This window comes from Ceratotherium simum, chromosome 38, assembly GCF_057802395.1.
Source record: "Ceratotherium simum simum isolate JZ-2026a chromosome 38, ASM5780239v1, whole genome shotgun sequence".
NCBI lineage: Eukaryota > Metazoa > Chordata > Mammalia > Perissodactyla > Rhinocerotidae > Ceratotherium > Ceratotherium simum.
Genome location: NC_141937.1, coordinates 14,366,499 through 14,477,161, shown reverse-complemented (window position 1 = coordinate 14,477,161; position 110,663 = coordinate 14,366,499). Strand labels below are relative to the sequence as shown.

Genomic DNA, 110,663 nt, shown 5'->3' with positions numbered 1-110,663 from the left:
ATTAAGTATTATATTCCTCATTAGAAGATGATGATGTTAAGAGAGGATAAATGATTTTCTCAAAGTCACATGAGACAGAAATGTAACTTGAAATCAAATTTACAATAAAAGCATAGTATTTGGAAACAATACTTATCAATCTGTACACTGTTGTGTGTTGCAAGGATACTATTAAGAGTGTTGCAGGGAAGATGTGAAGTAAGTTTTTTGTATCAGTTTTATTGATAAATATTTGCAGTTGTAGCAAGTGAGAAATAACTAAAATTTTTACAGATTGAATACTGTTTTCTCAGGAGAACAAACATTTTATATTGGTCAGAAATTTAAAAAGAACTGAAAACAGCACACAAATATGTGTCTGCAAAATATACTTTGAAAATTAGGGTCATAAACTGTCAGTATAAATACATAGGCAAGAAGATTTTCTGGAAATATCTTTACCATCATTCAAAACAATTTGCCAATGTATCCAGCACAAAATTTTCAAAATTCATGCTCGATGGGGTTCTATCTACAGGCATTTTAGATCTAAGAAATTTTAGGTGGCTTTCAAAAGAGTTCTTATTTTCCTATTTTCTGATTGTATTTGAAATTTCTTCCTTGTATATTTCTTCCTCAAAGCATCTAATATATTGTATTTTTTGCAAATGTAATTTGTTATAATTACAATATGACATTTTTTCAATATAAGTTAAAATTGTATAGAAAAAATAGATAAATTCAAAACTAAGAATCAGGTATTATTTTAAATCAGCTTAATGGGGTGAAAATGTATTTTTGCCCCTAATAAATAAACATTATTTACCTATTTCTATAGTCCTTTTGCAAAGCTGAACTATCAGGTAAATATATTATACACATTTCATTTTGTAAGTAAGAACCTAGGCAGCATTAAAGGAAACTAATAAACACCCCATGCACCATGACCAAATATCAGAACTGGTCATCCTATGTACATATTTTAAGATTTTTTAAAAAAAGAGACCACGTTACGGTCTTGATTTTTGCACTTCATAATGTTGATATCAAAATTATGTTTTGCTATTGTTGTTCATACCTACTGTGCGTAGAGCTGCCCTGTAACACTGTCAGGACATCTATATTACCTTTGGGTAACATAGTAACAATTATCCAGAGTGAAGAAGCAGTGTCAACCATCCATTATTAGTGTGATCTATGTACCAGATCCATTGCCGAAGAACTCTGGCTCTCCAATTTATTTATATATATTTATATATAATCTATATCCTCTACTTTTCTTTCCATTATAGACACATCTGAAGTTAGGCACTATAGAAAGCATTTGCCTCTTTCTGTGTGCATTAGTTTCTAAGGATATACAAAGATATCTTGGCAATCTAAAATGCAAAATATACCTTTTAAAGTGCTAACTTTTCCCCAGGGAGGAATTTACTCACTAGGAGAAATCAAATTCTACTAAAACAAATATTGTGCTCTTGGAATGGTAGTATAGACACCATTGAGGGCTTTTTTGTTTGTTTGTTATAGCTCTGTAATTAAAACAGAAGAAATTATATCATACTTTAAAAATTGGTAGAGTTGCAAATATACAGACATACTCTTAGATAGAAACTTTAAACATTTTGAAATTAATGTTTAATTTCCCCTCCCCTCCCCCGAAAATAGGAATTTAGCACAGAAATGCTCACATAGCATTTTTACCAACATCTGATGTGTAAATCTGCTCTAGAATCATTCTCAACACAACTTCCTAATCAGGTTTCAAAACGATATACTAACTTCAAAATCCGTACTCTACAAATGCCCAGGTTAGAGATGAGGACTCTTTATAAAGGCCCTTATCTTTTACATTTGGTAAATATTAAAGGTATTGTCAAACAGACAATTCATCTAATAGTCCAAAGTATCTTATAAAGATAACTTATGACTAGGTCACCATCATATATAGTAACAACAAGAATATAAAGTCTACATTTAAAAAGATTGATGCATGCGGTGTATCATAGTATATTACATATTTTCTAGTTACGTGCACCAATTTATTGTGCCTCAAACACAGCAACAAGTATGATATTACAACATACATGTGTATACATCATAGTAGCATAATAAACTCAATTCTAATCAAGAAAAAAATTAAATAATTCAGGTACAATATAATTTCACAATAGAAATGATGATTCTTTTATGTTTTTCTTCACTCTTTAGGAAAAAAATATGACTTTTTGTAAATATCTTCATAGCTATCTTTTTTCAACGCATTACTGAAAACTATTATTCAAATAGTAAATATCTAATTGACGTGGATAAAATAAATCTTAACACACTAGCACTTTCAGACAAAAACAGGCATTTGTTAAAAGAAATGATTATTATAAATATTTTCTATTTTGTATTTTAACTACATTTTCATAAATAAGGTATTTAAAAGTGCTGAATATGATAGGATAGTCAGCGACGCCAGTGTAAACAGAACATTTTGTTTTCTACTCTGCAAACTTTTTTTTAAAATCCCATTTTGTCAAACACTGCAACAGTTAAAATATTTGCATAGGGAATAGATAATAGCCCTTTTAATCATAACTCCTGAATTCTATATAAATTAGAAAATCAAATTCACTTAAAAAAACAATTCTTGAAATGTTTTAAGTTTATGGAAAAAGAAACTATGGTGCCAACCTTTCAAGTAAAATAAATTTTAAAAAGAAAACCCCAAACTTGTTTTTTTCTTAAAAATGTTTAATAAATTAAAAAATGAGAGGTAGTTAAAAAATGACAAAGAAAACCTATAATTTTAATATCATCCTTAATATAAGGCTAGTATTCTCAGTGGATATAAATATTTTTAAAACTTTCATTTTAGGTTACTCAACATTATATTTATTAAGTTTAATATTAAAAATACAGCCTCCGGGGGATATTAATATTTAAATGTAACACCTTGATATAAATATGACACTGACTTTTTTGTGTGTGTGTGCACAATAGATACTGTTTTCTTGAATGTCAAAAGTACATGCCAATGTCAGGCAAGTATTTTGTCTTAAAGATTTAATGATACGTATAAAAAAATAATATGGCAGCTAGAAGATTTGAGCACTGTACTGCCTTTCAATTATGGATGAAAATTAACAGTTTGGTTTCAACATTTTTAAAATAAATCATTCTTAAGATACTATGTGAAAACAGTTAAGGTCTGAAGTAGAGAATTATCTTCTTCACAACCCTTATAAAACTTTTCTTTGTTAAAAACTTAGCTTTTCATTAGATTTCACTTACAAGGAAAATATGCCACAGGAGAGATGCTATTCATCAAAATGTTTTATGATGCTACATGTAGGCATTCCTTTATTAAGTCCTTTCTTTATATTCCAAAACTAAGTTATCAAGCTTATTATTGTTTTTCTTGCTAAAGTACATACTTTACACAACTGTTTTAGAACTGGAGAGCCAGTCTTTAATAAATTAATTACAGTATTGGACATCTGATATATACATAGATTCATTTTCTTCTAGTACAATTAAAAACAATATCACTCTTTGATTTGTCATTGAGATAGAATATCTTCAAATTGTTTTGTGCTTTTTTTTCTCTTTTCTTCTTCTTCTTTTTTACATAGCAAACTCTTCTGTAATGAAAATGCCACAGTTTTGGCAGTGAACAACCAGTGGAATCCCCCGTTAGGATCTTCCAACAAACAGAGATAAATAGCTCTTTTGTCAGGTACAGAAATATTGGCTTCAAAATTAGTGTACTGAACACAGTATATAGCATGAATACCATTGTTACAATGTAAAAATTGGCTTTTTCTGTCTTAGATTATATTTAAAAATGCAAACCACAGCCAACTTTTTGGCAATTATTTCTATAAGACCATATTGCACAAAAGTCCTTAAATACAGATATAAGTTATGCCATTGGATTAAATATTACAACAATTATGTGGCAAATGAAGCAGTTTTAATTCGCACATGCAGTCTCTGGAGAGACACTAGGAGACTGTTCACACGACTACAAATACAGTTTGCTTGCAAGTAGAATGAGTGCTGAATAAAACAAACTTAATTTGGCAATTCATTGTTTTATGTGGTATTTTCTCCAAACTTAACCATGGATCAACTTGATAAAAATGGAGACAAAGACCATATGGTTGTATTTTCACAGTAGCCTGAGGAATGCTTAACTGTAGTTCTCCAGGAACTCAGTTTCTGGTGTTATTTAACTACTTTTATTTCCCATCCCAGCCCTCCAAAACGATTTTTTTTAATTAAAATTAAGATTCAGAAGTAGAGCTGGCAGTACTTTCAAGAAATGACTTATAGATTTGAGAGTTCAAAAACCTTGGAAAAGAATCTCTGTGCATTAAGGTATATATCTGAAGTTGAGCATCTTCATACATGTGAGGATTAGGATCCAAGAGATTTCTATTGATCACCTCTCTAACTCGAGAATCGAGACTGACCTAAAAAGAAATAAGAGCATATACATTAAATAATATTTTTTCAAAAGATCTCCATCAAGTAACTGTAGGTTTGTGACATTTCAGAGAAACCTCAGAGTAAATCCAACTACCTAAAATCTCGAGGTTATCTTTTCAGAGGCTACATAACCTTGCATACTTTTCTCCTTCAAAAGTTGAATTAAACAAACCAACAAAAAACAACTAGTCTTTCAAACCAGAAATTTAGTTCACAGATATCTGGGGTTAACTCGGATTTATCTTTTCTATGCATTCCTCAGGAGTTATTGACAATTTCTATTCATTGTTGTGGTACCAGAGAGTGCCCTAGGCAGAATACAAATTTACCTCCTCCTATTATGTGACTGCTGGGGTGACTCTCTTGATGGAATAAGGTAAAAATCTGGCAGAGAGGAGTTCTCTGGCAAAAATTAACAAGTTTATCAAATGCTGATTCCTGATAGTTTCATATCCCAACAAGCCCTACTGTGTTGAAAGTAGGAAACCAGGAATGTGGAAGGGCCTCGTAGAGCAGACCCACAGTGGGCATTCTTCATGTCTTATGTCTACTTGGCCAAGTACCTATATGGTACTTATATAGGAATGCATCCAAAGATCTCTGTACTAAAGATTAAGCAGAACAATTGGTTGAAGCGGAATCTTTGAAAGGAGAAATGTAAGTAGGGATTCAGAATACCCATTAAAGTAATCAATACAGTGTTATCTGAAAAGTGTACAGAAATTAATTCTGCCAATGATTCAGCTATTTTTTTCCCCTCACTAAATGCTAATCCTGTTGGAACTGGTAGGGCATGTTGGAAAGGGAAGTGAGGAAAAATAAATACCAGTAAGGGCATGCTTGAGGAAAGGAACTAAGCTCTGCCCTGAAATGATATGTTAGCAAAACCCTCTAAGAGGCAAACCATCACTGAATCTTGACTGGTTTCCTCATTCCCCACTGTTGAACAAGGACTAGGGCATTGTGATCCATAGTTATCTGTCTCAGGGTGTACTCAAGTCTATACAAACCTTTCATATTTCTATGCAAACGTTTTGTCATAAGTAATTTTGCAAAATCCTTTTTGGTTCTGGCTTCTTTTCTTACCCACTCTTTGGACTGAGCCTGGGGTCTGACACAGTCCCAATGACTGAAGCCACTCACATTCCATCTGGTGGCCCCAGATTCCTGAGCGTAATGGAACACGTGGAATTGGGTTGATTGATATGCCCCAGGAATGACTACTATGGGAGGATTTGTCAGGCAATGGTGATCCAGACTAAATCTCTATGGTTTAGCTAGACCATAAATAGAAAAAAAGAAAAGATATTCTGGAAATGGATCATTTAGGTTTTATTCACTATGTTATTGCCATATGAAGTTATCAGCAAGTACAAAGTAATAAAAAGTACAGAATTTTTTTTAAGCTTTTTATTTAAAAATATTGTTTGTGTTTCTCCTCAACAGGAAAATGTTGACACTGGAGTTTAAACTGATTGATCTTATTCTGAAATGTGGTGTTAGGGTAAGAAGAAGTCTTACCAAACATTCCACTGTTTTTGTAAATGGTGCTCTTACTTTCAACCTTGAGAACTTTTTGTTTCAGTGGAGAAGGAAATGCTAGGTTAGTGATAAAGAAGGTCATTTATTTCTTATATAATAGCACAATTAAATATAACAGTAGCTGGAATCATATTAATTATCTCAAGACAGAGAATAAAATAACTTGAATTATTAAATGTCTTGAGTTCTCATTGTATAATTTTTCAATTTTTTCTTGCAAATTAAAAACAGTAGTGAAATATCTACTAGTAAAGAAAGCAGTATCATTCAACATTTAGTAATCTGTAACAAAAACGCATTTGCTATTTCCATTTAAAAAATAAAATATTTACCTTAATATCTGGTTGTTTGTTTGAAAAGGCTGTCGGTCAGTCAAAAGAAGTGTAGAGAGATCAAAGAACAAAGATAAAGCCCATGGGTATAACAACCTATTGTTTCATCTTGTGGCATCTTTGTGCTTCAGATTGTGGAACATCTATAATACAAGTTAGTGGAGGTGGACCCCAGCATGGGCCTGAGCTATAGTCACCCTGGGATTCAGGCACGACCGGGTGGCTTATAAGGCCATCTTATCTGGGGTCCAATGCATGAGGGACTGAGGAGTTTCCTGTAAAGAACTCATCCTAAGGGGAGAGAAAGTGGAGTAGCACAAGGCAAGAGCTATCCTTGGGCAATGGAAATTCTTTCTTTACTCAGTCCTCACAGACTCACATCTAGGTGAGGGGAGGAGAGGGATGCAGTGCAGCAGTGAGTTAAAAAAAAAAAAAGAACAACTGTGGGACAGGACAGGGCACAAGACAATACTGATAGATTTGGTGGCCTTTAACTGGCAGTTTTAGCAGCGCTGGAAACATTGGCAGTGTTGAGAGGTGGCAACTGAAGTTTTAAAAAGGCATACATGACTTTGTGATAGACTTCTGTGAAGTTGGAAGCATTTATTCCCACAGGGCGTAGGAGACAGGGAAGAAGAAAAGCAAATGGCTTGCAAACATAAAAATATCCACCGGCAACTCCACAAACTTGTTGGGAGGAAACTGTAATGCGAGCTAAAGGTTCAACTAGAGCGTGGGGGTAAGCTGGGGAGAATGAACACAGAAATCTTGCTGTTGTGGCTTGGGAAAACCTGGGTCAAACTGAGTTCTATATATCATGCTTATTCTTACTAGATTTCCTACCCAATGGCGGAGAACATTAAGATAGGTGAACATTGCTGAAAGGGAACATACCAAGTTTTGACCCTGCATTTCTGTTCTAGCCATCAAGATGCAATGGGAATTTTGACTCTGTGGACATTTCTGGCAGAATTATACTGAAAATGATGAATTTCCACTAAAAGTCTTTTTCCCTCATCTAGACCCTCCCTGAAGTCAATTAAGTTAATTCCTTTAACAATTTTTTTCCTTCTTTTTTTTGGTGAGGAAAATTGGCCCTTAGCTAACATCTGTGCCAATCTTCCTCTATTTTTTGTATGTGGGATGCTGCCACAGCATGGCTTGATGAGCAGTGTGCAGGTCCACACCTGGGATCCGAACCCATGCACCCCGGGCCGCCGAAGCAGAGTGCGTGAACCCAAACACTACACCACCGGGCTGGCCCCCCTTGAAAAATTTTTTACACATCACGATTATGTTTTTTTCTTATGTTTTACTAAAGTTGCTTTATTTAGGATTCTTTTCTAAGTAAAATTCTGATTGTTTTTTCTTTTTCCTTTGTAAGTCCATATTAAATTTTACCAATTATATCTTCTGCCACTGGAGATGATCTTTTTAATTTTAACTAAATTTGGTTTTCTCATGTCAAATTTTATAGATCTAAAGAATATCCGATTCTCCTATCACTTTTAATAAATTTTTACCATGTGTACTTTTAGTCGTATTACTTTGTGTTAATTATTTAGTTAAATTATTTTAGTTAGTTAAAAGTTGCAAATAAGACTGATTGTTGGAAATTATTTCTTAGAGCTAAGATCATTGGTGGGATAGAGTGGAGTAATCAGAGTCTTGGTAGGGTCCAAGGGCTGAGGAAGTTTATCATGCTTATCTGAGGGAGAGTTCAGACATGCCATTAAGGTTGCTATATCTCATTTTGTCTCAAGTTCTAAAGCTGGGTTCATAGAAATCTATAGTAGTGTCATGAAGAAAATACTAGACAATGGAATAACTAATCAGCATATTATAGTGGGAAGAGCACTACATTTGGCACCAGAAGACAGTGGGCTTGTATTCTCTCTCTACCAGATATATTTCTAATGACCTTGAATGGTCATTTTACCTGAGAATCAATTTCCTTTGCTGTAAAATGGTACGTACCATCTGTCCTAGCGGCTAAAGGATTGTTGTGAGACTCCTATGGTAATAATATAGGTAAGACCATTTTGCCAACAACAAAGTTGAAGCTCAATGTAATCATAGTAATAATAATAATTGATCATAAATATGATGACACCTTTTTGATCAAACCCAATGTCTTTATTCTTTGTATCAACTTGAATTTTCCCTACTTAGAGTGACCTTACCTGACTACCTCTACTCTAAACTACATCATTCGACCTCCACCCCCATTTTAACGTTTATCACAATTTTTAGTTACTTGTTTTTGACATGATTTGTCTGTCTTCCTAAAATGCAAGGTTTATAAGGGATAAGCCAATGTTTTTCTTGTTCACCATCATATCCCCAACATCTACCCCAGTACCTGGCTCATAGGAAATACTCAATAAACATTTTTTGAATGATAATCTGCACGCACAAAGAAATGAATCTAGGAAAATACAGTTAAATGAGCCCTGTTTAGAAAAACTGATTTAAATCATTGAAAGTACTAAATGCATGTAATTTTGCTCGAAGAGGCATATACATGCACGCACAGAATCCACGTCTATCACATATGCATTATTTTTAGATAATTCTGGGTTTAAATGGGTTTATTGCTTTTTTCTCCCAGAGAGCAATGGGAAGTTCAGGGTGAAATCAGAAGAAACAAACAATTCCTACTACTGTGAAAATCACCATGCAGCCGACTCCGAAAGTCACAGATTTAGTGGGTTTTAGAGCTTTTTCCATGCCACTATTCTACAAAACAAGGAAGCTGAGTCTGTAAAGCACTGAAATGAGTTACTTGGTGTCATATGGATGGTAAGGCAGCACTGAATTACAGCCCTGGTTAAGGACAATGCCATCACTAAGCAGATTTATAGGTAACTGAACACGTATAGTTTTCTTCAATTCAAATAAAAGTCTTACATTTGCTGGAGGATTTATAATTATTTCTTCATTCGATAGCCCGATGCTATTTATAGTTGGTAATAACTTTTAAATAGACTTTTTATCAAAGTTCTTTATTTTGCTGGGTTTGTCTTTTCAATACTTAATAAATATAAGCCGCCACCAGCATCTGCAATGTGCGGCAAGGCTACTATTCATCATAAATTCCTCATTGTTACCTTCATTTGTTTTCTGTTGGAGGACATCGCATAAAAAGAAAATTTACTTTTTTGAAAGAAATGCTATTTTTCATTTGTGTGTAGATTTTTTTAAACTTAAAATTTGGCCCTTTCCCCTCTTGAAATGTGTAGGCCCTTTCTTCCTAAGGAACGGAAGTTCTATTGCCTCCTGATTGAAACACCTATTTTATAACATAATGCTGAAATTATTAAAAATGCATAAAACGTGCTCTTAAAACAATGAAATGCAATTTTCAGCACACTGGCTTTGTGAAGGAAATAAGTTATGTATATATAAATAATTTTAAGAATGTAGACTTTCCCCACCTTTAACAAAGAGGAACACAATAACACGAGCAAATTAAGGGAAAATGAAAGTTAGAAAGGCCAGATTATCTGGCCCGCAAATGGGAAATAGATCCCAACTCCAACTGGATTGTAGTGGCTGCTTTGAGTACTGTGTTGAGAGAGATTCTGAGGTTGAATCTGGGTACAGCAGTAAGGAGGACCACGTCATTTGGTGGGGAGGATGAAGCAGGAGCATAAGACTCTTACAGCTGCCATTCTGGATTTGGTTTACTATGCCCTGTGCCCCTTTTTATTCTTATTTTTGTAAGCAAATCAACTGAATACTGAGGCCCAGAGAAGAGAACTAATTTATCCCAGGCCATACAACGGGGTTGAAGCATAGCTAGGACAAGCATCCTATGCACCTGAATATTATTAGCTCAGTGATCTTACTACTATATAGTCAAGGCTCTCCTGATGTGACATGTGCCGTCCCAGTGTTGGAAAACAAAATTCGAAGGGTGATAACTCAGTATCATCAAACAGTTAGTAATGTAGTGTGGCTGATTAGAAACTGACAAGTTTTTGCACAGAAAGGTCAGTGAGATAATAGTTCCAAAAGGGCTCTGAGATGCTGGAAAGTGCATGCCATATTGTGAGTGTATCATTTGACATGGTTCAAGAGTAAATATATCTATACCATGGCTTAAAATATAACTTTTTAACAATTCTTTTATAATTGCAAATACCTACTTTTGGTTTATTTGTTTTCGCTGCTAAATGATAGTCAAATATAATTACTATATTGACAGGAGAGCAATCAGTTGGCTAAACAAAGGCACTGCACACAGTCCAATAATTTAGATTCTATGTCAAGAGTTATTTACAAGTCAGCACACAAGTAGAAAAATGATAAAAATTTGAATTTCACCTCTGTCCCTCTCTCTCTTTGTAGTATCTTGCAAAGATTAAAGAGTGGATAAAGAAGAGAATACATATGGTTATTACACTAAATATTAGTCTATTTAATTTCAGAAAGGTTCTGTTATTGATCATAAAATAGTATTTTAATGAGTTTTTGGTTGAAACTCATGTTCAAAGTAAAGAAATTAGGCTAAAACAAAACTCTGTTACTTTCAAAAAAAGAATGAAAATCCAATAGTTTATACTTCCATAATCAATAACTATGATAGCTCTAAACTATGGCCGAAAAAAGTAATTTTGTGAAAATTAAGTATTTTACAAAGCTCCACAAATGAGTGACACCTGAAAATCAGGAGCTGTGAGGACAATGGGAGAGTGTTTCCCACAAAAACTAAAAATTAGACAATGCAGTCTGCAAATTACAGACTCAAAGACTCTGTAATTATATGTAATTACAGGCAAGAGAAGCACACTTTCGGGCACATTCAGATCATTTGATATATTTGCCATATAATGCATTATTAGAATAAAAATGAGAATGAAATTAATATGCTAATAAAATCCAAGTAGAATTAGTTAGACGCTGAGGTTCTAGACAGACCAGGAACTTGAAGAATGTATTTTTAGGATGTAGAATTATAAATGGTGTTAGAAATACAAAGTGGCATCAATAATAAAAGTATTGAGGCTACAGAAAATATTCTCCCCCCCTTATTTCTATGAATACATTTTCTATGTTAATGCAGGAAATAAAAAATAAAACAATCTTTTGTGTATCCAATTCAAGGTTTCTCATTTTGTAGAGACAATACTACTGGAGTTCTCTGGAATACCAATGGCATTTATAACCTAACTAATAAAAATTTTTTTAATTACTCAAGTATACTTCATTAGAAGTGAAATAGTTTATATAGTATTCCAGACATAGAGATTGATAAAGTAGATACTAATTCATTGCATAGATTTTAAGGTATGCAGTGTAAAGTTGGGGCCACATCAGGTGTTGGATGAGGCACAGGTGAGCACAGCCTATTTCAAGGGGACTTTATAAATGTCCTCGTGCACAGGAGAGGGGTGTGGAGGCTAAATTCTGGGAGCAGAAAGGACCCGGTTAGGACATTTAAACACACAGGTAAAAATCACAGTGGTTTAGGAGAAACAGAAAGGATAAAAAGAGGGAGGGTGGCGTGGAGAAGAGAAGGCATTCTAGGAACCTCTAAGTTCAAATGCTTCAAAGCACCCTGGGACTCTGTCCCTCAGTGCACCAGAGGCCTGGGCACACTACGAACCCCTGCCTCACCAAATGCTTCTAACGCTGGTAGCTGGAACATTCCTCAGGAGCAAGTTAATTTTTAAAAAGTTAATGGAAAAGTGTTAATTTGGTTGCTTGAAATGTTCTTTATTTATTAGGTACATTCTCGCAATGGGAAAAATAGCGTCTTGCACTTTCAATAACAGGAAAACTAGAATAAAGAAAATAATTGCCATTACCCATCTCTCCCCTAAAAATATTCATAAAGACCCATTCTTCAGTTCAGCAAAAATTTATCATAAGCATCAACAAACATGGCAGGTTTTTTTTTGGAACCCCTATACTAGAAATTTTCCAACTAGTATGTATGTGGAAAGCTTGTTAAAAGTGCAGATTCCTGGGGTCTATTTCCAAAAATTCAGATTCAGAAGTCCTGGGTAGGCCTCAAGAATTTGCTTCTCAAACAGATGCTCCAAATGATTCTCACACAGGTGATCTGGGGATCACACTTTGAGAAACACTGCCCCAAAGTAAATTCTTCTTTTCCACTTTAGTTTAAGTCACAGCAAATTGTATTTAACAGGCTTCCTAATGTTAGTTCTGAAAAGCAAGTAGACTACCACACGATTCAGCCAGAGAAAAACGATCCAAGCATAGTGGGGAAACTAGCCTTCAAATACACGTTGAGGAAGATTCACAGAATGGAATCTAAATTATCTACCCAGAGAAGCCTTCTATCCTGTCCACACCGCATGCACTACCCAATTTGGACCGAGTTCCCTTTAGGTTCATCCTTGGTCTTAGGAAGCCCACATCAATATTTTCCAGATTTTTACCTCTTTTGGTGATAGGATAGAAATGTAATCGTCATATATCATTCTGGCCTTTTCTTCAATTACTTTTTTGTTCTGTTCTTTCTTTAAGTCTTCACAGGCAAGCCAGAAAAGTAGGTTCTCTTCACTGTATTCTGTGCGGAGGAACTCTCTGAAAAGGTTCCTTCCTGCTGGGGCCTTCATCATCTTGTCAAAATTTTGAGACCAGGACAAGACTTCATCTGTAGTGGGGTGTTGGCTGCAGAGACAGAACGGGGTTACTATCAAGGGCGACTTTGACCTCTGAACACTAGCCCAGGTAGAGAGAGGAGCAGATAGAAATGCTATTCAATTGCTGCCATCTAGTGGTCATTGTCACTCAGTCTGGCTACTATCTGCTGAGAGTAGGTTAATTATTTCTGGGTCTTGACAAAAATTCGTGTAGGCACAAGCTGCGTGTTAGGGAGCCAGGAGTTCAAATAACAAGAGGCTATACACGCTACGCACATGCTCATCATAAATTCCAAATGACGGTTGGAAATGTTCAAACCTTAACAATATATCGCCAGTTGATAGAAATAGTCCATACATTATTTTGAAGGGCAAAATGAACTTTTTTGTTTGCATCTTATGTAGATTTTAATTTTCAAGCCATAAGATACAGTTTCTCTTTTAATCTCTGGTAGCTATTTTTTCATTTGTCACTGGATCTAAAATAAGAATACAATATGTGCATTTGTCACATATTTTCCTAAACTTTTACTAATTATTCTATTGAATATTATGAATGGTTACCCATGATGGAGTTATCACAGTTAAAAAGCACAGGGCCTTTATAATGACACTGCGGACATTTTAGATACTATATTCAGGTTTTCAGTGACTACTTTTCTGCAGAAACCATCAGTTATTACTCCCTTTGCTTATACATCAAAGAAGAGGAAGAGAGAAGCTTGGAGATTCTTATGGTTAAATTGATCCTGATCTTGCTTTCCCATTCATTGGTCTATTTAATAATTTTCCCACCAAAAATACATTTGGTCAAAGAAGTACTTAATATTTTACTTTTTCTTACCTTTTTGACCAAATATTTTAAATAGATTTGTCACTATTCTGAAATGTCTGAACTTCCCTACTCATTTAAAAAATGTTAAAAGGCAGAAAAATTACTATGAAGCATCAACATCAAAACCTCATAAGAGGCAGAAGAAGAAAGCACCTATAAGTATACAAATAACCTACTTGTATTTTAATTTTATTCTGTAGATACTGCATTTCAACTTCTCATTTCGGAGGAAATACTTGGTTAGAGTCTGTTCTGATGGAAATGGGACCAGGGACTAACTGGGTGCCCTTTCTGACTGATGTAGGTAATTCTATAATTTTTTGTGTTTTAGACTCTTCTGCTATAAAGAGAGCAACTTAAAAAAATATTCTTAGAAAAGGGAAGTAAAGACTTAGGGCAATTTGAGGGGCTATTCATGTAACAATCAGTATTTTTTGAAAGAGAAAGATAAACTCAGGCAATGTTTTAGCTGATAGCTTAACATAGCTAATAGAAAAATTGATGAAAAGCAATTTCAATCACAAAATAAGATCTCCCAGATTGAGGATGCATTCATTTCACAAAACCATTTTTAGGAGTACCAGGAAGCATGAGACAATACTTAAGCACTGAGTAGATGTAAACACTATATAAATACAAGACACAATTATAATGTGAATCACACTCACCATTCCTCTAGGACCTGGATACTCTCCATTTTTGTGGTATGTGTGGGTCTTCCTGCATTTTCCCCTCTTTCTTCGTTCCTAACAGTGAGGCTGTAATATAGTATAATACTTTATTTTGTCCAGGGAAAACCAATTGTTTAAAGAAAAGAAAAAAATTGCAGGAAAATATTTCACAGAAGAATTCTATTTTCCACCATGTGAGAATATTTAAAGTAAAAAAAGAGCAATACCATTTTTAAATGATGGGTAAGCCCGTGTCAACTAAAGGAAAGAGAATCATTATTTAATAAAATAATACAGTAAATCACAATCTCAAAAACAGATAGTAGCATACATTCTGACTTCATCCTCACATAATTTGAATCACTTAAAATCTCTGAGATACTTACATGATTATATGCTTTAATATTTGACATATATCATTATGTTACTCTTTGGTGTAACATCATTTTGACTTTTGGTTAGTTCTATTCATAGTTTGTTTTCCATTTATTTTCCCCCACTGATAGCTAAAAAGATCAAATGTGTCAGAATCTAAAACAGAATTTGCTAAATCACATCATCTTTCTATGCAGACCAGGTTTTCTGTCACCAATACCATCATTCTTCCATTCACTCAAGTTCGAACTAATGGATTTATATTTGACTTTGTCTTTGCCCTTTATCCCATTTAGTCAATCTCCAATGTCTCCAGAGGAACACCCAGTCACTCTGAGGGTTTGGATAGGAGATCCTTGGGTGAGAGGAGTCTCTGTGTCTCTAGGACATAAATTTGGGACTTCTACAGGATTACAGGAGCTGGGATAATCCCATGGGCTTTAGTGACCCAGAACAAAAGAATGAGAATTGTCCGATTCAGGTAAACAGTATCTGATCAGCGCCTTAGGGTGGAACATCCGAGGTTTTAGGTGTAGACGAGACGTAATGGGGGAGATTATGGGCAGATACTAAGAAGCAGGGTGAGGAGGATGACTCGATGGAAATGGAAACTACTATTTTCTCGTGCCTATTAGGTGCAGGGCACTGTCATTTCACCTATAATTTTATTATCCCCATTTTATAGATGAGCAAAGTGAGGCACAGAGCTGTCTGGCAGACTGGCACAAAGTCTGACACTAAATATGTGGTATGGGTAGAACTGGAAACCAATTCTGTGGAACAACCCTGTAATTTTTATTGAGTGTAATTTTTACTGAGAAAGGAGAAGGCTTCCAACAAGTAGTTATCCTTAATCTGGAAAGTTTGGTAAAGGAAGCTGAGACAATGTCTCATTAATTCATTCTTTCACTCTCAGGAGCAAGGGTGAGGGTGGAGAGGATGTGGCAAAGGGAAGAATTTAAGGAAGACGGGCCAATCTACAGCTGAAAGTGAGACTAGATAGGAAAACTTAGTTTGGAGAAAAGAGAACCCAATAGAAACTGGGAAAGATTCTTTAGTCACAAAAAGTACACTTGAATGAAAAATATAAGATTTAATAGCGAAATAAAGTAAGTTCTCTTCTACCAATTTCTAGGGAGAGTGGCAGATTTATTGGTGTAGAACTATGGAGAGAAAAGAGTAAACCTCTTGCAAAAGTGGTGTGGCCCAAAGAATTCTGGGAAGCAGAAACTACGGCTGATTGTTACTCAAACATCCAGCAAACTGATTGCTCTACAGGGAGGCAGCAATTTCAGAGTTAGAGCCCTCAATGCCTTCAATGTAGGGTAGCCCAGGGAAAACAGTGAGGGGGGATTCAGAGAAAACAGCACAATTGTTTAGGTCTCTGCTTCTGGGTACTGTGAATGTGTCTGCAGTGTGAGGAATCCTAGGAAACCTCAGTTCTCCGTCTCGCTACCCACTTAGGTCAGGTATGTGTTTGGAAGGAGATTCATTAACTTCTCAAAGTGTCTTTGAGCAGGAGTGCTACCCTGGAATTTGATGTACTTCCAGTAATTATGGGAAAGTGGGTGGGAGGAGGGAGGAATATACCATTGACAATATTCTGTGAAATTTCCTGGGAGAAATTAATGATGCCAAATGTATAAAATATGCAAGAAAGATCATGTTTAAATAGGAAATTGCCGAGCTTTACTGAGCTTATATGTGTGTGCACACACATAGTAAGGAACTATAAAAAGACTAGAAAAAGAGCTCCCTCTCACTGATTAAATAATAAACTTCTTGAGAATTTGTTACATTTCCACACAGTGTCCCTCAGAGTATGCCACACAAATGCAGGTATACTTTATTTATGCAACATCTTTGAAAAATTTTATTCTCCATTGTGCTTTGCTGTAGAGCAACAAATCTGGAATCCAGACGCATGATTCACAAGTTTCTGAACACGAATTCTGGCTCCTATATCTGTTTCTGTGATATTTACAAACATCCCAAATGCCACCATATTAGAGCGATCATTATGAAATATTGGGTGTGTTTTTATCTTTCATTTCTACAGATGGTAAAATATGGACACACATTTGTTCTAAAACTATTTATAATAGACATTCAATAAATGCTTAACCGTTCACACTTTGCTCCATTTCTTGATCTCTTATTCGACACAACACGGCCCTGTTGAAAGAAATTGACCTTTAGCAATTGACGTGTCCTTTTAATCAACTATCCTTTAGTACCGTTCTTAAAAAACTGGTTTTAAAGTTTCCATGATCAAAGTTCACTGATGCCATTTTAAGATGACAAGAAATGGAGAAAATAATAGGAGAGTTGGTCCTGGACTGTTTGTCTTAAGACATTCTTAAGACATGTGTGTCTTAGGAATGACTAATGTCTGTCTCCAATTTCACTTGGTCCTACTCAAGTAATATAGTGTTTTTTGTTTTGTTTCGTTTTTGGTGAGGAAGATTGGCTCTGAGCTAACACCTGTTGCCAATCTTCCTCTTTTTGCTTGAGGAACAGTGGCCCTGAGGTAACATCTGTGCCCATCTTCCTCTATTTTTGGCATGTGGGATGCCGCCACAGCATGGCTTGATGAATGATGTAGGTCCACACCCGGCATCTAAATCTGTGAACTTGGGCCGCCAAAGCAGTGTGCCGAACTTAACCACTACGCCACTGGGCTGGCCCCCCTGGTGGGTTTTTTTTTTAAGGTAATAAAGTACCTTAAATATTTGCTCTAGATTCACATATACATATCATATGTGCTTGAGAAAAGCTCTAAAAGGAAAACACCAAACTTAACAGTAGTGAGAGGTCACGTGGAGACATGATTTTTTTCACTTACAATGTTTATAACATTTTTAACTAGCATCTCTACTTTTTAAATAACTAAAGCCATAAAGAGAACAGAGTGCATAGACAATGTTCACTGTGGGAATCTTGATCAAAGCTTAAATATTCTATGGAAGAAAATGCCAATAACCTAGGCTAAGTATACTAAAATTAGCATTTAAAATTCCACCAGAAATTTTCTAGAATGGTAATTTTGAGAAGGGAGAAATACATTTGGGACATTTCAGAAAATAAATATGCCCTCTTTGTGTGTGGGTGGATTTTTGTTTGTTTATTTACAGGGGGGTTTGGATAGTGAGGTGGGGAAGACGTTACCTGCTGCCCATTATAGGGTTTACCTACTGATTTGTCATCACGGATATGTGTGTGTTTGGGGCCTATTTTGGAAGACAGTCTACTCTTGTAAGAAAAACAGTTGGTTCTTAGAGAGAACCCTTGAAATGATTGCGAATAAGACGAAAACTTTGCAGCAGCCATGGTAACTCTGGTAGAGAGGCCAATCACAAAACCGCATATATTTACACAAAAACTCGACTAAGGAATCAATAAGATGTTTAAATTTAATACAGTAGGACATCAGGCTCAAGAAAGAACCATTGTCATTGGTAAAGGCAGGTATTTTTTCAATATTTTAATAACCTTACATCGTGAAATCACTTTTATCCTTTTTATTTAACAGCTTCTACCTCAAAATTCCCCAGTGCAAAAATGGAACTAACATCCTTCAGCTTCTGAGAAAGAATTGGTAGGTTATTCTCTAAATGTTTCATTTCGCTCAGTCAAAATATCATGGTAAAGTAATACTACAGCTTTATTTAGGAGTCAATAACAATTTGCAAATACACGTGAGACACCTGGTTTATGCAACGTTGCCTGGGTTGGAAATTCAAGATGAATAAGACAGAAGCTCTGAAATCGAGGCACTCTGACAGGTAAATAAGCATCACACAGCATTGCAATGAGAGCCAAAATAGAGAAATTCACGTGGTGTTTCTTAGACACAGGTACAGCATCCATACTTTTTGCACGAGAAAAGTTTTACAGAGGAGGTAATGATTAAACCGGGCGGAACAATGAGCAGGTGTTTGCCAGATGGAGACCTGGACAAGGAGAATGCCAAGCAGAAGGAGACAAAATCATGTGTAGACGTTGGGAGTTGTAAAAAGTCATGATATAAATGTAGAACAAAATGGACAGATCAGATGTTTCAGGGTGGGAACAATAAATTAGACTATACAGTGATGTGTGATTATGTAATGGGCCAAGAAAACAGTGAGATGGACTCTGAATCTAGAATATACCTCCTTTAAGATGATTTTGGCTTTCCATGATTTATTTTCCCCCTTCATAATGTGATTATGGTAGTGACCTACTACACAAGGTTGTAAAGCAAAGACTAAAAACTTGTGACAAAAAGGCAAATTATTATACATGCTTAATTAAATGTAAGGGCAAATTGGTCGCATATTAAAATGACGGTTCCAAGTTTACCAAAGAGCTTTTCATTCCAACCTGAGGCAATAAAGACTTACACTTAGCCATTATTATAAAACACTTCCTCACATGTTACCTGACTACTTCTTCCTCACAACAGTCCTGTAAGGTAAGCAGGGCATTTGTCATTAATCATTCCCACTTTATTTAAGACGAAACAGTCATGGAGGTTGACTTATACCAGACCCACAACTAACACATATCAGGGTTAGTCCTGGAACTCATGTCTTCTGACTTCGTGTCTCATGCTCATTTTCACTATGCAATGCTGCTTCTCTTTATATAAATTAATTTAACAATTAATTCTGGTATTTTACCTTTTCAGTTATTTACAAAAATTGATTGCTCTTAAATGTTTGGCAACAGTGAACCTCCTCTCACCAACCAATGTACTGAGTGCAAATGCCCCCCTATCGGGGCATTATCCCACAGATATCAGTCTCTATGAGTTATCGACCAAAGGATTGAGTATCTAATAGATATTAGATCTATAGATATCGGTGAGAAGCAAGTTCTTCCTAATTCCCTGGAACTTGAGATTACCAGAAAGGAGTTGTTACAGAAGGTTTTGACTGTAAAGCCTGAAAGAGGAAGAGAGGAAGTGATACCACGCATGACTAGAGAACAAGTGTTGCTCCTGCAAAGGGCCTTGCTGGGAAGTACAACTTGCTCCATCAGCAAAGATAACTTTGGGGAGAAGGCAATGAGGAAAGGAGAATAGCACCGATGCACTGCTTAGAAAAGACCACAAAAGGAAGAAAAAAGGCACAGAGGGTGAAACAGTAACCATAGACCATCAATAATTTCAGACCTACAAACTCATTTATAGTAAAACCAATGACTTGAACCTCATCTCTGTCATTTCTACATTTTGGTAAATAAAACAACTTGGTTTTGAAAGGGATGTGTGGGTATGGGCACGGTGGTTAGAAATTTGTGTCTGGAAATGTTATACAACACTTATCTAAAAAGAAACATTGCCCCTGTAAATACTCCTTCTACTTTTTATAATCACGTATCGTATGTCATAAAACAAGCATTTCATTTGACTTAAGCTTTTATTTCATCAACTCAAAACTCTTTCAAGTAACATAATCCGCTATTAAAAATCTGTCCACTAGATGGCCGTGTTGCCTTTGTAAATATAATATTTTCACCAAATCAGAATAAAAGAAAACAGAAAAGTTTCTGGGAGTAATTACCCTTATTTGGAAAAAAAATCTATTCTTGTATGTGTGGAGTTTCGATAATTATATCTTTCTAAGGAATTTGAAAAGAGTCATTCAATTTTTCTGTGAGCAAAATAATCAAACTTTAAGGTGGTAAATTTAATCTTGGGAAGTGAGCATAATTGTATCCATTTTTTCCTTTTTGGTATTTAGAAAATGTTCTGGATACTCCCTGGCCCCAAGTCATTTGATTTATGAATACTTCAGTCTTAAAAAAAAAAGGCAGACATAATCCCATTAACACTGTAGTTATCTTTTCCAATAAAAAGTTGTTCTAACTCTAATGTCTCTTGTTGGCGTAATATGGAACTTAGGTTCTTAGAACAAATTAATTAGAAAAGGTTTTTAACTACAAACAGGCAGGAAATATTTTTTATTTAAAATGTTCCAAGGGGCCGGCCCCATGGCATAGTGGTTAGGTTCGCGCGCTCTGGTTTGGCAGCCTGGGGTTCGCAGGTTCAGATCCTGGGCACGGACCTACACCATTCATCAAGCCATGCTGTGGCATCGTCCCATATACAAAAAAGTAGAGGAAGATTGGTACAGATGTTAGCTCAGGGGCCATCTTCCTCAAGTAAAAAGAGGAAGATTAAAACAGGTGTTAGTTCAGGGCCAATTTTCCTCAGTAAAAAAAGAAAATGTTTCAAAAGAGCCATTGTGAGAGTGGATTCTCCAAACTATTTCCATTCCAGTTTGAGTTCTACGTCAATGTTAATTTCTTCTTGTGATGCATGGAAATTGAAGACAAATCTCTTCATCGTCTCATATTCTTTCTCTTGGCTACCAGTTTCCCTACATACATGCTTCTGTTTGGGAAGATGGGTTTCAAAAATTCCCTGTTTCTCTTGGTATTAAATTTTTATTTCAAACTCTAAGCCATGTAGTTCAGGGTTATCGACACATTAATTTGATTCAGAATGCCAACTGCATTTAACTAGTTATTACAAGGTTAAAATCTAGATCCACTACGTAAGCTTACGTTCAGTTAAATAACCAAAGCTTCCTATTTTGCATCAACAGGGTTTCTTTTTTTCCCTTAAAATTAATAGAATTACAGGAATGAATATTTAGATGTACTTTATATAATACTCGCCAATCATCAGAATCTTCTACTTCAGTTCTCAGATTGATTGAAATCCTATTTTAAGCTCTTCCTTCAACCCACTATAATTTTTCCTGTAAGTCATAATTAAGTTAGTGGATGCTTTCATGGGAAAGCAAATATCTTGGATGTGAAAAGCCCTAATGGACTTCTATTTAGTTAGTAGACACTATTATTAAAATGGCACATAATCATCCAAGTCTTTAAATGCATCAGTTAAGTTAAAGCTTCTTGTTTTAGTTAACTTATGTCCCTATCAGAAAAAACAAAACGAAAAAGCTAGAATTCTAGCAGTTAATACTCAGAACAACATCTTATAGCTGGCAGGATCACTTATCCATCCACCCATTCATTTCTACCCTGGTATTTTCCAGTTACTGTGTGTGGGAATATGTATGGGATGAGGTGAGTAGCATCCTTGAGAACAATTATGATTGAAGGCAATAATCCTGATCTGTGGGGAAACTTAACCCCGTATAGAATGAACTTACAACACTCTGGGAATCCTATGGCTGTGCAGTGCATGCTCCAGGACAGCTCAGCTATACCTGTGCTAGTTAATGTGAGAGTTGGGAAGAAAAGGCTGGGAATATAGAATGCAGAACTGGATTCTGTTACATTAACAGACAACACATAAATAGAACATGCTAAGCATACAGTGGTCAAATCCTACAAAGTCTGGTCATTTCTTTGCAGCCTGAGACTTGCGAGGGGATCAGAATTAATACCTATAAATAAAGGCTTATTCAGGGACTCTCTGGAATGTACTGAACCCTAAATTATCTGACTTATATATGTTATTAATCTCACCTTACAGATGAAGAAACTGAGGCTCAGAGAGATTAAGTAATTTGCCAAGTTTCACAGTTGTATGCTATGAAAGTGGGACACATCCAGGTCTGTCTAAGTCCTGTGGCATTGTTTCTTCTCTGCCCCATGCCGCCTCTTGAAAGTAGGCTTTATATGAAGAAGACATGTTATCAGAATTTGTGTGTAATCTTCAAATATGGCAGGACTATATCTATTTAGAATGAAGCTCATGGAGTTATTATTCCACTATTACTTATAGAATTGGTCCATTAAAATGGTTCTGTACTTTTAAGTAATCTATGTTGCTTTATATAAAAAGTAGCAATGGCAGAAATTTGCTTTCTATTTAGGAACCATGCTCCCAGGCATGAGATGTACATTAATACATAGTATAATGATAGCTGAAGCAAAGATATGAATTTTATAGCATTGGAAATTACAATATTTATAAGACCCAATTAAGAAGATTATTATACAATCAACTTCATATTATATACTTCAAAAAAGTAGATTTTTTTGTGTTATCTGACAAAGAATAAGTAATTCTTCAGTGATGTCCTAGAATGGCAGGCAGATTTTAATAGGTCTAACATGTCTAGATCATGAAAAAAAGTAGGCTAGGTCTAAAAGAAATAACGAAGACTTTTAATGAGAGGGACAAAAATAAAGAATTAATACATATTTCAATCAGACGTAGCATAACTACGACATTTTATAGATAGGGTAGGGGTAGCAAAAATAACCTCATTTTTTTTTGTATTATTATTGATTCTGAGAGGCTAGGGGTAAGTTCATAAATATTATCCAGATAGCTAATAAATTTGGCCTGGATTTGGAAGGGCTGAATTTCATACTGTTTTAGAAATTGAATAATTTGCTTTGATTAACTCAAGACGGGAGCCCCAGCTTCCCTCAAATTGAACGTTCAAAAAGAACGTTCCGAAAGATCGGGGTGTCTCAGAACCTCTAAAGAGGGGCTCACTCATTTTTTTCATCAGCCTCTTTTCTCTCTCTAAATTCTTCCTCCTTGTGTACCTAGGGAGAAACTTGATTCTCACAGAATTCACTGATAACCTCCCGGTTGTCCACATGACAAGATTCTTACTTTTTTTTTTACGATTTTTACGTTTTACGATTCTTATCACATTGGACCTCCCTGGGGTATTTGCCACATCGATCATTCTCTCCTGTGTGAAACTCTCGACTCTCTTGGCTTCTGTGCCAGCCCAATGCTGATGCTGTGTTTTGCATGTCACCTCTGAGACTGTCTCTTCCCTGCTTTCTGTTTAAATGTTGGTATTTCCTGAGGTTTCAGTCTTTAGCTCACAGCTCTTCACACTGGGAGACCAGTCTTATCTCCTCTGTACTGTAAACTGATGACTCCAGACTGTTCTGTCTAACTGAGACCTACTCTGTGAGCTTCACATTCATTTCCACACCTACCTCGTGGGTCCCTCCAACAGAGCAAGTCCAGTTCAGCATCTTATCCTGGCCTAAACAACCTCCTCATTCCAGTGTTCTCTCATTTGATGGGATCACCATCAACCCGGCCACTTGAGCAAGCAAGATGGAGTTATCTTTCTCTCCTCTTTCTCATCCATTGCAAAAGGTTGACAGTACAGCCTAAGACTTTCTTGAATTTGTAATCTCTCCATTCCTTTCATCATCTCTTTATTTTGGGCCCCTGACATCTCTCACTGAGGCTATTACAAAAGTCTCCTAATATTCTCTTTGTTTTTTGTCTTGTCTTTCCACATACTTTCCATTTCCTCCAGAGGGATATACTTAAAACCTATACTGGACTTTGTCCCCTCCTTACCTAATAGTCTTCAATCATGTCTCATATCCAAAAAAGTGTAAAATCCTAACTCCTTAAAATGGCATAAAAGACATTGTATTACTTGTCATTGCACCTCTCTAGTCTTCTATTTTGTCCTTGACTTTTTATCCCAGTAATACTAAACAGATTTTACGTTTCCCTCCAAGAATCCTTGCCCCTCTCTACTACTAATTACTACTAGTACTCGCGCTACTAATAATATACACACACACACACACACACACACAGGAGAATGAAGGAAACTGAGGCATAAGAAGAAATCTGTTGGTGCCCTAATAAGCATTACCTGCTGCATAATTCTACGAAGGCCCGGGAGAATGTGCCCGTAATTTTTGAAAAGAATTTTTGTGACACAAATTTCCTTATTTTATAAAGTAGACTCAAATCGAAAATCCAAATCCAATCATCCATTCAACATCTTAGTATTAATTAAATACCTACTGTGTGCCAAATATGTTATAAGCCAAAATTTATTTTTGGCTATTTTAAAGCATGAAACTTTAGTATATGTTTATGAAAATGCTCAATGCCATTTGACCAATGTGAACTTTTGTGAACTTAAATATAAAATCCACATAATATAATTTTACTGAAGGTATTAACCTAAAAAACCAAAATATGTCAAACAGAAGGAGAGTCACTAGTATGAAAACCATTCCAGTAAACTGGGGAGTCAAACTGGCCCTCCACGTGTTTAGCCTTGTCCAGGGCAGAGGGAGCCGTGGCCATGGGGATGAACAACACTGGCCCATTGCCAAGGTCATCCCAGATGCTCTGCCACATCCTGGCCCCATCCAGACCCAGATGGCCCTCACCACATCGCCACATATAGCAAGTCAGCTCAGATTCGAGAGATCCTCCCGGGGTCTGACTCTGAAACGACTTGAAGCCAACTGGGGTATCTGGGGTCAGTGGACCCCACTCACATCTCTGTGCAGAGCCCTGTCCCCAAGTGCACCACCCAACCTCTTCACCTACAGTCTCTTTCCTTCTGTCAGCTTAGGACTCTGGGCTTCTACACCAGAAGGCTCCTCCTACCATCCACTCTCTCCCCACTAAGGACACTCCTTTATTTTCTTTGGAACTCCCTTTCCAGGTCAAACACACTCTCCTACATTCTCAACCTTTTGTGGCTCACTTCCCCCCTCTGGCCCAGCTCTCTGAAGATAATGCCTCTCTCAGAGGCAGCTCCTCCCACACTCACCACAGGGCAAGGTGGGGTTGGCATTCCTCTTCTGCATCCTCTGAGGCTTCTGCCATCTGACTTTCCCCTCCTCCACCTCTCCTTATTCTCTTACTGCTCTGTGATCCCTCACACTGCTGCGGACTCTTCCCTCTCCTTCTTACCCTCACCCTCAGGGGAATCATGCCACAGGTGGCCCCACAGATGTCCCCAAGGCATCCAGCAGGATGCTTCCTTCATTCCTTGCTGAACTAGCTTTCACTGGCTGTGAGCTGCCTCACCTTCTAAGCTGCCTCTTGCCTTCTTCTAGCCTGAATTAATTTAATTTCCTTTCTCCAGCCCTTTTTTGGTTCATTCTTTCTACTCTGCTAAATAAGATGGGGTATAATATTTTTATCTATTATTTTGTTTTCTTCACATCCATCTTTCCGTTGATGAGGTAAACACTGCAATGTGACACTTAGAAAAATACGCATTTACAGTAAACACAGAGTCAAAAACAGTACCAACGGTATGCCTTCAATGGAAAAGGGTCAAGAAGTTCTAATTCTGGCAGCTTTCCACTAGAGAGGACTCTGGTCATAGCTAACAGACTTGGCAGAGGCAGCTTGAATACTAAGCTCTTCTAGAGGGTGACTCGGGGTGTAATAACAAATATTCATCTCTAGATTCAACTGCTTATTGATAATTTGTTCCCTGTCAACATAGAGGCAGGGAGAATCTGGTGAGAGCTACTGAAGTACAACAGTGCCAGGCAATAATAGGCATTCAATAAATTGTAAATGAGTGAATTAACAAATGCATGACATATGGAAGGCCCGTAGTCCTAATCTCCACTTTTTGGTTTTGTCTATGTGGCCTGGGAAACCTGGGTTCATTTTGGTAGATGTCTTTTGACTGTGTGAGTTTCAAGTTTATGTAAGTTATAAAAACTATTGAGGACATTTACCCATGCCATGGCAAGATGGAGTTTCAAAACTATAGAATTGTTTGTAAGTGAAATTTATGATGATCTGGTTACAAGTATTTGAAAGTCCTATGCAGATAACTTATGCTCCCATGTGAGATGAATTAGGTCTCCGAAGGCGACAGGTATAGAAGAGACTGTTTATTCACTGGTGCCTCAGATGAAATGATTCACCTTGCATGTATGAGCAGATTTATTTCTAGGGAGTGGTTTCTTTACCACGGAGCAAACATGGCTTTTGTTTTTCCATCAAAAAAAAAAAATATGCTTTGGCTTTTAAAGCATGCCTCTTAGTATTTCCATTGGCAGAGAGCTAAAGCATGACAGCGTCAGAGGATAAAACAGGACATTATTTTTGCACTGTTTGGAATTAGACACTGTTTTGAATTACAGAGGCTGTGGTACTTGTTAAAGATGGAAGGAGGGGCAACCTAAAGCACATTTTTGAAGTACATAATGTTTATGCAGTCAGATCTATCCCATGGTCTGGGAACTCTGGGAACTAATGTGTCCAGAATGGAGACAATTTTAGCTTTCACAGGGCTAATTTACTAAATTCAGTCTGTGACCAATTTCTTCTGAGAAGAATGAAGACATATCTGGTGTGGTGGGCCAAATCTTGTAGGCAATGCCCAGTAGCACATGAGATTGTGAATTCGATTTGAAAAGTTGTATTTGATATAATTCTTGAAGAGCTCGTAAAGTAAGAAGCTTTGGAAATCGTTCATATCAAACCTGGAAATGAAAAGTTTGGAAGTGTCATCCTCAAAGTGGACAAAACAATAGACTGAATATTAAGAGACTTGCCCTTCTGTCACTCATGAGCTTAGTGACAGTAGGCAAGTCTTCAGTTTCTTTATCTGTAGAATCAGACACAGCATTTTCCAAGCTAGTTTTTTAGTGAGGGCATTTTTTTTTTTTATGACATTGAATTTGGCAATGATTTTTTTTTTGCAGGGAAAGATTCGCCCTGAGCTAACATCTGTTGACAATCTTCCTCTTTTTTTTTCCTCCCCCAAACCCCAGTGCATGGTTGTATATCCTAGTTGTAAGTCATTCTAGTTCTTCATCTATGTGAGCCACTGCCACAGCATGGCAACTGACAGACGAGTGGTGTGGTTCCACGACCAGGAAACGAACCCAGCCACCGCAGCGGAAGGTGCCAAACTTGAACCACTAGGCCATCAGGGCTGGCTTGCAAGGACATTTTTTCTTTCAAACAAAAGCTTATACCTAAGTCTAATGTGTAAAATAGCTGCACATGGGAAGCCTGGGACTGTGGCCAGCAATACTTCAGTCCCCCACTCCCCTAGAACCATCCCCTGGCCCACCAAGGGTGGTGTCAATGGGAACGTTTTGGAGAAATTATAGCTGAAATCTCCTGAGTTCTAATTTCTTATGACTAAACGTGGAAATCTGTCTTGCTTGATAGGACACCACCAGGAGCAAGGAGGAATTAAAACAAGGATGGATTAGCACCTGAAGATTTTATTTGAAAAAAACAAAAATCTGGGTTATTTTACTATAACCTCTGATGTTAGGAGAGGGTTCGTGAGACAATTTGAAAATTAGCTTGAAATAAATTTTGGAAGCTCTACCTTTCTATCTCGTTTTTGAGGCACTTCATTTCTGTGAGCACACAGCACTTTCTAGTTTGCAACGAATGTACTTTCACACATGTTGTCTCGTGTGAGCATCTGAAAGACCTCACTGATTCACGCTGTCTCAGAGACAGCAGTTTCATGAGGAGCCCACATCTTGCAAAGGTTTCCTTCTCATAAAGAAAAGGGAAGAGAGTTAACTACCTGAGGAGGCAGGTCATTCTGTTTGAATCCTGATGTAATAGGAACGTTAAGTTGGCTGTTGGCAACTCTGAACCTCTAGACAAGTGGTCTTGACAAAACTCTCTCTTCTCCTCGTCAGGAACAGCCTAGTCCCACATATAGAAGGATTTGCATGTTTATAGACTGTCCATTTTACGGCCCAGACTCAGACATCCATGACTCATTTACGTAAGACAGTTTAAATGGTCTAAACCTCATTCCCTTGTTTTCTCGTCTTGAAGAGGAGGGCTATGGGGAGAAAAGGGAGATAGAGAGAGACTGATCTGGGGAAGGAAGTGGTTCCTTGACAGGAACAGAGAACAGATCTGCTTAATAAGTCACTGTGAAGTAAATCCTAACTGTTCAGATTTTTGAAGGAAACTGTGGAAATATTCAGCAGCTATGTACTTACTCTCTATATCATCCCCCTGAATAAATCATAGTGGTACTTTTATAAAGACAAGAATAAATTTAAAAATGAGGGGAGAGCTGACAACAAAATGCGAATAAGAAATGCAAATCTGAGGGAAATACTATATTGTTTAAAAAAACCCATAACATGTGAGGCTAGGGTGATGTATTCATATTTATTGTTAGATACAGAAATGTATTTTCCTAACACTCTATTTCCTTAAAAGGAGGTAAAATCAACTACTTGACAACAGCTCCTATTCACGAATGACAGGTCATATTTTGACTTCTAACTTTTTTTTTAGTCCCTAAATTGCATTTTTTAGTGTTTCTTTTTGTTCTGCTCCTTTGACCTAGCCTGGAAAATCTGAAGAACACTTCTTTCTTTCTTTTTTTTTTTTTGTTTTCACTCTTATAAGCCTTTATAACTTTTTTCCTAAGCTCAAAGAACAAAAATAATGATATTTTAAAACGGCACGTGGAAAGGACATTTTCATTTGCAATGAGATAACATAGTCGCAATTAAAATCCACACTTCAAGACAATCTAACTTTCATTTTTTTCATCAAGTTGTTCACATGAGAAATTACCTATCATTTGTCATTTACAGAAGACTTGTAAATTTATAGACTGTGTATTTTATGGCCTAGACTCAGGTATCCATGACTCATTGCTAACAAACACAGTTCTTGACAAGGATACTCTAGTCTAGAACTAATAGAGCACTCATCCATTGCACCACGGGTCTGGGGTCCAAATACGTGTCACCCTAGAGGTGTGGAGAGTTAATACAGCTTCCAAAAGCTGTTTTATTCTTGATCCATAGTCTGTGTTCTGTGACAATCCGATGCTCAGGAGCTCACATTGAATGCTTTGTTGTTTACTGTGCACTTTAAGAATTAATAAAAGCAAGTCTCACTAAATATCTGTATGACAGATAAAAGCAAATTCCACTAAATTCTATTTGACAGCGAATATCTATTTGAAGTGCAACAGAACTTCAGTACTCTCTCTCTTTTACTGTTTTAATCCTGAAGCAAATCAGAAACAAGTTTTGGCAGGTAAATAAAATCATATACTGATTACTGGAACATGGCAGAGTGCAAATGAGAAATAGACGTATAATCTTCAACACTATGTAACGATGCATTTGCAACGTTTTATATGGAACTTAAAATAAAATATCTTTTCTTCCCAAGGTAATTTTTTGTATTATATCCACATGCTGATCATTTTTTTTTAAATGTACATCATTTCAAGCCAACTCATCTTTAAAGAGATCTTATTTTTCCGATATGAAGTGTTCCATATCCCAGTGAGATAACTTTTATTAAATGCACACTATGTGTCAGACATTGTTCTCAGCTCATATGTGTTTTATTTCACTTAATGTTTACAACAACCTTATGAGGTAGGGATTCTTATTACTGTCATTTGACAGATGAGGAACCTGAGGACACTAAGTAACTTGTTGAAGGTCAAACAGATAGTGAGGAATGGGGACAAGACTTGAACCCAGGCAGACTGACTTCAGAACTACCATATTAAGTCACTACACTGTATTTCACGGATTAAGACCAGAGCTAGAGGATCTCTTTAGGAAAAAAGATACAGAAAAAATAATTACACAATTTTATTAAAATATTGCCCTCCTCCAGAACTCTATTTCCTCCACCTGAAATAGTTAAGGCTTAAGAATGAAAGAAAAGGAATCATATATGACTTTCCCTAACAAAGAATCATCATCTGTGAAGCAATTTTGATACTGATAGAAACCACTATAAACCTTCCAAATTACAATAATATCTGAGGGTTTTCTGGAAATAAAGTTTTCTAGAGGAGTCAGAGCTTCTTCAACACCAAGGCTACCACTGTAGCATAACACATTTCATCTTCTACTTTGGCCACAACCGATAGAACATTATGCCACCATATCATAACAATAACCTCAACGGATGCTGGAAAATAATAAAGATCATGCACAAGAAGATTACTCAAGCTTTTGAGACCTTCTTGAGGATATAGAAATAGGTCAGGGAGATCCAGAAGACCACGGCTAATCTGGAAGATCCGCTTGTGAATTGGATCTTAAAAGACCTCGAAACTTACAGTTCTATGGAAAGTTCCCTTGAGTCCAGCATTCCCCTGAGGAATCTCATCTGCATGAATCTTAGGACTCTAGGTCTTACTGATTTTCTTAGTTGAAGACACTTTGGGAATTTGGAACTAGAACAGGTTTTCATGGACATTTAGCATTAGATGGGACCTTGGAAATCAACTTGCTTAACTCTTCCTCATTTTGCCAATAAGAAAACCACAAAACAGAGATTACAACTTTGTATGATGTCACAGAGCCTGTCAGTGATAAAATCGTAATGGAAAGCAGATTCTCTGGCTCTAAGTTCAGAGTTTTTAACTAACTGACTTGACCTTCATATCCATCGTTGCCCCTGGCCTTTTAGATCTGTGGACATGAGTCTGTGGTACTTCTTTCTCTGTCCTTTGTCAGGAGTCTGTGGCTGAGGTTGCCCCCCCGACTCACAGGTTTCTGGCTCTGTGAGTGAATGATCAACACCCTATGAAACAGCACATAACTGAAACACTTTCACCAGATACTACATACAGTACTTAACGTTCTTGCACCTTCTATAACGTTGGAGAATATTGTGTATTGTTAACTAAATATATAACCATAATGTTATTTTTACCCATATATTTAAGAAGCACGGATGAAGAAAAACATGATATAAAATAATTTTTCATTCTTCATCTTACTAGGAATTTAAATGTAGATTCTGAGGACATATTATATTTAGCTTATGGAAATGGTTGCATGAAACCAATGAGGGTCTCCAATAATTCCTACTTGTAAAGGAAAAAGCAAAAAGACAGAATGAGAAGTTTCTGTGATCCCAAGAACTGACATGCACGCTCAGTCCAGTTATTACCTAGCTCAGGTGTGGTATCGTAAAGATAACAGGACATACCAGGAGCAGCTGCAACAACAGCACCAACAGAAGCAACATGTGTTGTTGGGCCTCTGGTTTCCAGGCGCCTGAGACACAGCAGGTGTTCCCTCATTTTGTGGCTGCTGCCTTTTTCGCATTTCAGCTACTTCAGTACCCAACTGGCTGAGAGAAGAGAGAAAACATAAGGTATGAAAAAATTACAATCGAGATAAGTTGCCTATGTTGAAGGAAGCATAATTTAATTAAAGGGGGGCGGGGAAGATAATTTAAGAAAAGATAAAAACAAATAAGCTTTAGCAGTCAAATTAAAAATTCTCCAGAAAATTTTTTAGGAGAAATCCTAAAACTTGGGGGACAAACTTCCACCGTTCTCTGCTGCATGAAATTATAGTGACAATGTTGCCATGTAATCAAAACCGGTTGGTAAGGCAAATATGATAAGGTTTGGAAATTTATTTTTAACTTCCTTCTTTACTCAAGGATGATTTCATCTGCTCTCCTTAGTGAACACCTTTAAATGATTCTAACAGGTGTATACGACTCGCTTCTCCGCTGTTGTTTACAGTAAGGTTAATTGAGCTTTACAAATCATATTGCAAGGTTTCTAACTATACATAACATGGTGAGGAAGATCAAGTTTGCTTTTGGTGTTCTCTCACCTCCGTTTAAAACACTCAATCTCCTTATTGGCACTTCTGAGTCACCCTCCAGGGGCCTAATCTTGACAATATTGGCAAAGTGCCTTATTCTCTGTTAGGTCTCAATGTTGCAAAGGCACCACCTCCCTTTCCTCCACACCCCAAATTTATTTTCATTTAGTAGATAATTGTGGAAAGATAAAAAGTCATCAAATCCAGGGAAATTTGATGGAATTTATATATCATGGCAGATTAGAAAAATATTGGGGTACAGGATGCCCCACCTGTGACCTTACAAATCAGGCCAAATGATTTGTCACCTATTTACAAGACCCATCTTGATCTAGGACTTTGTTGAGGATAAAAAATAAAGTTTTGTTTTAGTAGAATAATATCAACTTTAGCATGACTTCTTAGAAAAAGGAATGAATTCTACTGAATGATGTTTTTTGTAAATAGGTGATGTATGTAAATCATATACATACTGTCATATGTGTGACTGAGAGCAATACTTATTAAAAATATAAAATATTTTGGGTTATTTTGGTATTGTGAGCTCCTGCTTTAAAAATTATATTTTCAAGCACTGATTTTCTTTAAACTTTTTTTTAAATAATTTTATTTATTTATTTTTTTCCCCCAAAGCCCCAGTAGATAGTTGTATGTCATAGCTGCACATCCTTCCAGTCGCTGTACGTGGGACGCGGCCACAGCATGGCCGGAGAAGCGGCGCGTCGGTGCGCGCCCGGGATCCGAACCCGGGCCGCCAGTAGTGGAGTGCGTGCACTTAACTGCTAAGCCACGGGGCCGGTCCTGATTTTTTTTTAAATTGGAGAATAAAACATGTATTAAAATTTTTTTCCTGGGCCGGCCCCGTGGCTTAGCGGTTGGGTGCGCACGCTTCACTGCTGGCGGCCCGGGGTTCGGATCCCGGGCGCGCACTGATGCACCGCTTCTCCGGCCATGCTGAGGCTGCGTCCCACATACAGCAACTGGAAGGATGTGCAGCTATGACATACAACTATCTACTGGGGCTTTGGGGGAAAAATAAATAAATAAATAATTATTAAAAAAAAAAGTTCATATAATTTAAAAAAACAAAAAATTTTTTTCCTGTGTTCATGTAAGGAAAGCAGTTTAAAAATTTTCAGAGGCTATTTCTTATATACTCTTGCAACATTTCCAGTTAAGAGGTTATCAGGTATATAGTGATGTTCTTAACTGAATGTCAGATGGTCTTAGGCCGCAGGGTGCAGGTGGCCCTTGGACTGTAAGCATTATCCATCCAGGGATCATTGTCTAAATATGTTAGTATTGTGTTTTATCTTGCTTTGAATTTTTAATTTGCAAATTGAAAGTGTTCCTCTTTGGGGTAAATTCTTATAAAAATTTTTATTGTAAAGTAATACATTTTGTCTACAGTGGGATTATGCACTTCCCAACTGGGATTTCACATAAGGATTTTTAGTCATTCTAAAAAATATCTAATTAATAAATCACAATATTTACAGAGTGCCTACTGTATGCATGAGTTACTTATGAGGTATATTTGGAATGACAGCATATTGTAAGAAAAAGGGTGACTAAAACAATGCTAGATTATAAAAAAATTATATTTTCACTTCTGAATACAATGATAGATACTTTAAAAAACACACTGTATTCTTGAAAACAAGATAAACATCTCTTTAGACCAGAAATGGACCAGAAAACCACAATGGTTGGTAAATGGGGGCTCAAACCATAGCCATTTTGTAATTCAGGGAAGGGAACAGAAAAGTACAAAGGCCTCATACTTCAGGGACGTATAAAATGCTCCACTATGGTAGTGGGAGACCAGATTCCAGGCTATCTGCATAAAATCAGGGGCTGTGGTTCCACCATGCATAACAGGATGCTTAAAAAGCCATGTGTACCATTCAATGATACCTAGCTGCAGGAGAGAGAGGATGCAGAGAAAGCCATCCAGACCGAGGTAGGCCAAGGAGCCCACAGTGGCTGGGTTTGGTGACTGGGTCATGGACATGTCCAAAATTATTGGTGGATGGGAGGGAATCCTGAGATGCTGATGAAAGAGCTACTTTGGGACTGAGGGTCTTGAGGGACTAGTGGAGACAAATGAAAAACATTCCATTATGAAAAGTAAGTGAGAGTGAAGAGTACACCTCTCACTCAGAGCACTGCCTGAAAGCAAAAAATCCAAATTAACACTAAAAAACAGACAGCTGACTCAACAATCAGGAGATGCATATACTCCTGATCAAATGAAAATAACAGAATCACCTACAATTAGTTTAATAAGCATATGCTTAAGATAAAAAATGTGATAAAGGAAAGAAAACTATTCATATAAGAGAACAAGAAATTATAAAAACAATCTAGGCAAATATAAAACAAGAATAGACAGAAGGAAGAATGGAAATGTAAAAACAAAACACATAGACATTAAAAAGATTCAGAAAGAATAACCTCTTCCACAAGCAACCCCAAAGAGAGTAAGTGATAGCGCCAAAGAATGGACCCAGAATTCAGCAAAAAGAGATAAAAAGATAAAAGGGAGGAGGAAAATTAAGACAAGGACAACAGTAACACAGACAGGCTCCAATATGTGTCCAACAGGATTTTCATCATAAAGAGAGAATTAACAGATTGTCAGGGAAGTTGGCTGAGAACTTTCCAGAACTGGAAGAAAACAAAACAATACAAAGCCTCACATTGAAAGAGTACACCACATGCTGAGCAGGATTAATAAAATAGAAACAAAAGTAAATCCATGCTTATGCACAGTATAATAAAACCACAGAAGTCCAAGATAAAGAAAAAAGTTGAATTACCTACAGAGGAGTAACATGTACTGACAGTAGACTTTGCATGAGCAAGATCATATGCCAGAAGACAAAGGACAATGAATAATGTTTTTCAAGTGCTGAGGGAGAAAACTATCTCCCTACAATTTTATATTTAGCTAAACAAAAATTCAAGAGTGAAGATTATTTCTAACATAAAAACTCAAACTCTTACTGGAATCTACTTCAGACAGAAGAAAACAAAATCAGAGGGAAGGAGTGGAATATAAAAAGCAATTAAATCGATACTGAAATTAAATTAAATTAAAGATAATAAAATTAAAATTACTGAAATTAAATTATTGAAATTGATAAAATATGATGCTGAACTTAATTAATGACTGGCCAAAATAAAACCCCATGTTTCTTTGTTTAGAAATAGTCTAGAAGTAAATTTTTGTCGTTAGTGCCATAGAGTCGATTGCAACTCCTAGAGACTCTGTGTCCAGCAGAGTGGAACCTTGCCTGGTCTTTTTGCGCCAACCTCTCACCTTCTGGCACAGTATCAGACAATGCTCCACTGCTGTTGACAGGGTTTTCATGGTCAGTTTTTTCAGAAGTGGGTGGCCAGGTCCTTCTTCCTAGTCTGTCTTAGTCTGGAAGCTCTGCTGAAACCTGCCCACCACGGGTGACCCTGCTGGTATTTGAAATCCTGGTGGCATAGCTTTCAGCATCACAGCAACACGCAGCTGCCACAGTATGACAACCGACAGACAGGTGGTGGGGTTCCCTGACCGGGAAATGAACCCAGGCCATGGTGGTGAGAGCACTGAATCTTAATCTCTAGACCACCAGGGCTGGCAGAAATAAATGGAAGACTACATAAATTAGGAAAATGGGACAGTTGCCCTACTCCTCTACTAACATTTTTTTTTTTTTTTGGTAAACATTACAATGTCCCCATATTGTTCAATCTAAGAATCATTTTATCCTAATCTTCTGGGCCCATCAGCAGCATCTGACACAGTGATCACTCCATCCTCTTTGAAACACATTCTTCTCTTGCCTTCCTGGCACCACACTCACCGGTTTGCTTTCTATCTTACTGGTCACTTCATCTCAGTCTATTTTGTTATTTCCTTTTTATCTCCCTCATGTCCAAATTTTGGATGGCCATGGTGCTCTATTCTTAGAAATCCGTCATTTCGGGGCCGGCACTGTGGCGTAGCAGTTAAGTGCATGCTCTCCTCTGCTGGCGGCCTGGGTTCGGATCCCGGGCATGCACTGACACACCACTTGTCAAGCCATGCTGTGGCGGCATCTCACATAAAGTGGAGGAAGATGGGCACGGATGTTAGCTCAAGGCCAGTCTTCCTCAGCAAAAAAGAGGAGGATTGGCAGATGTTAGCTCAGGGCTGATCTTCCTCACACACACACACACAAAAGAAATCCGTCATTTCTTTGATGAGCCCATTGAGACTTTTATTGGACCAACCAGTTTTCTGTTCAAGATCCCCAAAGATACATGTCCAGTTAAGATGATTTCTCTGAATTCAGGACTCATCTGTCCAACCACCTACTTGGCATCTCCACTCGGTTTTCTCAACTTGGCACTCAAATATAATATGTTCTAATCTGACCTTCTTATCTTCCCCCCAAAACCCGTTCCTTCCACAGTTTTCCCACTTGCAGTAAATGAAAAGTCTCATCTTTCTAATTATTCCGACCAAAAAAACTTTGGAGTCATCCTCAACTCCTCTATTTCATTCAGACGCACATCAGCAGATCAGCAAATGTGAGTCCCCTCAACTGGTCTCCTCCACTGCCCTCCGTTTCTTCCACTTCTTATGGCTTCCTGTTCCTATTCTATTCCATTCTATTCTCAGCACAATAGCCAAACTGAGTCTTTTAAAACATAAGTCAGATGATTTCAGCAGAGAATCTTCCACCCAAATCCACTCAAAATCTTCCAGTGGCTTCCCACTTTTACTGAAAGTAAAAGCCAACGTTTTTCAAACTGGTCCTTCACCACTTCTCTGAATGCATCTCCCTTCCTTTCCTCCTCACTCACGCTGTTTAACCACAGTGGCCTCCTTGCTGCGCCTCAACTACGCCTGGTACAATCATGTTGTCAGGGCCTTTGCACTTGCTGTTGCACACTTAGGCTTCAACTCCTTCAAGTCTTTACTCACATGTTACAATCTCAGTGAAACCTTCCCTGCTACCTTATTAAATCACAACTCCCTCACTCTACTCCCGCATGACCTCTCACCCTTTCCTATTTAATTTGTCTCCGTACTACGTAACATCATGGGTCTACAGGTTTTATGCATTTGTCTGTCTAACTAACTAGAAAACAAGTTCCATGAAGGTGGAGATTTTTGTCTGTTTTGTTCATTGTTGTAACAATGCCTGGCACAAAGTAGGTACACAAAAATATTTGCTGAATGGTGAATTTTACAAGCAATCTCATTAATGACAAGAAAAAGACAATGAAGTCTATCACACCCAACGTTCAAAATTATTAATTTCCTAGCCAATGTAATAAAATAAGAAAAAGTAAATAAATATTGGAAAGGAAAACACAAATTTTACTATTTACATGTGATATGATTGTCTACAAAGAAAGACCAAGAGATTCAACAACATTATTACAGACGGTTCAAGAAGGATACCAAGTCAAGCTTCAAAAACCCACATATTTTGGGAGCCGGCCCAGTGGCATGGCTGTTAAGAGTGTGCACTCCACTTTGGCGACCCAGGGTTCGCAGGTTCTGATCCCAGGCGTGCACCTACGCACCACTTGTCAAGCCATGCTGTGGCGGCATCCCATATAAAGTAAAGGAAGATGGGCAGGGATGTTAGCCCAGGGCCAATCTTCCTCGGCAAAACAAGGAGGATTGGCATTGGATGTTAGCTCAGGGTTGATCTTCCTCACAAAAAAACAAAAACAAGCAACCTATATATTTCTAGTAGACTATCAATAACTAATTGGAATCTATCAAAGAAAGAAAGGCATAATTCCTAAAACACACACAAAAATAAACTCCAGATGAATTAAAGACTGGTGTTACAAACGAATTATAAAACTATGAGAAGAAATTATAGAAGCATGTTTTTATGGCTTCAGGGCAGGAAAAGGCTTTTTTACAAGACCAAGCCAAAAAGGAAAAGATTATTTTCGATATAGTCTAATTTATCAAAAACCTTTGAACAAATAAGGAGAACATAAATAAAAATGAGAACCAGACTGGAAGATACAAGGGCTCATTATCTATAATATATAGGTAAAACATCACAGTTTAAAAATACAAACTACCTAACAGAAAAATGGGCAAAGGAATGTGCAAGTAGTTTATAGAAGAGGAAAATATAAATGCCCCAAATTAGATGAATAGGTGCTCAAAACTAGTAATCAGGAAAATTCCAAATAAAAAAATTATTCCACATCTAAATGTCTCACAGTTAAAGGGTTACACAACACCAGTTTTGGGAGAGGACTTGGGTAAACGAAAATCTCTCAAACAATCATTTTGAAGAACAATACTGACTACATAACTGGTGGTGTAGTGGTTAAGTTCACGCGCTCTGCTTCACGGGCCCGGGGTTCGCCGGCCCAGATCCTGGGCTCGGACCTAGACACCACTCATCAAGCCATGCTGTGGCAGCATCCCACATACAAAAAATAGAGGAAGATGGGCACAGATGTTAGCTCAGGGCCAATCTTCCTCAGCAAACAGAGGAAGATTGGCAACAGATGTGAGCTCAGGGCCAAATCTTCTTCACCAAAAAAAATAAAAAAAAAATGTAGTTAACAATATACATAACCTATGACAAATTCCATTTTCATATTTATTCATTGGAGAAACTTTCTCATATGCATATGAAGACATCAATTACAGCATTTTTAATATCTTAAACTGGAAACAACCCATATTTTCTTCTTTTCAGGAATGAATAAAAATGGTGATATTACATGATGACATAAAACAGCACTTAAAATGAATAACTTAGATTTACATGAATCAACTTGGGCAGATCGCAAAACAATGTTGAATGGAAAAAACAGCTGCAAAATATTAAATATAGCCTCTACTACTAATATAATTTTCATAAGTATACAAAACAATGTCACTTTTTTTTTCTGGATAATATATACAGCAAAGTTATAAAAGCATGAGCTAGATCCATGACTTTGGATGTTACTGGGGGATAATGATAGGAATGTGATTAGAGAAGAAAGGATTTTAACTTTATCTGATCATTTCTTTAAAAAAGGTCTGAAGCCAAAACAAAATATTAATATTTGTTTAATTGGGGTGTTGAGCACAGGAGTATTTGTTTTATTATATTTTGTACTTATCTATATATAATTTTTTTCTTCAGAAACACACACGCACACAAACATAAATACCATAGAGCTTTATACCCAACAGAGGTCCTTATCTATATCCCCAAAATTTGCAGAAAGATTCAATAACTTTCTTGAGAATTGAATCCGTTAATTTTCTCACTGTCAAACGTTCAATTTTGAAAAATTCAGAGGGAAATGCCATCTTGGCTGTGCATTTATTCAGACAACCTCTAGAAATGTTGTGGTTTAAAATCAGCATAAAAAAGTTCTAATATTATTTGTTCCATTTTTAGGATCTTTCACTGTTTTCTAAGCTTTTTGGCTATCTAGGAAAAAAATCACAGGTGAATGCCTTCTTTGTGCTTTTCTGAGGTAATTGTGTGTGTTGTGCAATAAACATTTTCCTTCTGGAAAAAAATTACTGCTTACTGATTTCTTTTGTGTAGATTCCCACACCATTTGGAGCAGGTCGCTTCTATTTTTCTGACTGATCTATATATGTCCCAGAACACTAGCAGTCAGCATCTCAACTGTTTGGAGTCTAAACTTTTCCTAGGCTGCCTGGCATACAACTATGTATAAAGAAAAACAATCTGCTATCACATTTTGCTACATAGCTGCACTGTCCAAAGAATTAGACACACAGAGCTGGAGGAAGAAAAACTATCTGAGAAGGCTACTTGGCGACAGTGCCTAGGAAGCACTTTCCTAAATCTGTCGGTGGGGGAATAAGCATGGCGCAAGGGTGGCATGCCCTTGGGTATTGGATGGTCACATCCTGGAAGCCTTATTTGCATCTACTTCCTGTTTGCCACTGTAAAAACAGTGGTGCTAAAGGGAATTTCCTGGGGTTTATCTGTAAATACAGAAGGGAAAATCTGCATAACTGTTCTATTTTTCTTTTCTAGAGTTTGCCAATCCTAGTTTTAAGCAAAACAAATTTTCTTAATGTCATAAATGAAAGAAGAAAAAAAAGTTTTGCAAAATGATGCATAACCAGGGACTGACATTCCCAAACACTTTTGAATATACAGAGGCCAATTCTTTTTTCCTCCTCTCTAACTCCCTAGGGAGAAAGACTGTCAAGAAACCATTTAATTCCAGGGGGTAGAGGAGAATGAGGCTGGGGAAATTGGTTTCTCCTTTGCAAAGAAGTACCTACCTGTGTACCAAATTGAGTCCTCAGACTTTTCTGAGCTGTGCAGCCCCAGAAGGGCCCATGAGCCGGGGGGGAGCAGGGCTGGGATCATGTGCAGTGGCATCCCAGACTGCCCTGCTCACACTGGCCCCCCTTGAAAACACTTCATTTAGTTCTTATAGTGAGGTGCTGGGAAAGCAGTTATGGAATAAAGATTAATCCTCCAGCATCATCATTTTCTCTTCAAAGCTTAGGCAAATTTATTAACAAGGAAAACCCATAAATCTGAGGTCGTGATCAGAGAGAGCTTTCCTCTGTTGTTCATTACTTGTATATTCCAAGAAACGAGGAGAAAATTCTGATCTCTCCTCCTGCGGTACACAGTTTTACTCCACGTTGCTTCTTCCCCTTTTCCAGGATCAGATGCAATGATCAAAACCATCTTTATACAACAAAAGCAAACATCAACAAGTGGGACTACATCCAACCAAAAAGCTTCTGCACAGCAAAAGAAACAATCAGCAAAATGAAAAGCCAACCTACAGAAAAAGAGAAAATATTTGCAAACTATATATCTGAAAAAGGGTTAATTTCCAAAACATATAAAGAACTCATACAACTCAATAACAAAAAACAACAATCTGATTAAAGAATCGGCAGAGGAACTGAATAGACAGTTTTCCAAAGAAGACATTCAAATGGCCAAGAGGTACGTGGAAAGATGGTCCACAACAGTCATCATCATGGAAATGCAAATCAAAACCACAATGAGATATCACCTCACATCTGTTAGAAAGGCTATTAACAAAAAGAAATAACAAGTATTGTTGAGGAGGTGGAGAAAAGACAACACTGTGCACTGTTGGTGGGGATGTAAATTGGTTCAGCCACTATGGAAAACAGTATGGAAGTTCCTCAAAAAAATAAAAAAAGGAACTACCATATGATCCAGCAATCCCACTTCTGGGCATATGTCCAAAGGAAATGAAAACAGGTATAGAAAAGATACCTGCACTCCCATGTTTATTGTAGCATTATTCACAATACCTAAGATATGGAAACCACCAAAGTGTCTGTCAATGGATGAATGGATAAAGAAGATGTGGTGTATGTATACAATGGAATATTATTCAGTCATGAGAAAGAAGGAAATTCTGTCATTTGCGATAACATAGATGGACCTTGAGGGCATTATGCTAAGTGAGATAAGTCAGACAGAAAAAGACAAATACTGTATGATCTCACTTGTATATGGAATCTAAAAAAGCTGAACTCATAGAAACAGAGAGTATAATGGTGGTTACCAGGTGCTGAGGGGTGGGGGAAATGGGGAGATGTTGGTCAAAGGGTACAAACTTCCAGTTAGAAGATAAATAAGTTCTGGGGATCTAATGCACAGCATTGTGATTATAGTTAACAATAATGTATTATATACTTCAAAGTTGCTAAGAGACTAGAGCTTAAATATTCTCACCACAAAAAAGAAATGATAATTATGTGATGTGATGGAGTTGTTAGCTAACACTACAGTGGTAATCATATTGCAATATATAGATATATCAAACCAACCCATTGTACACCTTAAACTTATACAGTGTTATATGTCAATTAAAGAAAACCCATCTATACAGTTTGAGCAATGAACAAAATAAAACAAGATAAAACTTAAAAGGATAAATATAAGGAAATGAATTTGGACCTAAAAAAACTGCATAAAACTAGGATGGGGGAAACATAGCCTAACAGGAGGGTAGTTCTAGGCAATTCTAGGCAATCTACTAGACAATAAATTCAGTATTAATCAACAGTACAATGTAAACAAAATAGTTAATGGAAATTTAGAATGCATTACTAGAAGCATGTTTTCTAAAACAGGCTGATGAAAGATCTTCTCTGGGCTGGTTAAACAGTTACATTCAATTCTGGTCACCACAATTTAAGAAAGAAATTGAAATATGTTCAGAAGACTAGAAGGAGGAGAGTTAATAAAAAACCTCAAAGATATCTCATAAGAATACTACTTTTAGAACAAAAGTTTTTGCTCTAAAGAAGAGAAGACTCAGATAATCAGAATCATAGTTTTCTAATACTTGCAGTGATGCCATGTAGAAGAGAATATATAGATCTGCTTTGTAAGATCCCAAATGTTACAAGATGATTGATGAATAGAAGCAGTTGAGAGACTCTTGCTTCCATATGTGGAAAGTCTGTCTGACACTCAGATGAGACCTTAATTTACCTGGTTAGCATCAAGCCAACAATTCTTGAGCATTCAAGCCAAGGCTGAACAACTCTTTATAAAAGGTGATTTACAGTGGCTTCAAGTTTACATGGATGGTTTAGACTGAGAAAATCTTAGTTCTCTTAGTTCTAAGGTTATTGTTCTTGAAATGGGCTGCCCAAGCTAACTACTCTCTTCAAAACTCATTTGAGGGGCCTGCCTGGTGGCGCAAGTGGTTAAGTGCGCGTGCTCCGCTGTTGCGGGCCAGGGTCCACAGGTTCGGATCCCAGGCGCGCACCGACGCACCACTTGGCAAGCCACGCTGTGGCGGCGTCCCATAGAAAGTGGAGGAAGATGGGCATGGATGTTAGCCCAGGGCCAGTCTTCCTCAACAAAAAACAGAGGAGGATTGGCAGATGTTAGCACAGGGCTGATCTTCCTCACCAAAAAAAAAAAGAAAAAAAATGCATTTGGGCGGGAGATGGGGAATTCCTGTTTTGATCAACACTCTTGTAGATCATATTGTCAATCCTTGAGCATTGACTAATAGTGGTCTTCATCTTTTTTGTTTGTATATTGTTTCCCAGTAGGACTGTAAAACTCTTAAGGGAAGTAGAGAGAAAAAAAGTGTATCTCATATATGTTGATTTTCCTGAAATCTAGCAATGTTTTCTGTCAATAGTAGATGCACAATAAATATTGAGTATTGATGATGGTAAATGTGAAAGATTCCTCTGATTATTAAAAATAGCTATTTTCCACAGGCAGAGATTGGATCTTTTTACATATAATTCTTAGAGCTCTAAGGCACACTGTCAAGTTTGAACAGTGCTCCTCATCCTTTCCCAACGTATCCCTCATGGAGGATGGCGGTACGCTCATATCCAAGAAGCCCAGAGAACTGGAGCCTGAATGGCCTGCTGCCACATGCTTCCTTGCCCGCTCATATTTTATCTTAAAAATCCATATAAAAATTGCTTGGCATTTTGATATATTCAAGTATAAATACAAGAACAGTTGTTTTATATTTCCTAACTTTGGAAAAAAAAAGAATGTTCCTACATTTTTCTTAATGGTCAAGATGTTGCTGTCGTGAGCTAATCAATTTTGGAAAATTAGGCTGAATTGGAAAAGAACTGACTCTGCACACCAAAATTAGCGTTTTCTCATCTAACTCTTGCTGTAAGAATATTTTTAGAACTCAAACTCACAAATATACAAATGGCACTATCCTCCATCCCCACCCCCAAGTGGCAGTACAGTATGGTGACTATACGAGCTCTGGAGTCAGGCTGTCTGTGTCCAAATATTGCCTCTGCCATCAATTGGATGACCTTTGATTAGTCATTTAACCTCTTTGTGTCCCCGTTTCCTCATCTGCAGATAATTGTTGATAATAATAGAACACATCAGTACATCATTACTACTGTAAAGATTAAATGGATTGAACATGTAAGATACTTGGAACAATTCTTTGTACATACAGTAAGCACTCCTTAAGTGACAGCTCTCTCAAGGTTCATAATGTTCATAATGTTGTCAAAAAGTTGGTGTGGTACAATGTTTTCAGGCTACAGATGCTGAAGATTTCCATCAGTATCTTCTTGCTGAGAGAACATTTCACGTCTTATAGGGTGGCTTGTAAAGTTTTTGTATCCGTTGGGTAGAATCTTCTCATCTCAGGGATCTACACAAAGGCTTACTCAGTGAAGAAAGAAGACTAATGGCTTGGTTTTTCATTTCACCACTAACACTGTAATTTTTATCACATGTAAAGGAACTGAGTCTCAAGTGACTCATAGCACCCACAATCAACTCCTTATCTAACAATGAAACTTCATTATAATTGCAGCCATCTTGTCACGTTTAGTGAAAGCATTCAGTTTTGCCACATAGTTGTTGATTCAGTGTTTAGCCCCAAAAAGGTATTTGCTAAATAAGCCAAATTTGTGAGGCCCTCTTTAGCACTGGGGTGGACAAGGAAGCAATTCACCACATACAGATATTTATTCCTAGTTGTGATGTATTTTCCCTGTGAAGGAATACAACTCACTACTCAATTTAAAATTTCTGATAACCACCCTGGTTCAGCTAAGCCAGCGTATATCTACGTAACGGAGCAAGCTTTCAATGTCACTTCCTATCTCATGACATGTTTACCTAAAAAGAGTTGTATCCAAACCAGTTTTTGCTTTTTTGGGGGGGGGTATTTTCTAGTGTACTTTTTTCGAAATCACCATTTTATGATTACATTAGAACTATGAGAAATTCAAGAAGGAAACTCATCGTGCATTCAGAGTGAATAATCCTAAGAACATGACTCTGGTCCACACTTTGGGTGCTTAGATCTGTAACTCCCTCAGTGACTATATCCATGCAATTCCTTTTCCTAGGTGATATACAAAGCTTGCTAAAATGTCATGATGTTGAGTCATCACTTCTCTCTTCACGTTCATAATATTGTCACACATATTTATAAATATATAAACATATATCATAAATATATATAAACATATAAAAGACTGAAAAGTAATTACTGCTGTGCCTTCCTCTCTCTTCAAAGTACAGAATCAGATCAGTGTCAGTCCCTCTCCTTGTTTTGGTTCACGTGCGTCTACTGGACACATTTAAAAGCATTATTTGACAGGGCTATTTGATAAGGGCACCTTGTGCAGCTTCTGCTGTGAATTTTTGTCCCTAGGAGATTCAGCCATTTCTATTCCACAGAACATCACAATTTCTACTCTTATGATTCTGCACTTCTATCAACTTTCTATTTTCTTCTTTTGACTATGCTTTTTTTTTAGAGTATAGTGGCTTTAAAGTAAGAAAGATCCGGACTGGGATCACAAATGTCTCCCTTGTACTGGCTATGCGGCATTGAGTAAGTTACTTAACCTCTGCCTTTGTAAGACAGGGAAGCGATATTTACTTCACCCAGTAGTTGTAAGGAATAGAAGAAAACATATTTATTGCCGTTATTACTGCTAACCTAGTAGCATGCCAAGTGAGCAGCACTCAATAATCTGTAATCACAATAATAATAATTGCTGCTCTTCTTATTACCCCTAGACAAACTTTGTCTTCATATTTACAAAAAATACCTGGTGATTTTTCTTTAAATTTTATGATGGATTTTTAAATATAACTACAAGGGTGATAGACTTACTTGGTAATTGCCAAGGTTTTCACATGAAGAGTTAAAACTTGGGCCTTGCTATTTAAAGTGTGGTCCACGGACCATGAGCATCACATCTCCTGGGAGATTATTAGGAATGACAATCTGAAGCCACACCTCAGACTTACTGCATCTGATTTTGAATTTTAACAAGATCCCCAGGTAATCTGTGTACACTTTAAGGCCTCAGGTCACACTAAGTTGCAAACTTGAGGTATTGTGATTGGTGTGTAGAGGAGATACATTCACAAGAGTCGGAAAGAAATGGTGTGTTCTAGGGAAAAATCTACGAGAGGAAAGATCACAAAGGCCTTGTTGAACTACTACCCTTTCAATGCTCATCTCCCTTATCATCCCCTCTCTGTCTTCTTTCTTTTCATTTGGGCAGAAAGAGGTGCTTCCCTCAGTGTCCACACAGTATTGTACACCTACCACTTTGAGTTGTAATCTGTGCACAAGCCTGCTTAAATTACTGGGCTCTGACACCCTAGAGAGTCTCTCCCTTCTGGGTATCACCAGCATCTGGTGGAGGCGCTTCCTCCTAGCAATCTTTGCAGACCATCCCAGCCTGTGGGAAGGTACCTGGCACTGCTTGACCTTTTCTGATCTGTAATTCCATATTGTTTTATAGCTTTGCCATTTGTGAGTTTTTCCTACAAGACTATGAGTTCTTTGAGGGCAGAGGCTGGGCCGTTCATCTTAGTACTCTTGGTACAAATGAAAAGATTAATTGTGCGTTTCAATTAAACTCCCACCAAGAACTGACATTTTCGTAAGCTAGAGCAAGTATTCCACTCCACATAGAACCATCCCTCTATTTTACTCAGAGGAAAAAAGTTAATTTAACAAGGAGAAATATCTCTCATAAAGTTTATTCTCTTTTTTCTTCTTAAAATGTTGGTAGCTATTAATGTTTACGTATTTGGGGATCTAATATAAGCCAGTATCTAATTTTACACATAAAATTTAAAATTAGTTATTTTGATGTTAATATCATCAAAAAGATATATGGTAAAAAGCACCATATTTTCCAGGAACTTCATCACATGAATAAGCTTGAGAACCAGTGAGCTCAGTCAATGTGTGTTAAATCAGTGAAACAAGAGAAAGAGGAGGCTTCTTTCTAGCATAGGTGAGTAGACAGGTTCTCTAACAGAGGCCAGATTTGCACAGTTAAGATAAAGAAGAAGGTCATTCAATTATTCAGCTATTTCAGAAAGTCTAGAAGACCAATATGGATAAAGCAGAGCTTTGAAAAACTCAATTTTTACCTGACTCATTCAGGCTTTGCTTTAGTTTAGAACAGTAGCATTAGCTTAGGGTGAATGTTTTAGAAATGGGACCAAAAATACATCACAGTAAGAGTGATATTTGTCATAAACACTGCATGGTGACAATGAGAATCCTTAGCATGGCCCTATTACTTTCATTATGCCATTCTAGAAAATACTAGTGATTAATATAGAGTCATAATGTGTTTACTTAGGAAAGTACTGACAGCACTTTCATCTATATGACATATTCATTTTAAGATTCATCAAACTGCTTTTCAGAGAGCAGACACGCTTATTATTTCAAGTCACATAAAGAAGATAAGCAAGTTAACATAAAGAAAGAAGTAAAAAGACTTAAAATGTGAAAAGAAAAAAAACTCAGTAGAGAAAACAAAACCACAACATTTGAAAAAGGGTGTGCCAGAGACTGTTTCTCCTAATCGTAATTATTCATATAATTATTTAAGATAGTTACACAAACAGGGATAATTGCTATGGAAATTCAATACAGAGCAATGTTTATATAAACATGTTAAACAGGACTAAAGAGACTAATACTGTGTGAAAAGATCCCCAGAAGGAGCTAAAACACACAAAATGGATCCCATTTATGCTTGTGTTTAATGTAATATCTCTATGTGCTATTCAAATCTTTTTCTACAACTAAGTCAATGTAGGTTTCCTCTGATTCTCTCTTGCACTTCATAATAATTTCTATATTGAAGAACAGCTTCACTTTGCTGTCTCCTCAGATGTATTCAGCATATGTATTCAGCATACTAGGCAGTATATTACCTATTCTTTCCAAAGCTACATTCTGTATATTTTCTCTTACAATAATGTACATCTAAAAAAGAACATTTAAAGATATAGTCAAGTAACCAGTAAACTTTTTCAAAAGCTTGTGTTCTACTCAAGGTAAAAATTCATCAAAGAAGATTTATGGTTATTTCTCCTTACAGTACATTATTTTGTCTGTTTAATCAAAAATAATTATTTTCTTTCACTCTGCCTTTAACATAAGTATTTTCAGCAAACTGGTCCTGTTATAAAGTTCAAAGGTCAATCTTTTTTATTTCTTTAAGAAACACACCAACCTCCAGAAAAGACACAAGTGATGGAGTCAATTAAATTTAATCAGCACTCTTCACTCACACAGCAAAACATTTTTACTTGTTCTAGGAAGAGGGGGCAGCAGTTATTAGAAAGCCTATGCATCTGATAGCCTTTCTAAAACAAGAAAAGGACACTACTAGAAAAGAAAACTACAGGCCAATACCCCTGATGAATATAGATGCAAAAATTCTCAATAAAATACTAGCAAACAGAATTCAGCAGCACAGTAAAAGAATCATTCACCATGATCAAGTGGGATTTATCCCTGGGATGCAAGGATGGTTCAACATATGCAAATCAATCAATGTGATATATCACAGTTATAGAATGATAGAAAAGAATCATATCATAATCTCAATAGATGCATAAAAAGCATTTGACAAAATTCAACAGCTATTCATGACAAAAATTCTTAACAAATTAAGCATAGAAGGAACACACATCAACATAATAAAGGCCATATATGACAACCCCACAGCTAACACCATGCTCAACAGTGAAAGGTTGAAAGCCTTTCCTCTAAGATCAGGAATAAGATAAGGGTATCCACTCTCACCAGTCTTATTCAACATAGTACTAGAAGTCCTAGCTAGAGCAATCAGACAGGAAAAGGAAATAAAAGGTCTCAGAATTGGAAAGAAAGAAGTAAAACTGTCTCTATTTGCAGATGACATGATTTTATATGTAGAAAATCCTAAAGCCTCAACCAAAAAACTGTTAGATCTAATCAATGAATTCATTAAACTTGCAGGATACAAAATTAACATACAAAAGTCAGTAGCATTTCTATACAATAATGAATTTTCTGAAAAAGAAATAAAAAATAAATCCCATTTCCAATAGCATCAAAAACAATAATATACTTACGAATAAATTTAACTAAGGACGTGCAAGATCTCTACTCTGAAAATTATAAGACATTGATGACAGAAATTGAAGAAGACACAAATAAATGGAAAGGTATCCCATGTTCACGGATTGGAAGAATTAATATTGTTAAAATGTCAATACTACCAAAAGCCATTTATAGATTCAATGCAATCCCTATCAAGATTCCAATGCCATTTTTTATAGAAGTAGAAAAAAACACTCCTAAAATTTATACGGAGCCACAAAAGACCCCGAATAGCCAAAGAAATCCAGAGAAAGAACAAAGCAGGAGGCATCGCACTTCCTGATTTCAATCTATACTATAAAGCTATAGTCATCAAAACAGTATGGTACTGTCATAAAAACAGAAAAATCGACCAATGAAACAGAACTAAGAGCCCATAAATAAACCAAAGCATATATAGTCAACTAATATTTGACAAGAGAGCCAAGAAAACTCAATGGAGAAAAGATAGTCTGTTCAATAAATGGTGCTGAGATAACTGGATATTCACATGTAAAAGAATGAAACTGGACCCAAATCTTACACCACTCACAGAAATTAACTCAAAATGGATTAAAGACTTAAATGGAAGAACTGAAACCAAGAAACTCCTAGAAGAAAACACAGGGATAAAGCTCCTTGACAGGTGCTTTGGTAGTGATTTTTTGTATATGACACCTAAAGTATAAGTAACAAAATCAAAAATAAACAAGTGAGACTACATCAAAATAAAAGCTTCTGCACAGCAAAGGAAACCATCAACAAAGTGAAAAGACAACTAATGGAATGGGAAAAAATATTTGCAAACCATATATATGATAAGGGGTTAATATCCAAAATATATAAAGAATTCAATAGCAAAAAAATAAATAACTCAATTTAAAAAATGGGCAAAAGACCCGAATAGACATTTCTCCAAAGAAGATATATGAAAGGCCAACAGGTACATGAAAAGATGCTGAACATCACTAGTTATTAGGGAAAGGCAAATCAAAACCACGATGAAATATCACCTCATACCTGTTAGAGTGGCTATCATCAAAAAGACAAGAGATAACAAATGCTGGCATGGATGTGGAGAAAAGGGAACTCTTGTGCACTGTTGGTAGAATTGTAAATTAGTACAGCCACTATGGAAAACAGTATGGAGGATTCTCAAAAAATTAAAAATAGAATTACCATATGATCCAGCAATTCCACTTCTGGGAATATATCTGAAAGAAACAAAAACACTAACTCTAAAAGATATCTGCACCCTCATGTCCATGGCAGCATTATTTACAAACAGCCAAGACATGGAAACAACCTAACTGTCCACTGATGGATGAATGGATACAGAAGTTGTAGTACATATATATATATATGTACTACATATATTATTATATATATATAATGGAATATATTATAGTATATATATACTACATATATTATTATATATATATAATGGAATATTATTTAGCCATAAAAAAAGAAGAAATCTTACCATTTGCAACAACATGGATGGATCTTGAAGGCATTATGCTAAGTGAAATAAGTTAGACAGAGAAAGACAAATCCTGTATGATCTTACTTATATGTGGAATCTAAAAAAAAAAAAATCCAAAAATCGAACTCATAGAAAAAGAGATCAGACTTGTGGTTACCAGAGGTGGAGGGTGGGGGAGGGGGAATGGAAGGAAGGTGGTCAAGAGATACAGACTCTCATTTATAAGACAAATAAGTACTAGGGATGTAATGTACACCATGATGACTATAGCTAACTCTGCTGTATATGATATATAGAGAAGTTGTTAGAGTAAATCTCAAGGGTTCTCATCACACAGAGAAAATTTTTTTCCTTTTCTTTTTTCTTTTGGTTGTATCTATATGAGAAGATGGCAGCCGAACTTATTGTGGTAATCATTTCACAACATATGTAAATCAAACCATCATCCTGTATGCCTTAAACTTATACAGTGATGTATGTCAATTATTTCTTAATAAAACTGGAAAAAAAAAAGAAAGAAAGCATTTCTGAATATATATTCAAAGGAACTGAAATCTGGATCTCAAAGAAATATCTGCACTCACATGTTCACTGCAGCATCATTCACAATAGCCAAGGTATGGAACAACTCTAATATCCATCCACGGACAAGCGGATAAAGAAAAAGTGGTATATACATACAATGGGACATTATTTAGCCTTAAAGAAGAAGGAAATCTTGCTATTTGTGACAACATGGATGGACCCGGGGGACAGTATGCTAAGTGAAATAAGCCAGACACAGAAAAACAGATATTGCATGATTTCACTTATTTGTGGAATCTAAAATAGTCAAACACATAGAAGCAGAGAGTAGAATGGTGGTTGCTAGAGACTGGGGAGTGGAGGAAATGGAGAAGTGCTGGTCAAAGGGTACAAAGTTTCAGTTATGCAAAATATATACTGTCTGCAGAGCTACTGTACAAAATAGGGCCTATGATTAACAATACGGTCATGTGCTACATAATGACATTTCGGTCAATGATGGACCACATATATGACGTTGGTCCCACAAGATTAGTATCATATAGCCTAGGTGTGTAGTAGGCTGTACCATCTAGCTTTGTGTAAGTGCACTCTATGATGTTTGCACAATGATGGAATCACCTAACAACTCATTCTCAGAATGTATCCTTATCTTTAAGCGATACATGACTGTACTATATTGTATACTTAAAAATTTGCTAAGGGAATAGCTCTTACATTAAGTGCTTTCATAACAAAAGGAAAAAAATTAAAAAAAGCAAAAGTGGCCAGAGGAAACTTCTGGAGGTGATGGTAAATTGATATTGATGATGGTTTCATGGGTGTATACTTACCTCCAAACACATCAAGTTTTGAATACATTAAATGTCTACAGCTTTTTTATGTCAATAATACCTCAATAAAGTAGTTATAAAAAGAAGAAAAAAAGGCTATGCATGACGATAAAGGAATAAAGGCTCCACCCAGAAGCCTCTGACACAGCTATTCCTAACCTCCCACTAAATACCTTCTGAAATATAGAAGAGAGATAAGAAGTAAAAGGACAGGTTTTGTTTGGAGGCGGGTAGGGGAGCATAATTATTCTCCATCATCATGTATTTGTAGAAGAGCACTGGTAATGACAGGAGCCTTGTTGGTTTGGTTTTTAACAAAGAGCAACTCTGGGGGGAGAAATGGATCTTGGCAGTAATATCCAGAACATAATCAGGCAAAACAGACATGATAAATATCTACTTCAAAGTTCCAGGGCTATTGTGAAGATATTAAATGCTAACTCTTTCTATACACAGGTATATATTATATGTGTATGTGTGTGTGTGTGTGTATATATATGGTACTCTTTCTATATATGGCATATATATATACATATATATGGTATATATGCATGTTTATATATATATAGAGAGAGAGAAACTCAGCACATAATGGGCACACAGAACATACTCAATTATCATTAGCTATTCACAATGTCATCATAATTCCTACTTCATCTATGACACTTTCCCATCTCACTAATCCTCTGGATTAAAATATTGACTCTCACACTATTGCTGGTGAAGGATCAGGGTGTTTTTTTGTTTTTAAATTTCCAATCAGCCACGGGAGCAATACTTCAGTCAAATACAACAAAAATGAATAATAAAATTTAAAAAATGTAATCTATAAGCCCCAATTAGTTTTTACTGTCAGATTTAATAGACATAAAAGCAATCCGTCAAATTGCTGTAAACATTTCTAAACGCTTACTCTCAATTTCATTACTTTGTTGTGGACCAATAACAAATGTTTTGCAAATCAGCACATGGATCTCATGTGGACACACATTGAATAGCAATGTTCTAACTCTTATTCTCTCTACCAAATGTTAGAACTAGCATTGTTAGGGAGAATATTCTCTACTGTGGTAGTTGAGAATTCAAATTATAACTCTAACTCTTACCCTTTGGGCAAGTTACATAACCACTTTGAGCCCTAGGTCATGAAATTATAAAATCAAGTTAATAATATTACCTAATTCACCAGGATGTGTGAGGATTAAATGAAAAGATCCCTGTAATGATCACAGTGCTAGGCACATGGTGAGCGCTCAATTTATGAAAATTACAGTTATTTTTATGCTTTTGTCTTTTCTATACAAGATTTTGGACTAATTATTTATCTTCAGCATCTAAGGCAGTGCCCTACTGTCAGTAGCTGCTCAGTTAATGCTGATGATAATAATTTGTCATGTAGGAACAGAAATATTAATATACTTAGGAGTGTGAAAAAGTATAAGCAATTCACATCCTGCTGGAAAAAATGCCATTGCATTGCTCTATTCCACATAATTCATAAGCCATTAAAATATTAAAAAAATAAAACACAATGCAATTATCATAGGTCTTAGCAAAAGTCAGCCTCATGAAACAAGGGCTTCTGACACTGTTACTGAGTTAGGGAGAAATGGATTATATAATGAAATATGAGTGGGATGCAGACAATTTTTTTAAGACTTTTTAAATTTTTATTTATTTATTTATTTAGTGAGGAGAACTAGCCCTGAGCTAACATCTGATGCTAATCCTCCCCTTCTTTTTCTTGAGGAAGAGTGGCCCTGAGCTAACATCCGTGCCCATCTTCCTCTACTTTATACGGGATGGGACGCTGCCCCAGCGTAGCTTAACAAGTGGTGCGTCAATGCGCGCCCAGGATCCGAACCTGCGAACCCCGGGTAACCACAGCAGAGCGTGCTCACTTAACCACTTGCGCCACCGGGCCAGCTCCTCAAAGACTCTTTTAAAGAGCAGTTTTAGGTTTACAACAGAATTGAGAGGGAGGTACAGAGATTTCCCGTATACCCCCTGCCCCCACACATACATAGCCTCCCCCATTATCAATGTCATTCACGAGAACAGTACATTTTTACTAAGGATGAATCTACATTGACACATCATAATTAACCCGAAGTCCACAGTTTGCCTATGAGTTCACTCTTGGTGGTGTACACTCTATGATTTGGACAAATGTGTAACGACACATGCATCATTATAATGTCAGAAGAGTATTTCCACTGCCCTAAAAGTCCTCTGTGCTCTGCCTATTCATCTGTCCCCTTGCTCCCCAATCCTGGCAATCACTAATCTTTTTATTGTATTCATAGTCTTGCCTTTTCCAGAATGTCTTATAGTTTGAATCATACAGTATGTAACCATTTCAGATTGGCTTCTTTCACTTAGTGATATGCATTTAAGGTTCCTCCATGTTTTTTTCACGACTTGATAGCTCATTTCTTTTTAAAGCTGAATAATATTCCATTGTCTGGATGTACCACAGTTTATTTATCCATTTATTCAAGCAACATCTTGGTTGCTTCCAAGTTTTGGCAATTCTGAACAAAGCTACTATAAACATCATGTGCAAGTTTTTGTGTGGGGATAAGTTTTCAGCTCCTTTGGGTAAATACCAAGGAGTGTGACTGCTGGACATGGTAAGAATATGTTTAGTTTTGTTAGAAGATGCCAAACTGTCTTCCAAAGTGGCTGTGCCATTTTACATTCAACCAGATTACTTTTTTTTACTGATCAGCTTTTACATGTATTCTCATGCAACCCTCAGAACAAACCTATGAGGTAGATTCTTGCCATTTTATATATTGGGAAACTGAAACCAGGGAGATTAGTCACTGGATATCCAGCCAATGCCCGGTACACGTTTAAACTTAAGACCGCCTATCTCCAGAGTCTATGATCCTTCTTTCTCTGCAAATAATTCCTAGGCAATGTGGTCTAGCACACATTTCTAGGGCAAAGCCCTGATAGGACCCAGAACGCTGAAGTAACAGCCCTCATGCAAATTTCTCTGCTAGGCAATGGGCATATCCCAGATGCTCCAGAAAGGCTGGATGGCTGAGTCCATCCATGATATATGATCTTGTCAACCTCTCTTGATGGTCTAGGCTTCTATATCTTTCTACAGGAACTTGGAATCATCAGAGTTAAATTGTTTTATTCATCAAGGAAGCATAAAGAAGAGTCAGCATTTATTTAAATACCTGCTGGTGGTTCATTACACAAACAAATTTACAGTACTTGGTTTACATTTCACATGAGCTGTGAAATATTCGATCTAAAATTAAAAGTATATAGATTGTGGTTTATAATTGAAGCTTTACAAACCCAGAAAATCAATGAACATGGATATATTAAGTTCCTACTATGTATAGCTCCTATCAGGCCAAAGATAGTGTCTTCTTCTTCATCTTAATGACCTATCAGTTTTCATTAAGTTGGTTTGCAATGAAAGTGCCTAGGTTGATTTGCCATAAAAGGACATCCCCTTGGTTGCAAATACACCTCCCAACGGGCTTGTAAAATATTTCAGCAAACAGTGTAAATGTTATTTCCCTAGAATTACCGTAAGGAAATGTATCACTCGTCTCCTGTGCAACCATCCCCTTCTGTTCCATCCTCTCCTCCAGTCCCTCCTCCATCCCAAGCCCAGGAGATGCAGCTACCATCTTTTCACCCAAACGGGCTTTGCTCCACTTGAGAAAGTCTTATTAGCATCTGCTTCTTTTCCAGGTGCAGCTTGAGGTGTCACAGGCATGCCTTTGATGGCCTGAGGATATTCTGTGAAATTTTCCAAGAGGGTTTAGCAATCAGGGTCCAAGGAGGTAACCGATAGCACAGTCAAATTTAAAGAGTGTTTATGAATGGGCTGTTTATTAAAGGTGTGGAAAAAATAGGGAGACCTCAAGGGAAAAGGAGGTATCGTGGAGTTAGGTCATAGGTAATAGGTATAGGTAACAGAGAAGCGATGTTACCACTCCTAGGTGTGCAGGCACAAGGAGAAAAAGTAGTTATCACAACCTCTGGACAGAGGGCTGTGTGGGGAGGGGCCTTCTGACCAAAGCTGTAACCTGAGGTAGGTCAAGACAAGGAGTCAGCTCAGGTGACTGCAGGAGTTAAGTATCCCCACCACTCCCACTGCCCATCCTTTGATCTGCTGCCGGTGTTAATATTGGCCAAACCCATCAATGGAGTCCATACAAATCAGTCTCCTACTACAGAGGAGGGTAGAGAAGAGAGGAGAATATTCTGGAGGGACAAATGGTGACTCATCCAGCAGTGAGGGCTGCTCTGTCGGCCCATTTTCATGTGTCTTCTGTGTACTGATGGGTTGGTGACAAAATGTATTGAAAGGGGCTCAATTATCCTTACTGAATGATAAGTATTCTATCTAAGTATGATATCTAGACTGAAAATAACATGGAAATGAAACTCAGATCTGCCTCAAGAGGTGTGTTTGAATTCGGATGTATTTTAGGACTATTAAGATGAGTGTTTCATGTCACTCTTGAAAAAAAAAGAAGGAATTTTTTTCAGCATTTAAAAAATTCTTGAGAAGGAAATGAACCCCACTATCCTCAAGAAAAGAGCTTCCCCTACTTGTGAGACAAATTTACACAATTTCTTACATTTCCAAAGCTATAGTGTTTTCTGTGGCTTGTTGTATAACCATGTACTTCTGGCTGTTCATTTGTACACAGCACAGCCAGAAGTCAGCAGTGTTCTGTTGATTCCAAATCAGTGTTTCTGAGTTTTAACAGGCAGACAAAATCAATTCAACATGAGTAGTATTTCTTCTAATAATACATCCCCTTCATTTTGTTTGGCTCTGCATCCCTTGTTTTAACTAGTCACGAAAATATGTTATCAAGAACACTTCATTCTCAACAGCTTCCTCACTACAAAACTCTTTCAAAGTAGAATGGACGTCAGAAATACTTGGAATTCTCTAGTCACTATATTGAAACAACTGTGGAGTAAGATGAAAAAAAAAATGGTTTCTTAATTCTGTAATTGGCAGGAAAAAGGCTGCCTTCCCAGTTGCCAGGTATATAGATGTTATAAACAGGATAGAGTTTATTAGAATTTCCTCCTTAACCTTAGTAAATTGGATGTTGTCAGCAATCTTTAGTCTCATCATTAACTGGTTTGGTAATATTTCAAAAAGGATTTTTGTATATACAGCAGTCCATGGTTAGTATCAAAGACAGATTGTTTATTGGTTGGTTGATTGTTTGCCTTTCATATGGAAAACTCAGTTTGGGAAAGGAGCTAAAATCCATTCTTTGAGCTTTCCTTTTGAAGTACACTATTAAGAGAGAAGAAGCTTGGTGAGGCAGGGGCCATCATCTCCTCTCTTGTTAGTGCAATTCAGCATGAAACCACGAGCTGCCCTGCCCTGGATGCTGATCAGAATAGAGAACAAAACTGGGTTGATTATTTCAACTAGATGAATTTACAAAATGATGAGTACGTAACAATACAAATAAATGAGTTCATACATTTTATTCTGTGCTGTATTTAAAAATTACTTATATAGATCAAATTAGGTAACCTGGCTTCAAATAAACTGAAAATAATTTGATTTATAATTTTGTAAAATTCCATTCTTATTTGTCATTCACAGGTAAACCCAGTTCAATATTGATAACATTTACAGAGAAAAAAGTGGAAAACAGTATAGAATAAAAGTGAAAAGGACTCTTTTACCTAGTTCTAGAAGAAATGAATAGCCATTTGGAAAGAGATAAAATTAATTGCATCTTTCAACCAAATACCAGAATGTACTCTATATATATTCCAGACATAGATGTGAAAATTGAAAATATACAAGTATTACAAGAAAACATTGGTGAATTCCTTTATAACCCGGGAGAAGGGCAAGTCTTGCAAACCGTGATCAAATTCTAGAAAAAATAAAAGACTTTGCATGGCAAAAAGCAAAACAAAACAAAAACAACACCACCATAAACATAATCAATAGATAAATGACAAACTGGAAGAAAATATTTTTAATTTATAGCTTAAAGGGTTAATTTCTAGATAAATAAAGAGCCCTTTTAAAAAGAAGAAAAGACCAAAAACCTAATAAAAATGAACAGAAGATGTATATAGATGATTCACTAAAAAGAATTATGTAATTACAGAGCCAGCCCCATGGCGTAGTGGTTAAGTTTGGTGCACTCTGTTTTGGTGGCCCAGGTTCATGGGTTCAGATCCCAGGTGCAAGCCTACACCATCTGTCAGCCATGCTGTCGTGGCAACCCACATACAAAATAGAGGAAGACCGGCACAGATGTTAGCTCAGGGCTAATCTTCCTCAAGCAAAAAAAAAAAAAAAGAGGAAGATTGGCAACGTAGTTAGCTCAGGGTGAATCTTCCTCACACACACACAAAACAAATTATATAATTGCACTTAAACATAAGAAAACAAAGTTTAACCTTATGTGTAACAAAATTAATACAAATTATATTACATTGATATATACCACTTCTCAAATATCAGATTTTTGAATCAAAAGCTTGACAATGTATCCTGTCAGAAACGCTGTGGAGAAAGAGCTACTTGCCATATACTACAGGAGGGGAAACAAAATTGTTTAACCCTTATGGAGGGGAATTTGGCAATATCTAACAAAAGTACACATGCATTTATCCTTTGAACTAGCCAATCTCACTTCCAAGAATGTACAGTGAAGATTCATCTCTATAAATATGAACCAGCACATGCATGTGTTTATACATTACAACATAATTTATAGTAATAAAAGACTGGAAACAACCAAAATGTTCATGAATGTGGGGGCTGGTTGAATAAACTATGATATGTTTTGTGGGTAAAGTGGTAGCCAAACCCTCTTCCCTTCTGCATGAGGATTTAACTTTTGGCTAACTGTCTAACACTGTATTCCTGACAACTTGATAAAAGTAGAATATCAACTACATCCCACCAATATTGCCTCTGATAAAAAAGACCCCTGACTGGTAAATTACATCTGGACTGGAGGGAATTGTAAATAAATTATAAATACCTTTACTGAGGGTGGTGACTTTCGTAACTAGGCTAATGCCTTGTGGAGACCCTGAAAACTATGCCTACGAACTGTTACAAGAGATCCTGGCTCCTGTGAGAGCTAGAGTGCCTCTCCACCCTCCCCCCAATCCCTACTCCCACCCTGTCTGCTATGGATCTCATCTCCTTGCACCTGAGATGTGTCACCTAGGGAGAAGAGCCCCTGAAGTGCCTTGTGGGCTGTCACCAACATGGACTGTCACATGGCTTCCTGCTGAGAGCAACGCTGATGCTGCCCTTAGGGTGTCTGTCTTTTATCCTTCTAAGTAAACTGATAGTCTCCTGAGTCTGAATGGCTAGGAGAACCTAAGAAAACTCCCTCGAGGGCACAACTATAAAATGGAGAACTATGCACCTGTAAAAATTGAGAAATATGTCTATGACTGATATGGAATAATTTCCAGCACATTTTGTGAAATGAGGAAAGAAAAGGACAGAATAATGGGTTTTGTATGTCTATAAAAATAAAAGAAAGGAAATAGAATATGTACGAGTGTATGTGTGTGTCACATATACACATACACACATATACATATTAGTTTACTTTTACCAAAGAAAATGACACAAAAAGGATAAACCAGATAATGATAGTAGTTACATTAGTGGGTGGGTAGGAAATGAGTAGAGGAAATAGGGACAATTAGAAAATTTCTCAGAGTATAACTTTTTACGTAGTTTTGACTTTTGAACCATGTTTTTCATGTTCAAGAAATAAAATTTAAAAAATTCTGAAATTGAACCTAAACATAAGCAAATAAACCTAATAGCATAGTAAATAATATAACCACAGACCAAAGAATTCACTGAAGTAATTTTTAAACACCACACTCTGACTATGTACATCCTTGGTGAGATATAAGCAAAGAAATCTGAAACTTCTCTCAGTAGGCTTTCTGTTAGCAGTAATATTAGTATGGTCATTATGAAACTATTATACACACATATAAGATAACACAAATATATAAACAAATAAATAAACGTAAAATAATAGTATTATTAAAAACAAAAACATTCAATCTAAGAGAAAAGGAGTAGAGATATAAGTTAAGAAAAATTATAATATTGCAACTGAATTGGAATTAGTCACATGACTTCATGATTTTTAAAATATATTTCCTTGCTCTTTCCACTGAAAAGCCTCAGAAGCAATGACACCCCAGTAGCAATAAACATACGTAGCATCCAGATCCTGGGTTACAAACATTATGCCCTACAAAAAGGAACCAGAATTCTGTGGAGAAATGGTGATTCCAGGTCTGATGTAGGAAAATCCTAAGATAATCCTAAGGAAATGCTTCAGGAGCAATGAGTTCACATAAAAAGCAAGAGGAGTCAGTTTGAAAAGGCTCCCATTGGCCAAAGTTAGATTAATTTAAACGTCTGAAAAATAATGCATGCATTTTATTTTAACAAACAATAAATAAAAATTCATGTCCATAGTAATACTAAAAAGGGGGCATGAAGCTCCTTTTTACAGAAGAATGCCAGCTAACAAATGTACTAGGAATGATAGAATTAGAAAATCATTGTGTTTCCCCAATTATGCAGCCACTATGGAAAACAGTATGGAGATTCCTCAAAAAATTAAGGATAGAACTAGCATACGATCCAGCTATTCCTCTGCTGGGTATTTATGCAAAGAACTTGAAAACACCAATGCATAAAGATACATGCACCTCTGTGTTCACTGCAGCACTATTCACAATAGCCAAGACTTGGAAGCAACCTAAGTGCCCATCAAGGGACGAATGGATAAAGAAGCTGTGGTATATATACACAATGGAGTACTACTCAGCCATAAGAAACAATGAAATCCAGCCATTTGTGACAATATGGATGGACATTGAGGGTATTATGCAAAGTGAAATAAGTCAGAGGGAGAAGGTCAAATACCATATGATCTCACTCATAAGTAGAAGATAAAAACAACAACAAACAGTCACATAGGGACAGAGATTGGATCGGTGGTTACCAGAGGGGAAGGGGGGAGGGAGGAGAGCGAAAGGGATAATTCGGCACATGTGTGTGGTGATGGGTTGTAATTAGTATTTGAGTGGTGAACATGATGTAATCTATGCAGAAATAGAAGTATAATGATGTATACCTGAAATTTATACAATGTTATAAACCAATGTTACCACAATAAACAAATAAATTTAAAAAAAAAGAAAAAAAAAAGGAATTGATTTAGTCAATAATAGCCAATGAACCCTGAAACCATAACATAAAAACCTGGGAACAAAACCTTTGTATGGGGCTGAAATATCACCGAATCTTTACTACTACTGCAAAAAAATGTACTTGCTTAGTGAAGAGATGTTTCAGTAACCACTTTCAGCAAGCATCACGAATGGGGGACCACCTGACATCGTGTACCTTGTAATTGATGCAGTATGAAGTACAACATGGAATACTCAGCCATCTACTACTCTTCCCAGGAAGTATTTCACTTGAATATCAAGTCTCTAGACCCAACTTTCAGGTTACAGAAATAAAGAAGACAGAGCAACAAGTTAAATGACACCAAGAAGAAACAATAAGTCAAATCCAAAATACAGGAAATTCTAAAATACAACTCTCCTGAGCTCCTTGCAAAATCATTACTATGGGGGAAAATGTAGGGGGATTGTTCTAGATTAAAAGGGATTAGAGAAATAGTACTAAATGTGATGCACAAGTTTGGATTAAATCCGGTTGGGGAAAAAAATGGCTGTAAATAATTCTTGGGACAATTGGGGAAACTTCAGTAGACTCTGGATATTAGATGATACTATAGAATTATTGTTAATTTGACTACGTGTGATAATGGTATTGTGAGTAAGTAGGAGACCATGCTTATTCTTTGGTGATGTACACTGAAATAACTTAGACATCAGGTTCCATGACATCTGCAGCCTTTCAAATGCTACATCTTTCTGCATGTTTTAAAATTTCATAATTAAACAGCTGCAGTGAAAATTAAAGAGAAGAAAATTATCACTAACAACAAAAACTAAATTGTAGCTATTTACAAGTAAAATTATTCCTTAGATGAGTAATAGGGACAAGAAGTGGGGAGTTTTCCTGCCAAGTTAGGTCAAAGTACCACTTGGGAAGAGAGAAGAAAATATTTGATGGAGTTGTTTTGGGGAGATCTGTACATTTTCCATTACCTAAAATAACCATTAATTGACATCATAAAGGGTGTTAACTAATGTATTCAGTGTTCAGAATTTTAAAATATTTTTATTATAATTTTATACAAAATAGTTTGGTAACAAGGAAGGTGAAGCTCATGAGAAAAATATGCAACCATACTTTTAGAACCTTTTTCAATCGACCACTGGAGAAATATTGTGTATATCATCTGTATAGTTTAGTAAGTACCACTAGCATCTGCATTGCTTAGTAAGTGCTTAGTAAGTAAGCTTACGTACTGTTTAAGGAGCAGAGTGTGGGGTAAACATAATCACCACTACTACTTTATAAAAATCTACCGGTTTTTTAAAAATATCAAGTTTTCTATATCTTTCCTAATTCTCTATTTGTTCTACCAATTACTCACAAAGGAATTTTGAGATCTCCAACTATTATTGTCAATTTTTTCTATTTCTTCTGCCAGTTCTATTAGTTTCTGCTTGGGGTATTTTGCAGCCCTCTTACTGTGTGAATACATATTTATCATTGTCATTTCTTCTTGATGAAATGTCCGTTTTTATTCCTGGTTATACTCTTTATTCTGAAGTCTAGGTCTTTGATACTAACATAGCTCCTCCAGATTTTTTATGATTCTTTATTTGACAGTATATCCTTGTTTATCCTTTTCCTCTTTACCTATTTGCACCTTTATATTTAAAGTGAGATTTTTTATAGGTAATATATATAGTCGGGTCTTACTTTGTTACGCAGTCTGAGGATATCTGCCTTTTAAGTGGAACGTTTAGGCCATTTATATTTAAAGTGGTTATTGACACGGTTAGTGTTAAGTCTACCATATTCCTCTGTTTTCTATTTGTCTCATCTCTTCTTTCTCCTTTCTTCTCCCTTGAGTATACTTCCATTACACATGCCTTAGTTCTTTGTATTATTATTGTTATACATTTTTTTTACATAGGTTATAAACCCCATGATACATTGTTATTATTTTTTCTTGAACCAATCAATAAATATTGAAAGAAAATGAAAAACAAGAAAAGAAATATTTCATATTTACCCACATATTTACCATGTCTGGCCGACTTCACTTCTTCGTGCAGTTCTGTTTCCACATGGTATCATTTTCTTTCTGGATGAATAACTTCCTCTAATATTTCATGTAGTACAGTTCTGTTTGGCACAAATATTCTCAGTTATTGGTGACCAGATAAAATTTTTATTTAGATGTTTATCTTGGAAGATAGATTGGGGGGTGTAAAAATTCTAGGGTGACTGTTTCAGCACCCTAGAATTCAGCACCCTAGCATTCAATGAATTTAAAATGTCACTCCATTATCTTCTGGCTTGAATAGTGTTTAAGAGAAGTTTGTAGTCATATTTACCATTATTTGTCTGTACCTTGTGTGTCTGCATGGTCTGGCTGCTGTTAGGATTTCTATTTATTACTGTTTTTTATATTATCATAATGTTTATTGGTGTGGTTTATCTTGCTTGAGCTTCACCAAACTTGTTGGAACTGTGAGTTTACAGAATTCATCAACTTTGGAAAACTGTTAGCTATTATTTCTTCAAATATTTTTTGTGCACTGTCTCCTCTCAAACTCTGGAACTCCAGTTACATACATATTACATAGCTTGACACTCAGGCTCTGTTCATATCATCATGATCATCATCAGCAGCAGCGGCATCAGCATCATCATCATCAATAGTTTTTAGGGGATAGATTAAAAAATAGTTATTATAGCTGCCATCAGAGATTTGTAAAAAAATTCTCTTTGGGAAAATGCTGAAACAGATTAAGGTCTATGCCATAGCCCGATTTATGGGAGACAAACATTTTTAATTTCTTTTAAATTTTTAACTAATGGATCATTTCCTACAGGCAAGCTTGCAGAAGGAAAAGCTGGCAGAGTGATGAGTCTGTTTTTATGGAAATAAGGTCATTAGTACTCATCTTTGATGGAAACAATTCATTAATTCTTGGACAATACTGATGAGACAAGAGGGAAGGAGAAACAAACAAGAAACAGAATCAGTAAATATCACTTCATGGCTTAGATCTTGGAACTGAAATGTAAGAACTGTTATAACATGAATTAAATTGAAACCAAAAGAGCTGTATTTTAACAAGGAAAAATTTGAGATTGTAAGCTAAAATTGCTTGAATTTGTTGATGCTGCAAACTATAAAATCGTATGCTAATCTTGAGGAGACAATGTTAGTTTTACCATATTAAAAACTTTAATATAGCTTTCCAGATAAAGGGTTTATTTTTGAAGACACATACACACATGCATGCACAAATACTGAAAATATCACTATAAACCTCATTATCATGAAATAGGAATGTTGGCAGTATTGATACATAATATTCAGGCATGATGTGTGATCTTGGGTTGTGAGAATGTAGTGATGAATAACTCCCTGGAATTTGAATGAGTGACTAGTTCATTCAATTAGCAGAGGGAGGAGATGGCCACATTGGAGAGAATAGGTCTTCTGGCACACAGGGTGGTAGAAGGGTTTGGCTACTCAAGGATGGGAATAGCAGAGCTTCCATCACCCAGTCTGGAGCTTTATCAATGCTAAACAGAAGTAGCAGTGGTGTTTTCTCTACAGCTGCCCCACTGGGCCTTGCTCCTGAATGCTTAGCAACAAAGCCAGTCTTCCCTGACCGTCTTAGAAATCTGTGAGCTACCTAAAAGCCCTTAATAAATCTGTTTCCTGTTTTATTCTAGAGTGTATTCTATATCTCATTGACATAGAAATCAAGAAAATGCATTGGAGTTAACTACACGGGAATCAGTGACAACCAGAGGATGGGCTGTTTTAACACAGTCATAGGACGTTAGATTGATTGGGGGAGTGAGACACAAAGGAGAGGTAGGGAAAGGAAGCCAGCTAGCTTAAACAACTCTTTCAAAAAGTTTTGGAGGTAGTGACGTCAGCATAATGGTGAAGTGAGTTGTTCTCTTAGTCTCTCCTCTTTAAGTTACAACTAAATGGACATTCATTAACCAGCAGATAACTCCCTGCACAGCAGAATAGTATGTCTGAGAGATCCATGCAGCTATATATCTGAAGGTGGGAGGACTGGATCTCTGGGAGGCAGTGGAACTAGGTGAGCGAACCCCTCCCTGGTGGCAGTGAGCCAGGTTGCGGATCCTCACACAGTGGCCAGCACGACTGTAACAGGAGGTGGAGACAGCTCAGCCTGTGTGAATGCTCTCAGAGTTGCAGCCTGGCCTATGGGAGTGCCCACTCATGGGAGCAACCACTGTGCTGTGACAGACCCACTGGTGGGAATGCTCTACTCCAAGTGGTGGTAGCTCAGCCCCCATGAAGGCATGCTTCTACTGAGCAGAGCACAGGTGAGAAGGTGCCGTCCCTGCTCAGAAGGTGCCTCCATCCGCAGAGCACAGCAACCTGTGGGACCCGCCAACTGGTGGCTCAACCCTTGTGTGGGCGCCCCTCCCTCCTAGTGCAGTGCAGGTGAGAAAGTGCCCTGGCTGCTCAAAAGGCACCCCACCCACAGAGGACAGCAGTGCACAGGATCCACTGAGTGGCAGCATAGCCCTCGCATAGGCGCCCCTCCTGCCTAGCACACAGCAGCTCAGCCAGTCCCCTGCTGAGCACAGAGGCCCCGCCCACAGTGCCCAACCCACTCGCCCAGCACAGAGGCTCTGCCCGGGTGAGCACAACCTTCAGAGAGGCTGCGGTCAGCCCAGGTAAACACAGAATAGCCTGAACCTGCACAACTTCCAGCAGATGGAGTGGGATCAGAAAACACAGCTCCTGCTCTTGCCAAGCAGTGGCAGATGGAATCTGCAATTTGATACTACCAAAAATGCACAAGCAAAGGATCAATTCATCAAACAACATGAAGAACTACAGTAACACTTCAGAGCAGAAGGAAAATGACAAGTCTCTAGAAACCAATCCTGAAGTCACAGAAATTTACAATCTAAATGACAGAGAATTCAAAATAGTAGTCATAAAGAAACTCGATGAGTTACAAAAAAAACTCAGAAAGACAGTTCAAGGAGCTCCAGAATAAAATTAACAAGCAGAAGGAATTCTTCACCAAAGAGACTGAAACTCTACAAAAAAAAAAAACAAACAAACAAACAGAAATTCTAGATATGAAGAACACAATTAATGAGATAAAAAATAATCCAGAAATCATAAAAAATAGAGCTCATGTTATACAGGACAGAATTGGTGAATTAGAGGACAAAAATACAGAAATGCTTCAAGTAGAGGAGGAAAGAGAACTAAGGTTTTTAAAAAATGAAGAAATTCTTTGAGAAACATCTAACTCAATTAGAAAAAGCAACATAAGTATTCCAGAGGAAGAAGAGCGGGAGAAAGCAGAGAGCTTGTTCAAGAAATAATAGCTGAGAACTTCCCAAACTTGGGGAAGGAACTTAAAAGTACATGAAGCCAATAGAACTCTAATTACATCAACATAAAAAGATGTTACTATTAAATCCAAGGCATTTAATAGTAAAACTGGCAAAAGTCAATGACAAAGAAAAAAATACTAAGTGTAGCAAGGCAGAAGAAAATAACCTATCAAGGAACCCCTATCAGGCTTTCAGCGGATTTCTCAGCAGAAACCTTACAGGCTAGGAGAGAGTGGAATAATATATTCAAAACACTGAAAGACAAAAACTTTCAGCCAAGAATACTCTCTCCAGTGAAACTATACATCAGATATGATGGAGAAATAAAAGCTTTCACAGACAGACAAAAGCTGAGGGAGTTCATTGCCACTAAACTTCCCTTACAAGACATGATGAAGGAAGGCCTCCTACCTGAAGGAGGAAAAAGGCAAAGGTTTACAAAGCTTTGAGCAAGGATATAAATAGACAGATAAAATTAAAAAACTGCAGCTCTCTATCAGAACAGGTTAGCAAACATTTAATTACAACATAAAAGATAAAGGGAAGGAAAGCATCAAAAATAACTATAAACACTTCAATTTAGTCACAAACTCACAACACAAAAAAGAAGAATTTGTCACAAGAATAACTCAGAAGGGGAAGAGGAAAGGGATGGAACCTGCTTAGGCTAATAGAGATAAGAGGCTATCAGAAAATGGACTATCTCATCTATCAGATCTTTTATACAAAGCTCATGGTAACCACTAAACAAAGAATCACAATAGAGCGAAAAATCATAAATAAAGAGAAAACCATCATAGAAAACCACCAAACTGAAACGGCAATCAGAAATACAAGGGAAGAGAAACAATGGAAATATAGAACAACCCGAAAACAAGAGATAAAATGGCAGTATTAAGCCCTCATATATAAATAATCACTCTAAATGTAAATGGATTGAATTCTCCAATTAAAAGACACAGAGTGGCTGGATGGATTAAAAAATAAGACCCCACAATACGCTGCCTCCAGGAAACACATCTCAGCTGTAAAGACAAGGATAGGCTCAGAGCAAAGGGATGGAAGGGGATACTCCAAGCAAATGGCAAGCAAAAGAAAGCAGGCATTGCCATATTTTTATCAGACAAAGTAGACTTCAAGATAAAAAAGACAAGGAGAGACAAAGAGAGGCAGTATATAATGATAAAAAGGACATTCCACCAAGAAGACATAACAATTATGAATATATATGCACCTAACAGAGAAGCACCTAGGTATATAAAGCAACTAATAACAGACCAAAAGGGAGAAATTGATAGCAACACAATAATAGTAGGGGACCTCAACACCCCACTTACATCAATGGATAGATCATCCATACAGAAAGTCAACAAGGAAACAGTGGCCTTAAATGAAACACTAGACCAGATGGACTTAATAGATATATATAGAACATTCCATCCAATGACAGCAGAATACACCTTCTTCTCAAGTACACATGGAACATCCTCAAAGATGGACCATATGTTGGGAAACAATGCAAGCTTCAATAAATTTAAGAAGACTGAAATCATATCAAGCATCTTTTCTGACCACAATGCTATGAAACTAGAAATCAACTACAAGAAAAAAGCTAGGAAAGCCACAAATATGTGGAGACTAAACAACATGCTACTGAACAACCATTGGATCAATGAAGAAATCAAAGGAGAAATAAAAACATACCAGGAGACAAATTAAAATGAAAATACAACATATAAACTCTTATGGGATGCACAAAAGTGGTTCTAAGAGGGAAATTTATAGCAATACACGCTTACCTCAACAAACAAGAAAAATCTCAAATAAGTAATCTTAAATTACACCTAACAGAACTAGAAAAAGAAGAGTGAACATAGCCTAAAATCAGCAGAAGGAGGGAAATAATAAAAATTAGGGCAGAAATAAATGAAATAGAGCCTAAAAAAAAAAAAACAGTAGAAAGAATCAATGAAACTAAGAGCTGGTTCTCTGAGAAGATAAACAAAATTTACAAACCATTAGCCAGACTCACTAAGAAAAAAAGAGAGAAGGCTCAAATAAATAAAATTAAAAACAAAGAGGAGAAATTACAATAGATACCACAGAAATAGAAAGGATTATAAGAGAATACTATGAAAAACTACACGCCAACAAATTGGATAACCTAGAAGAAATGGATAAATTGTTACAATCATACAACCTCCCAAAACTGAATCAAGAAGAAATAGGGGATCTGAATAGACCAATCACAAGTAAAGAAATTTAAACAGTAATCAAAAACCTCCCCCCAAAAAAAGTCCAGAACCAAACGGCTTCTTTGGAGAATTCTGCCAAACATTCAAAGAAGATTTAATACCTATCCTTCTAAAACTATTCCAAAAAATTGAAGAAGATGGAATGCTTCCTAACTCTTTCTATGAGGCCAACATTACCCTGATACCAAACAGAGAAGGACAACACAAAGAAGGAAAATTACAGGCCAATAGCGCTGATGAAAATAGATGCAAAAATCCTCAACAAAATATTGCCAAACCAAATACAGCAATACATTAAAAGGATCATACACCATGATCAAGTGGACTTTACACCAGGGACACATGGATGGTTCATCATCTGCAAACCAATCAGTGTGATACACCACATTAACAAAATGAGGAATAAAAACCACAGGATCATCTCAATGGATGCAGAGAAAGCATTTGACAAGATCCAACATACATTTATGATAAAAACTCTCAATAAAATGGGTATAAAAGGAAAGTACCTCAGCTTAATAAAGGCCATATATGACAAACCCACAGCCGACGTCATACTTAACAGTGAAAAACTGAAAGCCATCCCTATGAGAATAGGAACAAGACAAGGGGGCCCACTCTCACTACTCCTATTCAACATAGTACTGCAGGTTTTGGCCACAGCAAGTGGCCAAGTAAAAGAAATAAAAGGTATCAAAATTGGAAAGGAAGAAATGAAAACTCTTGCTGTTTGTAGACAATATGATTCTATATATAGAATACCTTAAAGAATCCACCAGAAAACTATTAGAAATAATCAACAAGTACAACAAAGTTGCAGGGTACAAAATCAACTTACAAAAATCAGTTGCATTTCTATACACTAATAATGAACTAGCAGAAACAGAATTCAGGAATAACATCTCATTTACAATTGCAACAAAAAGAATAAAATATCTAGGAATAAACTTAACCAAGGATTTGAAAGACCTATACACTGAAAAGTATAAGACATTATTGAAAGAAATTGAAGAAGACATAAAGAAATGGAAAGATATTCCATGGTTATGGATTGGAAGAATAAACATAATTAAAATGTCCATATTACCTAAAGCAATCTACAGATTCAATGCAATCCCAGTCAGAATCCCAATGACATTCTTCATGGAAATAGAAAAAAGAATCCTAAAATTTATATGGAAAACAAAAGACACCAAATAGCCAAAGCAATCCTACGAACAAAGAACAAAGCTGGAGGTATCACAATCCCTGACTTCAAAATATACTACAAAGCTATAGTAATCAAAACAGCATGGTACTGGCACAGAAACAGACACACAGATCAATGGAACAGAAGTGAAAGCCCAGAAATAAAACTTCTCATCTATGGCCAGCTAATTGTTAACAAAGGAGCCAAGAATATACAATGGAGAAAGGAAAGTCTCTTAAATTAATGGTGTTGGGAAAACTGGACAGCCACATGCAAAAGAATAAAAGTAGACCATTATCTTACACCATACACAAAAATTAACTCAAGATAGATTAAAGACTTGAATGTAAGACCCGAAACCATAAAAATCCTAGAAGGAAATATAGGTAGTACACTCTGACATCAGTCTTGGCAGCATGTTTTTGAATACCATGTCTACTCAGGCAAGGGAAACAAAAGAAAAAAATAAACAAATGGGATTACAGCTAACTAAAAAGCTTCTGCAAGGCAAAAGAAACCACAAACAAAACAAAAAGACAACCCACCAACTGGGAGAAAATATTTGCAAATCATATATCTGACAACGGGTAAATTTCCAAAATAGATAAAGAACTCATTCAACTCAACAATGAAAAAAACAAACAACCCAATCAAAAATGGGCAGAGGATATGAACAGACGTTTTTCCAAAGAAGATATACAGATGGCCAACAGGCACATAAAAAGGTGTTCAACATCACTAATTATTAGGGAAATACAAATCAAAACTACAATGAGATATCACCTTACACCTGTCAGAATGGCTATAATTACCAAGACAAAAAATAACAAACGTTGGAGAGCATGCAGAGATAAGGGACCCCTCGTACACAGCTGGTGGGAATGCAAACTGGTGCAGCCACTATGGAAAACAGTAGAGAGATTTATCAAAAAATTAAAAATAGAAATATTATATGATCCAGCTATCTCACTACTAGGTATTTATCCAAAGAACAGGAAATCAACAATTCAAAGAGATCTATGCACCCCTATGTTCATTGCAGCACTATTCACAATGGCCAAGACATGGAAGCAACCCGTGTCCATCAACTGATGAATCAATAAAGAAGATGTCGTATATATATACAATGTAATACTACTCGGCTATAAAAAAAGACAAAATCATCCCATTTGCAACAACATGGATGGACCTTGAGGGTATTATGTTAAGTGAAATAAGCCAGAGAAAGTCAAACACCACATGATATCATTCACATATGGAAGATAAACAAACACATGGATAAAGAGAACAGATTAGCGGTTACCAGAAGGGAATGGGATGGGGGGGTGGGCGAAAGGGGTAAAGGGGCACATATATGGTGATGGATAAAAATTAGACCATTGATGGTGAGCGCAATGCAGTCTATACAGAAACTCATATATAATAATGTACACCTGAGATTGCACAATGTTATAAACCAATATGACCTCAATAAAATAATTGAAAAAAAAAAGTTTGGTTGTGAAGGGGAGAGTAATGCTAGAGAAAGCTGAAAAAGGATGCAGAGTCAAGGGAGGAAATTTTTATTTTTAAAGATGGAAGTGACTTAAAGTTTCTGAGAAGATTGGAATATAATATAAAAGAGAGGTGGAGGCTACCTTAGCTAAGAGGAGCTGGGCCTCCTCTGATGTCATAGAAGGTTATGTAGGTACTGTCCAATGGACAGCTTCTTTGACTCCAGAGTGGCTGGAAGTATACAAATATTTGCTCTAGAAGAGCTTTAACTGGTGCATGAAGAAGGAACTGAGAAATGGCATAGGAAATTCCAAATGGTGAAAATAGGGCAGTTACATTCATTAAGGTATAGAAAAAAAGACTCAAAATCATAGGTGTATTATGTTTAATTTAATGCATTTGTTCGTGGCATTTATATTTCTTGTATTTATTCATTTATATTTCTGAACAATATAACCATATTATAAAAATTTAGATAACAGAGAAAGAAAAAAGTCAACGCACAGGACTCATAGTTGCATAATGCTTTTTTGTGTGTGTGAGGAAGATCAGCCCTGAGCTAACATCCGTTGCCAATCCTCTTCTTTTTTGCTGAGGAAGATTGGCCCTGGGCTAACATCCGTGCCCATCTTCCTCTACTTTATGTGGGACACCGCCACAGCACGCCTTGACAAGTGGTGCATCGGTGCGTGCCCAGGATCCGAACCTGCAAACCCCGGGTGGCCGAAGCGTAGCGCGAGAACTTTACCACTACGCCACCAGGCCGGCCCCTTCACAATGCTTTTAAAATAGTGTTTTTAAAAATTTATGCTCAGTCTTTCTGTATATGTGTTTTTACGTAGTAGTAATAGGGTATATATGCAAATAGTATAGGGCATACTGTTTGTTTTGCTTATCATAATAATGTTTCTATCTTATATAGTATTCACAGTTATTTTAATAAAATAATATTTAATTGCTGTAATTTACTTAGCCTTTTCTCTATTGCTAGCCATGGCTATACCTAACTTAATCACCGCACAAATTTGAAGTATCTCTCTGAAAACTTCAGGGATTATCAGGTGCCACATCCTTTTCATACAGAGGAGAAGACCAAGATACAAAACGACTAAGTGAATGCCATCAGGATCCTACAGCACATAAGCAGCAGTGAAGACCAGAGCCCTACGCCATAAGGTGGGCAAGGGGCAGGCTAGCAGAGTGGATTGGATCTACAGTACTCTAGCTCAGTGCTTCCCAAAGTTCTCATCTGTAAAATGTTTATTACTGTCCACATTGAGATAAGGGGCTTGCAAAAGAGTAAGGGAAGCAGTGCATTGATTTATATTCCGTGACTGATCAGGAACTATTGGCTCACAAACCAGCATTAGTCCACAGATTATGCTCTGAGTAGGACAGCTCCAATTGAAAGAAAAGTTACTCACAAAATGTCCGGCTCTCTGTACCTATGAATGAATGGCATTAGTCAATATTATGTTGGAGTTTCACAGCCACATTTACTTCATTCCTCTTACATTTTTTTTTTCTTAACAAAATCAAATAAGTGCCCAAGACAATGACCTTTCAAAAACAAAGCACATAAACCCTCTCTGCAAGTACAAGTGTCGTATGCTTCCGTGCAGGTTCACCTGACTTTATTTAGAGGGATTCACACACCAAAATGGAGTGTAGACGAGGTAGGCTGTCCTCTAACCTGATCAATTTTATTGTTTGATAATTCAGCAGAGTTTTTGGGATCCATGTTTTCCTGTGTTTGTCTGAGAGAAACATACCCTTGAAGGATAATTACATCCCTACAAACTCATGGGTTTCAGTTATTCCTCACCACTACTAAAATAATTGTTCCAAGAATTCTTCTATGGATTTAATCACCAAATGCACCATGGTAATTGCATTCTGTTTTTTTTTTTCCCAAACTGGAGAAAATGACAATACTAAAAAGATGATAATAATACAGGACGGCATGATGCTATGATTCATCATACTCAATGTGAATTGACTTTCAGAACTAATGACAAATTTGGACATAGTGCTTTAAAAAATATATTCTATAACTCACAGGCCATCTGAAAGTTAATTCTAAGCATGAGAAAAATTACTGTTGAATCACCTAAAACAGTACACCAGTGGTCACTGATTTCATTTCTCACTTTATAAATCACCCTGCACATCAATTATGCTGAAAAGAAACTATGAATCCTGTTTTTAAAGATCTCTAGAGGAAGAAGCAATGCCACAATCACTGTGATAGATAACATATTTACAGCTACCCTGAAGGAAACCTGAACTCCTACAATGTCCCTTCAGAATAGGTTGCCTTTATTCAGTTCAGAATGCTTAAGCATTATTATTACTACCGTTAATGGCAATAGGCAATATTCTAAGCACACTAAATATACAAATCATTTAATTCTCACAAACACCCTGAGAGGTAGGCACTACTATTTAACTCCATCATATAAAGGAGGAAACTAAATTACTAAATCTATAACTTGCTCTAGACTAACCATACAGATGTCAGATGTGAACCCAGGAATCTGGCCTGAGAGCCTGTGCTCTTAATCACCAGAGAAATGTTTCTCGATGCTTTAGGATGAGTTAATTTGTGACATTACCTGGAGGCGTGATTGAGCCATTCTATGATTCTTTCAATCTTAATAGTCCTCTGAGCTGTTCAATATGGTAGCCACAAGCCACATGGGGCTACTTACATTAAAATTAATTAAAATAAAATACTATTAAAAATTGAGCTCCTCAGTCACACTAGCCACATTTCAAGTAGCTCATGGTTAGTGCATTGGACAGTGCAACATTTCCATCACAAAGAGCTCCATTGGACAGCACTGGTCCAAAGTAACACTAAAATTCTCAGTAATCAACCATCCATTTTGCTTTTACACGCTCTTTCTTTTTGTAACGCACTCTGCAAATAAAGATAGTAGGTAACAGTGGCAAGGTTTATAGAGAAAGAAAAGTCCACTAATGTTTAAGTGACTAAATCTTTAAAAAGAAATTTAGGAAGTGCAACCAAAATATTTTTAGTTGGTTCACAAGAGTCAACAATAAAGAAACTCAATTTTACTCTGAGAATAAAATTAGCGAGAATTCAAATGTAAAGGTACCCATCTATATTTGCAAGAAAGACCCTCCAATTTTTTTGTAAATATGGGGATAAAGTGGTTTAGGAAACATGAAACAAATGCAATTATATTTTAAAGGACTGAAATCTAAGCTACTGACATGTATTCTATGAGGAAAATTGTGATAACTGAGGGAAGATGGTCTCTTTACGCTGAAAAAGTAGATTTAAAAGGCAAAACTAGCCCAGCTCAAGTAAATGTATGGCTTGACAAACTGACTCAACATAATCAATCACTCTACAGTAGAAACATTTATCAACTTATAGTGTGAGGACACTAGTCACTTATTTTATCTCTTGCTCTGAGTCAATGTTCACCAAGCAACCTTCTCATTTTGACTTAGTTTTCACATAATTATTATTACAGTGAAAGAATGCTAGCAGTAATATATCTTAATATGAATCAATAAATTGGCAACGTGACATACATTTTGTGTCTTCTGATCTGGTATTGTAAATCAGCTCATTAGATTATCTTTGGGTATTTACATTAAGTGTATTTTCCTCCATTCTTAAAAAAGGGTTATTTTGGTGTGTTACAAAAGCTGAAAATGTTTATTGCAGAAAATTTAGAAAACACAGATATTCACATTGATGAAAATATTCCATAACCTAGAAACAACTTTTAACATACACACACACACACACGCACGCACACACACACACATCCTCTGGTCTTCTATAAATGCAAATGTTTGCACCTACTACTCAGCTGCAAACACATGCTACCTTTCAAAAGAAAGGAAATATGACTCAGGCAGAGCTGAGAGCCATGGAGAATTAATCCTAGGCCTTGAGACCTAATCAAGAGTTTCCAACATTTTCCCAGCTGGATTCCAGAATTACCATGGAGCAGAGACTTTTTTGAGTTTCCAATTTCCACCCCATTTGAAGAGAAATGTCTGTGGCGGTTATCCTTTGCCTGTCCCACCGTTGTATGTTGGGTGTACGGGAGACAGGTAACCTGTCTCTTCAGTCTACAGATGGAAAGAAAGGTACTCAGTGAGCTCTAATTAAGGAACTATGCCTAAGCAGCACCACACCTGGATCTGAGTTAGAGAAGGAGATTCTGGGATTCGAGCTGATGATGTAATGGCAGGAGACTTTTGAGAACCTTGAGATGGCCCCCATTGATCCCTGCCTCCCCATATTCACACAAGTGTGTAATCCTCTCCTCTTGATATCGGTTGGACTTACTGACTCACCACTAAGGAACAGGATATGGCAAAGTGATGGGATGTCATTTCTGAGATTAGGTTATAAAAAGAGTGTGGCTTGTCTTGGCCTCTCTCCCTCCCTCTCCCTCTCTGTCATCCTCACTGCCATTTTGCAGCAGATCCCATGTGGCAAGGAACTGATGTCTCCAGCCAACAGCCAGAGATACTACTAAAAGTCTCCTCCCAACACCCACGTGAGTGAGTTTGGAAGTGGATTTTTCCCCAGTTTAGCCCCAAGGTGACTGAAGCCCCAGCTGACACACTGACTGCAGCCTTGTGAGAGACTTTAAGCCAGAAGCACTCAGATAAATGGTACCCAGATTCCCGACCCACAGAAACCGAGAGATAATATCTGTCAGTTTCAGTACTAAGTTTTGGGGTAATCTGTTATGTAACAATAAATAACTAATACAGATGCTGAGTATGATATAAAACTAAACCCATGTTTTATTACTCTGATTAAACATTTCATATGCATTAAACCTGACCTATTATTCTTAAGTTTACAAATAAATGCATAAACCTAAATTAATAAACTACATTGTTCTTCTTTAAATGCTTTTTATTTCCAATATGTCTAATTGTTTCTTTTTCATGTTTATTTTTATTTTACAAATGAGGTATTTTATATCTTATACAAACTCTCAAGAAGTCATCATTCTTATTTTAAAGTTTTTATTTTGTTATCTCAGGTGTCAGTTTTTTTAATTGGTTGGCATTATTGCATTTCTTTCATGATGTTCTTTTTTCTTGGTCTTCCTTGGCGGTCTACTCATCTTGGTGTGTGAGTCTCCCTGTTTGCCTCTGCAGATGATTCTGGTGACTGTGGGGTAAAGAGTGTGGCATGCTGGGAGTAAGGTGTGCAGGCAGCTTATCTTTGGAGTATGTGGTTTACCCATTTATATTTCAGATTACAAGCCATCTGGGATAGTACCAGGTCTTTTAAAGCCATGTTTGGTACTTCAGCCTGGGGTAAACACTGCAGCTGCCCACAGATTATTATAAGGGGAAAAAGAATGAGTAACAACGCGACTATTCCAAATGCGGTTCCAATTGCTCACCTAATGGTTTTCCCAGAAACACATCCCACCCTGCGTATTTTGTGACTATGTGTTTGCAGAATCTCTAGAACTGTTCCCACCTACAAAAGAATTTTCTCAAACACTGTTCCGACCATGGTTCCCTCTTGTCTTGTTTCTTTCAGGAATGCTTCAAAATCTCTGATTGGCCAATGGTACTCTCTTTTTTCCTCCTTCATAAATGTTAAAGATGTATCATAAACACATATTTAAAAATGTAGTTTATGCATTTATTTGTAAACAATGAGAATAATAGGTCAGGTTTAATGCATATGAAATGTTTAACCAGAGTAATAAAACATGTGTTCAATTTTATATCAGATTCAACATCTGTTGTTACATAACAGATTACCCCAAACACACACACACACGCGCACGCACACACACACACATTTATTTATTAAGGGGGCTGGGTAGGCAGAAATAGATTTATGTGCTCATTTTGCCTATTGACTCCAATTAGCAAAATGCATTTATATTCTTGAAATTAGAGTTCTAAATAAGACCTTATCTAGAAACAAAGTCCATTTTTTTTTAATTTATTTATTTTTTCCCCCAAAGCCCCAGTAGATAGTTGTATGTCATAGCTGCACATCCTTCTAGTTGCTGTATGTGGGACACGGCCTCAGCATGGCCGGACAAGTGGTGCGTCCATGCGCGCGTGGGATCCAAACCCGGGCCGCCAGCAGCGGAGCGCGCACACTTAACCGCTAAGCCATGGGCCGGCCCCCAAAGTCCATTTTTTATAAAACTGAAAACCATGAATCTAAATTAACTGTAATATTGGTGATAAAGTAGTTGAAAGAAACAGTTAGGAAGTGGTCCAGTCATTTGGTAAACGTTGCTTCTGTCATCCACACATTAAGGAGGCATGGTACTTTGCGTATAACACTCAAATTATAAAGTGATATTTAGAAAATCTGGGTAGATGTATACAAAAAGTGTGGTTTTGAAATTGATACACATGATTACACAATCTTTTCAAGGGCAATTAACCACATTAACGATCTATTTGGACTTGGTTTTTCTTCCACTATCCACTCATTTTATAGTCTGCTCAAGAAAAAATCTCTTAATATTTTAGTTGATGAGTAGGGCAAAGAGAAAGATGATTCTTTCAGGTTTTTGTTTTATAACACACATATATATTATACATATAATTTAAAACTTCATTCTATAATTTTTATAGCATGCTTGTTAACGTGTCCAGGCTGACGTGTTATGAAACCTTTTTCCCAGGTAAAATATAAAGTGTTAATAATCCCTCTCCAGATATTAACATATAGTCCACATAATCTTTAATAGATGATCTCTTGGTAGCACCACATTATTTTTGACCTACTTCTCTTTGGTTAACTTAAGGATTGAACAGTATAGGAAGCTTTCAGAATAATCACTTATTATTCCCAGTTTAAATTTTCCTTTTCATAAATGTTATTTGCTCTATAGTGTCAGAGAAACAAATCAATTTAGGTAAAAGAAAAATTATTATCAGTTTATGAAAAAGGAAAAATCAGGATGCTGATAACTTCATTATTAAGGGTGTTCACTTCTACAATAGGTCGATGTAAAAATACACATTTCACCCCCTTGTTCCTAATGCCTACACTAAGACCATTTATCAATTAATAAAATAATAAATCAATGATTTAGGCGAGGATGAAGGTATTTATAAAGACTAAATAAGTTAAACAGTTTTAAATATTTTAAAGAAAATTTTAGTATTTATATTTACCTAATTCTATAGGTCAGAAAGTTATGAGGAAAAAAGAGATTATTATTATTATTATTATTATTTTTTGTGAGGAAGATCAGCCCTGAGCTAACATCTGTGCTAATCCTCCTCTTTTTTGATGAGGAAGACCAGCTCTGAGCTAACATCTATTGCCAATCCTCTTCCTTTTTTTTCCCCAAAGCCCCAGTAGATAGTTGTATGTCATAGTTGCACATCCTTCTAGTTGCTGTATATGGGACGCGGCCTCAGCATGGCCAGAGAAGCGGTGCATTGGTGCGCGCCCAGGATCCTAACCGGGGCCGCCAGTAGTGGAGCACACTCACTTAACCGCTAAGCCACAGGGCAGGCCCGAAAAAAAGAGTTTAATTTAGAAACAGCACGAATCTGGGATAGATTCCTACTAATTAATAACACTGTAAAATGATATTCACATGTTGCTGCCTAGGAATGCAATCAGCTAAAAGCACAACTGATTCTAAAATGTGTTCCACTGATGCATTGAGATACTGAATTCCACTCTTTTTTTTTTTTTTTTTTTTTTTTTTTTTTTTCTTCAGTTTTATTGACATATAACTAACATATAACCTTTTGCTCTTGAACATGAAAAAAAAATGGCTCGCTTGAAGAACTGTCTCACATAATTTTGTTAAGGGTAAATCTATGAATATTTTTAAGGAAATATCTTCATTAATGGTTGTTGAGCTAATATTCCCATAATTATATATTATGTAAAGATATAACACTTAAAATCCATAATTTAAATATAAAGGTTCTAATACAAATACTTGGCTTCTAAATACTGTTTCCATTGAATAATATCCTGTAAATTTTAGGAAATTAAAAAATAAATATCAATTTACAATCAGTATTTGACAGGACACATTTTTAGATCAAGCCACGAGCTTCTTAAATGAAAAAGAAAGAATGCATTAGGGAAATTGGTGGAAATATGATGTCCAAATTCAGCTGGAAATATCCTAAGACTGATATATACCACTACATGAAAATCTTTATTTAAGCCAATCATTAAAAATTTTTCAAAAGATTACTGGACTTACTTTTTCATTTTTTTCTTTTAAAAATCTAGACATAATTTATCTTTTAACCCACCTAGGTCAGTGCTGAGCTGGAATTTAACAAGGTATATGATTATCCACTTTGGATAATCCTTCTTTGCCTGAAGAAAATGTTTTGTTGATATATCTAAATACTAAGGTGTAATTTTAACTTCATGATTTTGATCGTGGCAGTTGAAGACTTAGGTAACATTTCTTTAGGACAGTCAAAAGTGTTCTTGATCTTTGGCTTTTTACACTGAAACTTTTATCAATATTTGTTTTATTAAGAGCTAAGATACTACAGTATTTTGGTATCAGTATTCTAAAGTAACACTCCATTAATTTGGTTGTTTTGTCATAGAGTGCTTCTTGTCTTCACCCCACCTCCAACCCCACCTTTGCTCATTCTGCCTTTTGAATAGAGAATATACAATTATACATAGCTTGGAGCAGAATGAGCTTGGGATATCACAAAATTAAAGTGACACAGTCCACTTAAAAAAAATACCTCTAAGCTACAAAGTCGAGTGAGACTTGGAAATGCTAGAGGTCAGAACATTGCTCACAAATTATCCCAGTACAATTTAGCTTATGAATGTTTTGGAATTATACAAACAGCGTCTGATGACTCATATAACTTGTACCTTAAATGCGTTTTGCTTTTGTGCATTCCTTTTAGTCCAAGTACCCCCTGAGGAACAAAGTATTATGGAGGCAGTGTGGTTTCAATTTCCCTCTATGATTTGCTTTCATTTGAAAACCAGTAAAAGGGGGAAAAATGGACTAACCCTTGACATTATCAAAGCTTCAGAGTTCTAAATTTTCACTCTCCTGTATTGGGGAGGGAGTCCTACCAATGACTACAAATAACTTGAGGAAACCAAGAAATATGAAGATGTTACTTAGGAAATGTTATCATCAACAGTAATTAATTAGTCTTACAACCAGGTACTATGTATTTGAAACATTTTAAAAAAAATTTTTCAAAATATTGCACATGTAGTGTCTTATTTGATTTCAGATTTGGGGTTGGTATTGTTCAACAATGGATATTTTTATGGTACGTTCAAGCTATCTACAGAGAGATGAACTGCATTTTAGATTATCAGGGTAATCTGACCTGATTCTTTCTGTATCTCTGAAACTCACCATTCTCAAGGGATGTCTTCTCACTGGTACCCAGTATGGTGATCCTTTTGCTAAGTCAATGAAGCATGTGTGACTCTAGTATCAGTTTGGTTCATCTTTCTTTTCTCTACTAGGAGAAAGCTCACTTTATCTTCTACAGACTCCTTACCTACCAGGCAAGAGACCCAACTCCTGATCATTCCTTTCTCCAGGGATGAGGAGTAAACAGGGGACAAGTGGTGGGGATACTGGAACACACTGGAGAAGGTAATTAAAGGGTAGGGTCAATACTTTACAGAGTCGACAGAGATAGGGAGAACAGAGAGGACCCAGAAGGGCACCTACTCAACACAGACTTGACTTAGTAGATAAAGGGACAAATATACAACGAATTTCCACTTAGCTTTCTGGAGACTCAAAGTGATCTAGTGAAAACATCATTGGTCTTGGAGCCATAAGACTTGGGCTTCAGCCCTACCTATACTAAATCACTGGGTAACCTTTGACAAGTCACTTAAATTTGGTGAGCCTTGGTTTCTCCATCTGTGAAACAGGGATAAAATCCTCTAGTACCTACAGGGCTGTTCTCAGGCCCAAATGTTGCAATGTGTAGGAAAGTGCAATATATAAATGTGATTATGTTAGATCTGGTATCATCAAGGGATGAGGTTTTCGGTATGTACTCTTTCACAATATGTTACACACATCCAAGACTTAAAGGAAGTATATTGAACTAACTAAATGATATGAATTTAAAGTTGATGACTAGACAAAAAAAATCCCCCTTGTATTAAGAACAACTTCCAGACCTCTGCTTTTCTCTACTTAATTTCCATGTTTTCATCATGATACATTTTGAAAATCAAACATAGAAAATTCAGAACACTGAACACTTTTTTTCCCCAGAAAGTCTGGTTCTGTGTTACCAGGGAATAGATAAGCTTCAACTTAATACTTTTAATTTTTTGTCAGATTTTTTTTCTTGTAGCTCTTCAAGATGTTTTCAATATATTGATAACTTGAAAATTACATAAGCAATCAATGGGAGAAGGACAGAAGTCTCAAAATAATTTTCCAGCCCTCTTTCTTTCTTTTCCCCTCCTCATCTATACACAGGCATATAGTCTCAGTGGCAGGGTTTCATATCTTCTCCCAAATATAATATGTAGTTTTGTCATCAATGAAATCAATGCTCTATTAGACATTTTTTAATTAGGTCATTCAATTTTTAATCTTTTTTATAATTACCAAATTCACCGATGAGTTTTGTGGTTAACACAATCTTCATAAATAAACATTTATCTTCCCCAAATAACAATTTTAATAATAATGCAAAATCTCAGATGTGTCCATTAAGAATTTAATATTGTTTGGTATGTTTTTGTGGGAATTTATGAAAGATTCATCATATTCTTTTAGAATATGCATACATTTTTATTAATCCATCATGAATATGCTATTTATTTTTGTGTATAGAAATCAATGAGGTAAATAGCATGTTTTTTTAATTAAACTATCATCCAAGATCTAAGCAGAAAGCTGGACATACAGTGGGCATTCAATAAACAGATGGAGTTAATGATGACAGTGTTGAAATTAGAGCACCATGCTCTTCAATTGTTTTCAGTAGAGTTCTGACAAAATGTTGGTGAAATATCATTGAACAACTCTTATTACATCTTAGCACTTTTTTCCAGGGTGAACAGACTTGGAGGTGACTATTTTAATCTTATTTTTTTCCAAATATTCTTTGTGGGAAAATACACAAATATAAAAGTTACCATCTTAACCATTTTTAAGTGCATAGCTCAGTGATATTAAATACGTTCATAATGTTTTACTCTCACCACCATCCATCTCCAGAACTCTTTTCATCTCGTAAAACCGTAACTCTGTGCTCATTAAACTACTCCCCATTCTCCCCTCCCCCATGCCGCCAGCAACCACCATTATACTTTCCGCTTCTATAAGTCTGACTACCAGTAATCATCATATTTTTTAGAAAAATAATTAAAATAATTTGGGGAAAATAGAAATTTAAGTAACTTATTCTCTGAGGGTAGACAATATTTATGAAATTCAGTTTTGTTCAATCACTGCCAAATTATTTAAAGATCCTGAGTAGCACAGAGAGAAAGTCATTATGTTTCATAATGAAATACTTGTTGATACTAAAGAGAGTCCATTAAAAGGAATTTAAGGGAGTATATCTTGGCCACCATGTGATATTTAAATAAAAAACAGAAGCAGCAAAAAGCAGACAACATGAATAAAGCAGGAGAGACATTTCTGAAATAGTATTGTTATGTTCACAGATTTAAATATTTCTACTTTGTGTTCTGAAAAAACGTTGTAGTTTAATAAATGATTTTGAAATTGAATACCAGATGTATTTCCTCTAGGAAAATCTATCCACTTAATAATTGAATCTGTAGTACTGTAGGCTTTCAAATTATATACACTATTCTATAGAGATACAGAATTGAATTTCTAAAAGTACTCCAAATGATTCTCTGAAATAAGCATTTTAAGAGGAAGAGTCTCAAACTAGTTACCAGAATACCATTTCTCCAATTTTATTGGCAGACTCATGAAAAAATGATCTAATTATATATTATCCATATTTACTGACTTGTAAAATGGATGCATAACTCTCCATATGGGAAGGCACTTGATTATTTAGAGTCTACAAGAAATATTTATAGCTTGGTTTGCAAATAACTACAAATAATACTTAGGATCCAAACTGTTTTCAACCCTGAAAATGTGAATATATCAGCTTCATTTCTCTAAAACACATAGTTTGTCTTATAGTCATCCAACTAATACTTGTTAGGCATCTTCTATGTTCTAGATCAATGTTAAGTCTAAGAAATGTAAAAGAAAATAAGACAGAGTCTTCAAGGAGCTAACAGTCTTGTGGGGAGAAAGGTACATAAATAGATAATTCATAACGCTACAAGATAAGGGCTTTGATAGAGGTATGCACAAAGTGTTACTGGAATCCAGGGGAGAGGGCTGGAGTGATGTTTCAGTTGACTGTTAAGGATGAGAGAAGAGGGCTAACCAGCCTGCCGGGTAAAAGAAACATCACATGCAAAGGCACAGGGTTAGGAAAGGGCATAAAGTGTTGCAGAAAAGTGAGTTCAATGAGGCTGAGTCGGGCCCTGTCCTTCCTTGCTGTGTAATACAGAAATATTATTTAGCCTCTCTGGGTTGTTTCCCCATTTGAAAAAAAATAGAGATGATAAGATTTACCTCACTACCTTATTGTGACGGTTTTGTGACGCATGTGAAATGCTTGGCAGTGTCTGCTCCCCACTTACACGCTCAATAAGCATTAGCAGCTGCAAACTGGAGATCCTGGGTGTCAACTTGGGTTCATTTCCTTATCACATTAAGTCAGACATTTAATCCCATTGGGTTTCCTCTTCCTTTTCTATAACAGAAGGATCAAGCCAGATGATGATCTCCAGTCTCTTCCAGCTCACAGATTTTTATAGCTATATGGCCATTGCCACATAAATATTAGTTCATAGTAACCTCTAAAACTCAGGAATATTTGTTCTATAAGGAAAATGTCCCATTATAAAATTTTGACGCGTCACATTTGATGGAAAAAGGGTCATAGAACTGGCTTTCACGTGTTCAGGTGGAATGATTCATTTAAAACTGAAAACCTCTGACTTTCATGTTTATTTCAAATAAATTAACTTTTCTTGAAGGATTTCAGAAAGCATCTCAAAAACATGGCCAAGGGTAGAGACTGCCTCTTTTTTATAACAGGGCCTCTTCCTCTAAATATAACATTGGCAATAGGAGAACCATTTAGAACTTGTTTGTTTTGTGGCTGTTTCAACTCAGTATCTTTTGGATTGTAACTTAAGAATGAAATGTAATAGCTTAACCATCTCTTTGACTTATTTGTTTCTTGACAAATCATGGAAAAAGCAGTGAACTAGTCAGCTGTTATTTGTGGCTTTTGATAGACTATGTATCGTCACTGCATGAGAGAATGGTCCGTTATTTCTTAAGAGCAAAAGCAAGAAAAAATGACCTGTGGGTTTAGTTCATTACATATATTTCTTCTTTAATTAACAGACGTATATTGAACTATTATGTGCCTAGCGGGGTTGAGGCAATAGAATTCCAGAGATGAATTTTTAAAAAGTTTCAGCACTTAGGAGTAAGAAGATATCAGGGGATGGAGGACAGTGAATTAATGGAGTCAAAGGATTGCTGAAGTCTGGGAGAAGGATGAGCTAGTAATATGGGCACTGGGGTCAGAGAACGGGATGCCCAATATTGTGATAACGGAGGAGTTGCAGAATTTTGTCATGTGTCAGTTTAAGGAGGCATGACATGGGAGTGGGGGTCTAGCATAGGATGGAGGACAAGATCACCGGGAAAGGGGAGGACAAGGAACTCTAGGATGGATCTCTAAAATTATTAAGATTAGGAGTAAGGTTTTGAGAGTGACAGTACGCCAAGAGCGAAACTTGGTGAGAAATGAGGGAGAGTGACACAGGAGTTAAGCAGATGATAGCAACAATGAGTGGAGTAAGGTGATAGACTCTGATTACGTGAGGTTCAAATTTGGAGACTTTTAGGGATGAGAGAGAGAGATTGGTCCAGAAGAGGCAATGGTGTGCAAGAAGGATTACATAGGCATAATGTCCCTAGGAATAATTAAAAGGAGATGCACTGAGGGAGTGAAAGAGAAGGAAGGACCAAAAATACCAGACTGGAAGATTCTTGGAGTCACTGTTAGATGACCATTCATCCTGATTTGTGTGGTCTTGTTCATATTCACGTATCTTGGCTCAAGGTGAATGTCTCCAGTGCCCCCTTTCACTTTCTGAAGTGAAACTGACTTGGATAGTAAATTACGTGATCACTCTAGACATAGTGACTTTTGGGATGCAAATGAACACGCTAGTAAGATACACGTACAAACATACACCTGGTGTTTAGTTGAAATATAAGTTTAATCCCTTGTCACACCTTTTACATGAAGCCATGACTTTCATACCTTTCCTTCTCTTTCTATTCTAGCAGAGTTTAGTGAAAGTGACTTTATCTCTTTATTTTTAATATTTAATATTTATTGATTTACATTTAGGTACTTTCAGAACTTTTAATTAATCTTTTTTTTTAAAAGATTTAGTGGAAGAGGTTTGGACTAAATTTTGAATACCTCTTGGGGGGAAAAATGAAGTTAAAATAACCCTGATTTAATTTGAATTATTTTTCCACTCTGCTATTATTAGAGAAGCATAACTATGAGAAAAAGTCTTTTCTAAAATTCATTCATAAAAAAGCAGAGCTGTAGGTGTCCTTAGAGGAAGCATGCATTCGGCCCACACTAAGTTGCCCTCTTCCTGGAATACAAGTGTCTTTGTATTTTATGAGTGGCTTTGTGAATAATAAAAAAGAGCTTGGGTGGAAAAAAGAGGGTAGGCTTTTGAACCAGAAGTTTTGGATTCAAACGCTGGTTGCACCACTCGTTACTTCAATAACTGTAAGCATTTACCTAAATTCTCTACACTTCACTTTCCTTATCTGTACAATTATTACTCCACAAAGGGAATAATACTTCTTAGAGTGGGATATTTTTAATAATGTTATTTTCAAGATGCTACAATTCCCAAGTCAAAGACTATATTCAGGGCATTTTTTCATGATGGGGCATAAAAGTAAATTAATACATTTTCAATTTGACAGGAATTTTCCCCAAGAAAGTAAAGAAGGGTTGTTAAGCCTTAATTAACCTGGCAGATTATTTATCTAGAGACTCTAGTCTCCTGAGTGTTCTCATTAACCAAAATTTTATGGGGTGGCCTGGTGGTGTGGTGGTTAAGTTCGGCATGCTCTGCTTTGGCGGCCTGGGTTCACGGGTTCGGATCCTGGGCGTGGACCTACACCACTCATCAAGCCTTGCTGTGGTGGTGTCCCACATACAAAATAGAGGAAGATGGGCACGGATGTTAGCTCACGGCCGATCTTCCTCACCAAAAATAAATAAAATAAAATAAATAAATAAATAAATAAATTCTATGTGAGGGTAATATCAGACAATTTATGTATTTATTTATTTATTTATTTATTTTGTGAGGAAGATCAGCCCTGAGCTAACATCCATGCTAATCCTCCTCTTTTTGCTGAGGAAGACCGGCTCTGAGCTAACATCTGTTGCCAATCCTCTTCTTTTTTTTTTTTCCCTTTTTCTCCCCAAAGCCCCAGCAGACAGCTGTAGGTCATAGTTGCACATCCTTCTAGTTGCTGTATGTGGGACGCCGCCTCAGTATGGCCGGACAAGCAGTGTGTCAGTGCGCGCCTGGGATCCGAACCTGGGCCGCCAGTAGCAGAGCGCACGCACCTAACCGCTACGCCACGGGGCCGGCCCCCCAGTTTATGTATTTAAATACAAAATACTTTCATTTATGTGCCATATACTGCCACATTTTTCTTGTATACATTGTATATTTTTTTGTGTAAGAGGCAATAACAAGCTCCTATTTGTCACAGTTTATGTATTCTTTCTTCCAGAAACTTGTTATTTATCCTAGATACTTATTTATATTCTGATGTAATTCTCTGTATCAACCTTTCACTAGAATCAAATGGTATAACTGGAATTACAATTCAGATAGCAAAATGAATGGAAATAATAGTTTAAGTACTAATGCACTGGACATTACTGCTAGATGTTTTAATTTATCTAATTTATTCCTTATAATTCTATCAAGTAAATATTCTCTCTACTTTACAAATGAAAACTTGAGCTTCAAAAAATTTAAGCAATTTGCCCATGTTCTAAGCACTGGAATTAAGATTTGAACTCAGTCTTATAGACTTCAAAGTTCATGTCCATTCTACTATATATTCTATTAGTGACCATATTGTATGCTACTGATGTAAAAGTAATGGCAGTTGTCATTCCTATCTACAGCAGAATTCCTTTATAAAATGCAAATGGAGACTCGTAGGACTGACCTTAGCAGTTAACAATATATGTCATCCTTGAGTTTATGTGAAGTGGTTATGATGTGGTACCTACCAGCGAGAGATCAAATTCATTGTCTGGCATTCCATCAATGTAGCGACCTGCCTCTGTACTTTGAAGGCATTTTGCTCCCTCACAGCTTTCTATTAAGGGAAGTGATAAGCCTTATCACCTAACTCCTTCAATAAGTGCCAACAGCAGACCCCAGATGATGCTATGAGAGTCTGATGGGACACCAGGAGAGAGGACAGGAAATGTAACATGCCAGAGACACACTTTATCTCTGATTTTCTCAGGGATAAAACTGGCAAAACTCACACATCTTCCAAGTTAAGTAAAATTACAAATACGACGTGTGTGTATGTACACAAATATATATGAACACACAAAAATACTAGTTCTAGAGTTGTTAAGTCCTAGAGATGTGATTTGGGCTGTGAAGGAGTAGAATAATTGACCACACTGGAACTTTTTATTTGATATAAGGCTTTAGTCTTTCCTAGTCAAAGAAAAAAAATATTTTTCAGTTTCATAAGGAAGTCACATCCACATCACTCTGTAACCTCTTTCCATTTTTATTTTGGATTGAAGCATGCCCAAATGGAAGCTAACATTCTCATTTTTTAACGTTCAGATCAAAGGGGAAAAAAGAATCAAAGAATTAGTTGGCATGGGCTCATGAGTTAGAAGAGTTTCCTATATGTTAATCTGGTTAATCATTTCTTCAGAGAAGGGAAAAATGAGGGTAGCTGAATTATACAGGCCTTCAAACTAGATAAACTGAATCATATGTCCTTAGTCCAAGAAATGCAGATATAAAATGTAATAAATGTATACTTGAATCATAGCCTTTGTCCAGAACCAAGCACATAATGAAAACTGGTAGGACAGATGACTATCTAAGTTTCCTTAAAATTATCCAGAGATAGTTCATTGACCTTCTTTAACCTATCTCACTCCTGTGGCTGCAACACAGACAATGTCCCAGAAAGCAGTGGTCCTTTAGAGTTCTTCCAGGCCCTCTATGCACGTAGAAGAATTTAATCACAGTTGCCAACCAAGGGCTGGCCTATGTATATGGATCCAAAAATATTTATTTTTCTGAATATTACTTTCTTTCAAATGCTAATAAGGGCCAACCCCAAAACATTTCATTGCCCTCCTCAAATAAAAGTACAATGCAAACATTAGGCATTCTATTTTCATTTTGTATGTGTCTTGTTTTATGCATTCTATCTTAAAATATTTAATTTTAGTCACAGCCCAGACACTCAGTGGCTGGCACTTGGTAGAATCTCAACCATAATTACTGAATGAATAAAATGAGTTGTGCAATGAGCTTTCTCTACAGAAAAGCATTATGGAAGTATAGTACATCTCAGAATTTTTATAGTTCAGTGAACAAAGAACATGGCTAATGTGTGTAGAATTTCTTGCAATAACCCATATAGCACTCTTCAGTTATTCTTTTCCAATTCTATTAACTGAAAACCAGGACACTACAACAAACCACAAGATACAGAGGAGGATAGAACATTTGAGGAATGACCTGCTGCTAGATTATAACGCCGCATTAGTAGTTTCAGTTTAATATAAAGTGTTTAAGGGATAATGGGCTGAAATGTTACATTTCTTTATGATGGCATCTTTAGTAGTAATTTCTTTATTCCCTTTGTGTTTATATTTTATTTAAAATAGGCCATAAAATATTACCACTCATTTTACGGCATGGGTGGTTTGATAGGATAGTTATATTTCCATGCCCTTCCGCAGAAGGTGGGGTGGAGAATGCTGCTTTGAGCTGTTGGTTTTTGCCACAGCCCACTGTCTCCTCCAGGATGGCAGAGCCACGTGTCCTCTCAAGAGTAGCTACTACCTTTTTCTCCTAGCAACCGTGTTATGTTAAAGGGCAGTTGCTGAGGTTGCCAGGATATTCTTCTATTCTTGTCATCCATGATCAAACCAACGGGAAGAGAAAGTGTAAACCAAACTGGAGGTGAAGATACAGGGAAAGGCACCCAGAAAAACAAAGCGCTCCATGGTTAATACTTTACTGGTAATTTCTTTTCTTTGTGGTAAAATCAGAAAAAAAAAAAAAAAACCCAAGTTTTAAAGACAACCTGCAAAGTATGGCTATTAAACACTTTAAGAGAAAACTCACCACTTTATCATTATTCATTGAAAGCCACTTTTTCCCAAGAGAGGAAGAGAGGAAAAGGTCTTAAAATTGTCAGAGCGACCTGAAAGATTCTGAACTATAATTACTATCCTGTTTCACATATAAAAGTTTTGAAGTATATGTCACATTTCATTGAACTGAAGACATTGACTGTAAAGTGCATAATGATTTCTGAAATGTTAAAATGTGAAAAAAAATGTGCATCTTAGAATTGTTGAAACATGGTATATGACCTCATTCAGTATTTCAATCAATTCTAAGATAAAATATCTTACTTATTTATAGAAAAGGGGGAAAAGTAAGTTTCTCAGAGCCATACAACTAATAAGCGATTGAGACCAAACTTAAATGCATATCTGTTTGACTATTATGTTCAAACTCTTCATTGTGTGATGTTGCCTTTTCAGTTTGTCACACAGATAATAAATAAAAATAGTTACCAACCATCTTGCTTATAGAACTTTACAGTTATTGAAGTATTTGTCTTACTCCTAGTAATTCACTGGGTATCATAGCCCTGTTTTACAAATGAGAAAAACTGGACCGAGAAAGATGGAATGACTTGCTCAAGGTCACATAATTAGAAAGTGGCAGAGCCAGGAGTGAAACCCAAGATAAATGACTCTTAATCCAAAACATGTGTGACTAAGGTCAGACATTGACCAACTACCAGGCTTGAAATTAGATCATGGACATCAAGATTATTCAAAGAGAAATATATTTGTTCGATGCATGAGAAGAGCTGTTGCACATGTCAGATGGATTCATTGATTTATTCAACAAATACTTATTGAATGGCTACTTTGAGCCAGGCTCCCTTTTAGTGCCTGAGATACAGTGGTGAATAAAAGACATAAAAATCACACAGAACTTCTTAAGTGCTATAGAGAGAAACAAGGTGGGAAGGGGTGAGCAGGGAGGGGAGCTTGCCATTTTAAATAGTGCTCAAGGAAGGTGTCCCTGAAAAGGTGACATTTGAGCAAAGATAAAGGAAATAGGAAGTGAATCACATGGATACCTGTGGGAAGAACATTCCTGGCAGGAGTAACAAAAGGCCTGAGTTGGGGATGTCCCGGGCCATTGCATGAACAGCTAGGAGGCTGTACGGCTGAGGCAGAGTAGCAAGGCAGGGGGAGGGGAAGTTGATGAGTTCAGAGACATGTGGGGGTGAGGGGCTGGGGAGTGGGTTGTGGACAGATCACATAGGGCCTTGGGGGCCAAGGTAAGGACTCTAGGATTTACCCAGAGCAAAGTGATAGCCTTAGGCAGAGTAGCCTCATGGAATTTAAAATCTGGTCAACTTTAATGAATCTGTCCTAGGCATTCCAAGTTTGCCCACTTCAACAGTCCAGTGTAATCTTGGGCTACCTGACAAATAGTTACTCTGTGTCTACCTTGTTATCGTATTATAAAGCATAGTCTATTCTAGAAAGCACTAACCTTACAGCTTCATGGACAGCTAATAATTTATTACACCTATTTTCTGTGCTGGGTAGTTGAAGAAAAGCTCCTCTCCCGCCCCCCGCAAAAAAGACTTTGTCTCTACTCTCGATAAGCTTATAACTTAGCTGTGTGACCATAAAAGTCTGTACCAAGTGTTCACTTGTGGAGAAGACAGCACACAATTATGCCAGGGCAGCCAGAGACAGTTACTGAAAGCAATATGTAAGGTGAGGTTTTCCAAGTGGAACAAGGTAGTAAAACATTCCATCTAGAGGTAACAGCATGAGCAAAAACAGAAGGCTTGTGATAGTATAGCCTATTTTTTTTTTTTTGCTGAGGAAGATTTTCCCTGAGCTAACATCTGTGCCAATCTTCCTCTGTGCTGTATGCAGGTCACCGCCACAGCATGGCCACTGACAAATGGTGTAGGTCTGCGCCCAGGAACCAAACCCAGGCCACTGAAGTGGAGCACACCGAACTTAACCACTAGGCCATGGAGCTGGCCCCTGAATAGCCTATTTTTAAAAGATATATTCATTCATTCATTCATTCCTTGTGACTGGGCCTAAAGTGCCTAAGAAGTAACAGCCACTGGGGGCAGACAGTCAGGGAGGAATCAGGGAGAGAGCCATGCACAGTATTTGGATTTTATCCACAGGTGATGGGGAGACACTGCATGCTTTCAGGGTGTAGGGTGGCTTTAGGAGTCACATGTTTGGTCATTCTGGCACCAGTGTGGAGGACAGGTGGAGCTGAGTGAAAGTAGAGGAAAGGAGGCTGTTGCAATAGTCCAGGCAAGATGATGGTGGTGAATTGGGATAGCAGAAATGGAGAAATGAGCTAGAGGTAAGAAGTACCCAGGAGGTGACTAAGACTAGATCAGGGATAGATTACACGTGAGCAGGGAGTGAGTGGGGTGGGGGTCAAGGTTGACTGCTGGTGTTCCAGCACGGGTGACGGTGTAGATGCCACTCTCTGATAAGAATATGGGCCGGCAAAGGGTTTGCCCATGGAGCAGACAAGAATACAACTGTCATTGTTATGATGCAGGCGGTTTCAGTGGAGGGAGAGGTCGCTATGCGATGGCCAGACAAGGATTCATGAAAGTCTTAGGACTTGAGCTCCGACCTTCAAAGATGCTCAGGATTTAGAAAGTGAAGGAAAACATGTACAGCATTCCAGGCAGGAAGCAGTCTGAGCAAAGGCACAGAAGTGGCAGAGTAGAAACCATTTTCTGGAGGCAAGCGTATTGGTCTTGGCACATAGGAGAGTGGTGGAAGGAAGGAGGTGATGAGGTTGATCCTCAAATGATACAGACTCTGCATCTGAAATCCCCCTTTCAGGGAGACAGAATGCACTATTCGTAAGGCATCCCAGTCCACGGTTAATCCGCCATTCTAGATGACCCGTGGTAGCCACCATAACGTCCTGACAATATTGATAGGGATCTCATGCGGAAATTACAATTCTTTGTCACGCTAGGACTCATGAGCTCGCTGCACAGCTTTATAGCTAGAACTAGAACTCAGTTCTCCCGAATCCCATCTCAAGATTAAACAGACATCGTAGTAGTTTAGTATTCATGACCGCTGGCGCCATGTTTTCTCCAAACACCTAATATACTTATATTTGAAGTGTCAGAAAACAAGTTTAGGGGCCGGCTCAGTGGCTAGCAGGTTAAGTTCGTGTGCTCTGCTTCAGCGGCCCGCGTTGGCAGGTTCGGATCCCGGGCGCGCACAGACGCACTGCTTGCCAGGCCATGCTGTGGCAGCGTCCCATATAAAGTGGAGGAAGATGGGCACGGATGTTAGCCCAGGGCCAGTCTTCCTCAGCTAAAAAAGAGGAGGATTGGCATCGGATGTTAGCTCAGGGCTAATCTTCCTCCCCCCGAAAAAAGTTTAACACTTTTTTAAAACTGATTTCATTTTGCCATGAAGCCTTTAATCGTTCTTTGAAATTAAAGCAAATAATTTTCTAATGAATTTTTCGTACTGTTTGTATAAAACAATTAGAAGTACAAAAGAAACTTCTTAAAGTCTATACTGTATTTTCTATCATAACAAGCACTATGATAATCAAATTTTAATTCCATCCAAATAACACATAACTCCAAAAATTAATATTTAAAAATCTCAGCTATAAAAATATCACTTGCTCTGTTTAGCCTTAAATTATTCCAAGTGGTGGCTGAGTGTGTGTAATATGTTCTCAAGTCCATCATTGCAAAACAAATAAAATACCAGCCAGAGCATTAGCCACAGTTACTTATTTTCCTGGAATACATTCAGATTTCTTTCCTTCATTTCCCCTTGGCAACAATCAAATCCCTAACAGCTCCTGATAATGCATCATTTCTTGCTTCAGTGCCATCTTTGAAAACAAAGCCATCCTGTGATTCTGTACATGTCATTATGAACCAAGGCAAATCATAGGTGAAAGGAGAGAGCAGACTGCTTTAAATGTGTTCTTTCAGGAAATACTGCTTCTTCTATAATATAATTGGAAACTTTGAGTACATGTCAGTTATAGGGCAATCTGCTAAACACCTGTCGGAAAAAAAAAAAAAAAGAACCACATTGCTCCTTGTAATTTTAAGCTGCCTCTGCCTCTTCTCTTTTACAGCGTTATTCATTTCACTCCCATTCTGGCTTTGCATATTATACAGCTTCCATACATAATTTTGCCAAGAGCTTAGACACAATAAAACTACATTCCTATCTTGTTGCCTTAAGATGCATTTCAGGAATACATTCCTTTTGGTTTTCCACCTCTGTTAAATATGATCTAAATTTTCTGATGTACCTCAGAATTCTTCTACTTCACTTAATTATGCTCTGAATTCTCTGAAATGTACCTCAGAGCCTAGAACACTAGGAAGCAAGTTTGGCAGGCGAATGCAAGAAACAGCTAAGGGAGGAAGATAAAACAGGCAGCTTATTCCTGGGAAATTCCTGGAGGGAAGTCAGATTTCCAGCCTAAGAAAAATGAGCTCACTTCTCCCCCTTGTGCCCAGAACTTTGGATGCCATCAGCCATCTATTTCCTTGAATGAGAGAAGGCAGGAGAATGGAATCTCTCCTTCCTCTAACCTCTCATTCCAATACATTCTGAACTGCAATGAATACATTTGCAGTAATGCAATATATTGGTTTGAAATAGGCTGATATTAAATCATGTCAATTTTTTTTTTTGCTGAGGAAGATTCGCCCTGAGCTAACATCTGTGCCAATCTTCCTCTGTTGTATATGTGGGGTGCCGCCACAGCACGGCTGACAAGTGGTGTAGGTGTGCACCTGGGATACGAACCCACGAACCCAGGCTGCCAAAGAGGAGCACGCGGAACTTTAACCACTAGGCCACGGGGCTGGCCCCAAGTCCTGTCAATTTTTAAAGAAATTAAGATATAGAAAATTCCCATTACTTTCCAATCTGATCTGTCACCATGCCTTTGGTATACCCTCACTTAGCCTCATTTATTTGCACCTAATGTAGGAAGGGAAGGTGCAAGTGTATATATATATTTGATAGACCTGCTCTACAAAGGATTCCATCTGTGAGCCAATTAAAAAAATCAAAGATCAAACAACTACATGTCTCATAGAAGCATAGTAGGAGCTCAATAAGTATTTGTTAAAAGAGAAACTTCACTGGATGAACCATACACAAAAATACTGTCTCTCAGTCATTTAGCATGAATCCCCCTTACTTACAACTTTTTTCCCAAATCACTTATTCTTCATTCCCAGATTATTCCTATAAAAGCCAAATGCAAGGGAACATTAGAAACAAACAACAACACAACACTACAGATTATGAATTTAGCTTCTGCTTTGTGGTTTGAAAGATCTGCAGTTAAACACTGATTTCTTCCTTTCATTTTTATTCTCTGAACTTCAATTTCCTGTTTATCGCCCTACTTTTGAATGACAGTGCACTGTTCTGCTTGCAAATAAGAGAATGAACTTACATAAAAATCTACCTTATTTCATATTGCACTTAAAAGACTGCTTTCCCAGTGAGTTTGTGAGGTGATTATTTTTCCTTGTAATGTTCATTTTCATTTTTTAAGCTTGCTTTCTTACCTGATCAAAAACATGGTAATTTACTTTTTCTCATCAGAGAAAGGCAACACTTCTAAGATCGGACGTCCCCTTGTGGAACAATTTAACAAATTATAATTAGGAAAGTCTTTATATACTTGTTTGTTTCAACAGCCAAACATTTAGTCAATTGAGTAAGCAATACAGTGAATATTAGGATCAAAACTCCTCTTTTGGCATACAAGGAAAACTAGACTGAGTATTTTTTATCCTATCTTCCGCTAAGCTGAAAACACTTTTTCTTATTTTGGATGCTTCCAGTAAAGCCATTAGAGAAAAACCAATTTGTAATATTTATCCCATGACATCTTTCTCCTGGTTATGAGCTAAAATATTAGTGATGAAGATATGAGGGAAACGGAACCCATTATTTTTTCGGACTCAGTTTCAAGGTGCCTTTTGAGCTTATTATGCTCCGTGATTCTAAAATCCCTCGCCTGTCCATAGCCTTGGGGAAATTCCACTATCTCTGAACTGCTAACTTCCCCCTAGACTATGGAGGCAAACCCCAAAGCAGGGCCTAAATAATCTAAATTTCTTCCAGGCACCAGGTTTAACCTTAAATGAATGAATGAATAAGTAAATAATAAATATCATACGCCATTCCCTAATATTTGTTTTTATTTTGACAGAGAAACATTTTAAATTTCTCAAGCATGAATAAAATTGGTGCTCCAGAAAGTTCCATGGCATTTTCCCTGAAACTTCTCCACTGATAATTTGGCTTCTCGTTGTCCACAAACTTAAGTCCTCTCTAAACCTAAAAGAAATGTTTAAAAGAAGGTTTCCTTGGTTCTGCTACTCGTCTGAGGCTGCTGCCACCTCTCTTCTGTTTCCTCCTCTCCTCTCCGTATTTCTTTCCAACCACTAGCCTACATTCAGAGTGTTCTCTGACTCACCTCCTGTGCTGACTCCAGCCTCACATCAGCTGGTTCCAGCTTCCTCTCTAATACTAAGGGTTTTCTCTCAACTGGCATTTAACGCTTTTCTGTTAGTATGTCAGCGACTTGATTTATGTTTTAGGCAATTCCGATGCATTACTTACCGCCAACACACACACACACGAACACACACAGACACACTAGTGCACATGCACACTCACACACGTGCACGCACACGCACTCTCGCACACACATTTTAACACAATAGGGGTTTTACTGTTAGCTGCTAGGAGGGATCAGAAAAGGAATTGTACCTAAGAGCTAATCACCCTTAGAAAGAGTCCTGCAACACTAATTATGCTAAAAAAGCCTAAGATATTTTTGAAAGATATTCTCCAAAATTTAAGTGGGTAACATTAAACAACCTTATCCAAAGGGAGAGAAAAGGGAATTCGCCACAATGTAGGGCCCTTTGTACTCTTCCCACTTAGGCCTCACCCCATAGAAACCTGATCAATGAACAGTCATGAACTTACCATTCATATTAGTACCCTGGCTCTTCGTGAGTGGAAAGGAAAATGTACAGAGAATCTGTGCTCTTCTTCCAAACCTCAGTGTTCTTAAAATTCCCAGTACAAAATTTGTCATTACCATAATCACCATCCTCTTCGCAGCACTACCATCCATTTGGTTATCACATCAGTACTGAGCTGAGTTCTTCCCCATTCACAAAACATTCATTCCTTCAACATAGTGAGCCTACTCTGTTCCCGGCATTGTCCAGTGAACTAGTTTACATTCTACCTTGTGGGAGGAGGGAGACTGATTATAAATACAATAATTTAACAGAGCAGTAAATTCTATGAATTAAATAAAATAGATCACTGTTAGAGAGTGACAGATGAGGGGAGGGATGAAGAAGGGACAACATTAGGCAGAGAGTCCAGAAAAGGTCTCTCTGAAGAGGTGACATTTGAACAGGAACTTGAAACATGAGAAAGATCAGGGGAGAGTTTTTTAGGCAGAGAGAGTGGCAAGTGCAAAGGACCTGAGGTTGCAAGGCATCTGGTGCCCTCTCTCCCCCACGTTCTTGGAACAACCCTGGTGTCTCCTGTCTACGATGTCCTCCTCTCTCATGCTGTCCTGTATGCTGATTTTTCAGACTCAGGAGTGTTCAGATGACCAACTGAAATTATCACTGCCTTACTGGCTTTTACAGATGTCATCTTAATACTACATACTTGATCTGCAAGGGCTTAAAAAAGAAACAGCCATTCAAAGCAAGCCTGCATCTTCAGCAGAACTCTTGTTGACCCCGTTGTCTAATATGTCACTGTTGCTTATCTAAGAATCCATGGGATAGACTCTTCATAGAATTTAGTGCAAGGAATAAAAATTCCGGAAAACTGTTTTCTTTCGCTAACCAATGAGTTATAGGTAACCTGTCCTGTAAGCCTTTTATTTTGGCTGCTGGAACCTCAGAGCTGAAATGTAGGGCTCCTGTTACAACAACAATCCTATCCATGCTCTGTGGCACATTCACCCCCTCCCCTCATTTATTTCTCGCCGTGGCATCTTATCTTTAGTTTCATTTTCATTGCCCTGTGTGAAACTGCTATTATTTAAGCTGCCTCAAACCTTTTGGAAATAGATGATGTATAAATCATTAATCACAAGTGTTTTCTAGACCATCACAAGTAACTTCCTCATTGCAAAATCTAACATGTTGCCTTGTTCCAGATCTTACCCTCTCCGCCACATGACAGAACTCAGCTGCTCTTTTTAAATCTGTCTCCCGTTTCCAATCTTTTGCAAAGATTACTATAAATATGAACAAAATTGGTTAAAAACAGCTCCACTTGCTTGGTTTCATGGCATACTACAGTGCCTTCATTTTCTTTTTAGCACTTTTTCTTTTCATTCTGACCATCTTATGTATGAATGTATGTATGTATTTTAGTCTCCTTCTCTTCCCACATGCCCATTCAATGCAGATATACTCCAGGATTCTATTCTAAGCTCACACCACTCTCTACACGTTTTCCTTTGGCAACCATCTACTACTGTCACCTCTAAATAGAAGATTTTCAAATTTTATTTCTAGCCCCAGCCTCTCTCCTGAGTTCGCATTCCAAATTCCCTGCAACCATTTGATCTTCAGAGTTAGAATGAAGATCTTTTACACTCCCAATCCTTGAATTTCCTCCGTAACACCTCTGCCAAGGATTTGTCCACCAACCAACTGACAGCAAACTTACCACCTTTCAGGGCAGCCCATCTAACTAGCCGGGTTTGACTGTTAAAAACTTATTTCCAATTGGATGGCAAAATCTATCTCTAGGATGTGTGCCCACTGGTTCTAATGCTATTCTAAAGAGTAACAATAAGAGTGAGACACACCAAATGCCAAATGTATGTCAGGGGCATTGTGACTATTATCTCCTTATGACTCTGCCATGTGGTTTTATTATTCCCCTTATATCACTGGGGCAACTTAAAATTAGTCTAATTATTTCACATGGCTCTTCTCCAAATGGTGAAGCATGCCTATTCTCTATGGGAACCACTCTACTCCAGGATAAGAAAGTACAACTTCCTCCAATCACTTCTCACATGAATTACTGGTTTTTGTTAATTTCACCATCTGTATTGCAAACCTCTAACCGTGGTGTCCAGAAGGAAAGAAATTCAAAATAACATTCCAGTTGTGGTTTGAATGTGTAGAACAGAACAGAACTGTCATCAACTTCATTCTAGATATTATATACCTCTATTGACACAGCCTAAGATCATTCCTGTTGCTGAATCAACTAGGCTTTTCATCAGCAGCCTGCTAGACATCTGATGGATATGTCAAACTATTTCCCAAACTGCACTCAGCTTACTTCCTCCCTAACCTCTCCATCAGTTTGGCTTCCCCAGGTCTTAACAGCATCTGTATTACCCAGACACACAAGCTGAAATCCTCCATGTGGGCTTTCAGTCTCCTTCTACATCTTCTAAATTTCATTGGCGACCAAGTCATGAAGGCTCTGAATCAAACACATTTTCATAACGTCATCTTTGCACTGCGTTAGGTTGGGCCCTTTGCCCTTTCCCAGCTCAGGTTGCGTGTTCTCTCAGCCGGACAGCTGAAATCCTGCTCCTGCCTCCCCCCTTCTCTTCACTGCACAGACCTGACCAAGCGGCCCTCGGTGCTCTGCGCCTATCAAGGACAATTCTAGCTTTTCAACTTGCTATTAACACCCTCCAGTATCTGTCTCCTTTCTGGCCTTATCATCCTGTGATTTCCTGCCCGTACCATATAGTTCCGGAAAACTGTGCCACAAAGTATATTTCAAATTTTCCTAGTTCTGCACCTTTATAAAATTTATGTTGTCTTTGAGCCTGGAAGGGCTTTCTTTGCCTGTCAAAATTCTATCTTTCAATAATTTGAGAAAATGTCACAATCTCTGTGAAACTTTTGCCAGATCCTGGTCTGGCCATCTAAAATTAATCTAAGGTTCCTGATTTCTCCCAGCATTTTATTTCTCTCCTCGAATATAACAGTAACAGCAACTTACATACATATTTTCTGTCTTCAATTAGTCTTTAAGCTCCTTAAGCCTTGGCTATCGCTTATTTAATTTTATTATTCCCAGTTACAGAGTAGGGCTCCAATTAGTTGCACTAATTATGAACAAGGAGGCAGGAAACAAAAAAGGTGAAATTGATGACTAGCTGAACCCGAAGAAAAGTTGGAAATCTAATGCAAACACTTGGAAACTCAGACCCACAGAGGCCATATTCACAGATGCACCAAAAGACCATTCTATCTTTCCATTATTTCTGCCTCCCTTAATTGAAGTTTTTAGATTGTGAGCTCTACTCTCAAGCACACAACCTCCTTCTTCTCTGAGATCTAACCAGACTGGGAGTCTCCCAGGGCCAGTGGTCAGAGGCTAGCACAGTAAGTGCCAACATTCATTTGGGTTGTAATCAACAGCTTCACTGAGTAACTACTTTCGGTGCTCCTACTAAGCCATAAATCCGCATTCCCTTAAAAATAATTTCAATGACAATGGCAGACAAGCTGCTCCAAGTGCACTTGTCACTCCCCCAAAGTCTTAATAAATAATTTAGACATTAAGTCTTTGCACTGCCCCATTGCTCAGTAAAACAAAGCTTAGCATGGGCATTTATTCATTGCTGGTATTTTAAAGCAAAATGTAACGGTCTCTTTACATCACAAAAATAAAATTGATTTTATACAGGATGGACTTAGGAGTCGTTACATTGAAAAAGAAAAATTTGAAGCAGAAATTTTTGTCAATGTGATTGAATTCTGGTATCACCCACAAGAATTTTTAACTATTCTACATAACCTATGTCAGGTCAAGAAAAGTGCTTCACATTTTTTCCTTCCTGGAATTAACATTTATTTAATGAAATTCTACCTCACGAAACACCACTTGCATTACTCAGATGTTCGGTCAATGAAATTATTGAATTAATGGAAAAAAAATTACCTTCTTAAGATTAGGTCACGTGAATTCACGAAACTGGAAGTGGTTACATAATACAGCAGAGTTATGTAATAATGTATTGAATGATATTATACTTTAAGATATAATGTGTTTTTAGCTAATAGTCTTGTTTTCTGAGCCCAGCCTTCCTGCTTTTTACTTGACTTTTCTTTTTATCGCCTTGGTACCTCCCTCTGTATTCTAGAGTATGTGTCTTTTCCTCCCAAACACTTGGCTATGGTTACACAGGCATCTGGTCAGTTGTTTCATATCAGCTCAGCAGCAAAAAGGGGAAACACACACACACTCAGACACTGACACATAAAATCATCTTTTCAAAATATTAAACTTTGGAGACAATTCCAGTGTACGAGGATTTCTCTATCTCTTGGTTTTCAACATTAAAAATGATATATAAATACATCCCTCAACTAAATCCATCATTTATATAAATATAGTTGGGTCATCAGACACTGGATTTACTAAAGGTAATTTAGTCTAAACTGTTCCTTCAACAGCAAAAATTCATATTACTGGACACGAGCAGATGAGGAAAACATGGGCTCTAGTAGCTTGAATCAAAATTGCCAACATGATTTACTCATAAATTAACAGAGATATGACAATCAGGCCAGTTTATCCCTGACTACCAGAAGAGAATAAAGCAGCAAGGATTTTTTTTTTCCTGACAGATTTAACATATGAGTTCTTGATATGTTTTAAATTTCAGGCAAAAAATTATGTAACTATCCTAAAAATTATGTAAAATAACATAAACACCTATTTTTCTGTTCCGAGTTAGACGTACAAAAAGAATTGATACTCCTTCCTCTCCAAGTTATCTACTTAGAAATAATACTTATACTACTAATACCACTGATAGTAATAATAAAAAGAGAGAAATGGTAAAGTCAAATGTTAAGCTTCATGCAAACAGTAGGTAGGGAAAAATTAATACTCTAGTTCACAATGGAATATTTAATACTCCAATTTACATTAGAGTATTTAATACTCCAAATCAAAATACAACATCCAGTTAGTCATGACAGTTTGTAAACTATATAGGTCATTGTATTGCTTTATAGCATGTCTATGCATTAGTGCCCTCATAAAAGATATTCTTTTTTCCTTTGCTTTTATCCAGTGAGCCTTGATCATACTAAACTCACAGGTCACAGGTAAAATGCTGTATGGTAGTGCTGAGAAGAAATAAATTGAGAAAGAAATAGGGTCAAACCTTAAATTAGCACATATGGTTACTTATTAACAGCCCAGTTAAAGGTTTAATGACAAGCAAGTTAAATATAGTGGCTGCAAGGAGGGTTTAGCTTCATTCAAGTTAATTCATTCATAATGTCAATGCCTTTCATTACCGTATTTAGGCAAGTTAACTGTCTATTCACAATATTTTGCTAGACAGCACTTGAAGTCTTTATCTTGATTTTATAAATGATATCAAATCTTCCTAGATCAGGATAAATCTAGTTGCTAGACTTAGAGATCACCCTACTGACTTCAACAAGTGGGTGTTGAAGATGGTTTTCTTTCTCCAAAATCAAATGTAATTTTTTTTTTTATCTGAAAAGAGTATTCCGGATTTCTGGTCAATTTACTATATTACAAAAAGATTATTATCAAAGAAGGAATTGCAATAATATCAGGAGAAAAATCTATACTATTTTTTTTTGCTGAGGAAGATTCACCCTGAGCTAACATCCCTTGCCAATCCTCCTCTTTTTTAGCTTGAGGAAGATTAGCACTGAGCTAACATCTATGCCAATTTCCCCCTACTTTGTAGGTGGGACACTGCCACAGCATGGCTGGTGAGTGGAGTAGGTCCGCTCCCGGGATACAAACCCACGAACCCAAGCCCAGAAGCAGAGTGCGTAGAACTTTAACTACTCGGCCACGGGGCTGGGCCCTCTATACTATTTTCATTGCATGGGAAATGTGGATGCTAAGGAAGGGTGGGGGTATCACTCTCTCTGTCTCCCTTTGCTCACCCCAACATTTTAATATACCTTGAATTATATTATGATGAGCCTTTAAGTGAGGGGAAAAAAGGCCCAGTGCACGTGTATGTTGACACTTTCTTTATTTTAATGAGGGAGAGTTGGGAGTTGGAGTGGGTTCACAAAGAGGGTTAAGCCTCTTTTGTTGTCTTTTGTTTTTCAGACATGGTGGTGGTTGTTAAATCATCTACCAGAGACCCACTTCCTGCTTTCCTTCCCTTTATCTGAGTCTCTGCTAAGCAGCTTTCATAAGGGGTAGAGACCTCTACTGTGCTTTGAGGTCAATTAGCCTAAAATTACTAAATCCTAAGGAGAACCCTGCTCGTTCCTTCCACGTTGTATTTAGTTATGACTTCTAAACTTAGAATGACCAGTGCTCACCAGATAAAAGCAAAATAAATAATAAGTTGAAGAAGCTTATACTTGTGGAAAAGGGCCATGTTTAATTAATTTTTGCATCCGGAAATCATATCACAGAGCCTGGCACATAGTAGGTGCTCAACAATGTTTATGAATGAATGAATGTTCATTTAACTGGTTGGTTGAAGATGCTGGTGGGGAAACACATGGAGAGCCACTTCCACATTAATGAGGACCCATTCGTTAAGACAACTACTGGCAAGAAATGAAAATCTCTTCAAGCACTTATCATCTGCACAATGGTTCTTGGATTTATTTTAATTATTTATCTCTAGTAGAGTATCTAACACTTGCATAGTGATTGCCAATATATGAAGCATTTTTATGGACAAAATTTCATTTAATCCTTCAACATTTTTGAGGTATGTATAGTCAGTCTTCAACTTCACAGATAATGATACCAAGGCTCAACAAGTTTAAGGCCAAATCTCTGCTTATCTGAATCCCAAAACTGGGCTCTTTCTAAAGAATTAATTCTCTGCTTTTAAAGTCTCTTTCTTCCAAGAGCAATTTTCCATATGCATTGTCACATCCTCTAAATTAAATCATATAGATTGCCACTTTTCATACAGCAGACTTTCAAATAGTTGTTGATTTTGATTAATCGAAGCCTGAAAAAGTGGAAATATTGACAGAAACAGGGTAGAGACATGGGTCGGTCTTCCTAGGACCAAAATTGACTCATAAAATCTCTAGATTAGATAGCCTTTCATAATACACCAAACAAGCCCCTACGTTTCATTAAGACTAGAAATAAATAGAGAAAGTGTTACCACCTTTCACAAAAGAGTTTTCACTGGATTTAACTCACTATGCCATTGGGAAGAACCGAGATAATTGAAGAAATGAAATAAATGCTTACCTGCTCATTTCATTTACGTTGTAATTTCCCTTGGGTTGTGTCTGTTTTATTGTAATGCCATGGCTCTTGAATTATAACCTTTGTATTTCAACAGCCAATCAGCAGTACTGTGAAAAGCCTATGACCTAACATAAGGAAGTAAATATTTGCTTTGTGAACTACATTCATTGTCTATAATAAAATTATATTTATTGACACAGAGATTTAAAAAAATCTCAAATACAAAGTTTAAGAAATTTAGAGAGATTTTAGATGTTTATTATTCAGGCTAGAATTTCAAGTATGAAGCATTTATATAATTTAATGAAAACACCCGCACATCTAGTAAATAGTAGAGCAAGAATTCAAATCCAGTTCTGTTTGAAATGAGATTTTATATTCCACCACAGCTCATTGTTTCTCCTATACGGGCCCCGCATTCATTATAAATTCCAAGTTCATTATTCTGAATTACTGAAGTTTTACTATATTTGATAAACTGGAACCAAAAATAATTATAAATTTTACACTTTTTAGGTAGTTTAATATCTAAAAACTTTAAAGATTTTCCAAGCTAAATATTTGAGCTTTGGAAACCACATTTGTCAAATAGAATTTGTCACACAGAATTTAAAAAGTCAAAATCAGGTGCTTACAAGAGCACTGAATCATGTGAAACACTACAGATACAGAACTCATTAAGGTACCAGATTAGATTCTCACCTTTTAAATATTTAAATTTCACCTACAGCTTAAAATTTGGGATAAGATATGATTCTAATCTGACATGGATTTATAATGAAATTTATTTGACTTCATTCTGATGAGAAATTTCAATGAATGCCTTGTAGGACCTCCATCTACTCCCATCTTTCCTTTCAATCTCATTTATCTCAGGAAAACTCGAAAGTTTTCTCCTACAACATCGGCAACTGGCAGAAACAATCTGTGAATATCTGGGAACTCCTCATGTACATGTAAGATGTGAGTGTGTGTGCACAGTGGCCAAAGAGAAAAAGAACAGATCCCAACTATTAAGTGATTCTGGGCTTCTAAAAGGAACCGTGAACTTTGGAAAGTCCAGACCTGGTGGCAGGTGGCAGTATGTTACAGACACCGTGGCAGCCCTAATCCTGTGGCTTATCCATCTCCAGCCTTTGGCGATGTTTGCTCCGCTCCAGCTGAGCTGGAGTCCAGTTCAGCCACAATGATCTCCGTGGTCTTTGCCACGTCCTCTTTGTCACTAGGTATTTCCTTTCTTTGTTTGCTTTTGCCTGTTTTTTAAAAATTAACATTAGCATTCAAATAAATAAGAAAAATGTACTAGAATATCAATGGAAAAATGGGCAAAAGACTTGAACAAGCCATCCTCAAAGACAAAAAAATAAATTTGCTTATAATCATATTAAAAAAGTAATCAGCATTATTAGTAGCCAAAGAAATAAAAGTTTCAAAAACATCATTTTCAGCTACCAAGTTAGCAAAGATTTTTCAAAAGATGATATTATGTTGGTGAGAAGTAAATGTTCTAAGCCTCAAGCCTAAAGGAAAAAATGCCATTCAGATATGCAGACAAAACCTAGGCATAAGGATGTACATCGGTTAAAACAGTAAAATATTGGAAATAACATAAAAATCCCAAAATAAAAAAATGGCTAAATAAATGAAGACATCCATAAGATGAATTCTTTTGCAGTCACTAAATTGTATTAAAAAATACCAATTTTAATTTCTTGGGAAACATCAACAAAGTAATGTTAATTTTTAAAAAAGCAAGTATGAAGTTCTACTACTTTAAATTGGTCCATTTAAAAATTCTTTAAAAAATGGTCCATTTATGCATAGGAAATGAACTGGTGGGAAACTGACCAGTATTTTCAATAGCGGTTCTTTAGGCATTGGGATAATTATGAGTACTCAGTATATGCTAGGCACGTGTTCAGCACTTTATATACAGTGAATTATATTTATGCTTGCAAATATCTTAGAAGGTGGGTCTTTATCCCTGTTGTATACCAGAGGAAACTGAGGCTCAGAGCAGGTAACTAACTTGACCATGGTGACAAAGCTATTAAATGAAGGAGCCAAGACACAAGTTAACATCGGCTGCCCCCAAAGCTCATGTTCATCATGTCCATGAGGGCCCACAGGTAATCTAAATGTTCTGTTTTATCCATTTTTCCTGCATTCTAGGGGACCTAAAAATAAGCATATATTGCTTTTATAATCTGGAAACAAATCATAATATAAATGTTATAGTAAAAACATGCATATTCACAAAGTGACAGTTCTAAAAATTGCTTCCTTCAAAGACGCAGGACCATGAATGTGATCTTTAGATCTTAGACGAGTGTATTGTAATGAGCATGAGCGCTCTTTTAAAAATGTAATCCCAAATCTCGGAAGACGTTTGTGAGTCCCGTCAACTCTGCAATATTTTTTCATTCAAGAAATACTTATTTAACATCCGCCTTTTGCCAGATATTGTGCTAGGCGTTTGCACAATAGCAGGAATAACAGTCTAAATGACTTTCTTTGGATATTCGGAAAGTCTTTAGGGGATAAGGGAAGACGGGACGAGATAGGGAAGGTGAGAGTATCCATCAATCTACATTGAGTCCTGGCTACCTACATTTAAGGATTGTTTTATTTTTTTAAGCTTTCCATAAAAACTTACAATATTTTTGAGGATCCAGAACACCTTCCTGGAAATGTCATGCAATTTTAAGCCTCTACAATGCATTTATGCTTATACGCTAACTGTAGTAATCAGATGAAATAAAATGCTTTTTAACATCACACAGCGTTACTGTCATCCACTGAGTGTACAGTGGTCCTTGCATTTGCCCTCTACGCAGTGCTGTATCTTCATTGTTAAGTAAGCAGAGTTGGACATTCAGAAAAAGGAATCTCAGCAGAAATGCAATTGGATGGATTCCTATCCCTCTTGGTTCCACATCTCATCGTTCATGCCCATCTTTCATTTTTCAGAAAAGCCCATGTCTTTCAGCAAACGGACTTTTAATATGAAGGCCATTATCTCTAGAACACAGGTAAATGCTTTCTTACTTTTTAGTCTATGAGTCAACCAGAATTTTTATCAATTTAGATTTAGATTTGGCTGTTATTATAAGGTCAAATGGGTAAGAATGTGTATATTTCTCCTTTTCTACAAAGCCCCTGGCCCTCGTAGTAGGAAATATTAAGAAATGTTTTATTATTATTATTATTATTATTATGCAAAAGTGTAAGAAGTCCATAGGAATGATAATGACTTAGACTTTCAACATGATGAGTTCAAATAAATTAGGACCCTGTAGGAAGATCCCTAAAAGCAAAGAGATATCTATTTGAGAAGGAAAAGCTGGATTCCTTAGAATTGGACAGCAAAGTAACTCCTTGTTAATTCCCTTCTATGGGAATTAAACACCAAGGAGTAATTGAGGAACCAGAGAAAAAAGGGTAGAAATCGGCACAACAGACACCTTATGTTATTTGCTCTGTAAATTAGGTGGTTTTCTTAACCTCTCAGACTATAAATTCAGGACAAAGGATGAGTGCCCAGGGCTCTGAGATCAGATGTCACTGTCATGGAGATTCATCTTATTTAATGTGATACCATCCAATCCGTTTGTAATAATAAACACTTGTTTTCTCATCTCCAAAAACTGTTAATAAACTACTTTCCCATGGTTTCTCTAAATATAGTTTTTAAGATTTTTAAAATAGTGAATAAATCTACTCTCCCATGAGTGTGTTAATTACTGTTTTAGTTCATGCTAACAGAAGAAGCAGCTTAATAATAGTGACTTAACTGGAGGTGATCAAAATGCTCATTCATTTGAATTAATGAGTCCGAATCACCTTTTCATTAGATATTAGTGCTATAATGTATATTTCACTGATACCTGCTATTACTACAAAAGACTTTAGAAACAAATACAATTGACTTAAAGTGTGTCACAGTTTTCAAAATTATTTAATACACATAGTGTCTAGCAGCTATGAAACCAGGAGAAAAACATTATTTTCCATTACAAGGGTAAAAACTGTTTCTCCTTTCTCCAATTAAATGATTTTCAGAAGGGTTCATCACCCGGAAAAACAGTATGTATGAAATCCGGAAATGCAGATGATAGATATCCAGTCTTATAAATGCTTATTATAAACGGGAACCAAACTCTAAGGTTTCTCTCTATTATTTGTGATAGCCATCTCATGATGGAAGTAATCTCGCTGTAAAACAACTGAAAAAAGAAAAAGAAACTATGGGAAGATTGCAAAGTTCTCTAGACAAACCTTCCAGTGACTCGCTTAAAGAAGGAAGCATTTATCAAAGGGTCAGAGAGGTTAGGAAAACTATGCCAGGAGCCAGGGTCAGTCTTGCCAGAGCGACTGAGATTGTCCCAGGTGAGCCGGTGTCCTGGGCTCTGGATGGAGGCGGAGGGCGCAGGGCGGGTCCCGCACGGCGCGCATCCTTTTGGCCAGGGGACCCCTGCTCTGTCCCCGGGAGCCCAGCGACTCCCGAGGCTGGCGCGGGCTGCCCGGGACGCACCGCCAGCAGCCTCCAGCTCGCGAGGAGCATCTCCCCATCCGCGGCTTCCGAGGCCAGCTCTGTCCCTCCGCCATCCTCAAGTCCTCCGACATTTTTCACCGAGACAGGAAGGTAGGGAGAAGAGGAAACGGCCGAGCGTCTGCACCCAGGCTCTGCCGCAGCACATGAAGAGGAGAGGAGGAGGGAGGCTATTAAACTGTGATTCTATCGATAATAAAAAGAATCATCACCCACAGCAGGGGAGTCTCGGATACACCCACCTGGGCAGCGGCTAGGGAATTGGTGGGCGTTGCTCCTCCTCGCCCCCTCGGTGGCTGTGAAATCTACCCCAAGCCAAGCACACAAGAACTCCCTTTCCTTCGACTAAGGAGAGGGCAAAGAACAAAAGAGACCCCCACCCCCTACACACACACACACACCTCAGACATTTTACCGATGCTCAAGGTATGCATTTCTGCAATCCCTTTGGCTTACACCTTCCCCACCTGAATAGTGCGTTTTCCCCAAAGGTAAAGAAAGAAAAAATACCACGCCGAGGTGATCGGTCGATTGGACACTGTCCATTTCACATTCGGTTTTCCAACAAACCACCACAAAAATCCCGCAGGACCTGGCGCCCCCGCGGGGTCTCCGCCGCCCTGGGCCCTCTGCCGGTTCCCCGAAGGCGCCCAGCTCTCCGCGGGGGACCCGACCGAGGGCTCCCCGGGCGGGCAGGACACTCGCCCGGCCCGTCGGCCGCAGCCGGAGGGCGGCGAGCGGACCGCGCCGAGGCAGCAACGCCGGACGCAACTTCCCAAACCCGCGGCGCGGCCCCCGCTCCCACCCGCGGCGCGGCAGCAGCGCCGAGCCCCCCGCGCCCGCAGCCTCCCCCGTCAGGGCACCGGCAGTTGCACTCTCCGCCCCCTCTTTCCTTCACCTCCCCCCCCCCAACCACCACCTTTAAAAAATTCATCCCTCGGTGCAAAGCAGACATTTTGATGTCATTTACTTAGCCCCGCTCGGGTTCGGAGCCAGCATCTTACCCAGCCGCCTGGAGGTGTGGGCAGCGCACCGATGGGTCCGGGGGCGCGAGGCTGGGCTGCTCGGTCCTCTAGCGGAGCCGGTTTGCTGCCATCCGCCCAACTTCAGCACCCAGCGGGCGAGGAGAGAGGGAGAGAGGCGAGGATGGAGGGGAGGGGAGAGGGGGCGGAGGGAGGGGTGGGCGGGGAGGGAGCTGGAGCCGCTCGGCAGCGCGCATGCGCCCCGCGGGCGGGCGCAGCCCCTCGCCCGGCGCGGCCGGAGGTGCCGCTTCTTCCCCGGGCGCGCGGCCGCGTGAGTCACCGCCCCGCCCGGCCCGGGCCGCCCGGCCCCCGCGCGCTGGCCGCGGCTCGGCGTCCCCGCTGCGGAGGGTCTCGGCCGGAGCTCCCGGCGCGGGCGACGCGGGTGCAGGGCTTCGCGGGAGCCTTGGAGACCTGGGAGCCTTCCTTGATTAGAGAGGCTCTGCGCCCAGGCTCCAACTTCACGTTCACCCGCAGCCCTCGTCTATTTCATCCTGTGCTTGAGGAGAATTGCTTGACACCAGAAGCATGTCTTTAAGGAACAAAACAGCGCCGCAGCAGCGGGGTCCCAGTGGAAGCAGTCCCTGTGTGGGGGTTCAAGAAAGTGTGAAGTTAAGCAAGTTTTGCTTACCCAAGGACTCGACTTTAGGAAGAGTTCTTTAGTTTATTGGCGTCCTCACCCGGGAATCTGACCCTTTGCCCTAAGAATTATTTCAGATGCTCTCTGGTCTGGGGCATATGTTCTGTCTCAGGAGTCTGGACCACTAGAGCCAGAGTTTTGAGTGAGAGAAGCCGATGGCAAGGCAGGAGTCGTGAATTATTAACAGAGGTGTGGATGCTTGGGGC

At 37.4% G+C, this 110,663-nt stretch overlaps 1 protein-coding gene across 2 annotated transcripts; it reads right to left on the bottom strand.

The window, feature by feature from the left end:
- Positions 1 to 2,748: 2,748 nt before the first annotated feature.
- On the bottom strand, positions 2,749 to 109,917 carry RGS17 (regulator of G protein signaling 17). 2 transcript variants are annotated; one of them, XM_014795490.2, is made up of 6 exons: positions 109,803 to 109,917; positions 63,208 to 63,308; positions 31,533 to 31,676; positions 14,456 to 14,545; positions 12,746 to 12,980; positions 2,749 to 4,445 (listed from the first exon to the last, which is right to left on the bottom strand). In XM_014795490.2, exons 2-6 carry the CDS (start codon positions 63,258 to 63,260, stop codon positions 4,257 to 4,259), a joined length of 711 nt encoding a protein of 236 aa, XP_014650976.1. In that variant the 5' UTR covers positions 63,261 to 63,308; positions 109,803 to 109,917; the 3' UTR covers positions 2,749 to 4,256. The 2 variants fall into 2 exon arrangements, with proteins under 2 accessions (XP_014650976.1, XP_087281249.1); XM_087425123.1 differs by lacking the exon at positions 63,208 to 63,308 and having other exon boundaries at positions 109,803 to 109,907.
- Positions 109,918 to 110,663: the final 746 nt, after the last annotated feature.

Bases quoted from the DNA above. Each gene is read 5' to 3' on its own strand.
- RGS17 (XM_014795490.2), bottom strand. From the start codon at position 63,260: ATGATACCATGTGGAAACAGAACTGCACGAAGAAGTGAAGTCGGCCAG. The intron at 12,981-14,455 runs GTGAGTGTGATT...CTGTCTCTGCAG, and splicing joins ATCCAGGTCCTAGAGGAATG to CCAACACCCCACTACAGATG. The intron at 4,446-12,745 runs GTAAAAATCTGG...ATTTCTTTTTAG, and splicing joins CTATCCTATCACCAAAAGAG to GTCAGTCTCGATTCTCGAGT.